We start from the raw sequence: 140,817 nt of genomic DNA, 5'->3' as shown, positions 1-140,817 counted from the left end.
CACTTTGCAATAGGAGTGTGTTGGAAATCACGAGAAAGTGGCCAAAATTTTGTGCCTACACACAAACTAAACTCTGGTGCTGCTGTCCCACCCTGCCCAAGCTCCCCTGGAGGGCTGGCACAGCCAAATATCCCAGCCCAGGATCTCCACGGATGCAGCCCTTCACTGCCCTGCTCCCAGCAGTGCTGGCTGCCAGCTCCAAAGCCTTGGGCAGACACCTTCCTGCTCAGGGCCACCTTCCCTGTTTGCACAGCAGAAAGAAAGCCCTTCCTTCCCTTTAGGAAAAGCTCTTTGCCCTGGGACATGAGTCCAGAGCCACATTTGCATCTTTAATAGAAGCCATTATTGAGCTCCAAGCTCCCAGTCCAGGCAAGAGCTTGGGGTGGTGGAACCTTCCCAAACCCTGCTGGGAGCAGAGTCAGGAGCAGGGCCTGGCTGTGGCAGCAGCCCTGAGCACCAGCTCCCAGCAAACAGCCTCACTGGTGGATGATGGATAATATTAATTAAGGAAGAACATTCCTGATGAGCAATGAAACACCAGAGTAACGTCAGAGGGATGAATGGACAGATGGGTGGAGAGCACCACAAACCCCTGATTCACCAGAGCTTCCCTTTCAGTAAAAATTATAAAAATGAGCTAAGCAGGAAACTTCCTGATTTTCTCTCTTTTTTAATTTTTAACAGCTCTTCTCACTCCTGACATCCCTGCACCATCAGGCCTTGGAAACTCTCCCGACACACTCCCAAAGGCATCATGTCCCTGACAGGCTTGGTGGGGTAACCCCAGCTCTTCTTGGCTGGGGATCTGCTTGTTTCAATCAAAATTGTTCTTTTATTTCCTATACTTTAACCCCAGGTAAAGGACCCCATCCTTACAGATAAACCAGGTCCAGATTTGTCTATTTCCCTTCTCCAGAAAGAAAAAAAAAAAGAAAGAGAGGATTATTCTTTGCAACGAATTCTTTTTTTGAATGATCAAGCAACAGCACAAACCTACAGGAGATATTTCAGCCTCCCAAACTGCTGACTTTGAAATGTATCCAGGAGACCATACTGTGAGTATTTTAAATACATCAAATAATCCTCGCTTTGCAAAGCCAGATTTTTCTGTCCCAGGCCCCAGGCAGGTGGAGTTCAAGTGCGTTTCGATGGAGCATTAATAGTGTGTTAATGAAGCCTCCCCACCGCTGGAAATCTTCAAAGGCACTCTTGTTTTTGAACTGTAATTGTCCACTGAGAAATGACAAAACAAACAGCAATTACACTGGAAAAGGGATTTTTAAAAAATTATGCCAGTAGGACTGGGGCTCATAAAGCAGCATTAGTGATATATACACACGAAACTGCTGCCAGTTGCTGGAGAACTGGAAGCACAGAAGTGCCTTGTTTTCCTGTTTTCCTCCTCTTGCCTTTTCTCATTATGAAATTTTTGCAGTGGGAGCGATGCCCAGGGACGGAGGCAGATGGTGCCTCTGCAGCCAGCCCCACGAGGAGCTCCCAAAACACCCCCAGCTTGCGATGGGGAGCCGGGCTGGTCCTCTGGCACGGCAGGAATTGCATCCCTGGAAGTGCCAAATAATTCCTCGCCCCCCGGAGTGCCCGACGGGGCCATGGCAGCATCAGCCACCACAGGATGTGCCCTGAAACAGCCTCTCCAAAAAGGAGAGATCTCCCCCGCCCTGGGGGCGTTTTTATTGGCACGATGCCCATAATCCGTCACCTTTGTTAGGATGGCCCTGGCCCTGTTTATGTGCAATCCGTGGAATTCTTTTCCTTGAGATAACAACCCCCGCCCCCCCTGCCCCGGGTCTGCTGGGCACAAAACTGCTGATAACAGCACAGGGCCATTTATTTTGTGTGGGATTGTTGCAGTGAGAAGCCCGAGCAGGCAGTAGTGGGCAATTACTGTCGGCTCTGACCTGCAAATGGGGAAAAATTCCCCTTCCTGGCAAGGAGAACGAGAAGTTATGGACTGGACTCGGTGCTGTGGCGAGGCAAATAATAATAATTCTCTGTGCCTGGAAAGATTGGGGGCTGGAGTGCTCCCTGCCTGCTCTGCCACAGCTTTTCACCTTCATTTTTGGAGTGTTCCCTGTTTCAGAGTGGTTTCTCTTTACCTGAAATACATTTTTTTTTTATTAAAAATTGAGGTTATTGTTGAGATGTACCCTCCTGTAATTCAAGCAGCTTGTATAAAACCACCAGGCAGCACACGGGTGCTGTCAGCTCTGTAAAGAAGCTCTAAAACCAAGGAAGTTTTAGTGGCTGAAGGGGTGGATCCAGCACCTCCCAGGATCCCTACCCTCCGAAACTGCAATCAAAATAAATTCCTTCTGCATTAACATTTCCCAGTAATTTAGTCATTGCAAACCCCAGGAATCTGGGATGAGGAAAAGTGGAAAAGCTCCTTTGCTTTTTCCTGCCTGCGAATAAATCCTAAGTATTATAATAATTTTAAACCCATAAAGAATATGAAAAGTAGAAACAAAGCACTCAGCTCCCTCCTGGTGGATAGTGCTCATCTCGCCTAGGAAATCAGCTTTAAATGCATGCTCAGATAAGCTAATTTTTTCATCTGTGGCTAGCACATTTTAAATAGTTTTATTTAACTAACAAAAACCTTTTTTGATACTGTTTTTTGGGCATCTTAAATTGTAAACCAATTTCCATCCAAATAGACCACAGCACACGGTGTGAGTCCAAAATTAATAATCATCTCATAAAGAAGAAATGCACCATTCCCTATATTATAACACAACAAAATGCAGACACAAAGAATTGCTGTAAATATACATTAAGCTACATAATTGCTCAAGTAACCTCCCACATTCAAAGTGTTTTCTTCTGTTTAGCAAAACAGAGGAGTTTTAGAAGAATCAAACCTGCAGGTTGTTGGTTACCAATAAAGAATCAAGTTATGGGAATAAATAAAACACACAAATGAGAAACAAGATTAAAAGCTGGTAATTTAAAGCAAGCTTTCTGCTTTGCTCATTCAAATCAGCATTAAAATAGGTGGCTGAAGTAAATCATCTCTGAATTTACAGCTTTAAACTCCTTCCACCCCAGGGAAAGCTTGGGAAGGGGGAGAAGCAGCCCTGGCACGCTGAGGGATGCAGCTGCAAGTGGTGGGACAGTGGCAGGGGACCTCAGGATGGTGCTGAACTCTCGTGGATTAAGAAACCTAAATAATAAGAGCCTAGAATGGATTAAAAAATCCAAATGACAAGAGCCCAAAGCTGCCTGGGGTCACTCAATCCTCCCCAGCCCCAGCTCCATCCAACACCACATGCTTGGAGAGGCCCTTGTCCCACAGTTGTTCCTGACTGCCAGGGTCAAGGAGAGAAAGCTGGGATTTGGGGAGAGCCAGGGGTGCAGAAAAGCAGCAGACTCATGGCTGGTGCTCCATTTTGCTGCACATCCCGTCATGTCCAGACACTGATGGGTGGCCCAGGGCCCTGGAGTGGGGAGACGGGAGCCTGGCCTCCTGCAGTCACCGAATCCATCCCTTCCCGAGTTTTCTATGGGTAGGACATGCAAGTTTTGTAGGAAAATGTTAACAGGGATCCTCCCGAGGACCACCACAGCATCCCACAAGCAGGATGAGGCAAGAAGGGGCAGCAGTTGCGTGCCAGCCGCACGGCAGTGTCCCAGCTGGAAATGCATCCCTCCTGGATGGGAGATGGATCCACCTTCCTGCTGCCATCGCTGGTAGGATGCTGTGGGGAGGCCAGGGATGCACTGGGATCACAAAGCCCCATGGAATCACCCATGCCAGGACCCCCCAACACCTGGATTTGCCACTTCCTGTGGGTCTCCCACAACTGTGGAGCGGTGAGGGCTCCGCATCCCTCCATGCCAGGCTCCCATGGTCCTCCCCACCGCTCTTGAGGAAGAGGAGTCCCTTTGGAGTGGATGGAGAGAAATCTGAAGAGAGGATTTGGGATTCCAGCAGGACCTGGGGCAGCACAGAGGTCGTGCAGGGTCGTGGTGGGGCACCTCCCCACTGGCTATGGCAGCAGCCTGGGAAGACACTCAGGAAAAAATCCAATTCCTTCCTGGCATCTCTGGCTTTGACTCACTTCCAGAGCACAGCCCCGCTCCCCAGCAAGCCAGAGCATCTTTCTTTCCTATGAAACAGAGAAGCTCAGCAAAATGTAGCAATAATGTGTTGTTTTCTATTCCACTGCTCAGCGAGGAGCCTCTGGGGATGGCAGGGAAGGAAAGGGACCTCAAAATAGTGGCAGACGCTCTGTGCAGTTGGAGAAGCTCTCTGGAGCACAGAAATCCCGAAATAGAGCAAACATTCCCCTTCCCTATTCCTGTTCCAAGAAAAGGGCTCGGGTGAGAGCAGTGTGAGGTGCCCTATGTTTTTGTTTGTTTGGGAACAGCTCCGAGCACCTGCTGGGAAGAGGCAGAGGGCTTGGGAGGGGCATCTCCCACCGTCAGCCAGCAGAGAGACCCCAGGGCCTCCCTGATCACTTGGGAAGTGGGGACTCTTCAGCTGCCCCTCCCACATGTGGCACAGCCTCCTGTCTTGGCATGGATTGCTGCATCCAAGCAGGGCTTTGGCAGATGCTGGGTGTGGGGGAGAAACAATCTCTGAGCAAGTCACCCGGGCTGGAGAGAGAAATCCTAAAAACACCACTGTGTCCTCTGGGAGAGACACGCACATTCCCATAGCCAGGCTGGCTCCAGGAGCTGAGCATCTGCTGGGTTAACGCTGGGACACAAGGATCTCAGAGGTCTTTTTCAACCTCAGTGATTCCATGGCTGGCACAGGACTGCTCCAGCCCCTCCCTGCTTGGGGACAGCCAAGGGACAGGCCCACCCATCCCCACAGGGGTCACGGTGTGCCCCAGGCTCTGTGCTGACCCCAGGGCACAGGGGAGGCAGGGCCGGTCTCCAGGCCCCATTTGAAGCCTGGTGCCTGCAGTGGGACCACACAGATCTGTGCCTGCCCTGTCCCCTCCATCTGTCCCCTGCCACGGTTCCAAAAGGAGACCTTGAGCTTCATCCCTTCTCCTCATCATCCTCCTGGCCAAGGAAAGAGAGGAGATGCCTCCAGCCAGCACAGGGAAAGGTGCCCTGTAGCTGGGGCTGTGAGTGGGACAACAGAAGGACAAGGAGACTCTAATTCCTTCTGCTGGAGCACCCAAGCAGAGATTTGGTGTCTGGGAGGGGTCAGAGGCCCCTTTGCACCTCCCCAGGAGGGAGCAGAGCCCACAGCCGGGTCCCTGCCCGAGGAGCCAGCAGCAGGGAGGAGCCACTGCAGCTTTTGGTGCCTGCCTGACTTGGGCTCTGGCCACATCCCAGCTCAGTCATTTCCAAGTTCTTCCCATCGCCTTCTTAAACCAAACTGGGCAGCAGCTGAACGCGGCAGCACCGGCACCAGCTGCCCCAGGTCCCAGATGAGCCTTGTTTGCTGTATGAGGCACCAGCTCAAGGCTTTCTTTGTCTTGCCAAGAACAAGTGCTGAGGCAAAGCACGGGCCTTGTGCTGCCAAGAGGTACAAATTGGCACCTTTCAGCCACCCTCAAAATAACCCAAACTTGTGTGGCGTAACAAGGTGATTAAATCAGCATGAGGAATTCTGCTGCTCGAGGCCAACAGAACACAGTGACGAGTTCCAAATCTCAGCTCAATTAGAGGAAGGACAGAAAGGGTTTTGGGGAGAGGGACATCTACATGTGCTTCCCAGAGCTCACTGTGCCATGCCAGCAGTGCCAGGCTGGGGCAAGCAGGGGGTCTGCATTTACCCACAGCTCCAAGGACTGGGAAAACACAAAGATTGCCTAATATGCCTGATTCCACCCAATTTCACCCCCCCAACTCTTTAGGGGGTGTGAGGACATTGCTGCCATGGGTCAGTGACCTGCCACCCCCTCCCACACTGACTGCCCACGTGTTCTCCTGCTGCCACACTCCTGCAGTAGAAACTGGGTGTGTTAAAGCTGCTGTTAACGCAGACAGGATGGGCTCTGTGAGCAAAGAACATTTTGGCTGAGAGTTTTTGCTTCTGCTTCACCAGGCAGGGGAAAAAAAGCCAGGAAGATGCTGCACAGCACATGGGTCTGGCATGAAAGGGAGGGAATTTGCCAGGATGGTGGGAAGCACCCACACAGCATCCCAGGCTGGAGCAGGAGAGCAGCTCCACACCACAGTGCAGGAGAAGACCAGCCAAGTGTGAACATGTGGGTGAGAGCACCAGAATCCAACCTGCTCCCAACACCAGCTGAGATCCCAGGGGATGTCCCAGACTCCCCAGCCCTGCACTGCTTGGGGAGACCTTCAGGGACCTGCAGGGCTCTCCCTCAGACCATCTGCCTCCATCCCCCTGTGCAGACACGTCCAGCAGGTTCTCGATGACCTTCACGGGGTTGTCTGTGCTTGGCCAGCTCTCGTTTCTGATGATTTGGTGCCTCTCTGGTTCCTGCCATGCAAATGGAGGGATGGTAAATCTTTGGCCAGCAGTAATTCACAGCCAGACAGCGCCGGGACTGAATATAACAAAGGGGTTTGAAATCCAATAGTCCCTAAACACTTTCAGGTGCTGCCTTTGCCTTTCTATCTTCAGGCTTCAGGGACGAATAATTCCTTACAATCTGTGTTCCCGGCTCCTCTCACCTGGAGTGCGGAGAAGGATTTCACTCAGGTCTAGCACAACGCACGGCCATTCGTCATAAAATTATTTTCATTCATTTATCGCCATTCTGCCTTTTCAAGTCCTTTCCTCGCGTGCTACTTCGGCCAAATTCCCAATTCCCTGAATTTATTATCACTATAAAATGGTTGCCTGCTCCACAGCATGACCTAGACACGCACCCCACTGCGATGCTTTAAAGGCCTTCGTCTGTTCCTATGGCAACTGGAAAGGGAGGCAAGCACTGCAGCCAGCACTGGGATGGATCCTGCATGGATGCTGCCATCCCTTCCCGGCTGCCAGGAGGCCACAACAACACGGGGGGATAGGCAGTGCTGGAGCAAACAGGGCAGGAGCACGTTCTCCTGGTGTTTTCTCTCCCCTGCTCACCTCGTAGCAGCTCTGCTGTGTCCACACACGGCCAGGAGGATGTGGCAGTGCTGGAGGGAGCTCAGCTTGTCCAGAAGGGCACAGGTTGAAGCTGGGATGGGATGGAGATCCAGGCACAGGGACCTGGCAGCCCATGGTGACATCCAGCTGTGGCCCTGTTGGGCTGGTCACTCTGATGTCCACTCTGTTTGTCCTCTAAGTGAAACACCTCCCACAAACCCACTCCCTCCAAACCAGGCAGCTCTGCCCCAGAAAGCTGCAAATCCTACTGCCTTCAACCTGTTGATAGGCACTGAGGCCTTTCCTTTCATTTACTGATGTTATTCTCTTTTAATTCTTTATTAATCAATTCCCACATCAGCCACTCCATCAGTTTGCCCGGCATCGAAATGGAGCTGACAGGCCTGTAATTATCCAGGTCGTCTCATTTATCCTTTTTAAACATTGGCAGAGATCTCACCTGGGAAATCAGCGGAGCAGATTCAGTTCTTGCTTTTGACATAGACACGATTTTGTTTTTCCTCCTGTGATGGGTCCCAACCCTCAAGCTGGGGATCCTGTGGGAGCTGCCAAACCAGCACTTTGCATACTGCCATAGGCACCATCTCTGTCTTCTGCAGCATCCCAGCTTTCATTTAAAACTGGGAAAACAGCAGGGAAAGGCTCCCCATCCTCTCTGCAGCACACGGACTGGTCCCTGCTACTCACAGAGCACGAGCTGAGCTCCAGGGAAGGCAGCTCCCAGCTGTCACCACATTACACAGAGTATTTCCTGAGCATCCCCTGCTCTGGGAAAGCTCAGGATGCTTTCCCCCATTTCCCACTTCGAAAAAAGCTATTAAAAGATAAATCAAACTTTTTAAAGTGGGGCAAATTGGGTTATTTCCTTCTGGAAATAAGCCAAGGGGGGCTACATTTTTCCTTACCCTGGGTGGTCCTGACCTGATGTCCCCACATGTGGCTCAGGGTGACAGCACACAGGAGCATCCCCACTGCTGGCCATGGCTGTGGGCTCAGCCCCAAGGGGAAGGTGATGGGCAGGACCCCCCTGTGCCCCCTTCCCTCTGAGGGCAGTGACATTGGGACCAGGAGCCATCCCACAAGGGTTCACAGCTGCTGAGATTTCCCTGGTCAATCCTGCCCAGGTCCATCAAAATCCTGTGAAGCTGCAACAGCCTCTGAGAAAATGAGTAAAAGAGCATTTGCAGGCAGCAAACATCCATGCTAGGCTCCTGCAGCAGGTAACTTACAGCACCTATAAATCCATGTGCTGCATCTTCTGAGGCCAGGCTGCTTTTAACACCCATCAAAAGACACTGGAAAAATCAGAAGGAGATGGAGAAAAGAGGTAATCCTCTGGAGACGAGCCCTGGCTGCGTGCAGGGGAGGCAGCATGTTCACACACCCCCGTTGCCTCTGATCCAGCTCCTCTTTGCTTCCAATTTTACACTTCGGAAGGATGCTGCTTATTCAGGCAGAGCCTTCAGCAACTGGCCCAGCCCCTGGGCTCCTGCTGCAGATGGTGCAAAGCACTGGAGAGAAGGTTGGGAAAAGCTTCCCCTGTGTTGGCAGCCGTGCGGTCGTGACACGCTGGCAGCAGAGAGGGGCAGAAAAGCCTCTGCTCGCTGCCATCTGGCAGCCAGAGCTTGGGGAGCCAGGCTGGAGGTGAAGGGGAAAAGAGTTTCTCTGTTTACTCACTTGTAGGGAGGAGGAGGAGGTTAAACTGGGAGCAAGAGCCCATTTGCCAGCCTGGCAGAGAGCACTGAGCCACACTGGTGACCTCTGCTCAGCCTTGCCAGAGCTGCTGCCTGAGGGCAGGGGAAAATGCAGGGTTCTTTGGTGCTGGGATGCACTGGGAGCGAGAGCAGGCGTCACCAGACTCCAGCCAATGTTTGTCAAACCCCCTCTGGGAAGCAGCTTTATACCGAAGGATTTGTGTGGGATTGCTGCTCAGCAGCGGAAGGGTTTGTTCTGAGCAGGGAGATACCAGGGGATGAGGAAACACGGCATTTTAAAGCCCAGGGCTGCCCGGGGCTCCCTGGCATTTCCCTCTTGCTGCTGCTTTGTAATCCTGGTTTGTGCTTCCCAGCCGCCCAGCAGGTCCCAAAAGCACGGAGCCAAAGGGCAGCCGGGTGTGTGGAGGAGGTGATCCCTCTGCGAGGATGCTCTGCAGGGACTGCTCAGCACTGCTGCAAGGAGGGAGGGAGGCAGCAGCAAACCCCACAGCATTGTTTTCCAGCCAGGAAAGCTTGGAAAAGGCAACAGGCTCCAAGGAAGCGTCTGTGTGCAAGGGCTGCTGCACGACCCTCGCACAGGAAGCTCAGCACTGCTCCAAGGAGGCTGGAATTTGGGTCAAGGAGGGGATTGAGCCAACTGCCTGCCTTCCCCCACCTGAAGGCAGGTTTGGAGGGTCCTTGGGCACGGGGTGGGATCCTTGTTCCAGGGGAGCTTGGGGGACATCACGGGGATGGTCCCACACGGGTGTGCAGAGCCCACAGCGAGCTGGCAGGTGAGTGGCACCACTGCACAGTGACAAGTCCCACCAAGATTTCTGAACGTGACATTCCTGCCCACGTTCAGGCTGCTTCATTTTTCACCTCTCCTGGCTCTGAGCTGCTTTCCAAATGATCTTGGGGTCTCCTCTCCCTGTTTACTGCCTTCCCTGTCCCTTCACCACGGCGATGGGGTGCTCTCTCTCCAGCAGCACGGGGGGATGGCTGGAGGCAGCACGGACACCAGAGGTGAAGGAAGCCCACCAGGATCCTCCTCAGCAGAGCCCTTGGCAGGGGAGGGAGTGCAGGAGCACAGCCCAGCCAGAGCAGCTCCACCAGTGCCACAATCCAAGCTCCCACTGCAGTTTGGAGGACACCCCGGACACAGCGAGGACAAACACCAAACGCTCTGAGCGTGGCAGCCAGCACCTCCACAGGCCCCTAACCCCAGCACAACAAACCCCATCACACCACACAGAGGGAGCCCACTGCTGCATGAAAGGCCCTTAAAAAGCTTTGTTCAATACCTGTGTGGTAGTTTAAAAGCCTGGCATCGATTCTCTTTGCACATCCCTCCCCGACCTCCCAAACCCCCCCGCGCCGGGATCCCTTTGTGTGGCAGCAGTTTATGTAACACACTCAGTGCATCCAAACTGTGCACAGGCGCTTCCAGAAAGCCCTTCTGAGCACACCTAAAGCTGCTTGCTCACCAGATGGGAGATACGGGGCACAAACCACTCACAGGGGTATTACAGCTGCGCGTGCTCTTTGCTCGCAGGCCTTGGCACTACCCAGAAAAGTTCCCAGGGATTCAGGAGTGCCGAGGATTTAATAGCTGCAGGGATGGAGCTGTGAAAAATAAATGGGCTTTGTTTGGTAGCTTCCTGCCACTTGTGGGAAACAAAAGTGGTTTCAAACACCACGGCTTTTAAAGCTGGGTGTTTTTAAAAGGAAGAAGTGAAGGAGATTTCCAGCTGACATTAGAGCGGCAAGATAAGCTTGGGAAGTGCTGGGAAAGGAGATGGAGGCTTTGGAAATGCCTTCTTCCCTCCCACAGCAGCAGTGGGACAGACTGAAAGAGCCTTCAGCCTCACAGGGTTTGCATCACACAGCTCTGTGCTGGCCTTGGGTGGGATGTGACCCCCATTAATGTCACCTCTCCGTGGTGCCAGGGTTTTGTGCAGGAACACAAAAGATTTTGGGAAGGAGCAGAGGGGTGTGTGTGGGGGGTGAGAATCACCCTGCTCACCTCACACTGAGGTTTGGGGTGGGATGAAGGGCCTCAACCCCCAGCAGGCAGCTGCTCACCTGTGGAAATACAGCCCAGCAGCTGGAGGAGGCATTTCCCCTATTTACAGCAACTTCCTGGGACCCCAGGTCAGAACTGAAAGTGGTTGCTTTTTGAGAAGCTATTTAGACCTCTACAGAGGAATACACAGCACCTCCATAAATTCCAGCAATGTCGAGGGCAGCAAGATCAGAGAATATGTCCTGACCACGAATCCATCAATCTCTTCAGGAAAGAATCAATTTTTATGTGCTCGTGGCTGTGGGGATTACTGTTGACCTTGTGCGATCATAAATAGAAGGCACTTTTGGCACAGTCCCTGCTTTCATCTGGCTCCTCTTTCTCTTCCTCTCTCTCTCCACCTCCCCATTTTTGGAAGGTAACTGCCTACTTTGCACCTGCCTACAGCAACCTCCTTTGGAAACGTCCATGCATCTTCATCTGCTAAAGGCAGGATCACATCAGAGAATCACAGAGTGGTTTGGGTTGGAAGGGAGCCTAAAGCTCATCTCATTCCACCCCCTGCCATGGGCAGGGACACCTCCCACTGTCCCAGGTTGCTCCAAGCCCTGTCCAACCTGGCCTTGGACACTTCCAGGATCCAGGGGCAGCCCCAGCTTCTCTGGGCATCCTGTGCCAGGGCCTCCCCACCCTCACAGGGAAGAATTCCTTCCCAATATCCCATCTAACCCTGCCCTGTGGCAGTGAAGCCATTCCCCTTGTCCTGTCACTCCATGTCATTGTCAAAAGTCCCCTTGATGCTCCTGGGCTCCATCTCCATCAGGGAACACAGTGCTTGGATTTACACGAGCAGGACACGGCCGAGGGGGGTGAGTGGGGCACAGAGCAGCCTGGACATGCCCCCAAACCATCACCGTGCTCATTTACACCTTCCCACAGATGCACAGCCCCGGGCCAAGCTGGGCTGTTCAGCTGGGAGCTGTCGGAATCGTTTCCACAGCTCTCCCCTCCTCCCTCCAGCCCCCACAGCTGCAGGAGCCCGGGATGATCAGCCACATCCATTCACAATCATCATTAACTCATGGAAATTGGGTGAGCCAAGGCAGTGGGCAGCACAGGTCCCTCAGCCCGTGGCTGGGGGCACAGAGCCAGCCAGCTCTGCTTGTTCTCTGGAGACTCAGCCCAGGGCTGCCTTTTCCTTCTTCTCCAGCACCCAACCAATTGACTGAATAAACGAGGAAGCAGCAATTAATCCGGCCTCTCCATCGGCCTGCTAACCAGCCTCTCCCAAATGGAAGCTCACAGCCCTCCCTGCTACTCCAGGCAGCTCCAGAGAACAAGACCACCAATAACTTTTCATCCTCTGCTCATCTCCACCCACACCCCACATCAGCCTGAGCTTCCCAAAAACCAAGGACAGGCTCTTCCACAGGCAGCTGGGGCAGGGCATTGGTGCCAGAGGCAGCTGTGACCTGGGGTTTTCCGTTCTTGCCACACATGAGGGCACTCTGCAGCTTGTCCCCAGAGCATTTCACCTCGTTCCTGGGAGCATCCCACCAGCTTTCAGCTCCGGGATGAGCCATGAGGCTGGATCCTGTTTCCCACAAAGCATCACACCCTTATGGATCCCGCAGGAATGAGGTGAGGCACAGGTTCTGTGAAACTACTGAGGGGAAAAAAATAAAAAAATATATATTTTACAGACCCATCTCCTGCACAGGCAGGCAGGTCTTTGAAAGCTGGAGTGCCTTGTAAAATCTGGGTCAGTTTTGTGAGATTATTTTGAAGGAGTGGAAAATCATTCTGACAACATCAAACTACCCCATTTTGGCTTTTTTTTTTCCCCTCTGAATAAAGTGCCTTGGAATGACTTTTAGTTCTTTATAATCTAGTGAAGTTAAATCAAAGTTAGACCCGAATAAAATGTCCCAAATGATTGGTGACAGAGCTGTGAACTCTCTCTGTGGAGCCGGCGGGGAGCAGCTGGGTCTCTCACCCAGGCCAGCACTGCCACAACTCATTAAGTGAGACAGTTAAATCACCCCTTCCCTCACCCCTGCTCCTCCTTTAAGCCCAATTCCCTTCTCTTTCCAGGCCAGCAGACACCACCCTGAGAAACAGAGACCAGGGAGTTCTGTTCCCATCTGGGAACCACTGATGCCCTGGTTATGGGATGGGAACGAGAAAATACTTGCATTATGGAAGAGCAGCACCCTCAGCACGGCGAGGACGCTGCTTACACCCTGTCCTTAGCAGGAAGCGCTACCCTGTGCCCCGAGGGATGGTCCTGCTGCCCCACCACAGGCAGAAGCCCCCCACATTCCCAGCACATGCCAAAGCCACCATCCCACGTGCTGAGACCCGCTTGGGGACATGAATCTGTGTGACAGCAGCATCGCAGCGTGAGCACCCTGGGCATCACCAAGGATTCTCTGCTTCAGTGGAGATCCCACCTGGACCAGCACCATCTCCTCCCCTTACTCACCACCCCTCCTCCAGGAGAGCCTGACCCCGTTCACTGCTGTGACCTCCCCTAAACGCAGCCTGAGCAGAGCAAGGTGAGGCTCTGAGCAGAGCGGTGGCAAGGGGGATAACAAGGCCACCCCATGGGCACGGGATCACCCCAGATCCCTCGGGGTGGGCACGGGATCACCCCAGATCCCTCGGGGTGGGCACGGGATCACCCCAGGCCCCTCGGCATGCGCAGGGGATCACCCCAGGCCCCTCGGGGTGGGCAGGGGATCACCCCAGGCCCCTCAGGGGCTGCAGCTGCCCCATCTCTGTGAGGCCCTGCTCCTGCAGAGAGGGCCCCCACCCCACGGTGCTGCCAGGGCCACCCCCTCCAGCCCCCTCCCTGCACAGCACATCAGGCTCTGCGCTGTGAGGACAGCAAACAGAGCAGGTGATAGTTTCATTTCCCTTGCAAATGAGCCCCCGTTCCTTCCCCATCCCCGACACCTCATCAGCAGAGCCATCATCCCCACCCCACTCCCTTCAACTCATCCCCAGCCCTGACAGAGCCATTTCCATCTCACGAGGAGCCCTCGCTGTCTTCTCCCCATCTCACTGCAGGCAGGTTTGCTTCCCAGAGAAGTTATTACTGTTAACCATTAATATTTACAACCTGCTTTTCCAGCAGACATGATTCCCTGAGTCATCATCCAACGCCAGCTCCTGAAGTCCATCACATGGCTTAGGATGGGACAATGCAAAAGGTGCCTTATATGGCAAAGGGGCTTTGTGGATGTGGAGAAAGGGCTGAGGTCTGAGATGTGGGTGCGAGGAACTGGAAAACCTCACCAGGTGCCATCCCAGCACAAGGGCCCCCCAAATCCCCACCACTCCTCACAGGGAGTATTTTATCCCTATTTCCCCATCCCTTGCCTTCCTGCTATCCCAGGCAGGGTGGGGGTCCAAAATCAGCCAGCCCAAACCCACAAGCTGCGCCAGGCTCCAGCTGTTTTGCTGCATTTCGGCAGCCCTGGGAGCTCTCCTGGTCTCCACAGACCATTCCCCAGCACAGCTGCTCTAAACTACACCGTGCTGGAGCAGAGTAATTAAAAGTAAGCCTGAAACCTTCCCAGGGGACTCAGAGCAAAACCCAGGCTGCAGAAAACAAGGACTGGGAGTTCCTGAGTCCCCTCCTGGTCAGGAGATGGGTGCAGGCACTGGATGGGGGTCACAAGGGGCAACCACAGAGCGATGCCACCTTCTGAGGTGTCACCTGCCCCGGGATGCCCACTGTAGTTAATGCACAGACCCAGTGGCATCAATTCAGATCCCAGCAGCCACTGACCTCCCAGAGAGCCGGGATCCTGCACTGCCTTGGCTGGAAATCCTGCAGGGAAGAGAGAAGGAGACATTTAGGGGAAAATTCCTTCTGCCCCCCAGAGCTCTCCTCACCCTGGCCCAGTCCAGCCAAGCCCACTGGTGCCCCCCCACACCTCTGCCCTGGATTTTTAAGGCACTGGGGAGCCCTGGCACAGCAGAGATGGGCTCCATCCTGCCCCCAGCCCTCCTCCCTGCAAAGCAGATGGGGAACAGGAAAAGCCAAGACAGCCAGCAGGATCCAGCCCCACTTTCTTTAATTTCTGTTGAATAATTAAACCCTGGGAAGTTAATACTTTCTGCTTAAAAAACACCAATTTCAGTGTTTGTAATTACTGTTTTATTGAAGCATTAAAAATTAAAGGGCATCCTGAGGTTACAGTGAACATGAGAGCTGTGTTCAGCCCCAGCAAGGGCAAGCTGAGCTCTTGGGTACCAGCCCAGCACTGGGGGGGCACAGCCCCTCAATGTTCCCCTCAAACTGGGGGTCTGAGCCACAAGCCCTGCCCAGCCCAGGCTGCCTCCCTGAGGAGGGGACCCCTGAGAGCCCCCAAACCATCACCCCTGTTGCTGTGAACACCCCTCGACCCTCCCCACAGAGCACAGGGGTGGGGATATCAACTCACAGAGGAGCCTCAGGCCCCCCAACACCCCTGCAGCCAGGGACACCCCAGAGCTCCCCACCTGCAGCAGCACAGCCCAAATCTCACCTCCAAAAACACTTTATAGGCTCCAGGTGCTCCCACCCTCCCTGCACCATGGAATGGGCTCCCTGGAGCCAGGCTGGCCCCAGAATACTGTGTCCAGACCCCTGGGAATAGGGAACAAGGACAGAAAGGTGCTTTCAGTACCCAGCTGTGAGGAAACCTCCTCTCCTCCCCTAAGTCTCATGAGCTCCCATCCCTTTGCCATCAATTCATCCCATCCCACGCGGAGATATTCTTGGGATTTGCAGCCAGAGCATCTGCTGGCCCTGCAGGGCATTTCTGGGGTGGGAGGATGCCCTGATGGGGGGCAGTTCCCCCACCCCAGAGCAGGGGGACACGGCCAGAGCTGTGTCTGATGAGGCAGGGGCACAGCAGAAAATAAAGGGCTGGAAATGCCAGTGAGTGTTTCCATGCCCATGGAACAGGAGAGTGGGCAGGCTGGAGAATCACCAGCCCTGGGGAGGTGCTCAACACCTGCACGTGGAGGGTGCCTCTGCCAGCTGCTGGCAGGGAGGTGCTGCTGGATGTGGGGAAAAGGGGGGAGGGGACACAGAGCTGCTTCTCCTGTGCTGGGGGTGTTGGGCAGGTGACCCTCAGACCCCACCACCCCACGTGTGCCAGCCAGGGCTGTGCCAGGAGCAGAGCTGGAAGGGCCAGAGGCATCCTGGAGTGTTGGAAAGTGCGTGGCACAGGGAGCATGGCCTGTGGGAAGGGTGACAAAAGCCACCTCGGTCCCTGCTGAGGACACCTCCCTCTTGAAAAGGAGAGGCTGAGGCCGGGGGTGACGTGGCCTCTCCTGTTTTCGCAAAGTCCTATTTCAGGAAACAAAACAACCACAGAGCCCAAACAGGAGATGCTTCACTGGTTCTGGGTGGGGAGGAAGAGCAGTTCAGTGCTGCTCCCATCACCTCAGTGCTGCCAAGCCAAGAGCATCCCCCATCCCTCCTGCCTCTCCTGCCGACCCTCATCCCAGTCCTGCTCTTCGTGTAACTCCTCTTGGGAGATGCCTCATGCTGCAATTCCACCCTCGGCTGCCTCAGTGCTCCTGCGCAGTTCACAGGTCCGGCTGAGAGCCCAGAAATATCCAGCAGCTCTTTCCCTACCACTTTACTCCAGTTTGGGCTGCTCTGTTCCCCAGTTTGGGGACTTGTTACTCCAGTTTGGCCCCTGTTAACCCGTGTGGGGAATGCAGTGGGGCTCAGCCCTGCTCTGGAGCACCCAACTGTCTCAGCCATCCCATGCCACATGGATCACCATCCCCACCACCCAGGGACTGGCAGGATGCCCCCATGAACTCCCAAACTGGTTTCCATGGCAGTCAGTTTCCAACTCTCTCATCAGTCTCCACGGCAATAACTCTTCTCGCTCCCCACCCAGGGTGGTGGGGCACTGCCAGGGGTTCCCCCAGCAGCTCCCCCAGTTTCCCCCAGCACCTCAGCCCTGCAAGCAAACCAGTACAACCAGTGCCGCTCACTCCACCTGCACGGAGCCTGTCGAGCAGTCGGATGAGGCACAACCTTCCTGCAAACTCCATGAGAATCCCATTTCCCTCCCTCTGCCCACCCCTCACCCCCATCCCTGCTGGTTTCCCACTGCTGTCTGCTGTGCTGGGGCTGCCTGGCAGGTACTTGGCGCTCTCCCAAGCTGAGGGCTGCAAACCATCCCCGTGGTAGCAGAAGGAGACAAGCTTTGTAAAAGTGACGCACGGCAGATGCAGATTAATTTTATTTTACAGTCCTGCTGAGGCTTTTGAGCGAGTCACCGATACGGGACTAAAAATACCACCAGGGGCCTCGAGTTTTTATTTTTCCTGTTCAACAACACTTACAACAAAAACACGCAGCCAAAATAGCAGCTACAAAACCGGCTGAGCCCCTGGTGGGCGATGAAGGAGCTGGGGGTGGGCAGGTGAGAAGGCTCTGCCTGTACCAGGGTGGCTGGAGGAGGAGGAGGAGGAAGAGGAGAAGGAGGAGAATCACCCTTCCTCTGCAGCAGAACAGCCTTCCTAGGAAGATAACCCCGGGATCTGTGGTGCACAGGTTCCCTGCAGCTTTGGATAAAGCTGAGCCGAATGTAAGGAGCATAATCGTGCATTTTTCTGTGCTGCTGAATATTGGCAGTGTGACTTTGTCAGTGAATTTGTCCTTTCTGGGATATTTAATGGAGCTTTGTCTGACTGCTTTGATGCATCCAGGACACCGGGCATCCAAGATTCCCATCTGGGAAGCCAGCCTTTGGGGAGAAGCCTCTGCAGGAGTTCACCTTTCAGCCTCCTGGCCAGTTTTCAATAGGGCACTGGCAGCATCTTTCCCAGTGCCCAGGGAGGATCCAGGCAGGTGTGGGAATTATATATGCCAGGGCCCTGGAAGGAAATTCCCCAAGGTAACAGCCAAGGTGCGCTGGGATGCTCCTGCAGGAGCTTCATGAGCAGGAGAGGGGTGCAGGGAATAGGTTTAGGGGTTTTGCTGGCTGGGCTTTAAGAGAGCAGGAGTGGAGCAAGGAGGGTTTGGAGCCAATCCTCAGCTGCCCCTGGGATCCAAGGGGTCCAGAGTTGTGATCCAGAGCGAAGCAGGAGGAAAGGGCTGCTCCATATCCCTGCTGAGGCCCACCTAGAACTGCTTGGTTAAGGTGCCCAGAAAAAGAAGGACAAGCAGATGTTTTCAGTCAGGCTCTTTGCAGCATAAAGCAGCAGTGGGGAAGTCCAGGAAATGTCCCTGCACTTTGGTTTGCTGGTAGGAACCTGCTCAAACAGGAGCACGAGCAGCTGAATTCGCAGAGTCCTTGGGAAAGTGGTGACAATGCAATTCAGTCAGGGGGGTCGCTGGGTCACCGTGGTGTCCCCTCACCTGTGCCCCAGCCTGGGGGGCAGCAGGTCGAGGGGCCCAGACCCAACCCCATCTCCCCAGGGGATGCCCGGGTGGCAGCTTGTCCTGGGTTGCAGTGTATTCCATTCCCATCCTCATGAGCTGTTGAAACCAGGTGGGGCAGTGTTTTCTTGCCTCCTCCCCCCAGACTATCTTGCTGTTAATTGCCCATCATTGTCCTGCCCCATGACTCACAGATAACTCCCTCTGGACTATCTTCTGTTAACGAGCCTAATCAACACCTGGCCTCATGACTCATTACCCCATTGTGAGATGCTCCACCCAGAGGGAGGAACCAAGCATCCCATCCTGGATATAATCTGAGATTCTGAACACCAGAGAGAACCCTTTCCGCTGGATTTCCAGAGGACAGGAGCTACACAGCCACCAATGGGCCCTCTGAGGAAGAGCAGACCCTTTTTCTACAGGATCACCACTTCAGAGGACTGCTACCACCACCCTGCCTACCAAGGACTCAGGTTGTATCTCGACTCTGTCAGTTTGAACCAGTGTTTTCTTTTAGTTTTTTCCCTTTTCTTTAATTTCCCCATTAAATTGTTGTTCTGACTTGGTGCCTCCCACTGGTTTGTTTTCAAACTCGTACACAGCTCTGGTGTCACAGGCATGTCACTGCACCTCCTCCCCTTTAAAATGCAGTTAAGACAGACAGCACAGTTGTGGCTTGGGGGGAAAGATGATTAACCATTGCGACCCCAATTACAGCTCCTAATTGGGATTAGTCTGGTGAGTTAATTAAGTGTGGAAATCTGTTGCTTCCCACTTTTCTTTTATGAACTTCTTGACTTCTTGGTCCTAAGGCCAGTGCCAGCCTGGCCACACCTGGGCACAGCTGGAAGGGCAGGGGACAGGCACTGCTGTGTGGTGACACAGAGACTGTGGTGCCACTGCTGGTGACAGCCAGACGGGCTCCACTTTAGCACCCAGCCACTGCCACCATCTGACCCAATGCAGAGATGGCAAAGGGTGGGGACAGGGAGCTCAAAGCCAAACGTGAGTGAGCCTTTGCAGAGGGACAGGAATGTCACAAGAGCCTGGGGACAGCAGCAGCCAAGGCACATCCTTCTTGCTGATGCACTGAGGGTCTGGTGGCTGAGGCACCTTGCAGGTAAACCTGGTGGAACATCCTCTTTTATTTCCAAGGCAAACCATGCAAGGAGATCCTGGCATGCCAGTCTTGGTGAGAGCGAAGGACATGGGGCAAACCACACCCAGGGGCTCAGTGGGCAGCAAAAGGGTAGGATTGGGAGTGCCAGGAAAGGGAGAAGCAGCAGTGCCAGTGCCCAGGCTCTGTGCAGCAGCCGGGGGTGCCTTTCCCTGAGGAAAGGGTTACTGGAAGGGTACAGACAGGATCTCCCCACCCACAGCTTCTGCAGGAGAAGGACATGGGTGGGTTCCAGGGGGTCCAGAGGAGGCCACGGAGATGCTCCAAGGGCTGGAGCCCCTCTGCTCTGGAACCAGGCTGGGAGAGCTGGAGGTGTTCACCTGGAGAGGAGAAGGCTCCAGGGAGAGCTCAGAGCCCCTTGCAGTGCCTGAAGGGAGCTGATAAGAAAGATGGGGACAGACTTTTTAGCAGGGGCTGTTGTGGTAAGACAAGGGGTGATGGTTTTAAACTAAACCAGGGTCATTTCAGACTGGATATAAGGAAGAAATTATTTATGGTGAGGGTGGTGAGGCCCTGGCACAGGGTGCCCAGAGAAGCTGGGGCTGCCCCATCCCTGAAAGTGCCCAAGGCCAGGCTGGATGGGGCTTGGAGCAACCTGGGACAGTGGAAGGTGTCCCTGCCCATGGCAGGGGGCTGGAATGAGATGAGCTTTAAAGGTCCTTTCCAACCCAAGCCATTCCATGATTCCCATCTCTCCCAGCACCGTCCAGGCCCACTGTGCTCCCCATCCTATGTAGGGATCATGCCCCGCTCCCACTGCTGCGCACAGCCAGGCAGCTGGAGAGCTGCTGGAGCTCCCTGTTATTTTCCTCATCACTCTCCTGAAAATAAATTAATTCAATTAATTCATTAAATAAACACTCCTCCACGCTCGGTGGCGCTGAGCCAGCTGTGCACGGTGTCAAACTGCAAGAACACCACCCATTCCCAGGCTGACTTTCCAGGTCCCAGTCCCTGTGACAGCAAACCGGGGGAATTTGGGAAGGAATCGGGGCTGGAGAGTGAGGGGTTGCAATGCACCATTTGGCAAAAAGCTGCACACAAAGCTCTGGAGTGGCTGCATTTCCATGCAGGTTGCGAAGTCTTCCCTTATTTCTTAGTGATGCTGTCAGATGCTTTGAATCCTCAGATGAAAGGCACTAAATTAGGACAGATCGTTATTTCCTGTTTTCTGGTTTATATTTAGAGAGAAGCTGATACCTCTGGCAGCTCGCTCTAACACTAAAAGAAACTTCTCTCCTGTTTCTAACTGGTCTCTACTGGGACCTGTGTTCCAGAGGGTGAAAGGTGGTGGGAGCCCTCTGAGAGACAGAGAGGAGATGGGCTGAGCACCCACCAGCCCCCTTCCTTTGGCATTCCAAAGCCAGCAGCAGTTGGGAATGGGCACTTCATTCATCTGGTTTTGTCCTCCTGATGCCCTTTGCAGGCAGCCGTGGCACCTGTGCCAAGGGGCCCTGGCTGGAGGCCAAACCCCACAGAGCCACCAAATCCCTCCAAAACATTCCCCTCTCTCCCCATCCTCCCCAATTTTACTTTTCCCCCCTTTCCAGAGGGATGCTGAGGGTGGGTCCTGGCTCAGCTCCCACACCCCCTGGGCTGGGGGATGTCCCATCCTGTGCCCTCCTCAGGTGATGGCAGGAGAAGCTGCTCCCTCAGCACTTCTGCTCTGGTCTGGGGATGGCTCTTGGTATTTCTCTGCTTGCCTCGGGGAATGATATTGAATGGGCCTTATCTCCCCCGAGAAAATATCGATCCCGAGTTTTAATGGCTTTCCACTAACGAGCCGCAATGAGTGTCACTGGGCACCACTGCTGGAGCTGATAAAGACAGCAGTGCTCAGCCCCACAGCTCTGAAAAGGGGTTTCGCCCCCAATCCAAATCCCTTCTGCGAAATAAAATAAAATAAAGAATGAAAAAAGAAAGAAAAAAAGGCAGAAGATTTTGCTGCTCTTTTCACGCAGTAAGTCTGAGGACAGATTTTCAGTTTGTTCACTTTCTTTGCAGCTCTGGATTTGCCACAGGGAGGGAGAGATGAGGGAAGGGGACGGGAGATTAAATGCACTCGTTTATTTTGGGACAGTCATCCTAAAGGGGGAAAAATAATATTAAAAAAGAAGGAAAAAAGTAGGAAAAAAACCTGGCATCAGGGAGACAGGACTCAATTAAAGCAAGACCTTGAAATACATGAGGCAGCAGTGCCGAGCACGGGTCCATCAGCCATCCCTGTCAGGCAGCCCCGGCTCCCGGCGGCTGTGTGGCAGCAAGATCCATCACCTGGGGAAATAACCGCGGTGCTTACATCTTCAGCAGCTCCTTGATCTACTGATAAACCCGTTAGGGGAAATAAATGGGTTTCTCCTGCCCGGACTGTCCACATCAGGGATGCGATTTGCCATTTTATCCAGCGGCTGATAAGCGGAGGATCAGGAGGGAAAAGCTACTTTCACGGTTTGCTAATAAAGCCCCAGATAAGAGCAGAGCAAGCACCACGAGCTCCCCGGGCTGGGCTTTACAGCCCTGATCGCTGCTCTGGGCTGGCTCCGCAGGACAGGGAGCTGCTGCAGGGAGAGGCGATGGGATGCTGTGAGGGGACACCGGGGCAGGGACCGCCCACCCTCTCTCCACAGCCCCCCACTGCACCGGCAGGGGAAGGGTTTGATGCCATCAACATTAAAAATGGGGAGAAAAAAAAGCCCCAACCAACTCCAGGAAGAAAGTTCCGAGTGGAATTACTTAGAAGAAAAGTGAGGCGCAGAAACATAAATCGCCCCTGGCTTCATTTCTAGGTAAGGAAAATGGATTTCCAGAACAATATCATTCTTTTAACACGCCTGTCCTGGTTTCACAGCTGCCAGAAAACAGGTTAGGAAAAACATCCAAGGCATTCCAGGAGGCTCTGCTGGCTGCACACCACCAGAGATGCCATCAAAAGGAGCGACCCCCACCCCGAGGGGACCCCAGGGGCTCCCCAGCACCCACTGTGGCTGTTAAACAAACTGTCCCAGCAGCAGCACCGGGGGATGCAGCTGACAGCTCCTCATTTCATTTTTGTTTGGGTTTGTCCCGAGTTTTGATGCCATTTCCCCCTCTTTTCCCCCTCCCAGATGGGGATTTATTCTTTGCAATTAGCTGTGGGAATTAGAGCCTCTTTCCTATGGCAGTGGCTCTGCTTCCCTTCAAATCTCTTCCACGCTCCTGCTCAATAAACTGTGAATTTGATGTTCATATCCTCAGATCTCCCTTCCAAATGGAAATGTGTCCTGGCCAGGGAGACCAGGCTGGAGACCTGCTCGGGAAAGAGCTTGGGAAGGCAGTGGGATGCTCCAGTGATCACCAGGCACAGCCAGGGCAGAGAGAAGCATTTCCAGGTGATAAAGTCCCTTCTCTTCTACACCAGCTCCTCCAGGAGCTGCTGCCGACCCAGCAGCTCCCTTCCTTGGTGCCGCCTCCACATCAGGATGCTACTCTGCCCCTGGCACACACACCCCCCACATAACAAACATTTTGGTGCCAACTCTGCACCCAAATCTGATGTCAACACCCAGCACTGGCATTCCCAAAACACCCCAGCCCCCCAGCTCACCCCAACATGGGGTTTTGCAGACCAAGGCACCCCAGCACCCACACTCTGGTCCCTGTTACATCCAGCATCCAGGGGTGATGCTCCACCACCAACAGGCCGAAGGAGAAGCTCTTCCCCAGGCAGCCCCTGAGCAGGACTCAGTGCCCGCTGATGGGGCAGAGACATGACAGACAATAGCTGAGCCTCACTCAGCCCCATCACCCAAATTTACAGGCTGACTCGAGATCCAGCAAGGTTCCAGACAGATCATTATTTCCCATGACAGCGGCGAAGGTGAGCCAGCCACCTTTTATTTCAGCCTGGAGGAAAATGCTGCTGCCCCGGGCTAATTGGGGCTCTCTGCAGTGGGAGGCAGCGCTGGGCTGCTGAAAGGTGAAGGCTATTTTAAAAGCAGCTGAGCAGAAACGGTGGAAAAAGCTGCCCAGGGAGCTGATGTGTAGCAAGTGCTGCCTCACGAGGCATCCTGAGCCTCTTGGTCTTTAAAACTTGCTTAGACCTCCTATAAAATCCAGTTTTATTTGGTCTTTACAACCCTGGGAAGCGAATTGCTGGTGGTTCCTGCTGGCAGACCCCCTGTGCCTGCCCCAGGCCGACTCCTGCCCACCCAGCACCGGCAGGAGTCTGTGCCAGGGGATGCTTTGAGGCTGAGATGAAAGGTGTTGTGGAGAGGTGTTGCTGCTCAGCTCTGCAAAAGAGAGGCTTGTGCTGCTTTTATTTAGACACACGCTGGCTGCAAGACACAAAAATTACTTAATCAATCCTTCCCCTCGGCTGGCGTCACAGGCAGGATGGAGGCTGCCCACGCAATTTGGAGCTGAAGATGATAAATTGCTCTGGGATAATGGCAGCATCTCTGGCTCATCCAGGGCAGGATGTGGCCAGGCTCACACGGGGGGTGCCCAGAGGACACAGCACCCTGTGGTGTCCCAGGGACACAGCAGGGATGTGGTGAGGGCAGCTGGGATCTGCCTGATGCTGCAGCACATCTGAAGGAATGGGATTTTCTCCCAAAACCTGGCACAGGGAGGACAGGCTGGAGGTGCCAGGGGGTGTGGCAGAGCTCCAGTGACCTCATGCACTCATCCTGCCACTGCTCTCCATCAGTCACCGTGAGTCAGAGCGACAATTCCGCCAGGGATCCCACAGTGGCAGCGCCAGGCCAGGCTGCCACCCCACCAGCCTCCCTCGCCATCCAGGCCAGGAGCAATTCCATGCAGGGAAGGGCTGAGAAGGAGTTTCCAGCCCCTGACTTTCCAGCCACACGTTTTATGGCATGCAGGAATCTCCCTATTCCTCTTTCCAAACAGCAGGAGGGCTGAGCACCAACCTTACAGCAACACCTTGTCCTGGTGAGCAACCCTACAAAAACGAACCAGGTCACTCCAGCCAGCACCTACCCAGCCAGGGGATGTGCCAGGAGGGGAAACACCAGCAGTGGGGGGGAAAACACCCCCAAAGCAAGAGGAACAGCACTAAGGAAAGTTGAAGAAGCGAAGTTCTATGGAAGATGATTTCTTGGAGCTCTCCTCTTGCTGGGCTGGCAACATCTGGGGCACACCGAGTCAGGATGTGGCTCTTCAGCTGCTCTGCCCTCGGTCAGTGCCCGCCAGGAATTCCTTTTGGGTGCTGCAGCACATCCTCCCCTCTGCCCACTCACCTGCATCCCGAGCAGCCCCTGTGCCCTCACCACCACCTCCAACCATCCCTGGGGAGATGTTCAGCTCCGTGCATGGCCCAGCAGGGTGAAGAGCGGCCTGGAGGCTGGGGGGATCACTTTGGGCACCTCTGCCCTGCCCAGGGACCAGCAGCCTTCCCAGGAGCCCGCCCCAGCCCCTTCTCAGGCTGTTCAGCCCACGCTGGCTCTTCCTGGGGGTACCAGGGGTGCAGTCCCCAGTGTGTCCATCTAACCCAGCCACTCTCCTCGTGCTTTGTTCTCCCCCGGCTCACCCAGGACAGGCACCAGCATCACCCCTGTCCCCTCCAGTGCATTTCCACCCAAGAACTCCCACAGAAGGGCTGGGTGTGGGTTCCCCTTTAATTTACCACTTGTCAGGGGGAGGGTTAAAAAAAAACTCAATAAATAAAACAACTTAGGATGCTTGAAGAAGATGAAAACCCTGAAACTGCAGTCTGCTGGTGGCTTGTCCCATTGCCAGAGGAGGGGAAGGGTGTCCCCAGCCCCCCTCTCCCCACCACCCCATCCCAGTGCCACCAGGTCCAGGTGGGTTCGGATGTGGTCGGACGATGCTCCTCGGGAAGAAAATGACTCCAAAGTTCAGGACACGGTCGTTCGCGGCTGGCTGGTGGATGAAACAACCCCCAGAGTCTGACAGCCCCGGCTCACCCACCGGGAGGGACCTGTCCCAGCTCCTCGGCTGCCGCAGAGTTCTGAGGAGAAGCCGCTCGGTGCCCGTGTCACAAACGCGGTGGGGACTCCCCTGTCACAAGCAGTCCCTGCACAGAGCCACCTGTCCGTGGCGGAAGTCGCGGCAGGGGCAGAGGCGCCGGTACTTGGTGTTGTAGCCGGCGCAGCTGAAGAGCAGCGGCTCCTTCTGGAGGTAGCACTCGTGGACGTTCTCGGCCACCGCGGGGTACAGATGGTTCATCTCATACTCGGTGCTGTCGCAGGCGATGCTGAGCCTGGGGGCCAAGGAAAAGCTGCGTCAGGTCAGGTGAGAGGGATGCCAGGGGGGTCACTGAAGGGTTTTTGTCCTTTTTGGGCAGGTTCCTTTGCTAAAAGTGGGGACAGATCTTTGGTGATTTACGTTTGCCACCCCTTGGCTACACGTGAGTGCTCAGCCCAACACACCATGCAGGAAGTGGCGACCCTGGCAACTCAACCCCACAGCCCAGAGATTGCCCCAACCCACAGATGGCTCAGCATCACCCACAAAACCCCACCCAAATTTTAGGAGTTGGACTCATTGATCCTTGGGGGTCCCTTCCAACTCAGGATGTTCAATGGCTCTTTTACAGCCCCGTGCTGACCAGAAGCTCTGACCACTCTCCATGGGCACCTCCCACTGCAGACAACATTCCCTGGAAGGGACAGGGGATCAGTGAATGCCCACATGCTCCCTGTTAGCTGGGATTAGCCGGAAAACTGGGGTGGGCATCAGCAAAAGCCCCGAGGAGCAGCAGAAATGCCCAGTGTGGGTTTTAACATCCCTCCCCTCCCAGCCGGAATAGCAGCCCTGGCATCGCCCTCCCACCAACCCTTCTCAAGTGACGAGTCCCTGAGCCAGCTCGCTTTAAGGTCTGGAGGAGGACAGGCAGGGGGAAAGAGTGAAATCCAAGCCCCAGCTCTAATTTATCATATAAAAATGTCAGCGGGACGCGCGGCGCCTGCCTGACCAGTGCGACAGCACCGGCAACGCTCGCATTTTAATTGCCCACAGAGCAGCACGGAGCCCGGTGGCAGATTTATACTCTATTAAAACTTCACCAGTGTGTGCTCAAAATGCAGTTTTATAGAGAGAGACATTAAAAAGGACAGACAGGGAGAGAGTGTGCGGGAGGTGGAGAGGAATGGGATGGGAGAGAGGCAGAACCGTGCCTGGAAACGCTGCTGTTGCCTGCTGAAGTGCCCACTGCCATGGGCATGCAGGGTCATCAGTGGGATTTTGGCAGGGGGGACAGGAGGAAAATGGGTGCTGGGGATGAGGGGAGCAAAGGGAACATCATCTGGCTGGTGGCCCGCCATAACCTCACTGAGAAGGCCCCAACTCACTGGAGAAACACCTCCTCCTTGTTGAGGAACCTGAAGAAGGTGGGCTCGCAGACCAGCCCGTGCCGCCGGCACGTCTCCGTGCACGTGTGCTGGGGCTCCGACACCCACACCTGCAGCGACGCCACCGGGGGCCACGCCTGGGGCACCCGCCCGGCGCTGGGAGACCACACCAGGTGGGTGGCATTGGGGGACAGGGCCAGCAGGCTTGGAGGGCTTTGCATAGCAGGACTCTTGGTCTTGGGAGATGGAAGAAGAGATGACGTGGTGCAGAAATCCTGGTGGGAGAGGAGATAACGGGTCAGTGCCCTGAGATGTTAACAGTGGGGAAGGGAGGTTGCTGGTGAGACAGGAGGACACTTGGGATGATGAGTTTGCTCATCAGGTTGAGGTCACCTGCATGCATAGATGGCATCTCCTGCTGTGGGGGATGAACCTCTTCTTCCCTCACCTCTTCTTCTCCCAGTGCTGCCTTATTCTCCGCAGCAGAAAGGCCTTGACCCAGCCCCAGCACCCCCAGGTGTCCTCCACCAACCCCCAGCACCTTTGGTCCATGACAAACCTCCCCCAGCTCCATCTCCTGGTGCTCCCTGCGATCAGGGCACTGGCTGCACAATGGGAGAGCAGGGAGGTTCCCCAGGGAGAGGAAGGAAAGTTGGCCACGAGGACAGAGATGGTTCCCCAGGGAGGACAGGGATTCTCCCCAACCTGGTGCTGAATGTAGGCGTGGATCCGCTCCAGCATCCCCTCGCAGGTGTACTCGTAAGGCAGGTAAGGGTCCACCTGTGGAGGGCAAGAGCAGAGCACAGGCAGCAGGTGGGAACAGCTTTGCCCTGCCCCTGAGGCAGCAGCACCTTGGGCGTGGCTCTCCCACCCACCAAAGCCCATGGCCCACTAAAGCAAGCAGGGAAGAAAAAAAAACCTTGCAGGCCATGAAGTGATAGAAGAAGAGAGAGGAGTACTTTGGGTTTGACCTACTGGTGAAAATGAAGCCACGCTGTCCCACTTTAGTCCCCCTTTCCTCCACTTTCAGTAAGTTATAAAATCAAATCAGTTTTCATCCAATAGGTCACTTCAAATTAAGGCATGAACTGTTCCAGCCTGAGAAACTCTCCGCAGCTGTGGGCAAGGGACGAGCAACCTTAAAGTACAGGGGAGGAGGTAGAACTGGAAAAGATGCCAAGCTAAACCAGAGCAAGAGCATCTTAGTGCTGCCCCAGGCCTGGTCTGGCATCCTCTGATGCCCAGACCTCAGCACAGCTCTGCCCACTCGGAGAGGAAGGTCCAGGCTCCGACCCACAGAACTGGCCAGTGGAAAGGGCAGGGCTGGGGCTGGCTGTGCACAATAGAGGGGAAAACATCTCCCTTTTCCCACTGCCATGCCGAGGGTTTGCTGCCCAGCACAGGTGGCTTGGATGGGGTGGAAGCCATCGTCTCTGCCAGCCCCAGGGGCTGGGGCAGGGAGGCAGGAGCTGGGTGGGCACTGGGACGGAGCGAACACTGGTGATGGATGTCAGCGCTGTCACTGCACCTCCATGTCCAGAACTGCTCTCTACAGAGTCGGCAGTGCTCAAACCATGGGATATTTTCAGTGTGGGTTACAAAATGCTCCTGGTCTCCAGGAGGCTCTGCTTGCCCTCACTTCCCGACACCTCCCAGTTCTGGGAGTCACCTCAGGTCCTGGCATGGCAAACCTCCTCCTCTGCACTGTGGCTCAGCAGTGTCCCCACATGAGCTGGCACATGTGGTGGCACAGGTTCCAGGGCAGGCAGGAGAAGGCAGCCAGGCTCTCTGCCCTCAGCAGGACCAGTGCCTGACCATTGCCCCCAGGTCTGCAGTGATTTTCCCCGTGGGAAGAGCACTGCCACAAGGGCTGTGCCTGATGTCCCCCTTCCCTCTGGAACAAATTAATTTTTAAGGAACTTTCTGCCCTGGGAAGACATACTTTTCCACAGCCCCTTATTTTTCCAGAGAGATGTTCCATGAGGTGCAGGAGGTGGGTGCATGGAAGGGGCCAGTCCTGGGACCCCCTTTTACCCTGTGTATCTCTGCAGAGCTTTATTCAGAAAGATTTTAAGCAAAACCACCCAAAGATAATTAATCCAGAAAACACTGCTGCTTCTATTTTCTGAGCTCTGCACTTCCAAAATAGCCATTTCCTTTTGAAGTACCTGTCAAAACCAAGCTCAAAGGCTCAGTCTGCTGAGAACCCTCTAAGCGTCTCCCTGCCATAAATATCCCACCTGAGATCTCAGGCAGGCTGGAAATCACAGCTGCTCCATCTAATTACAGATGTGCACGCTAATCAGGGCTGACACAGTGACAGGCACCGATCCTGCCTCTGAATTCCTGATGGGCTCTCAGCTAACTGGGGCAGAGTCCTCACAAAGCAAATTTGCCCATCTCAGTTGTGCAGAGCCAGGTTGGGTGCTGGGGCTACCTGGCACCAGTTTGGGGGAGACAAACCACCCCTTGCTCAGCATCACCAGTGCTCAGTCTCATCTCACCACTGCTTTCATGGGGGGCTTTTCCCAGCACCCCCTTTCGCCAGGCATAGTGCAGTCATAATTCCAGAAACAACCTCATCCCCCAAAACGCTGCAGCACATCACACAAAACCTCCTTGTGCCTGCACCTGTGTCCAGAGGTGATGCTCCAGGTGCAATCCCACCTCTCCACAGGCTCCCAGGGGCCTTGTGGGACCCATGGGCATCAGGAGTGGGCTGGAGCCCACTGCAGCCCCTGCTCCTCCAGTTCCTCTCTCTCAGGGGGTCCCCCAAAGACTCTCACTATCCGCTGCTCCCCTCTCCAGAGAATCGTTAGGATTCAGCTCGTGCACTCAGGACTGAGAAAATGCCAATTTCGAGAAGATAATTGTTTAATTAAAATCTGACAGGCTCGGCCTCTTCTCCACAGCTTCGTCCTTAATGGCACTCCTCACGTCGGGAGCTCAGGATGTCCCCAGAGCTCTGGGAGGGAGGAGGAAAAGGAGGAGGGGGGTTCTGAGGTGGGGATCACTGCATCCCACTGCAGAATGATGCATGGGATGGCATGGGAGGGAATGGAGGGGTTGGTAAGATGGACTTTGCCATCCTTTCCCCAGGTGGGGAACACAGAGCCAGAGCCTGGCAGCCCCAGTGCTCTCTCCATCAGCCCAACAGGGAGTTACTGGTGTCCCATGGGGCTGTCACCACGAGAGCTCTGGGTTTAGAGTCTCCAGCTGGAAGGGAGTCCTAAGTCTCCTTCATTCAAAAGGAAAAGAAATCGGGGAGAAAAAAACCTGAACGTCATCAGACAAATAAGTAGAAAAATAATGCAATTCTGTGCTGGCACATAACAGCAGGCTGGAACATTTTAACCAGCTATTTTCACTGTGATGTTTAATGTGCCGCTCTTTCAGGCATAGTCTGAAATGTATAATTTTCCATTATAGTCCCGTATGTTTGACTTTAATATAATGAAGCCTTCTCCCTTCACTACGCCAGAATATTGGGTCTATTAAATTGCTTCTGTGAGGACTGGTTTTGACAATGGGAAAAGCTGAAGGCCCAGAAAATGATGGTGCTTGCAAGCCTCTCTCCTTCTCTGGCCTCTAATCCCTGGATAACAGATGGAATCCATCACTGGGACAAAGCCTCCAGCATCACCTTTCCCAGGGGGACACCACTTGTCTCTCTGCCCCCTGTCCCCGTGCCCAGATTTGATCTCTGGGGTAGAGGGGTTTGGTGCTTCCCTGTTTTTAATTTTCCTTATAAATAGGTCAGGGATGCAAACCACCAGGGAAACCCAGAACCGCTCTGAGTGAGATGAATGGCAGGGACACAGCCTGCCAAAAGCCTTCCCCAGCAGCTGGAGGGTGACCTGGAACAGGTGCCACCTCTGAAAGGACAAGAGAAGGGAGCACAAGGGCTGCTCTTGGGGGAAAAAACACAGATTGCAAACCCAAGCCACGTCCCAGGCATGATTCAGCTCTGCCTCCAGAAGGAAGAAGTTTCTTTCAGGCAGAACTAGGTTGGGAGGGATGCCGGCTGCATCCCAACTGCTCTCTCTGCACAAAGCCAGCAGCCAGCCCTGAACTTGGGGAGCTCTGCCAGCCCAGCAGAAGCTGTGGGATGGCACAGCCTGCCCCCAGCTGCAGCCCTGGGTGTCAGCAGGAGAAACTGGGGTGCTGCAGTGACACCGAAATATTGCTGACAATCAGCAAATCCCCCCCAGACCAAAGCAGGGCAAGCTTGTTGTCAGCTCGACCAGAATTACTGCCAGGTTTATGGACCAGCTCCCAAATCCCCAGACATGCTCCCAGCATCGTGGTTCCCAGTCCCTGGTCCCCAGCACAGCTTCCACCTGATGGCAGACCCAGTTTTCCCACAGCATCCCATATCCCCCAAAATGTCTCACTGAGTTCTGGCCTAGAAGATGCAAAACATCTGCGGGATATGTGATTTTTCTGTCATACAACAACAAAAAAAAAATCCCTAAATAAAATCGATTTCAGGTCAGTTTTCAATTTTCAATGTTTTCACCCATCAAGGAGGGGGAAAGTGCTGTGTTTCACGTTCAGTCTGTCTGAGTTGGTGAAGCAAAGGGAAATGCATCATTTCAGATCCAGCATTCCTTTCAATAAATTGGCAGGGTATTTCCAAACAAAGGCAGGCAGATGGGAAACAAAACCATGGTATTTCATTCCAGTAATTTTGAAATGAAATGTTTTGACAGAAAAAAAATAAATTGATGGTGGTTACTCTGAAACACAGACAAATTTATTAGATATTCCAATAACAGAACACCCCATTTTGCCTTCAGGGGAAAAATATAAAAGGAATCAGTAAAATAATTTCTCCAAACTCCAGTAACTGGCTGGGAAGAGGAACACTAAATTGCCCAGCTACCATCTTTCTGCTGCTCCTCCTGCTAATGTCCTTGTTTTCAGTTCCTGCTGTAACAAACAGTATTTTAAAGACAAGATACCCAGGGACTCCTGGAGCCAAAGCCCATAATAAGGCTTTTAAACCTGTAAGGTAGGTCAATTTTTAGGTTTAATTGCCTTGACAGCATCTCTAATAAAGCAGACCTTTCTATTTAAAAGATAAAAAGCTGGGGGAGGCGGGGGAAGAGGCTGCTGTAAGTTATTCACACTCACTCCCTGCTCTGCTCTGGGAGGATTTATACAATGTCTGTAAACCCCCAGAGAGGTGAGTTGTGGATTAACTCCTCGGTGGGAAGGAATCCCTCCTCTCCAGAGCGACCCCGTGTCGCAATGCAAATGGGGCCTCAGTGACTGGAGCTGTTCATCTAAGGCAAACTTAGGGCTTCCAGCAGCTGAGGGTAATTCCAGAGGCTGGGATGTTTTGTCGGAGGGGACCACGGGGTGGGGATCCTGATCCCAGAGTGGGAATGTGGAGAAGAGCTGAGACAGGAGCTTGGTTTGGGGCAAAACGGGGGTGGGCACAGCAGCAGCACACTCCAGTGAGTGCCCAGTTCTGGATACCAGCTCCTCCTGCCCAGTGCCCATCACACCACCAAACCCTTCCCTAAAGTCCTTTTCAGTTCTTTAATTTTTAACCAGACCATTAAGCACAAAAATGACCTGGTGCACATCCAGTCAACACTGCAGCAGCACAACACAGCTGCCCAGGAACCAGCACAGCCCTTTCCCCATCCTCTATCTCACCATTCTTTAATTATTTTAGCAGCACAGCAGCACCAGGCTCCACTATTTTCCTTCTTCTCTTGTGGAAAAACTGAAAATCTCCTTCCCTCTCCCAAAACAGCTCCCAGCCTCACGCCCACAGCAATTCCTTCACTTCAGGGCTGTCTCCAGCCCAGATGGTGGAGGGTCAAGCTCTGACAGCTGGCCTGGCAGCACAGCAGCAGGGATGTCATTATTTTTAATTTCATTCTAATCGAGATACGGGAATGAATGTGCAAAACAACAACTGTTTTCCTAAGTCGGGTTTGATCAGTCTTTACAAGTTCACAGAGAAAATGAGAGTGAGGTGAAGAGCTGCAGTGATCACCCTCGAGGAGGTGAGACCCAGGGTTATGGCATGGCCACAGCACCTGAATCAGGTCCCCAGACTGTCACAGGCACCCACCTCTGCAACTCCCAATGCAGGGAAAAGCAAGGACGACCCTTCTCTGACCAGCACCACACCTTTCCCCCAAATCCCACCCAGCACTGTGAACCCTGAGCCCCCACAGCCCCAGGCAGAGCCCAGGTTCCACAGCACACCCCTGTCCTCTAGAGAGGATGGCTCATCCCAGGCGAAGCAAATTGCCAGCAAAATGGCTATCAGCACTTTCCTTCCCTCCAGGAAAACTGACTTTAATAATCTGGACAACTTGAAAGGCTCCTGCCACTGGGCAGGAGGTAAATATTCATGAGGAGCACTTCCAGAGCGAGCACAGCAGGAGTGCTGCCTTCCCCGGGGTTCTCCCCTTCCTTACATCCCTCGCAGAGGCAGCTCCTGAAGTTATTCCTATCGATTGGCTCCATCCAAAGGTAACGATCAGTGAAATGGGGGAAAGGCAGGCGCAGAGGGCTGTGGCTCTCTGGGTTTATCTCTGTATCACACCAGCTCCCAGAACTGCTCTGCATCTCCAGCAACCTCAGCCTCCTCCTCCCAAACCTTATCTGCCTTATCCCAGCCTCCCCTCGCTCCAGGGATTCCCAGGGGATCCCTCTAAGGCACAGCTCTGCCCTGGGGAAACACCTACAATGCTCTGTGCCAAAGCACGCGTGTCCCTGGGGGAAAAAATCCAAAGCAGAATGGAGGAAGGAAAAGAAATTAATGTCTGAAAAGGAGAGCCAGGCTCCAACACCTGCTGCTGCTGCTTGTCCAAACCCAGCAGCGGGGAGGTCACCCCAAAACTGCTCCAAGCTGTACCTGTGTCCTCATGATGGTTTTGATGGCAGCTTCGAACTCCTCGGAGTTGTTGTAGTCAACAGTCCACACGTGGGGCTTCCCAATGAAGTCTTCAGCATATGGGTGTTGGGAGGACACCTGAAACACAGCGGGGCCAGCTGGATTTTGCAATCCCTGCTGGAATGCTCACAGCTGGATGGCAGAGAGGAGCAGCAGCCTCACAGACACAGTGGGGTTTGACCCACTGCAATAGGCAGTGCTGGAAAAAGGTTTCCTCTGGACCCAGCTGCTCCCCAGCCTCAGGATGATGTGCTAGAATTCCCAACAACACTGAATTCCTTTTGCAGCCCGGAGCGTCTCCATCTCTGTGACACGGGTACAATTTAACCTTGACCTGAGCCATTCTGTGGGTCTGGAGGGCAAAAATGCACCAAAGCAGGAAAGGTGCGTGAAGGCATCACATTTCCCAGGTTTGCCATCTCTAGGAACAAGGCAGGGACAAAATTCAATGCCACTGAAGGCTGGGAAAGCCTGGCACTGGGAGAAAGCAGTGCTGGAAGCTGCACCTCCTGATGCCACAGGCAGCCCCCACACTGGTGCTCCACAAGTACTGACATCCTGGCTTTTCCCTGGGCTACCCACACAGGTGATTTTTGGGGATCTACCTCTTTTGTTTTCAGCCCTGAGCTGCCTTTTCAGCCCTGATCTCCTCCGGGAAGGGAAGACAGAGGGTGCTGAGCAGAGGAGGTGTTTTGGGGGCACCACAAAAACATCACAGAGGGGCCTGAACGCCTGCCAGCTGGAGGAGAAGAGCTGTGTGTTTTATCCTCCTCGTTGCTGTCCTTCCTCATTTCTCTCCTGGCAGATTGATCACCTCTTTCCCCTCCGGCACATAAACACCCTGAGGCATTTCACAACCCTCGCCCCCGGCTGCCACCCGGCTCCAGGCTGAAGTACAGCCACAGCCCCACCAGAATGGGTGCTAACACCTAATTCGGGGGGTGCATGGGGCAGACAGGGGGGGCACGACAGCCCAGTCCAGCTGCACAGTCCCCCAGCTCGCTCCCTGCTCAGCAAGGGAGCCTTGCACCGCATTATCCACTTTATTAATAATAAAAGAGGCAATTTTCTCGAGCCTTTAACTTTTAAAGAGTTCCTGCTCTACTTAGATTGAATTCCCAGCGATGGGCAAGCCTGGGAGGGGTTTCATAGCCCTGCCACACTGTGCAGGGTCCCAGTGTCCCTCTGGGTGGACAAAGGGGTGAGCAGGGCAGCATTGCCCCGGGTTGGGAGCAGGGTGTGCAGGGGATGTGGATTTGGGCTGGTGGGGAAGGAGCTTGGGGTGCAGCAGAAGGCTCCTGCACCACCTTCTCCTTGGAAACCCCAAACCTACAGCAGAGCCCCTTGCATCCAAGCAAATCTCCCAGCTGCAGATATCCACAGAGGAAACCTTGCATGAAAATAAAAGTAACCTCAGCACAGCAGCTGCTCTTCCCCAGGCCGGCCCAAGCCCTGGTGCACAGCGGGGTGGCCCCATGCGGCCCCCACACCACACTTGCCTCTCTGGACGTGGGCTTCCCGCGGAAGAACTCGTGGTTGAGGGAGCTGTGGGGAGGGTTGAACCGCGCCTGCAGGAAAACGCAGCCGTTGGCGATGGCCTCCAGCGGGGCCGGGCCCTCGTAGGGGAACCCAAAGCCAATGAAGAGCTGCAAGGCAGAAACCCAGTGCTGGTGAGTGGTTTTTTCCCCCGCAGGGAAACCTCCCAGACAACCCACCAGCATCCCCTCTGTGCTGCTCTGCTCCTGCACGCCGAGCCTTTGCTGCGGTTCGACAAACAGTGCTCAAAATTCCCCCTGTTCCACAGCTCACAGCCCACTTTGCAGGGCCATGGGGTGTCCAGGAGCTGCAAGTTCCCTCCTGGTGCTTACAGCCATCACACTGGCCCTGTGTGGAGCAACATTGCTTTGCCAAAGCTGTTTAGGCTGGTAAATCAGGAATATTTCCCCCAGGCAGCAGGGATGTGCCCACACGCTCCAAGAATCCCGTTTATTTTTATCACAGCTGTAAGGTGAAAAAAAAAAAAACCAACCCCACCCCACTTAGCAATAAATGAATTAATGAGGAAACTTTGTGCTCTGCTTGCGGACAGCGTGCAAGGAGAAACTCATCAGGCACATCTTGGTGTGAAATGTGCTCTGCTCGGTTCCTGCCTAATTATCCCAGCTGAGAGGCTCGTGGTTCATTATCCCAGCTGGGAGTAGCACAGGTAACGGGGGATGGGGTCCTGGGGTGCCCTCACCCACCTTTGCCTTCCTCAGCAGCTGCTGGAACTCGTGCTGGGGCAGCAGCCCGTGGTTCTTCACGAACGCCGGCACCTCGGGTGGCCTCTGTGTCTCATAATAAACCGTGCCGTGGATCTCCATGTACTTGTTGAGGATGGCCAGGAACTTCTCCTTGCCCTGGGGAGGAAGGCAGAGGTGTGAACTGCACTAAAAGATGGGCCTGACTTCCCCGCCATGGTTATGGAGGGGGGATTTAATTCTCAAACTGCTGTCCCAGAGCACCTGCAGACCCACAGCAGTGCAAAATCCCCACCCTCCCCTCCTCATTCCCTGGAAACATATCCTGGACTGCCCCAGGCTCCTGGAGAGCCTGGATGGCTGCAGGATCCATCACTCTGATCATCAAGTTCCTGCCTTCCCTGTCCCCTCCAAGGGCAACTTCGCCTCTGGAGCTGCTGAATTAAAGGGTTCAGAGGAAAGTCTGCAAAGACCAGAGCTTGCTAATAGCCTCTTATTCCAAGTAACAAGTTCCAAGGATTTTCTCATTCAGATTTAATCCTGTTTCACTACCTGGAAAATGAAAAGAGTCATCAATTTTCGTCTCTTGGAGGCTTCCCTCCTTTTGCTCCAAAGCAGCCTTTCATTTTAACAATTTCTCTGCTGCAGATTTTTTTTGGCTTGAAAAAACCACAGAGGGCCCATCCTTTGGATGCTGGATTTTCCAGTGCTGCAACAGCCCCAAAAGAGCAAAGACCAGGGGGAATAAGGAGTTATAAATGGGGAATTTGAGAAAACTCTGTTTGTTGCTTAAAGCCTCCTCAAATGCTGTATTTCTGCCCTCAGCCATGGAGCCCGAGACTTCTTGAAGGCTTTCCCAGCTTATTAAAACTTCAGCTCCTATTGTGAGCCAGAGGCAAGAAGTTCTGAGGGGTAGGAAATGAGAAATAAAGGGAAGGGAGGTTTAATGAAATGTTTCTAAATGTCAAAAACACCCTGCTCTGGAGAGGGTGTTTGGTCCAAGGCTGGTAAATAAGCACCTGGCTCCAGAAGATGGAGGTGTTCTTTGCATTTCTAGACCTCAAAATCACTCAAAATAAGGAAAAACCTCTCTATTCCCATTTTTATTCCATGGGGTGCCACAAGATGGGAAGCAAAGGCCGGGAAGTCTGGCCTCAAGGAACCAGCAGGGCCCAGCCCCAGCCTCTCCACCCAGGAATAAATGACCCCAAATACGCAGTTTGGGGAAAACTGATGTTGTTTGTGAGTTCTGACTCAGAACAGCAAATGCCTGTAGCACTCAGGGTGGAGGGAAATGTCCGTTCTGAGGTTTTAATTCTCTTTAGTGCCTTCCCAAACTACCCTAACTAAGCTTCAAGGAAACTTCTGGATAAGAAAGGGCAAGGGAATGGCAGAAAAATAAGACAAGATGTTACAGTTCTCCTAAAATGAGATCTAGTGGGTTTCAGTAGAGCTTTTAGGGAGCCCCCCAGCCAGGGGGGATTTGCTCCCAGACCTGGGGAGTGATGGAAAACCCACAAACACCAGCAAAGAGGGAATGCCGTGGCTGGGTCCTGGCTCACCACAAGCACCCCTGCTGATTAGCAGCTGCTAATCACAAAAGCTGGGAAGGGGGGGAGGTACAGCCCCCATTGCATCAACCCACATCAACCCCTGCAGCTTCAGAGGACCAAGCCCACATCAAGGCAAAGTCAACTCTGACAAAAACCTTTTCTCTCCTGAGAAGAGGCGCAGAGGCAAAGCCCAGCAGCAGCTGGTGTGGTACAGTACCTGCAACTGGAGCAGCCCCAGGCGGTGCACAGAGGGAAAAATAGAAATAAATCAACAGACAATGAGAATTAGCTCCTTTTTACAGCCCTGGAGGGAAAAGCAGCTTGCTAGCTCTGGATAAGACAGGGGGAGCACACACAGCCCCTCTGGAGATGCAGGGGGATGTTTTGGGTGTTTGGGGGGGCTGTCCCCATGCAGTGACCCACCCCTCTCCCCCAGGTGTTCCAGGCTCAGGGGGCACTTTTCACAGAGTGCTTGAAAGCAGAGATAAACTATCCCCATCATAATGCAGCAATCACTGCAATTAATTAACGGCAATCATTGTAATTAATTACATAAAATCATCGATACGAAATCCTCAGCCTCAGAGCCTGCTGGGAGGGAGCATCACCCAGAGCAAGGAGCAGGCAGTGGTGTCCCACCGGCCTCTCCCTGTTTGCTCACAGGCTCTGGATGTGTCACATCACTCCCCCAGGAACGTGCCAAGGATGGTCCTCCACAAACACACCCAGATCTGCACCTCAGCAGCTCAGGGTAGGAGCCAGAGGCTGGGGCTGCCTGCCAGCTGCGCCTCTGCCCGCCCCAGCAGCCCGAGGACACCCACCTTCCAGATGCTGGCCTCCTTGCCGTACACCACGGCCATGCTGCTCACTTTGCTGGCCTTGATGAGCTGCCTCTCGGTCTGGTTGAGCTCTTCCGACACGAAGCCCATGAAGGAGTTGTCAGGGGTGTGAGCTGTGGGCACCAAGGGGAGGAGAGACGTGGCTGGACAGAAGTTTTTTGGGATGTCCCCAGGGTTGGGCATAGAGCCGGAGATGAGCCCGGCTCCAGAGCCTCGCTGGAGCGTGGAGGAAAATGGAGCTTGAGTCCCTATCCAGGCAGTTCACACAATCCAGGCTTCAGAACCCACTTGAGCAGCTCTTCACAGAGTGAGGTGTATTTAAGGCTGCCAGAGGGGGTTTATCCAGCCAGGAAAAAGGAACACTTGAGTCACCCAGCAGCCAGCGGGACACTGGGCTCCTTTCAGACACGCACATCTCCCGTCCATGCCGCAGGCAAATCCCAATCCCTGAGCTGCTCTCACCTTCAGAATCCCAGCTGAAATCAAACCAGCCTCTGCAACCAAAACCACCCAGCTGGAAGCTGCTGGCTGTGCCCTGACTGTGCTGGACCAGGGGAAGGAGCCTGGTGTCTCTCCCTGGATCATTCTGTGGCCCAGCAGGAGCTCCCTGTGGGCAGGGGAAGCAGGAGCAGAGCTGGGGAGGATGACACTGCCCGAGCATCACCTCGTGGAGGATCTCAGAGCCCCAGCACCACCCTGGCAGGTCTCAGAACCACCCTGGCAGGTCCCCACTTACGGAACATGGTCATGAACTGGGCGGGCTGCAGGTTCCAGTAGCCCCAGTTGGTGCGGTAGCCGCGCAGCGTGGCGTACTCCTCGTGGTTGTAGGCCGGCTCTGTCCCAAACGTGTCGATGACCCGGACACGGCACCTGCGGAGCAGACACCACCTCCTGAGGACATCTGCTGTCTCCAGGAGCCTTGTGCCCCGTCTGCACCCCAAGCAGAGGGTGCAGGGGCATCCCAAGGAGCCCTTCCCAACACTGCTCCCTCCTTGCAGGACAACTTCCCCTTGCAGGACCCTCAGCTTCCTGACAGCTGTGAGAATGATGAACCTCCCCGAGGCTTATTAATGCTTTTCCCAATATCCCGGGAATGCTGAGGCAGGCACTACCAGCACAAGGCTGAGGAGAGAAGAGGAACAACAAGCAAGGGAAGAGCAAAACAAGCTGAATGCAAGAGCAAATGCATTTATAATAAAAGCAATAACGCAGCTTGTCATTTTTCTCTCTAATAAAATTGTGTAGGATAGTGGAAGAGATGGGAAAAAACATAATAAATAGCAGGTCTATCAGCACTAAATTAAACCGCAGGTTTTCCTGGCTGGTGATGTACCAGGGGACAATGACATTTGTCTTGATGCTCAAGGAGCCAGGGACAGGGCTCCTTACAAACTCCCAAGGCTCACACTCCCCTCCGTGGTGTGCCCACCCCTGGCTGCAGGAGTGGAATGGAAGCACACACACAGCGCAGGCACACGCAGGGTTTGGGCTTTCCCCAAGTCACTCTCTTCTAATGAGGTTTTACCCTAAATACATGAGCCTCAGAATGCCTCGTGCCAGCAGGGGACACGGCAAGGCACCAGCCAGGCAAAAATCAAAGGTAAAATCAAAGGGTCTGGCTTTTTGGATTGGTCATTAGCATTAGTCTTCGCTTGCTAATTAATGAAACGGAAAACAAGAGTGGGCAGTGGCTTTGCTTACCTGTATTTCTTAAAGGAGAGCCCCATGTGCTGCTTCATCTGCTGGAGGCCGTGGTAGTCGGTGTAAATCAGGTCGAAAGGCAGGGGACTGGTCAAGGGGCAGTTCCCCCGTCCTGGAGGCACCCCTAAGTGACTGGGGAGAAGCGGGAGGGATCAGCCCCCAGCACCACCAAAGCCCCGCAGCACAAACACTCCTTTCCCTGCTGGGCATCGAGCAGGAGCCATCAAACAGCTCCTCTTTGGTGGAGGGGGAGGCAGATGGTTCTGCTTCACCCCAGTTTTTATTTCCCAAAATCTTTCCAAAGATCTGGAGAGTCCTGGTGCCTCCCCATCTTTGCACCTGCTCCAGCTGGGTTCCTGCTCCTCCCACATGGACTGTGAGGCACAGCATTACCCCAGCCAGAGCTCACCAGCATCCCAGTCACCACACGGCCTCCCCTGGACCTCTCTTGTTGAAGACACCAGATTTCGTTTACTTTCACTGCAGTCACACCAGTGACAGACTTGTAAAGCTACACCTTTCCTCTCCTCTCTGCCTGCAAGGCTCCCAGCTGAGCCTAAAGCTTGCTGTTCCCAGCTCCATATCCCTCCCAGCACACCCTGGAATGTTTCTCTTATTCCAGTCCTGACCCACCATATCCCAGAGCACTCTCAGCTTCTCCTTGACTCTGCTGGCACTGTCTGTCCCTGCATGTTGGGCACATTTCATTCATATTTTTCACTTTCGGTTCCGCTTATGAAATAATCCCATAAAACGGGGGCAGCAGGGTCCTGGGTCTCACTCAGGGGGTTTCCAGTCAGTTCCTTACAAACAGCCACACTCAGCCCCTCTTCCCTCCTCCAGTGGATAAAATGTGTTATGAAAATCCAGATAAACTCGACTGACTGCAATCTCTTTATCAAGACCATCAGTTACCTCGCTGCCAGGGTGAGATGTGGTTAATCCAGCAAGATACCAGGCTGGCAAACCTGTGGTGTGTCTCCTTCCATTTCCAGTTACCTCTGTGAACTGATGAATCCCTCTCTCCAAAGCTGTTCCACCAAGTGTACCACTGATGTCAGTCTGACAGCCCATCTGCTCGTCTGGACCATGTTTCCTCCTCAGAAAAAAAACCCTGTGACACCTTCCAGCTTCAGCAGGTTTCTCAAAAATCCATGTTGCTTGTACTTGTGATTTCCCAGAGCCAATTCGCTCAGAGGCTGATTCACTCCTCAGTTTTAATGCTCTTGCATTTTGTTTTTCCTCCTAAAGATGACAATTCCTCATCCTCATAACTCCACTCACACCCAAAAACCAACAGCATCCTCATGGAAAACCAAACTGCTGAGCTGATTTGGTCCACCCAGGCTGTCTCACTCCCACCATGCAGTTGTCCCATTTTGTTCTCAGTCCTTCCAACAGGGCTGAGGAATTCCTGTTTTATTTCACAAGTCTGAGCTCAGACTCTGTGAAATCTCACCCTTAGTTCCTGCCTGCCAGGACGTCTGTCTTTGTTTTCTTCTGGGCTCTTCACTTACTCCGAGCCCCTGTTTGGAGATGGGAATTTATCCCAGCTGTGCCTGTAGGTATTTTCTTTTCTTTAAGGAATAGAAGTTCTGGTCAGGTTTTGCACTCCCAGGCTTTGAATGTTTCCCTCTCTGTGACCTCTCTTACTGGTTCTCTTAATTTCACTGCATTTTCCCTTCTTGAGAGTCCCCTTTCCAGCCCTACCTGGGGTTTATCTGTTGCTCAGCTGAAGCTTGAATGGACCCACAGCCCCGGGGCCCATCCCCTGAGGAGCACTTCTGTGAGGTCCTCACCCCTTGCCGAGCCCTTCAACATTTCCTCTATTAATCCCATGGCTGTTTCCAGAGGAAATCAATGCCTTTCCCATCCAGGGACACAATTATCAGAAGTATTTGCTCTCCAGTCTCTCACAGACATCAGAAGGGGCCACACAAAGCCAGAAATTTGTTGGATGTAAGAAATACGATAAAGGGCTCTTGGTCTGCTCCTGGCCACAGCTCCCTCTTCTTCTGAACCTGACCAGCTGGAAGATGCCCCTGCTCATTGCAGGGGTTTGGACCAGAAGACCTTTAAAAGGTCCCTCTGAACTCAGACTTTTCTATGATTCTGACGTGGTCCCAAGTCCTTGAATGCTGAGCACCAAGATCCTTCTTCCAGCCCCATCCCAACCTGACACCAGGGAAGGGTCACCCCAAACTCCTGACCATGACAGGGACTCTACAAAATGTGTAAATGTGGAACAACCTCGCTGGCCAAAGCCAGGAAAAGCAGAGAATTTCAATTTTAGACGAAGGGCTGCTTTTGCAGCTGCTGCATTGCTCTTGTCACAAGGAATCTCAGCATCAGCTCAGGGCAGCCTGGCCGGGGATGCTGCAGGGGGAACAAGTTGCAGTTTTGTCACTTTTATGCACAATTTTACACGACAGGACTGATTGGGAAGATGGCAGGAATAGAAAGGCTCTCACCTCTCACAGCCACCTCGGTACAATAAACAGGGCACCAAGGAGACTCAACCTCCTGGAAGGCTGAAGGGGAATTTTTAAACCAGGATTTTGTAGAGGTGGAATCTCTAAACATCACATTCACTCACACAGTGCTGCTTTTTCCTCAGACACCAGCCAAACAGTGATTTACACCAACCTGCACTGTGGTGGAACCAACCCATAAACCTTGTATTTAACTAAAAATCCCCAAACCATTACACTGTGCTTGCAGCACACGCCGTCCTCTAGCTGGTATGTGTCACACAAGCCACTGCACTACAAAGTAATCTGTAATTTAAGGAAGCCCTAACCAAGCTTGACGAGGGGCTGCAGGAGGCAGCAATTAGTGTAACTCACACTGAAGCCTCCAAAAACCTTCTCACCAAGTGGAGAGAGCAGGTCTGAGTCTCCCAGCTCCCGTCAGCACCGCAATCTGCCACACATCCCCTCTCCAGGTGCTCAGGACTTGCCACATCCATTTATACTCCCTGTGCCATGGCTGCATGGCTGGAATAGCTCTGAGAGCAGGAGCAGTGGCTTTGAGCAGAACGTCTCTTCATTTACCCCCCTTATCCTCCCTAAACACTTTATAACCACTGATTTTATTATTCCACTCATGCAAATCCAGCCTGCACCTCTTGGATGGGGGGTGGGGGGGGGGGGGGAATTTTTTTTTTATTCCTCCTTATTTAAACATTCTTTATTCAGGCTTTCATCATTTGCCAGTTAAGTCAACTAATTTTCTACTAAACCCAATTTCACTCATGGTTGGAGTGCAATTTCCCTGATTTTTCCTCATGCCATGTACTATTAATGGCGCTTGAAATTACGCAAATAAAATTGATGAGCGCAAACGCCGCCTTCGCCGCCAGCACAGCCCAAGGATCTGCTGTGGAATCACCCCCTCCCAGCTCCTGGAGGAACCTCCCAGACCAGAGCAGCCACGGGTGGTGACCAGCTCAGCACCTCTGGCTGGTGATCCAGGGGCTCACTCCATCCCACATCCCGGATCAGAGCATCGCCTGAGCCCTCGCTCTTCTCTGGGAGGGAGCAGCCGAAGCGGCTCCAATCCAAGTGGATGCCGAGCTCGCCTCTCCGCCAGCTGCCTCCACCAGCTGTGCCTACTCCAGAATAAATCTCCAGCAGCTTCTTGTCCTGCTATTTTCCTCTTAGAGGTACTTTAATCAGCCAGGGGACCGTCCCCTCCCCGGGCGCGGTGCAGGCGCTCTGGAGTCAGATGACTGCGGGGTTATCTTTACATCCCATTGACCTATTTACAAATTAACCCAGTGTTTCTCTCCACGTTATCACTCCTGGTGCTGAGAAGCCCGGCACTAAATGGATCCCGTGGGCATCTCCTGGAAGCCTGGGCCAATATTCTGTATTATATTTAATTGCATCTTCTCTGCCCGCATCTGCTGCCATCAGCAAGGCTGAGAACAGAGCAGAGCTCCTGTCCTCGCTACTCCCTCACCCTCTCCAAGTCTGCAAGAGCCCAGCAGGCACAGGGATGTTGTTATCCAGGGATGAAAGGTGCCAGAGCCAGCTCCCAGGGGTCTGTGACAACCCCATCACAATCAACAAGTGCAAATCTAAGCCCAGGACATGAACATCCTACTGCCTGCCCTCTGCTCCCAGCTCTTCCCCCTGCTGGAACGAACACTCACTAGAAATGAGGATTTCCAAGCAATTTCAGCATGATTTTTAAGCCACCTGCAATGGTTTCACTTTCACAAGGTGCGCCTGGCCCATCATTGATCTTGTATGACACAGCCCTACTCATCCAGGGGGGAAGTTCAGCAATCCATTTATTTATTTCCAAGACCCAGAGGTGCACAGGAGGGTGCCAGAACAAACAATTCTTTCTGGTCACAGATTCAGCAAATAGTGAAGAAACTTCCCAGGAAAGGAGAAATAAATACTTGGATTCCTTCAGGGAGCAGCAGAAACTGAGCACTCACATGGGACAGAAGGGCTGTTCTCCTGCTGCCCCAGCTGCTCCAGCAGCTCCAAAAAAGGGAAGAAATTCTTCCCTGTGAGGGTGGTGAGACCCTGGCAGAGGCTGCCCAGAGAAGCTGTGGCTGCCCCATCCCTGGGAGTGTCCAAGGCCAGGTTGGACTCGAGTACCGGGAGCACCCGATGTTCATTAAAGGCTGAAGGTTCCTCCTCACCAGTGCAGAGCTGATCAGTCCCACAGCCTTTCCATGCAGCTCCATCAGGATCACACAGAACCGGCCACTTCTGGCTGTTTCCACAAGCAGTTCCTGTCTCTCCCACACAACAGCAGGACTGGTTTTGCCAGCTGGCGAGGGGAGTGAAGCCAGAGCCTGGGCATGGCACAGGTTTTCATGTGAACAGATGCAAGACGGAAAGATGGCTTTTATCTGCCAGGAGATAATTAGAAATGTGCTTTCTGGACATTGTGTTTCCATCTGAACAGCCCTTTTTGCAGCCTGAGCACACCTCGGTGAGTGTGGAAAGGGCAGGGAAATTGCAGCTCTCGCTGCACTCCCAGGCACTGAGAGGAGAGTGGGGGCAGTGGGAGCAGAGCCTCGTCCCACCACAGCTCCGAGGTTCCACCCCAGCACAGGGAGGGTGGCTCAGCACCCAAACCCCACGCTGGCCACAGCAGGGAAAGGGCTGCCAGCATGGGATCCAGGCACGTGCTTCAAATCCAGCGCTTTGCCAGCACTGGAATTAAGAGTCCAGAACTTGACACAGGAGCAATTAAGCTCCGGGAACGCTTTGAAAGCCCTGACCCCATGAGGCATCAAATCCCATTTTCTTCGACTTTCTGTCCTGCTTTATGAGCAGTTAATTTCGAGGGGACAATTGCAAAAATCACCTTTCAGTGTCCCCAAGATTGATGGTGCCCAGCAACTCACAGCTCTGCGGCCCCTTCTCCCCCAGTCTCTCCCTCAGCCCCAGAAAAGCAGCTGGACCTGCCAACATGACCACTCCCATGGCTTAAGGATGAGGGTAGGAGCTGGGTCTTCCAGGAGTGCCCATTGTGCTGCTTCTCCTGGGGAAAAAGGCTGAGAGGATCCTTCCTGCCTCACCCCAGGGCACAGATGCTCCAGAGGAAAAGCCTGGGTTTATTAAAGCTTTTTTTGCCGGCACAGCCATTGCTCCAAAGTGCTGCTTGTAATTTTCCAGCATCTACTCATGAGCTGCCTCATTAACAACCCAGCTCAGAGCTTTCAGGCACTTCCCACTCCTCCCCTAGCAAGCAAGCAACAACACCAACACTGGCCTGGATTCTCACCTCCCTGAAAGCACTTTTGGCCTACCAACACAGCACAAGGGGTCTTCAGCAAGAATCAAGTGTTGGCGTTCAGATTTGGGATGTTTCTTCCCTCCCCGCTTCAAGACAAGGCTCAAAAAGCTGCTGGCTGCCCACCCAGCACAAATCTCGGAGAGAAAACAGTTCCTGGCTCCCTGCTCCAGCTCGGCAGTTTGTTTTCTTTCTGGGAAGATGCACATAGAAACACGGAATGGTTTGGGTTGGAAGGGAGCTGATAACCCTGGGTTTCACCCCTTGCCTCTCCAGAGGCACCAGAAGCAGCTCACAAATTCACTGGGAGTTCAAAGGAGAACAAACACCTGCACTTAGTTCAACTACAGGAGAAAAAATAGCCCCTGGTAAGACTCGGCAGTGGAACTCACAGATCTTTGAAGTCTATAGTGGGTAAAAGATAACCCAAATAAACTGGCCCTGGAAAACCAGGGCTGAGCTCCACGGCTGTGATCTCAGACCTCACAGGGACATTTGGGCAGGGCTGAGCTGAGCCAGGGGTGAAGCCTGCAGATTCCCAGAGCTCCTAATCTTTGTTCCAGATTAGCACTGGTCCCTAAACCAGAGGAAGAACCATTTGACACCCCTGCCCCTCACTGCTGGGCAGGGAGGGCTGCCCAGCACACACGGTCACACTCCCAACCTGTTGTCACCGCCAGCTCTCCATCACCAGCTTTTTTGACCAGGGTGTCACTTCTCCTCCTTCATTTTCCTGATCCTCAACACTCCAGACCCAATCCAGACCACCTCCAAGCACTGCTGCATTGCAATCAATACAGATGCTAATCATGAACAGCTCTCAGATAACCACTGGCTGAAGTGTATGCAGACAAATCTTCCAGCGATCCCTTGCCAGTGATCAATATGCACAGAAAAATCAGCTCAGAAATGTGAAGAGCCAAAAAAAACAAACCAGGACAGAGGTTAATCTGTGCTGAATAATTTATGCGCTCCAGCGAAGGCCTTGCTGGACAGGAGCAGCTACAACTCCCAGCCATGAAAGGAGCAGGGGTTGCCAAAGAAAAACACACAAGGATGGATTCAACGTTTCACACTGCTGGAGCAAAATATCCCCAAACCCACCCCCCACTGGTGCCTGTCCTGCTGCAAGGCCAGCAAGAAACACCCAGGATGGGAGAGGACAAATTCAGGCCCAGTCTAGAGAGAGGCAAAGCTTTGCTACTTCAGGAGGGTGCAGGGGGCAGGAGGGATAAGGAATCAGAGTGCCTGGGCTGCCCCTTCCCCAGTGACACAGATTCAGCTTTGCTGCATCCCTGCAGACCAGCTCCAGCCCTTTGTGCATCCCTGGCTCTCTGAACTCCTGCCCAAAGGTGGCTACACATAAAACCCCCTCCAGGCTTTAAGGAAGAGCCCGAGATCAAATATTAGCACAACTCAGGACTAATTACACATGTTCTGCTAAGCCTCCCACTTGCTCGTGGTGAGGCAAAAGCTTTTCCCAGCACTCCTTAGAGCCTCCAGCCCAGCAGCAGGGATGCTGCTGAGAGATCTGCAGGACTGCTGGCACCACTCGGTCCTCCCCTGGGGCAGAACCTCTGCCCCCCTTGGGACACCCACATGAACCCATCTCTTGATGGGCTGCAGGAGGGTGCCAGTGGTGACCCTCCCAGCACTGGGCTTGGTCTCCAAAGGGACAGAGGGGACACGGCTCCAGCCCCAGGTCCTGCCTCTGCTCGCCCCAGCCCATCAATATGAAAGTGAGCTCTCAATGTGGTGTCCAGCATTTAAAAGGACTCCAAAGCCAGGCAGAGGACACATGCTCGGGGAGGTGGGGATGGTTTCTGGGACACAGAGAAGGGCAAGATGTGCAGCCCCAGCCCGGCTCGCTCGCTTCCCATCTCAGCTACGAGGGGGAAGAGAAGAGCTGCTGTTCCCAGGCATCCCAAGGGCCACATCCAAATCCGCGTCAGAAGAGGTGTTCTCATCACTGCAAGTGGGGTGGAAGCTCCCAGGCTTCTGGGAAAGGGGGAATCCTACAGGGAGCAGGGCAGCTGTCACCTGAGTCACTCGCAGAGAGAAACGGGTGCAGCAAAACCACCCCTTGAGACTCCGACAGCTCCTTCCCCTCCCTAAACCACCACCACGAGGTTCGTCATTGAAAAACACAAACAAGAGCCACACAACAACAACAACAACACGACCCTGCCAGCCATTAACTCCTTTCATCCTTCAGTACACGGGTATTATTTAGCGCGTCATTCCCGCCTCTTTGAGAGGATGCTGCCTCTTGCATTAGGACCAGGATGATTTTTTTGAGCTAATTAGTTAGGAGCTAATTCTGTTCATTAATTCTGAATGCTGCAGGGGCTGGGCTGGAGGTTTTTTGTTGTTTTTCTCCAGGATTGTTGGTTTTTTTCACTCCCTTTTCAGCATGGCTCATTATGTGGCCGATGCTGGTTTAGCGTCTCCCAAAGCCTGCCCAGTCCCCGAGGCAGCTTCAGGCCTTCTTGATTTATAACCCATCTAATTTGCAATTTCCCTGGTACTTGCCCTCCACTCGGGATGTCTCAAAGGAGGTGAGCAAAGCTTATGAGGTGACAGAAGGCAGCAGTGTCAGCCCAGTAATAACAGAACTGCATCAGCAGAGAGGAGCAGGGCACACTGTTAGCTTCTCCCTCTTACTCTTCCCATCTAATATTGGTCCCTCTTGGACACTCTCACCCTGTGTTGCCCCATATCCCATGGCAGAGAAAGCCCATCCCTCTGTGGGAAGTGCCTCCAGCAGCAGCAAATCCCCCCACAGGTCCGCAAGTCGCTCCCAGCACCTCTTGAGGAGGGACAACTTGGGGGCCACCACCCCCTGCAAGAGATGCAGGTTCCACTTTGGCAGCCCCCCAGCTGCTTGCCTTGTGGTGGAGGAGGGAGGAAGAGGAAGAGGAAGAGGAAGAGGAAGAGGAAGAGGAAGAGGAAGGAGGCAGGCACAGTTTCTGCTCAAACAACACCAGCAAAGCCCCAGGGGTAGGGTGCAGCCATGCAGGGTGGGAAGAGCCAGCGACCTGCAGGACACCTGCATCCTGCAGCCATGTGGCCACCAGCCCAGCAGAGAGCATCCCTGGGCAATGGGGTGGGAAAGGGAGCTTTCCTGTGGCCAGCTCCAGGCAGGTGACAGGGGACAGGTGATGCATCGGCTCGGATCCAGCGCCGGGGCCACAGGGCGCATGTCCACATCAGCCCCATGCAAAGCATCACTTTTCCCCAGTCCTTCCCACTGTCCTGGGACGTAGAAGGGATGAGATCTCTCCTAGGCATGATGCTGGTGGTACAGTACAGCACCAGCACTGTCTGAGATGCAGGTGGGCAAAGAGCCACCCCCAGCCTTTTCAGACCTCGTGCTTTCACCCAAGACCTCGATGCAACCCAGCACCCACCTCTGCAGCTCCTTCAGGGAGACCGTGACCCTCAGGCTGTGTCCCAGCACGAAGAGGGCAGCCAGGATGTCAGCCCACTGCACCATCTCACCCAGGGGGCCTCCCTTCAGCACCCGTGGGCTGAAAACGTCCCCTGACTCCTCTGTCAGGAAGCCAATATGGATCAAGATCTGCAGGGACAAGCAGAGGGGTCAGCACTAGGGAAAGGGACAATTTGGGTTTTCCAGCCCAGAATGACTTATGGTCCGTGATTCCCTCCAGCTCCTTTGCAGGCTGTAATTATTCATGGAGCTCAGTCGGGTGTGCAGATAAAAGATCTATGTCCAGTTAGCACAGAGCCAGTGGTCAGAGCTTGGCAGCTCCCTTTGACTGCCACTCTGTGTCCCAGGCTCGTGTTCTCCATGTCCATCCCAGTCTGAACCACAGACTAGAGCTGGATTTCCTGGCACACAGGGGCCAAAGGAGAAGGTACACAGAAATACCAACAGGAGGGCCAGGAACCTCAGCTTATCCTCAGAGGAGACCTGTCAGACTCCAATGGCAGCTGGACACCATCACCACCCACCAGCACCCGTCTCCAAAATCCACCCCCATTGTTCAGCAACACCAGTCCTGCCACATCCCAAATGCCTGTGGACTCATATCCATGGACAACAGACCGCCCCTGCAGACCCATGTGCTTCCATAAATGAATTTTCCTCCTGGCTCGCTCCCATCCCAGCTGTCCCCACTCCCCGTGTCCCCAAGGGCTCATCTCCCCCGTGTGTTCCCTGAGAACCCCCCGTACGTGTTTCTGGTCCCTGTGCCGCCCCGCCAGCTTCTGCTCGAGGCGCCGCGCCGCCCGCAGCCACTGCTGGGCCAGGTGCCGGATCCTCTTCTTCATGAAGCTCAGGGACTCCTTGCCCGTGCCAATGAGCTCCAGCAGGCGAGCCAGGTCCCTCCGGAAAGCTGCCTAGGGAAGGAGCACGCTCTGCACAGTGAGTGTAGGGAAAGCGGGCGCCAGAGGCACCCCTGGGCTGCCCCGCAGCCTGGGCGAGGTTTGTCCATCTCAGCAGAGGTGCTCTGAGCCCTTCGCGCTCCCCCGGAGCCGTCACAGCTCCTCCACTTCGTGCCCCAAATCCCAGAGGCCCCACTGCACCCAGAGCATCTCATGAGAACCCGGATTCCTCAGCAGAGGAAAGGCACGGACATGCTGGAGTGGGTCCAGAGGAGGCCACAAAAATGATCAGAGGGTGAAGCATCTCTGCTGTGGAGACAGGCTGAGGGAGCTGGGGGTGTTCAGCCTGGACAAGAGAAGGCTCCAGAGAGATCTTCTTGCAGGCTTTCGATACTTACAGGGGCTTATAAAAAGATAGGCACAGACTTTTTAGCAGGGCCTGTTGCAACAGGACAAGGAGTGACGCCTTAAACTAAAAGAGAGTTGATCCAGACAGGATATAAAGAAGAAACTTTTCATGGTGAGGGTGATAAAACACTGGCACAAGTTGCAAAGAGACGTGGTGGATGCTCCATCCCTTGAAACATTCAAGGCCAGGTTGGGCAGGGCTTGGAACACCCTGTTCTACTGGAAGGCGTCCCTGCCCATAAAGATCCCGTCCAACCCCAACCATCCTGTGGTTCCATGAAAACCAGAGAGGCATCACGGCCCTGCTGACACTGGATGTTTATTTCTGGCAGCCTTGATGCCGATGCCTCTCCCCAAGCCCCTGGCCCAGCAGAAGCCAGGCTGGGCCCACCTTACCTGTGCCCGGGGCGGCACCGGCGGCGAGGGCACTGCCACCGTCCGGTTTCGCCAGGGCAGGGGCGGGCAGAACCACTCGACCTCGCTGAGGTAGATGAGGAAGGAGCACTCGGTGCCGTCCACTCCAAAAAACGCATAGCAGGGGTCAGAGGTCCAGCGGGCCCTCATCCACTGCAAGGGGCAAAGAAACACGTGGGGCTCATGGGGGAGACGTGACCGCCCTCCCAGCTGCCCCTGCTATGGAAAACCTCTGTTCTCCACCCCCTTTCTCTGTCTGGGAGATAAAAATGAAGTGCAGAGGGTGAAGAAAAGGGCTGCAAACCCAGCCCCAGTGCCACGGGGCTGATGTTCACCCACTCTGCCTCCCACTCAGTGCCTCCAGGGGATGTGGGGCAGAGGAAGAGCCAGGAGGGTTTGCTGGGGGCTCCCTGAGTTTCTAGCACTGGTTCCAGCCTTCCCTGGGGGCACAGCCATAAATCCCCAGGAAATGATGCACCACAGGGATTTCTTCTGGCTGGCTTTGCTGGGGAGCTGCTGATCTCATCGCCCCTGGAGCAGCAGGGCAGGGAGACAGATCTGCCAGCAGTCCCCAGGGATGATTTCACATGGAGGAGAATAACCAGGGACCAGAGCAATGATTTATCATCCCCCACTAGGGCTCTTGCCAGCCTCTTCCTAATTCAACTACAAAAACAAATCTGCTCAGGGACAGGTTGCTGTGCCCAATCTGTAAAGCACAGCCATCACCAGGAGGGGAGATGGGATTACAGCCTTCCACAATTGCATTACATCCTGAATTTACTCAAATCGTGGAAGGAAAGGGTAGCTAACACCCATGGAAGAGAAAAATCCAGCCCCTCCATATCATTTTCTTACACCCTTCAACATCTGTTCAGGGAGACTCGGCCCTGCAGAAGCCTGAGCTTGAAGCAGGTTGGGAAGAGGAGGGAAAAGGGTGATGCTTTTAATTAGCTGATGTAAATAAGCTCTCTGACAAAGCCATCATGCTCTGGGCCAAGTGCCAGGCAGCATTCCGGTGTAAAGAGCAGGCTGGGTCAGGCAGGACATCCGATTTGAGATGGAGGTCCTGGCCACCTGAACGAGGTGCTGCTCTGGGCAGTGCTGGGCTTATTCCCCGGGCACCAGGGAATGTTCAGCATGACAGAGCTTCCTCCTCACTGTGCTTCTGGCATTAAACACACAAACTGCAGGCAGGGTGGTCTCACAGCTGATTCTGTGGCTTCAGTGCTTTGTACCACTCCAGCTAAAGGTACATTGGGGGTGGGTATTACTGGGGAAAGAGTCCTGTTTCTGTAGCACAGGCTGCCAGAGAAGGTTGGACACCTCCCTCGTGTTTTCTCCTCACAGCACAGCCCTGCTTTGCTTTCCACACCTTTGGCTCTGCTCCTCCTCCTTCAAGGGGCTGCACCTTTCCAATATTAACAAACATTTTATTCTGGAAAACATCCCCTGACCCCATTGCCCTTCCCAGTTTAATCCTCAGGGTCACTGCTCAGGGCCGTTCCCTTCCCTTCCCTTCCCTTCCCTTCCCTTCCCTTCCCTTCCCTTCCCAGCAGCTTCCATCCCAGGTGGAGACCCTCTCCCAGACAGGGAACCCCAACTCACCTCCACCTTCCCTGCACAGTCGGGGTACTTGGGGTCCCTGGGCACCTCACACTGATCCCTCCTGCCTTCCATCACTGCAGAGAGACAATTTGGGGATGGAGAGAGCTGGGACATGACAGTGGAGCATCTAGAAATGCTGGGATGGGATGGGATGGGATGGGATGGGATGGGATGGGATGGAATGGGATGGGATGGGGCTGGCAGCCCCCAAGCATGTTCACTGGTGCCACAGCTGGGCTGGCAGACAGCCCCATCCCACTGGATAGAGCAGGACATCAAGACATAAAGCATCTTCAGCATCCTTCCCAAATCAGGGAGGAAACAGAGGAAGCCACCCTGCTTCAATGCCAGGAATGTTCCCCTTCCCTGAATCTCAGCAGGTCGATTTCCAGCACTTCCCTGTGCCCTCTGCCTGGTCCAGACCCCAAGTCCCGCCTATCCCCACTCCTGTCAGCAGGCTGCAGGATCTAGGGAAATACTTGACAGCCTTTATGCTGTAAACTTGCAAGAAAAACTGTCCTGCTGAGCTGCTGGAAGAAGACTCAACCCCCAAAGTGAGTTCCAGAATAAGCCACAAAGTGGCTAAAAAGGCAACAGGATCTTTTCTCCCTCTGTGATTGGGTCAATAAAAGCCACCACCCCTCCTCTAAGCCCTCCTCTGCCCATGACTGAAAAGCATGAGGTGCAAGAGGCAATGGAAGGATCTTCTGCCTAAACCCCAAGGACCACGCAGCCATGTGGAGAAACATCTGGAGAGCCCAGCGGCACTCCCAGCAGTACCACAGTGGGATGGGAATGCCTCTCCTGGTGCTGAATCCCAGCCCCTGTGCATTTGGATCCAAACCACCAAATTTTTCTACCCAGGTGCTTCTGCTGGCACTGCTCCTCACCTTTAATTTTGCATTTAATTCCCTGGCATCCATTCCTGACAGCCATTCAGATTTGTTACCACTCGTCCCCCTGGCAGGCACAAGTTTTCCAAGGAAGCCAGCCTCAGACCAGCAATCCATTCCCAGCATTTTTACCAAATTTTTCATGGTTGGATGTGTGTTTGGAGCGTGGGGACCCCCAAGGACACTCACCTTTCCCATTCAGGAGGCTGTTCCGGAGAATCTGATCCACTTTTATTGCAATGTCCGACACGTTCTGAGCTATGGCCTGGATCCTCTCCATCAACCCAGCTGCTGGCTGGAACCTGGGAAAGAAACCAAATTAACCCTGAGAACTTGGTGTCTCCCAGTGGTGACACTCAGAGGTGCTCTGAGCGAAATCCATGCCCTTGGAAGCTGCCAGCAGGTTGAACTTAGCTCCAGGATGAAACATGGGAGCACCTGGTGCAGCATTTAACAGGCAAAGAAGCCGCTGCCTTCCAGGAGGTTTGATTGAAAACCTACTTAAATCAGTATTTATACCTCTTCTGCCATTTTCTGCAGTGTGCTGATAAACACGGATCCACCTGTGCATTTTATGCAGGGAAATATTAAATAGTCTGGCAAAAAAAAAAAGTTTTTTCTTATTTCAGATGTGCTGTGTTCGAAAATCCTCTGCTGTGATTATTGGCCTTGAGGTGCACATAGGAAGCTGTGCTGGGGAGAAAAAACAAAGGAGAAAAAGAATAAAAATACAGGAAAAAGAAGGTAAACCCAAGGAGGGAGGGGGGAGCTTGTGGGCTTGGAGCAGAGTGATGAAAAGCACACAGGACACGTGGATGTCCTGAGCCAGCCCATCCACCGAAGATGGGGATCAGCTTCTCCTCCCGAGTAACAAGTGATAGGACAAGACAAAACAGCTTCAAGTTGCACCTGAGGAGGTTTAGATTGGATATCAGGAAAAATTTCTTCACTGAAAGCGAGGCCAGGCATTGGAACAGCATGCCCAGGGAAGCGGCGGAATCACCATCTCTGGAAGCATCCCAAAAACATGCAGATGTGGTTCTTAGGGACATGGTTTAGTGATGGGCTTGGCAGTGCTGGGTTAATGGTTGGACTCCATGATATCAGAGGTGTTTTCCAACCTCAGTGATTCTGAGATTCAGCTGAGTGGATTTCCAGGACCCCAACAAGGAGCAGCAGTGAGGGCTGTGCAGGGACAGGGAGCTGGGGCGGCATCGAGAGCACGGCAGGAGCCGGGGCTGAGCTGGGGATTGCAGCCCCAGCAAAGCCCACAGGCACCTTCCCACCAAGGCTTGAGGTCAGATCCCACCAGCTTGGGTAGCTGCATGTGGTTGCATGGAATCAAACCTGGAATCAACACTGTCCTGTGTGAACAGCCCCATTAACCTCAGCCAAGGAACACGTTGTGTGCACAGGGAAACAGAGCCCTGTAAAGAGGCCGGGTGTCCATTAAAACCTGGTGTCACCTGGAAAAGGGCAAAGACAACTCCATCCATCAGCAGTGGTGCCCTGCCAGGCTTGACAAGGAGCAAGCCCTCCCCCTCCAACACCTCTGCTGCCACTTCCACCACAAACAGCCACCACATCTGGATGAGTTATCCCAGTAAATAACTTCCCCTTCTGCAGCGTTCGGGTCGTAAGTTTTCCCTCCCGCTGCCGCCGAGGTCGTTAGGATACAAGGGAATGTCACACGCAGTGAGCAAAACCAAAAGGGCTACCTTGAATGCTCGTGGCACAAAAAATACGTGCTGATGTCAGGTCCTTCGTGGTGAAGTTTTATGTTTGTTCTCCAGCAGATCAGTGAACCCGAAGGCTGGGATTTAAAGTACCTCTGTCCTCAAGGCTAAAAAAATCCTGGTTTTATGAACCGACACTGCTTCAGTTGTTGATTTAAAGTCCATTTGCCAGCAGCGAGCAGCCCACATTTTTCCTTCTGGCATGGTTTACAACCATCAATATTCAGGCTGCAAATCTCCACAGGGAGCCACTGATCTTGGGCTTTTAAGAAATAATAATTAAATGCAGAGGACACCGTTGCCCCCGAGTCACTTCCAACCTTTGCAGAGAATAAACCCCAGGTATCCTGCTGTAACTGCTGCAGCAGGGAGGCTGCTCGTGAGGCCCTGGGAAAACATGGGCACAAAAATAACCTGAGATAAGCTCAGCTTGTCAGCATGGTTCTGAGGAGATAAAATTGTCCTGGTCTGAAAGCTTGAAAACCCCCATTTCTGCAACCCTTTTTCCACCAGCAAGCAGCCATCAGACCCTACAGGTGATGAAGAGGCACTCAGTAAATACGTGGGTGGGCAATTTAGGAGGAAACATCACATGGATGCAGTGAATTTAGACCCAGTGAGCCCAAACTCCTGTTTTCAACAGCAAAAGGATGTGGGCTTGATGAAGATGCTCCCCAGGTTTCTCCATCACTCATGGCAAGGAGAGAGGATGACCACAGCCATTGCTCTCACTCTTCAGAGCACTTAGATTACCCCACAGTCTGGCTTCTTCCTCTTCCCAGAATCTATCCCAATCCTCACTCGCTCCCAAACACCCAAGGAACTGGGTGAGCCTCAAAAATCAGCAGAAACCTCAGGCCCCACCTTCTCACTGATGACGTCCAGACCTCAGCTCAGCCAGAGCTGAGCACTGGGCAGCCACGAAAACACTCTAACAAAAACCAGGATCGTTATCCTAAATAAATGGCTTTCTTCCAGCTCAGCCTGAGTCCTGCCAGGCGGCCACAGTGCTGGTGGCAGAGCTGGCCCAGGCTCTGTGCCAGCTTGCCCAGCTCTTGTGAAGCTACAACTGCTCCCCAAACAAAGAGATTTCACCTCAAAGCCCTTAGATAGAAAATGTATTTCTGAGCATCACACTCCAGTCCTCCAAACAAGCCATGAGCATCACAAGGCTTTCCCCAAAACCCAGAGGATTACTGGACAGTGACACTAAAAATGCCCACTGTGACTCTTGGAACATATGAAAGGAGAGGGAGAAAGGTGGAAAAGCCCCTTCAAAACACAGAACCAGGCTCAGACCTCCCATGCTCCTCACCCTTGCACACCCTTGTGACTCTGAGCAAGGGATTTGATGCCACGCTCCCAAGCTGAGAGCACTGACAGGTCCCAGTGTTTGTATCTGCTGGGTAACAAGGCCATCACTGGAGCAGCAAACTTCATGTAAGGCATTAAGGGGGTGACAAGCAGGTTAAACATAAGTTACATCAGCTATCAGCACAGCGATTTGTCACCCAGGAAGGAGACAGGAAAATAAGGCATTTAAAGGAAAATCTCCAATGGGTAAAGGTTCTGTGTGCCTCGTAGGAGTTCGATGCCTTGTTCCCACTAACTGGAGACACCAGCCAGGTCAAGGTAAGAGGTTTATTCTGCTCAAAGATAGCTCAGCAGAGCAGGAATATCCCACCAGATGCTTGTATCCAAGCCAGGATGCCAGCACAGCCCCTGCCAGCCCAGCGGGAAAAAAATCTCCTTTCTTCCAGCACCACCACTAGCCAGGGAGCAGCTTTTTGCCTTTTCCCTTCTTGCTTTTTAAATTTTTCCATAGCGACACTCTAAATGCCACCAAAATGTGCTGGCACTGCGCCAGCTATTGAAACTGCACTAAATTGCCACGGCTTTTCTAGAACAATTTTTTCCCTGGGACCTTAAAACCGTTTACTACAGCAAATACAGTACTTTTACTCCTGACCATCAATATTGATTTCGTCTTTATTATTTTCAGATTTATATTTCCCCGTGTTGATTAACATTCAGATCACACCGTGCCTTATAATGCTCTGTATACAGTATTCATCTCCTTTCAAAAACTGCTATTAAGATGTATCTTTCCCCACTGACAGATCATTTGCCATAGAATATAGCCGGAGGGTGGGTTTTCTGTCACTTTTTTATGCATTAATTTGGTTCCCTTCACTTTGCTCTTGTCCCCAACTCGGCAGCACCAGCTCGGATTCAGCCTGTTTATCCCTTTACAAGCCACTGTATTTTTATTGCCTTTTATACAAGTGGCATTATGAAAAGATGAATCTCTTTCTCTTTGTGTGTTGTCTTCATAATACAAGCCCTAAACATATTTGCTTGCTCATCTGATATTTCTTGCTATTAACTGGTGAAAGCCATAGCTTTGGGAAGACCAATACAGATGGAGAAAAGCAGATGTTCTGAAGATAATACCTCAACAAATTCAGCATTTGCACAGAGCAGTTTACCAAAGGATTTCCACTCGCTCACTCCAGCCTGTGCTGCCATTTGCCTCTTTAAATATTTTTTAAGTTTTTTGCTTAAAAACCCAAAGCAGAGCAGAAAGCAGCAGGGAGGATGCCCAAGGCTGGTGCTCCTTCCCTGCTCTGGGGACACAAATCACATCCAGCCCCACAACAGCCTCAGTCTCCAGGACAAGGAGCTGAAATCCCACAGGCAGCACTGACAGCCAAGGGAAAAGGATCTTTCCTGTCCTCCTGGTTCCTGCTACAGCTTGAGAGGTGTTGCCCATTAAAACAGCTGGGATATCTCCAGGAGAAATCAGCCCCAAGGGCTTCTCCAGCAGGTCACCCTGAGGGCTCAGGCTGCTCTTCCCATCCATCCATCTGTCCCTTCATCCCCAGCCCCTCCAATGGAAAGCGCTCAGAGCCACCCAACTCTGTGAAGTCACGAACTCGGTGGCTGGAAAGCTGTGGGGTCCCAGGGATGTGAGGAAAATCCCTCCTCCAAGTGCTGGATAACTAAATAAAGTCATTTAAATATCCAAGAAGATGGAGAAATTAAAAGCTTTGCTCCACTAATGTAAGAGAATACAAATAAAACTCATCAATGCTGGAGATAAAACATTTTTGGGAGATCCATGCGCTTGTGTGAATCTCCACATCCTCTCTGAGCTGGCTTGTATCTGAAAATCCAGGAGCCAGGGCTGCCCACGTGGGAGAGGGCAGGACACAGACACAGGGGGGTTACTGGGTGGCTGGTACTCACCCTAAAATTTATGTCACAGTCCCCTGACATCGATGACCCCAAAACAGGAGGTGTAGCATGAGAGGCAGCAGTGGCCGGGGCAGGTGCCGTGCTCAGGAGGCTCAGCAGTGCAGTTTATATTTATTGGCCTTGTAATCCTGGATTTAATCCTCATTGCTCCAGTGCTGTTCCCTGAGCTTGGATGAGCTGCCTTGCCTTGGATTGAGCTGCTGGCCCAAGATGTGGGGGGGCAGCACACCCGGTGCTGTGATGGGCTCCATGTCCTGCTCCACTTGGGAAAGGCTCCGACCCCCAGGGAGCAGAGCAAAAGCCCAAAGTTCTGGTTATGATCAGCTTGGTAGAAATTTAGAGCAGCATTAGAGGGGAAAAAAGTGCAAGGACTGAGGCACAGGGCTTGCTGCTTTGCTCCCCCATGGCGAGGGCTCTGCCAGGTGACTCAGATGCTCGGTGCCTTTCCTGACATCAAACAAGGAAAGGCATGTGGCACCTGGCTTTGCACATGTGAGAAGGCCCATACCACTGAGAAACGGGTTTATTCTTCACAGGCAGCTCCTGCCAGTCAACTGGATGAAAAATTACAATTACATACAAATATTTTTTACCATTTCAGAGGACAGCGTTTGCTCCCAGTGCAATTTCTGGGGTCTCTGTACATCCCAATGCTTTCCACCTCAGGGTGAGACAAACAGCTCTGTCTCCCCTCCACGAACACCTGAGTAAAGACCTGAGTTCACTCTGGCCATGTTTGTGCTCACCAGGAATTCCCCCTGGGAAAACATCCCGGAGAACACGATGGGAGCGTTCCTTGGAAACTCTTTTGAAGCAAATACCAGATGATGCATGGGCAGAGCCCTGATTGAACTGCTCCAACACCAAGTTACATAATAAATCACATAATAAATACAGGAGCATTTAACTCCCTAAAGTACTTCCATTTGTTTTCATTTCAGTTGATTGTGGGTGATATTTCTCACACACAAATTCTTTTCTAAGAGACCCTGAGCTAACCCAAAGCCCACAGCTGCACACCCCAGGAGAGGACACTGACATTTCAGTGAGCTGCCAATAAACTTCACGAAAAAAAGGATGAAAATCAGCTTTCCAACCAAACCCTGTAGCTCACCAGCACAGCCAGCAAAGTGTAACCAACACCATTAATTAAAATATTTTATCAATGCTATAAAGTGCTTTGAGATCCTCCCCAAGCAAAACACAAAGCTGAAGCCACAAGCCCAAAAACCTTCATTTTCCTTCTGAACTGGGCTGAGCCACACGCCCAGGCAGCTGTGGGTTTATTTATGGTAACATGAAGGATCATGAAAAGGAGGGTTATGGGATCACCACTTTGTTGGGGCATAAATCAGATATATTTATCTACAGGCTTGAGTGGTCTGATGCAGGCTGGGAGAAACCACCTTCAGTGAGCTGGGAAAGCATTGCCAGCCTCACAGTCTTGACTGAGAGGGACCTGCCTAAAAGTGAGACCAAACCCACCAGTTTTGATCATAATCCTCGGGGCAAAATAGAGTCCTCACCTCCCATTTCCTTTGCCAGCTGTGGGTTTGCTCGCAGCTGCTCCAAAATCATGGAATTTGAGGGAGGGTTAACAGGATCTGATTTTCCTTGTAGGGTAAAGCAGACCCACAGGCTGGGTAAAAGCAGCCCCACATCACCAGCGCCCCAGCACTGCCCCTGTACAGCCCCCCAAGGCAAAACCAACCACGGCACAAAAACATCAGTGACTGCACTTAGCCTCCAGGTGCTCCTTCACCAACAAGCCTCATTTGCCAGCCCTGTGATAAAGCAGTTCCCAGTGTGTCGATGCTTTGGCGTGGAAATAAAATAAAAAATAAAATCAAATCAATAAAATCAATAAAAAATAAATCAAACTAAACAAAATCAACAGAAAGCAAAGCCTATCGCAGAACTAGGTTCAGCAAATTGAGCGGGAGGTGCTGGGGGAGGTACAAGCCTGGGAGCAGGAGGGGAGGGTGTGACTGACCTGGGCATACCTTGGCACCTGTCCTATCACCACGCTGGTAGTGCCCAGCACCATTTGGCTGTGAGGCTCTTCCACGAGGCCACATCCCCTCTGGAAATGTGGGATACATGGATGGACCCCTGCTCACCTTCTAACAGCACACAGCCACCTCCCTGCTCTGCCTTAGAGAGAAAAGCAATTTATCTCAGCTGCCCAGACGTGAATTCCCCTGGCATTTATGTCCTCTCCTGACTTCAGTGGGAACCCCAGACCCACAGGGACTCCTTGTGCTGTCCTCATCCCCTCCAAGTAACACTGAAATCATCCAGGGCCAGGCTGGAGACACCCTCAGGAGCTGGCAAGAAACAACTCAGCACCTCTGCCAGGATGGAACGGGCTGTGGGACCTGTGAGGAAGGCGAGTGCTGGGGAGGAAGGCTCCTGTCTCCTGATGCACCCCTGCTCCTGCAGCCAAGCTCAGCTCAGCAGAACCAACACCCAGCAAAGCCAGGCTGGATCACAGGCTGGGTCTTACCTTCCCTGGGCTGCCCTGAACAGCTTTCACACCCTGCAGCTCCCCCTCCCCTTTCTGCAGCCCCCACTGAGCCCCTCAGTTTGCCGAGGAGATGGGGAGGCAACACACAGAGGGGTCCAAGACTGCTCCAGGCTCACCTGGGTAGCAGGAGACCACAGCATCTGGCAGGGATTTCGCTACAGCCAGCTCACCAGTGGCAACAATTCAGGAGTTAATAGAGCCAGGCTGGCAGGATGCAGGAACATCATCCATTTAGTGTCATATTGCGAGACTTTTAATTACTGGGGGAATATGGAGTCATGTAATGATTACAAGAACAAATACTTAAAGTGTGTGGAAATTAACTGAGCCTTGGCAGTAATTAAGCTTGAAGATTAATCAGTCGTTAGCAAATAGCACCCTTTGCAGGCTAACCACCGTGTGGAGGAGAGGGATGACCAGGGATGCCAGAGCTGCAGACCCCAGCCTTCCCCTTTGCCGTGTCCCTGTGGGATGAGGTGGGCAGGGGCAGCCCAGCTCCTGGAAAAGGGATTCTCCAATCCCCAGCACTGCTGGGTTATGGCGCTGGCTTGGGTCAGCCACTTCAGACCCCCTCCTCCCCTCTCTCCCTAGCACTTCCCAGCCAGAGATCAACCCTTCCCCTGCAAACTAATATTTCCCTTGCCCAGTAAACAGCTCTCCAGGAGGCTTCCATAAGTACTCCTAATTTCCTTCCCCTCTGATGATTTACGAGGGTTGCATTCAATTAACAGCCGTATTGATTTTGCTGCAGCTGACTGGCAGGCTGCTCACCCTCGTTAGGGAATCCATCCTTCCCTTCCCAGCACGGGCAGGGTGCAGGCAGGATGCAGGCAGCAGGGAGCCCAGGCAGGGCTGGAGAAGGGATCCAGCAACACCTGGGGCTCACCGGTGCAGCCTGTGTCCTTATCCCAGCGTGATATCCCACAAAACCTTCGGGCAGCTCTTCTAAGGGGAAGAAAATTGGACATTTGGGACATTTGGGTTTTCCAAGAGTTTTATCTAAAGCATTGCAAGAGGCTGCTGGGCTACAAATGGAGGCACCTGTGGAGTATTCAATCAGACAGCCCCTGTGGAGCAAGAAAGATTTTGGAGCGAGGTTCATCTTCGAAAGCTTGGGAGGCTTTCCAAGGCAGGCCAGTAATTCCCCCCTGTATATTCAGACTTCTCCTTGCACTTTCCAAGGGGTAAAGCTACCCCAACCCTCTGCTCGAGCGGTACAGTGCTCACAGGTTATCTCATAAAGCCCAGCAAAGCCTTCACCTCCTTCCTCTCAGCTGGGGCTCTGCAAAACCCAGCCTTGCTGATTGCATTGAGATCCAGCCTTCAGCAGGAGAGCACTTTGTGAAAACAAGAATTAATCCACTTTTGGGCAACTGGAACTGCAAAGTCCATGCTGGCGGCTGTGCTGAGCGGGAAGGAGACGAAGGCAGCAGCCGTGCCAAGCAGGGACGCTTTGAAGACTAAAATCCCTTTGAAATTAGCACCCTTTAATTGTATTATCTTTCCCTGACAGCCTCAAGTCGGTCACTGGTGATCAAAGAGGCAGAGACAGGGAGGGAAGGAGAAAAACCCTTGGTGGAATCCCAGGATCCTAACGAGGAACAGCACCCGAGTGTCTCTGTGGGGCTGATCCGGGTCCAGGAGATATTGCTGGGTCCTGGAGCAGTTGGGGGTGTCCAATCCCACCTCAGCACAGGGGTCCCCAGGACTGCAGCTGGTTACCCTCAAAGTGACAGGGACCTCAGCACCCGCACTCCGCAGGGTCTCAGCCCAGCTGCGTTGGGATTCCCCCGGGATGCTCTGCTCAGCTCCAGACAGCACCCAAAGCTGCGGGGTCAGCACAGAGCCAGGCTCTGCTCAGAGCAGGGTGGCTCTGTACCCTTCCAGCTGCCTCATGCACCCCTCAGAGGGCTGGGACAAGCCAAGAAAGGGCACCCTGGATGAGGGAGCACACGTGGCAGCAGACACAGGGCCACTCAAACCTGCTGAGACCCAGAACAGCTGTAACGCTTCCAACACATCCCCTCTGGCCACAGACCTCAGCCAGACCCAGGGCTGGAAGGAAGGGAGCACTCGGGGAATGCTCCCCAAGTGTTGGCAAGGGCTGCCAGTGCTTCGTTAGGGACTGTCACAGCAAAATGCCACCCTCAAGAAACTCCCCTGTGGTGGCTGCTTCACCTGGAGATGCTCTGCCCCACGACCAGAAACGGATCTTCAGTGGCCAGGTGAGAGCAAGGAGAGGAGACAGATGGGTTTGGAGGCAGAATCAAGTGAAGAGAATTGATTTTCCTTTAGGGGTGATTTATAAGGAGCAAAAGGTGATAAACTAGTTGCCCCTGACTTTCTGCTTCTGAACATTAAGACGTCTGTAATCTCAACCACCCAGGCCCATCTGAGCGCACACACAAAACCCAAGGCTGTTTTGATGTGGGTGCATCAGCTCCCATCCTCTCTGGTCTCTCCAAGAGATGGCCCCAAAGTCATCACTCACACAGCAGATCTGAAACACCAAATCCCCATCTGCAGCCATTGCTGCCAGCCCACAGAAACACTTTAAAGTTTATCTCTTGGCTGCTAGTGTAGAGAAACTACCATCACCGGCAATTACTGGTTCTTTTAACACAAGACTGGCCAAGAAAGTCATTAAATGTGAGCAAGCACCTTCCAGTGGCCAGCTGTAATAGTCCTGTCCACTCCTCTCTGGGATTATTGGTAATCTCATTCGCTTGCGTACCAGCCAGCTTCGGAACGACAAAATCCCCAGCACCTGCCATTGCTGAGGCAAATTATATTTTCTCAGTACTGGAAATGATGCTACATAAAAGGCAGGACCACGCATTCCACGGCTGCCTGTGCAGCTCTAACTCAGGTGTGCAGGTACCGTGGCAGAGCTCAGCCTTTAATTACAGGCTCGCTTACTCTGTTTTCCATTATAGGCGCAAAAGAGGCTCGATGGAAAGCGAGGGAGAGGGATGGAAATGCTGGTGGGAACAGGGAAAAGCACAGCGATGGCAGGAGGCGGAGGTGGGAACGCTGTGTGGGAGCCAGCAGGATGCACCACAGCTCCTGTGCTGTCAGCACGGAACAGGGCAGGGGTGACCCCTGCACGTCACATCCCTGCCATCCACCTCTCATGTGTCACCCGAGGCTCCACCTGAGCAAAATCCACATTGGCATCTTTTCCCCATTGCCAGGTTGGTCCCTAGTGCTGCCCCTTTGCTTTTCCATCTCTGCCCCCCCAGCACCGGTTACCGTTTGTGCAGGTCTTGGCCTGACACTCAAATTAGTGCCAATGAATGTTTAAAGGCTCCCAGAGCACAGGGAAGTGTCTCTTTAGTGAATCAGGTGGGAAGGTCTGATGGCATCTCTCATGCTGCCAGCTGAGATGTACATCACGGGGAGCCAGGGCATCATTTTAAGCCCTTCTGCACATTTAAGCCTTGCTCTACTCCAAGGCTAAGCACATCAGCCCTGGATTCCAAACAACCACCAGTTCCACTGCTACCCAAGGAGTACAGGCACAAAGCCTGTCCTGAGCTCAGGGAGCACATCCCACACACCAGGTGCTGCTCCAGGCCTCGGCAAGTCCCACCTCCGGCTGCACCACAGCACAGCACCGCAGGCACTCCCACACCTCCACACTCGCAGCTGGGACTGCTGCTGCAGGAAATCATGAAATACCCCAAGCTGGAAGGGACCCATAAGAATCACTGAGTCCAAATCCTGGCCCTGCACAGAGCAGCCCCAAAAATCACACAGTGTGCCTGAGAGCGCAGTGCAAACGCTTCTTGAACTCTGACAAGTTTGGGGCTGTGACCACTGCTGCTAAAAATCACAGTCAGTTCAGAAATCCCAAAAGAAAAGGTTCCAGAAATGGCAAATGAGACTAAACAAGATCTCCCCAAGCCCCATGTCCCATTGGGCCCCACCACCCCCACAGAGCAGCTCAGCACCTTGGGCTGTTCTGCTCCTGCAAAGCCCCCACGCCCAGCGCTGCTCCACGGGGTCTGACTGACCTGTCCAGAGGGAATCGTGCTTCATCCCCTCTGTGGAAGTCAGTGCTGTTCTCCAGCCTGGCCAGGATGTCCATCCTCTTCATCAGCATCTCCAGCATGTCGCTCATCCTGCGCAGCACCCCTCGGGACTCCAGCGCGCCCATCACTGCGGCACAGAGAGCAGGTGAGACCCAGCCACGGCTGGCACTGACAGACCCCACCCATGGAACCCCCTGCCCACGGCCCCAGCCCCACATCTGCCCAGTGGTCCTGTGCTCCCCAGCCCCACGGGTGGGCTCGGTGGGGTATGGGCCATCTCGGTGCCCTGCTGTCCCCAATGTCCCCGCCCCGGCTCTGCCATCGTCCTGCCTGAGCAGGGTAAATCCCTGCCTGTGCCCAAATCCAGCTGGGCTCCTCCAGCTCGGGATAGCCAGTGGTTATCTCAGCCCTGGATCCAGCCCCCTCCCCTGGCTCTCCAGCCATGAACTCCTGACTTATCCACCTGATCCAGCCTGCCCTGTGGGCTTATGGAAAACTGATTTTATTCCCAAGCACCAACCAAACAGCCTTTCATTCGGCACTTTCTATTTTTCACTCTCCAGCGCCCACCTAGGCCAGCATCCTGCCTTTGACAGCAGCCTGCAGGGGACGCTTAAGGAAGAACAGGGGAAACTGAGCAAAGAGGTGGTCCTCCCCCAACACATCCTCCCAGCAGCACCGGATTTTCCTGTTACAGAGAAGAATTCATTTTCTGCCCATATCTGCAATGAGGTGGGTGGCCCAGCACTGGAAATAGCTCTGTCTCAAGCACTGCATCTCAGAGAACCCCTGCAGCAAGGAAGGCCCCCAGTTCCCAGCCCTATTTAACACTGTTTCCTATGGGTTTGCATGGCACTGACCTGCTGCCACATGGAAAGCACAGGGGGATCCAGGAGCTCCTGGCTCCCGGCTTGATTTGCCATCGAGCGACAGGCAGCCTGAGCCCAGAGCCAGGGAATGGAAAATAAAGCTCCTGTTTCATCTCAGCTCGGCTCATTTCACGTTGGTAATAACTTAATCAGTGCATAATCCCCTGAACCTCTCCCGTTTAGCTTATTTCCACCGTTCCACTCACATGTGCTTTCCAAGAGGCAGCACATCTTTAATGTAGGGAGCAGCAGGGGCCAGGGAGGCGGCGCTGGGAAGGCAAGCGGCTGCCAGACCCCTGGGTGGCTATCAGGTGGCTATCAGGCGGCTATCAGGACTTAGGGACACCTCATGCACCTCCAAACAGATGCAAAACCAGTCTCACACAGCCAGAGGGAGGTTGGGATCCCCTACCCTGGCACAGCCCCCTGCAGCCAGCCCAGCCAGGGCAGTGGGATGGATCAGGGTATTCCAATGGCATTGTGTGCCAAGGACAGCCCTGGCATGGGCTTCTCCTCACCACAGGGGCACGTGAAACAGCACAGAGGCCTCAGTGTGGATGGTTTGGGTGTTCAGGTGAGAGCAGGGTATGGCCGGGGTGGGATCAGGGGCACCGTGACAGCTCCTGCTGCTGCAGAGCTGCAGCCCCGGCCCCATCCGCGCTCCCCCAGGAATTCCCCCACTATTCAGCCACAGCTCCCAGGGGCTGGGAAGGCTGCTTCCCAGGGAGGGCTGCTTCCCAGGGAGGGCTGCACTGGCACTGCAGCTGAACTGGAGGCTCCAGTCCCTCACACTCCTCTGCCAGGTTCTCAACCCGGCGGGCGCTGGGATAACATCGGATCACTGCGGCTCTGTCGGAGGCACGGCACACGAACACAGGGTTATGAGCCCTCCAAGAAGCTGACACTGGGCCAGCCAGACCTTGCCAAGGGCTGCCTTCCACGCTTGGCTGAGATTATCAGCAGCACATTATTTTTCCTGACGCTATCTAACAAAACAGAAGAAACATTGAGAGCAAAAGCAATCGCTCAAAAAAAAAGGACAAACCACCATTCATGGAGATTGAAACCGGGCTCTTCCCCAAACACTCCCTCAGTTCCACGGCAAGAAGTCAGTGACTTCTGCTTGAATCAGTGGGTGCCCGAGGTCCTGTGCAGCCTCTGGTCTCCTTGGGTGGGTTTGGGAATGCAAGAGCCACCTGTGCCCATCCCACCAGGAAGGTCACCTTGTCCCCTGGGTGATATAAAAGTCACAGCCTATCCCACTGGAGAGCAGCAGCACTAATGAGCCTGCAATTAAAAGATCCTATGGGGGTAAAGAAGTGGAATCTTGAACCCTGGAGCTCCATTTTGACAGGGGCTGCCCCAAACACAGCTGAGCAAATCAAGAGAAGGCACAGCCAAGGGAAATAGAACAGCTCTGAGACGGGCTTAAATCAGAAAATCCACTTTAGTTATTTACCCACAGCCTGAGCCCATCCCAGTGGCGCCGCTCTGACAGCTGGGCTGTGTTCATGTGTTGCAGCCCCCAGCACCCTCTGTCCACCCCAGGACTGACCACCCCCCAAATGGGGATTTCTACTCAGAATTTGCTCCTGTTCTGACATCCCAGCATGGGCAGCAGGGCAGAGCTGAGACCCTGAATGAAGTTTTTGAGTGAGACAGTGATTACCGATCCCTCTTGGATGCTCCTGTGCCACAGTGGGTCAGGCTGGAGGTCAGGAAAGGGACCTGAGCCAACCCCTACAGCTGGCCACAAAGGCTCAAACCACAACCACCAGATTCCCACGGGTGGAGTCCATCCTGGCCTGGGGATTTGGATCCCATCTTGCTTGGGGGGTCAGGTTGTGTCAGTTTGCTGGGAAGACACAAGGATGGTGCCTGGGAAGGCAGTGGAGATGGAGATTTCCTGGCAGCCCAGGCCAGGATGCCTGCTCCGAGTCCTCACCACAGAAGCACAGTGGACAAGACAGCTCAGCTCCCAAGCCACTAATGAGGGGTGAGGATATTCCCACCAGGCCACAAATCCATTTCCCTCTGCATCCCAGAGAAGCCAGCAGCAAGTGGAGCCACAAGCTCCAGCTCTGCACCCCACCACTTGGCCCCCCAACATTCCCACTGTCTTCCCTGAATTTCCCTGAGATGTCCCCTCCTGTCACTGCCACCACCCAATTCCCAGCTGGTTTTAAGCCATTCCAGGATGCTTTCCAACAGCAAAGCTCTGAGCCAACAATGAGCCAAGATATTCCTTCTCAAACAAAGAAATAATTAAAAAAAAAAAAAAATCCCAAATACTACATAAAAATAGTAATAAAAAAACCACAATCCCAGCTTTCCCTGCGTTATCTTTTGGGGCACCCCTCCAGAAAGCAGAGCTGTGGCAGGACACATCTCCCCCCAGCCCTCCCCTGGCACTCGGAGATGAAGTCAAAGCTCTTCCACGTCAACACCTCTCTCTTTCTGTTCCTGGTCTTTGTCGTTGTTGTTGTTGTTGTTTTTCCAGCAGCTTAAGGAAGCTAACAACGACCTGACATTTTTGGCAATGATTATTACATCTCTTGGAAAGTGTGTCTCATTAAAACCAAAAGAAAGGAGGAAAAGTGCTGAAGTGACTCTTTTAAAATGCAAGAGCCAGGATTAATTTGTTAACCTGAAATGGAGACTCAGACACCCACCCAGGGCTGCTCAGCTGCCTGACCCAGGCACGGGGATCCAGAGGATGGAGAAGATCCTGGCCAGGACCTCAGGCTTGTCCCTGAAGCCAGTGATGAAGATCCCCAAGGAGACTTTACCCACAGCACTGCAGGCAGCCAGGATAAACCCAACCCCACCTCAACAGCACAAAAGCCCAGTAAAACAGTCCTGAAAAATAAAACAGCGCTGAAAACCATTTTCTTTAAAAAAAAACAAAGCCACCAAGCTGCTAATTACAAAGGAAAAATATTCTAATTTCCCCTGATAACCAGCAATGATGGGACAGCAAACACAAGTAAACCCGATCGACAGATTAATTGGAGTTTGTTAAAGTATGACAGGGTTTTGACAGCTTTCCTGAGTGGCAGCCATGCTTTCCAGGCAATCACTGAACTGACAGAGGTTTTCATAGCAGCACTAGGAAATAATGATTGCAATCAATCATATCTTACCGGATTTCATGAGACATGCTGGTAAACACAGCAGAGGGAGGAGAATTATTTATGGGCCTTCTGAAGAGCACACAGCTAAGTAATTGGATAAAATCAGGGGAGAAAAGGAAAGCATCCCCTCAGGGTGATGTCTTGTGGAAGAAGGAATAGCTTCTCTGTGAAACCAGCGGAATAGTCACCAGCCAATATGCTCAAATCTGGATGGGTTGAAACCCAAGGGAATTCACTAATGATGCACTCGTCTTCAAAACACCTCCTCGGAGTGAAAGCAGCCGTGAGCAGGCGTCACCTCCTGCCAGGACCTGCCACTGGAACCTCCAGGAATGGGAGCCAGGATGAGCACTCAGGGGAGTGTTGCTGCGTGTGCCAAGCTGAATTCAAGGGTGAAGTTCAGTGGAACTCAATGATCCTCGTGGATCCCTCCCAGTTCAGGATATTCTGTGTTTCTACAATTCTCTGACCATGCAGGAGTGGAGAGCAGCTGAGAAAGGAGCAGCTCTAGTGCAGGGGACACCTAGCTGGGCAGCTCAGCACAGGGTTGGGACCAGTGGGGATGATGTGAAGTGGTGCTGGCAAAGCCCAGGTTGTGCCACAGGGGAAGGAGCAGACAGGAAGGAGTTTCCTTGTGTTTTCCATGTTTTGGGATCCTGAGCATCCTCCACCACTGCTCACACTGGGAGGCCTCTCCATCCAGCACTACCCAAGCACGGATGGAGTGTGGAGGATGTCACCCTGTCACACAGGCTCTGGGGTGCCTGGGCTGAGGTTTTCAAAAGGCGTTAAACCCCTCAGGAAAATAAAAATAACACTTTGGGGCATGTCCCCTTGTGCTGGTTTCAGCTGGGGTAGAGTTAATTTTCTTCCCAGTGGCTGCGTTTTGGAATTGTGCTGAGCACAGGGTTGATTTTACAGAGATGTTTTTGTTATTGCTGAGCAGGGCTCACACAGAGCCTCTGCTGCTTTTCACTCTGCCAGGCTGGTGAGGAAGCTGGGGGTGCTTGGGAGGTGGCACAGCCCAGGGAACCCAGACTGACCAAAGGGATATTCCAGACCCCATGACATCATGGCGAGGGTATAAAGTGGGGGAAGAAGGAGGAAGGTGGGTTTTGGCATCGGTCAGTGGGTGGTGAGCAATTGCACTGTGCATCACCTGTTTGTTTCCTTTTTGTTATCATTATAATTTACCATTATTATTGTATTTTACTTTCTTTTCAATGAATAAACTTTTCTTATCTCAACATACAAGCTTTACTCCCATCCTCCTCCCCATTCCACAGGGATGGGGGAGGAGGAGGGTTGACAGAGTGGCTTTGTGGTGCTTAATTTCCCTTTGGGTTTAAACCACAACATCCCTTTAGCCACTTGGAGTGACTCAAACCTCCCTGCTGGCAGCTCCCTGTCCCTGGGTTACCCAGCCCCATCCTGCTCAGGGAGTCTCACACTGCTCAGCAACAGCTTCGTGCTGAGAAGATGGGGGAAAAAACCCCACATTTCCACCCAAACCCAAGTGATTTCAAGGGCAGAAAAAGCCTCCCTTGCCCATCACTGTGGGGACACCAAGGCACAGCCTCAGCCCACATCTCCACAGACCCGTGTGAACAGCACCAAAGCATCTCCCTGGCATTTAAAATGCAGTCCCACACTGTATTCCCAATATCCATAACCTGGCTGGTTGGCTGTTGGTTCCCTCCCTTGTCAGACACGTCGTAGCCCTGCCTGGCCATCCCACAACAGCTCCAGCGCACGCAGGGGGTTTGCTCAGAGATAGTGAGATATTGCTTATGTCCATTGAAAATACCAGCTGAATTAATTTCAATCTGGAGCATCATTTGCTTTGGTTTTCTCCTTTAAAGGACAACTCCAGGCTACTTAAACCCCTTCAAAAGGGCAGCACAATCTTGGAAGATTTATTGCAGAGGAAACTGGAGGATCTCCAGTGGGGTTCAGGTAGACCCAGACCCCACTGCCCATCTCCTCGGGGGTAGTACTGATGCCTTGAGAGGCCACCTAGAAACAGAGACTAGACAGGAGTAAGGGAATAAAGGTAGGTGTTTATTTGAAGGGCCTTCAAAGGTACCCCTGGGGAGCCAGAGGCCACTGCCCAGATGGACCCCAAGATGGACAACAGGTCACGAGTTCTTCACACTTTTATAGGCTTGGTTCATTTGCATATCAGGGTTAATTCTCCAATTAAAGCTTCAGGTTAATGATGTAATTTCCCCTCAGCTTGCCCCCCTCTCAGAGGCTTTTGGTTTATACTTTTTGGGCCTAGGACAGTCTGAGTGTCCTTGAAGAGCAGGTCTGGAGAGGCTTTGTTATGTCTGCCTGGCACGAGAGAGCAGAAATTAACAGGCTACAAGAAACTCCGAGTTACACACTGGGCAGTGCAGGATTTGAAAAATACAAAAGTTAAAACCTAAGGCATCAGTACCCAGAGCTGTCCTGGGCATCCCATCCTCCCACGAGGAATTTCCCAGGGAGCAAAGCCCCAGCCCTTCGATTGTCTGCCCCTCTGATGTTCCTCTATTTACTTGCACTATCGATTTTGATTCAAGCAGATTAAAAGACCAAAGAGCCAACTAGCCAAGGACTAACTCTGACACATAATCCATCGCAATCACAGTCCAGAGACCCAGCGCTAGCTGCAAACAAGAAAGCCCAAGGCCAGGCTCAGGCTGGCAGCAATGGCCACCTCCTGTCTCCATCCCTTTGGGGAAGCTGCTCCAGGGATGGACAAGGTCCCACGGGGTGGCTGCACCCCTTAAGGGCACCCATTCCCCAGCATGGGCTCCCAGCCAGTTACTGCTGCCAGCAAACCCACCCACATCTGCCACTAAACCGCCCCAGATGTATTAATTTAAGTCACACAGAGAAAATACGGACCTGCTTAGCCAGTGCCCCAGGGGCAGAGAGCACCGGGGGCCACACAGGGAGCTGCCACACAGCTGGAGGTGCCCATGGAGCAGCTCAGGGGCTGCTGGTGAAGTGGATGCTCCATCGATCTGCTGCTGGAGCGCTGGGAGCGCCGGCAGCAAAGCGGCTCCCTGGTAATCAGCCAAATTAAGCAGCCTTAAGTCACTGGCTGGTAAAGTCGATTATGTCCCACCTGCCTGCTATCACCTACTCCTGGATTTAGCCACCCCCTCGTGTGCTGCTGTGTAAATGTGCAGCCTCAAGGGTGTTTTCCCTCGCTCCCTCTGCGTCGGACTGGCAGGACCGTCTGTGTCCTGCAGGGCTGGTTCAAACTCCGCCAGGCAGGACCTGGCCCAGGTGCAGCCGTGTGATTGCAGCAATTGCAGCCTTTCCTGGGCTCAGGGACCCCCTCCTGCTGTCCTGCAGCCCCCCCAGAGCAGCAGCGCCTGGGGTCGATGGCAGCGGGGGGAAGCGATGTGCTGCGGGAGATCCCTGCTGAGAGCCGGACCCGGCTGCGCCGCGCTGCCCAAAGCAGCACCAGCAGGTGCGAAATAACCCCGTTCAGCCCCAGAAATCTCTCCTGGAGGCCTCACGCCACCCCTCCGGCCAGGCACTGCTCTGCCCATCTCGCTCCCAGACTGTCACGGCAAAGCCACATCCTTGGGACCCATCGCCAGCGGCTTCGGGAGCAACGAGCCGCATCTCTGCTTCCCTCCTGCAGCCGCTGTCCCGGCACGCTGCAGGTTCTCCCGCGGGCATGAGGCCCCAGGAGGGTTCCAGGAGGAGGCTGGTTAGAGGAAACCACCCCGAGGTGTCCCTGTCCCAGCCCCGCTGGCTCTGGGGTCTCGTTCCTCCCTCCTTCAGCTGCAGGAGCCCGAGCTGAGCCCGCAGAAGAGGGTCCTGATGATGCTTTTCTACCCAACCAGCTCCCCCTGTCCCTCCGACCCCGAAGGAAACCCTATAGGAGCAGCCTGCAGCTCCACCCCAACACATCCGCTCCCTATTTCCATACAAATAAGAAAAGGCAGGAAAATGAACAATACAAACACTCACACTCCCAGGCAGGAGTGTTTCATTGCTGCAAGGGAGAGCACAGGGCTCTTCCCCCCAACTTTTATTACTTCTTACCCTGCCACACACACACACACCAGAGCCCTGATGGCCCCTCTGGGATATGGGGACAGTCCCACAGGTCCTGCCACGAGCCATCACTGCAGGTAAAAGGAGCTGGATCATCTCCTCTCCCCCACAGCCCCTGGAGATGGGCTGGGGGATTTGGGAAGCTGGGGAAGAAGAGATGAATACACAAAACCTCAACACAAGCTGGAGTTCAGCTTTTATTTATTTTAATATATTTTTTAACCCATCTTTCTTCCTCCTTCTCATCCCCCTTTCACTTTTTCTTTTAAAAAAGCAGCAGCAGGGAGTTTTTCCGTTGCTTCTCTATTGCCAGCCAACACTATTTCAAATTGCATTTTAAGCTGTTCTGCAGCGCTTCAAACACCTCACACTGCAGGAGAGGCTTCCAAATTACAAGATTAACATCGATTTGAAAGTGCTTCCTAAAACACAGGGGCTCCAGCACAGGGATGGATCAAGGGCAGCAATGCCTAGAGGACACCAGAGCTCCTGGGGCATGGCTGGATCCCACACTGGGGTGGATGCTGTCAGTACTGGGGGCAGCTGAGACACCCAGTTCCAGGTGAAAAGCAGCACACACAGGTCCCACAGGACAGGGACAGCCCCAGAGTGACTCCACAGACCCACGAGCCAGGGACCAACCTTCATTTGGGTTCTCGGTGTTTACAAGAGGCATCTCTCCAAGGGCACCAGCATTTAACTCGGCTGGTTCTTCTCCTGATGGCCCCTGCTGCTCATACAGGGAAAATTGTGCTATCAGGAGCCAGTGCCCCAGGGATTGCAGGAGAGGAAGGATTGCACCCTGCACTTGCACAGCCCAAAACCAGCCCATGGAAGGCTCCAGGAGGCTCAGCACCCCCATCACTCCCCTCCAGCTCTGCACATCCAGCACTCGAGCACACAGCCACGCTTACAGCTGCCCCAGAAGGTTCAGCTTCAGAAACAGCAGAACTCACTCATTTAACATTTCTAAAACGATCACCCTTTCTCCTTCAGCCAAATAGATTGGCCAAACAGTGCTGGGCATCCTGCCACTCTGCTTCCAGGGGCACATAAATCATCCCCTTCCTCCAAACTCATCAATCTCCAGCAAGCCCACGGGCCGGATCCTGCTGGCAGCAGTGGAGCCCAAAGCAGGACCCAGAGCTGGGGGGCATTGGCAGAGCTGCAGGATGAGCCTCAGCTAATCTCTGCTCGAGCTGAACCGAGCCCTGCTCTCTCGTTTAAGCCAGAGAAACAAATAAATCAATGGGAAAACCCAGCTCTTACAGAGGCTGCTATGGGTCCCACTGTGCTAGTTTTATTTTCTGAAGTACCTGCTGCCTCCCGGGCTCAGGATGAATTTTGATTTAGGAGTGAAAAGGGGTAATAAAAGCATAAAGAGCCATTAACATTCCTCCTGGCCATGGTGGGGTGTTGGCTCATCACGAGTTGATGGAAATGCCATTTGACTTCCTTATGAGCTATAGAAAATCAATTAATTGATTTAATCATTCCCTGGGTGTCCCTGCTTATGGAGATAACAGAGTGCCAGGGCAGCAGGATGCTGCTCCTGCCTCCTCTGACACAGGGGCAGCAGGGAAGGGGCCAGCACACATCCCTGCTCCGAGGTCCTCACCACTGCTGCCCCAGTTGAAGATGTGTGAATTGACACTTCCAATTTTCCAATTTAGTGGCATAATTTTTTCTTCTCTTTAAGCCTGCAGGCATTCAATTCTGGGCAGCAATTACATCAAGCAGACATTTCTTCAGGAAGAGACATTTTCCCAGGGTGGATTAAGCCTTAACCACTACAGCAGCAGCCCTGAGACTGTTTTTTACCCCTCTGTGCCCTGCAAAACACCAATCTGCATTTGGGTCCCCCAGCACACGCACACAGAAGTGGGCAGGACCCCCCCCAGTGTCACGTGGAACCCCAGGGATGCCTTTATTTTCCTTATTTCAACAGCTCTCATTTCCCTGCCTGCAACACCAGTTTAATGAGGGCAGTAAAGTTTTACACTTCCACTTTAAACTCCCTTTCCACAAGCAGGTTGAGGATGGGAGCACAGTGCACGTAACGATGGCTGCAGAGCTCGGGGCTGAAGTGGGGACACCAGCAGAAACAGGAGAGGCCACACTTCCTCCACCCAGGCAGAACAACGGTCTGCTCCCAAAAAACTGCAGATTAAGGACACCCCTGTGTTGGCCATGGAGGTGCAACCCCAGCACAGTGGAGCTGATGGCACTTATGGGTGTTGTGTCACCTGCTTCAAAGAGCCCTTGGGGCAGCTGAGGATCCAGCAGGAGCTGGCAAAAGGCAATGTTTGGGGCAGAAACCCTGTGTCTGGGCTCTACCTGGGTTTGGTGGCTCCACTACCTCCTCTCACCCCACCAATGCTTGCACAAGGAAGGAGGAGAACGGTAGGAGCTGCTGGATCTCAGCATTTCCAGGTGAGTCCAAGAGCCAACCCCGCTGCTCCAGGAAAAATCAAAAGCCCATCAGGTCCCAGCAAAGCTCCTCACCAAGGAGATGCTCCCAGCACCAGCCAGCTCCACTTGGCACCAACCAGACAACTTCTTACAGCATCAGCTGGCTGCTCCAGCCTCCGAGGATTCATGGAGTGGCTTTGGATGGGATGGATAAGAGAGGCTGGAAGTGAGCCCCAAGCACTGAAGAGCTGCCCAGCATGCTCCTCCACATGGCTTCCCCTTGGCTGGCACCCACAGGCTCCGGGAGAGTCTAATCCAGCTCTGGATGCAGCAGCAGGAAGATAAAGCACTGGGGACGTGCAGGATCTGCAGGTCCCAGCCGGTGCTGAGGAGGTGACAGCACACACTGACCCACACCTGGCACCGGGGAAAACCGCCTGGATAACAACCCCACAGGCAGTGCAGGAAGAGGGGACGGGAGAGGGGAACCTCCTGTCTTCTGAGGGAGTTTTACATAAGTGAACTGTGGATTCAGACCCTGAGAAGAGTCTCATTCCTCCTCCTGGAGCAGCATCCCGGGCCCTGCCGGCGAGACACGCTCCAGCATCCGCTGATCCCGACAAGCTGCTTACAAGCGCTGCAGTTACCCAGGGCTGCTCAGCAGACAACATCAAAACATGACACCAGCAGCCCGGGAGAGGGTCATAACTCACTCAGGAAGAAACTGGGAATAATTAGCACTGACTTTGCCGAGCAGAGCCCGCCCGGCTGGCTCCCTCCCTCCCTCCCCTGCCCGTGCCCCCCGTCACTGTCACTTGCTCACACAACTGGTTCTCCTGTCGCCTCTGCTGAGCATTAAAGGCAGCAAGATAAATTTATAACTCACATGACTTCTTGAAAGCAAAGGGAACACGACATCCCTGGAACCACGAGTCTGTGTGCTGTGTCTCAAGGAGGCTGCAGTCCAGGCCCTCGCTCACGGGTGCTCTCTGCAGCCAGAGCAGGTAAGAAAAGGGATTCCCAAAGCCACAAAGAAACTTTTGGGTATTCTCCCCAACCCAAGCTCCTGTCAGAAGGACTGTGTGCTCTGCCCAGAGGCGGATTGGGATCTGTCACAAGTGGCAGCGACCCAAGTTTGCAAATGGGTCCTGAAATTACTGTTCCCGAGAGAGAGGGAGGGTGAACACATCTGTGTTTTACTTTAAAGCTCCCTTGGGCTGAGCAGCATCTCAGTGCAGCCAGGACAGAGCTGAACCACGCTGTGCCCTCCTCTGCTGTCATCCCTCACAAGAAGAGAGAGCACACAGCGGGTCAGGATCATGGTCCAGACCTGCTCCTCCTCCTCCTCCTCCCCTCCCAGCACAGCTGACTGCGAGGGGGGATGACAGAGTTACCCAAGCTCACTCTGATCGTTAGCAAATCCGAGCTTGACCTTTCTGCATCCTCTGTGAGAGCAAATGGTGATGTTACCTGGCCATGCTAACCCAGCTGGGATGCTGCTGGAACAGAAGGAAAAGCAGCAGAGCCAGGAGCAGGAGCAAAGGACCCCTCTGAGGAGATCGTGTAGGTTCTCACATTTCTATTTGGCCTCTCTGCTCCACTCCTCAGGGAGCAATCCAAGGCATTGAAATAACACAAGATCCCTTTGCTTCACAGTGCTGTGGCTCTGAAATGGTGAAGATGCCCTACAAAACCCCGAGCAACCTTCAGCATTATCATCTGCAGCACAGTTCCCGCCCCTCCACAACATCCCTGCTCTGGAGAGAAACAGAAGCCACAAATACTAAAGCTTACAGCTGCGCTGCACAGCCCTAAACATCTCCCTCTCTCCTCTTCTGTGTTCACTGATGGAAGAAATCACTTTAAGCAGGTGAGACTCCAGGAGCTGGAGCAAGTGACAGCAGCAGGAGAGGCAGAACACTCCAGGAGCTGGAATACTGAGGGGGTTTGAGGAGAACAGGGCAGGATTCCTGCTGGGTGATGTTAAACACCATCTCCAGCACAACATGCCTTGGCTGTTGGCTCTGGATCTCTCCTGAGAGTCCCGTAGCCCAGCGTGGCAAACCAGAGCCATTCTGACACCACAAGGAAGCCCCGGTGTTCTTTCCCCACGGTCTGCATGTGGCACAAAACACCCCAAGCCAGCAAGGGGAGGCTTCCTTAAAAGACTTTCTCCATAACTTTTCCACATTTATTTTTATTCCCTCCAAAATGAATGTAAATGACCAAATCCCAGAGGTTTTTGCAGCAGAAGCTGTTCTCTGGTGACCTGCAATCCTGCTGTGCCTGCAGGCACTGGTGCACTGCCCACCTCCAGACAGATTCCAGGTCCAGTTACCATTGCCCAGCTCCAATATCCCAGTGGTGTAGGACTGGGAAAACCTCTGTTCTAGCCCACAAGCTCCTTATCAGCCCATCAGGGTCCATATCATGGAGCCCTGAGGAGACCAGACCCCAAAACACATCTCAGCAACCTAGGACAAGGTGCAACAGCCTTCCAGAGGCTGAGCTTCACCCCTGCTTGCTTCTATTTTCCAGCTTGTGCTCTAAAATCAGCTCTCTCCCACCCTTGTCCTTCCTTCATCCCACTTCCCACCGATCCTGCTCCCAAAGCGGCAGAGGAAACACAACACAGGAGCCCAATTGTGGTCAGCCACAGGAAACCAGCTGGAGATGCTGCTGGGAGCTCGTTTTGGGGTGGGAAAAGGCAGGTGCTGAGCTCTCCAGCTGAGCAGCAGGAAACACTCGAAAATGGGTTGGGAAGACAGTCATGGGAACAGCAAACACACAGCTCCAGCCGCTCAGCAAACCCCCACTTCCCAAGGGCAGCAGGACTCAAGGACCTCAGCACCAGAACTGCTGCTGCAGCAGTGACCCCCAGGCACAGAGGTACCTGTGAATCACTCCAAACCCTTCTACCAAAGTCCCAGCAAGGTCAGCTGAAATCAAATCAGAGCCCTCTTGCAAGAACCAGCAGCCCAGCAGGAGGGCAGAGCTCAGCTCCAGCCGTTTCGGGGTATCAGGACCTGTCCTACACATCCCCTGCATTTGCAGCAAATTCCTCCAGCACCTCATACCCAGCCCTGCAGGAATCAACAGCAAGAGGAATCCAAAGGCTTTTGATTCTTTGAACCAGCTACAGCAGTTGCAGGCAACATTCCAGCCACATCTAATCGCGTTTTAACACTTAATAACCTATTTTCCCCCGCTAATCCCCTGCAGCAGCAAGTTCCACCAGCGGGGTGTACATCCCACCAAATCCAGCCTGGGGCACAGCCACGGGCTGAGGGACCACTGCCAAATCCCTCCCAGCAGCATGATGACAGAATTTGGTGCTTTTTCAGCATCAGCCTCCTGCCCCCTGACTCTGGCAGTAAAACAACAGCAAGAAAGATGCTTGGAGGGGGGAAAAAAAAAATCACCAAACATATTAAATTCTAAATAAGCGGAGAGAAGAGGGCACAGAAAACTCAATCTCTTGAGCCTAGAGCCCTTCCAAAAGCATCTCCCACATTCAAAATTTATAGACTTCTCTGTTCCTTTTTTTAATCTACATCTTTGTTTGCAGAACAAATTCTCTCAGTGGCCATTTCAAAACAAAGGAACCTTTGTCTGTGTTTACTTGACAGAAGAGGATTAGGATAAAATAACTTGCATTTCAGAAGGGGGTTTTTTATTTATTGTTAAGATGCAAAGCCTCTGCTGCAGCGAATCACCAAGCAGAGAATCCATCTGAGGAATGATTTCTGGCACACACCGAGAAACTTGGCTTTTGGAGAGAACCTCCGAGAAAGGTATTCACATACAAAAATCGAATTTAAAATGGGATTAACTTCTGGACTGTGACATTATCCATCTCTCCTTTTCATGCTCCTGCCTCACATCTGTGTTTATTTTGGTTATGACCGGCTGCTCGCACAGTTCAGGAGCCGAGAAAGCTCTGGGCAGGGCTGGGACATTTTCATGTCTCCCTTTGAACTGCAATAGCTGAGGCTCAAGGCTGGGCTGGGCAGGTCACTCAGGGAGAAACAGGAACAGCCCCAGCCTAAACTGGACCAGGGTCTGTGAACTTCAGCATCCATCCACAACCCAAAGGATTTTTTGGATGCAGATGATTTTGAAGCAAATGATTTTTTGACATCCCCCAGCTCTCTGCAGCCACCCCAGCCCCGCAGGCCCTGAAGGGCATGGGCAGCTCCCCCTGCACAGCGGAGCCTGGCAGGACATGTGGGAACAAGGAGCAGCACAAAGAGCCACAAAAGCTGGGATCAGCCCCAGGAAGGACTGCAGGAGCTGACACTCACTCACCACAAGCCCACCCCAATAAATACTCCAGCTCCACTGTAGAGCAGCCCACGCCAGAAGCACACGGAGGAGGATGTTGGCAGCTTCCCTGCAACATCCATCAATTAATGAATAATGCTCCAAAGGGCACTTCCAGGCGTCCAGGTGGAGCCGGCAACAGCAGCAGGGACCAGGCTCCTTCCCCACCAAGGAGCCCATTCCTGGGAAACTCTCAGGCCTGGGCATGGCAAACCTGAGGCCACACACCCAGGAGCTCCTCCCAAGCCACTGGCCATGAACCTGCCCAGGTTTGTGCAGATTCCCACCCCTCCTCACACCAAGAGCTCACCAGCTCAGCACAATTAAGCTGCTCCTCCGAGCTCGCCTCCAGCCCAGCGCTGTGTGCTCGACAGCAACTGTAACCGCCAGGAACATTTCCTGGCTTTCCCTGGGATCCAGAACACGTGTTAATTAAATGCCAGTTTGTTATTCAAACAGACCTTTGGAGACTTCACAGCGCTAAAAAGCAGCACATCCATTCCTGCTCCCACCCTCCCCATTTCCACCTTCATTCCACGCTCCTCCACGCGAGCTCCGCATCCCCTCAGCCAGGAGAGACCTCCTGCGTCCCCTCCTCAGCCTCCTGCTCCAAAAAACAAACGGGGTCAGAGCTGCCCACAGCCTCACATCAGCCAGGTGTGCTCCCAAAGTCTGCAGGGATGGAGTTTCCCCACCTCTGCAGAGGCTGTGACTCCCCATGTCCCAGAGCACATGGGAGGCATCATCCTTCCTGCTTTTCTCCATGGGGTGGGATAATTCATTTTTCCAGCCATCAGAGCTTCCCCTGACAGCCCCAGCCTTCCACAGGTGACAGAGGGAGGTCTGCAGTGACACTGGCCAGCTCCTGGCTTGGATATTCCCTGAGGCCTCGGTCCCGCTCTGCTTTGGGGGTTCCTCACACCTGGGAACAGCTACATCACCCTGGGGCACAGCCAGTCCCTACAAAGCAGCGTGACAGGAAAGGCTAAACCCCAAAAGCCTGAACCAGGTGTTAAAGAGTGAGAAAAAGCCTCTCAGGCTGTGCCTGCCAAGCTTTGGGGACAAAGAACGGAACCTCCCCCCAGTTCATTATCTTCCTCCAGAGACAGGAGAGAGGATGCTTTGTGTTTAAAACCAGTGCATGAGGCCATGAATGAAGCTCATCTTCCCCAACAAGAAGCACAGCAACAGCCAAATGTGCAGCAATTCATCTGGAAGCAATAGTTTGTTTGGCAAAGCCACTGAATATAGGAAAAAAAATTTGGATTTGCATTGAATTTTTGAGCTTTCTAACAAAGCAGGACTTGCCTTACCCAGTTAGACAGCTAAGAGACTAAAACCTTGAAAAAATAGATGATCTAGGTCATAATTTACTTCTTTTCTTCTTTAAATGAGACCAGCCAGGCATTACCAGAAGCAGCATTCAATCTGCACCACCTCAGAGCAAAGCAGCATCTCTCCCAGCCAGCAAGGCCAGTGCTCACAGCCCTCAGCAGATCCAAAGAGGATCAGGCAGGAGGGTGAACCCTTTTACACACCTTGATTTAATCACCTGAACCCCTAAGCATGGAGGATTTGAGGTGTGAGGGCCTGAAAAAGGAGATTTGTTTTGATCCAGCTCCAGGGCTGTGCTGACACTGCTCCAAATAAACGAGACAGTCAAGGATGGAGTCAGTGAATTCAGAGATCTGGGTTGAACTGATGACGAGGATAAGGATGGGAAAAGCCACTCCAAGGCATCCAGAAAGGGGCCAAAGAGCTGAGGAATGGTCTTTTTGCCATTATTTCACCCCAATTTTAGAGCCCTCTGGGTTGACACCAGGTGCTTCTGCAGGTTTCTGGAAACCTTTGCTGCTCTTTGCAGCACAACCCGTGCCATGTCTCAGCTGGTCCCACAGTTCATAGGTCTCTCTTTGCCTTTCTTTCAGTTCTCTACAGATTTTCAGGGGCACTGGGGCTCCTCTGGGACAGAGGGCAGCTGTGACAGTGACACCTTTAATTTCAAACTCAGCAATCTTTTCAGAACCTGTCTCCTCAAAAGCCAGGTCTGGAGAAGGTTTGGGGAAGGCAGTGGTTTGGGGGCTTATGCCCACTCTCCTCGCGCTGCTTCTTATCCCAAGAAGGAAGAAATCCCCTAAAACCAGACTTCACTCAGCAGCCATGCTGGGATGTGTGCTTGGCTTGAGGACAGGAGCACAAAACACACCCTCCCCAGGGGACACGTACCCTGAGCAAGTGCAGAAACACTGAAAGCACTGACCCTGCCTCCAGGCTGAGGTCACCAGGAAAACACCAGCCCTTGGAAAAGGGGTTAATGGAGCTGGTGATGGGAGCAAGTGTGGGAGCAGAGGGGGAGGAACATCAGCCACCGTGTGCACCATCCATAGGGAGAGCACAAATCCAGCTGCCACGGGCTGCAAATCCAACTCTTGGAAAGTCAACTAAGCAACTAAACACCATGCAGCTTCTGGAAACCACCACTTTATCCCTCTCCTTCTGTAGGGAAGCAGCTGGCACTGCTTTCAGCACCACAAGGAAAGGATTTAATGCCCCAAAATCACATCCTGGGTGAGGCTGTGGAGCTCAGATCCTCCCATGGTTTTGGCACAGAGAAGAAGAGGACCATGGTGGCCTGACCAAGCCCATCTCACCCTGCTCAGGGGAGCTCAAGTTGACTGGAATCTCAGAGGAAAAGTCAGGGGAAGCTCAATCCATGGCAGCAGAGTCCTCCCAGAGCATGGGCAGGACATGACTGTCCCACCACTGAAGTGTCTCCTGAGCTGACTTCATGTCTCACCAAAAGAGGTGTTAAATGCAACAGAACACACGCTTGCTAAAAATTAGAATCTTTCTCTTCTACATTTCAGCACCTGCATAAAACCACAAAGGCCTTTTATTTTCCCTTCCCTGAGGAACAATTTCCACTCTTTGCAGACCAAAACTGCTCAAACCCACCGAGACCTCCAAGCACCTGAGCCGAATCCTCCACACGTCAGACCAGTGGCAGCCCACACAACCCACACCAGTGCCAGCTGAGGCTCTGATCCTGCTGCCTCCCCATCCCTCTGCTGCAAGCCAGGGCCAGAACCGCCCCCCCCAGCATTCATCCCCACCGTGTCACACCTCTGTGTGTGAGCACAGCCACGTTTGAGCCACATGGCAAAGTGACCCATGCCACGGCAAGAGAGGCCAACAGGACCCTGAGCCATCCTGATAACCCCAAAAAGGGCCAGGAGGGAGCTGTGGGAATGGAAGATCCAAGCACCATCCTCCTGCATGCCTGGCACTCATCAGCTCAGCTGGACCGTGCAGGTGGGGGTCACGGAGCAGCAGGTGGGACCGGCCGGACACGGAGCCGCGCTCACCTTCGGTGCGGATGGTGAAGGGGGAGTCCCCCAGGCGCTTGGCTGAGAACTGCCCTCCCAGCGATGTCATCAGGAAGCACAGCGTGAAAAATCCAATGCCCAGCACGAAAATCCTGCGGGAGAGAAAACAGAGCTGGAGCAAGGTGTGGTGAGGAGCCAGCTCCTCCCTCCTGGGGCAGCCCCACCACCCCTGGGGTGGGTAATCCCTTTGCACAGCAGCAAGTGGCACTTCGGGTTTGGGTGTCTGGGACAATCCCAGCTTTCCAACTGCTCCATCCCCACCCAGCCCTGGCAGGGAGCATCTGTGCAGCCCCAGCCCCACCAGCACCTCACCCCAGCCATGGCCAGACCCACGTGCGCTTCACAGAGAGCCCCAGGACGCTTCTGCCCAAACCCTGGCACTGAGCAGGGGGGTTTTGCCCAAGAACCCCCTCTGAAATCCCTGCTCCAATGGGCAGGACTTGAGGAATCCTGCCCTGCCCTCCAGGGGGAGTGGAGGATTTGCATCTTCAGTGGGGAAGCTGAGCCAGACCACAGCTGCCCATAAGATGCTCCACCACGACAATAAACAATACCTGTACTCCTCTGGGAGAGAGGAGCAAAGAGAGACCTTTACCTTCCCTTCCTCCCAAAGGATCTAAAAAAAGCCCTTTTATTTTTTTTAAGAAAGCCTTTTGTTCTGCTGTAACCAGGCCACCAGCATTGTCATGGTGTCACCAGCCCCGTGTGTGGCCTGGGGCCATCCCATCCCTGCTTTGCCCACCCGGGCTGGCAGGGAAGCAGTTCCCACGGGGACAAGCTGGGCAGGATGTCATCTGCACGTCACCTCCAGCGAGGGACAGGAGCTCCCAGCACTGCTCCTGCTCAGGCCAAATTCAGGCCAGCCACTCTTTAGGGGGTGGAAAGGCCGAAGGGAAGAGCTCTGTGCCAGCCTGGTTGTTGTGCACCAGGGAGTGCAAAGCAGAGAGCTCTATGCCAAGGGATGGATGCCTGGCCTCCTTCCACTGCTCAGAGACGCTGCCATCGTCCCCGAGACTCCGTGCAGGGGCAGCATCCTCCAGCAGGCACACGGGAAAAGCCCTGGCACAGCCACTGCCAGGTGTGGGTGTGACAGCTCCCAGAGCAGCAGCCTGATCTCAGCCACCAAACGCAGGGGAAATCTCGAGGAGGAGAAAGAGAAAAGACAGCCCCCAGCCAGCTTTGTGAAACAACAGGCTTGTCTCACCACAGATGAATCCTGTGTGGGACAGGGAGCTGAGGAAGCCCTCAGGGGTGCCCGCTGGCATCGCTGCCTCTCATCAGCCCTGAGCCAAAGGGAAGCAAACCACAGAGGACAGGAGCCTCCAACTCCCTCACAGCATCCTCCACAGGGCTCAGGAGCTGCACACAGACACAGCACAGCCACCCAGGCTGTTCCAGGTGCACAGGAGCCCACAGCTCTCCACCTAAGCATTCCTACACAGCTAAAAGGCAGAGGAGTAGGAACCAGCCCTTAACTCTGGGCTGCAACACACCAGCACTGCAATTATGTGCTGCTGCAAAGGGCCAACAAATAAAGTGACCTGCTTCAAAGCCCTCGTTAGCAACTGGAGATGTTGTGGAGAGCTCAAGTACCGGGTCAAGCAGCTCAAGAAGGGCTGGGCTTCCCCAGGGAGATCGAGAGGAGGAGCTCCCAGGGCAGCTCCCTACTGTCCCAGCACGGCATAGCCAGGCTTTCCTTGCCTGGACAGGCTCCTGGACAAAACATGGCACTTGCAGGGGATCCCATGAGCTCCCTGCCTCCATCCAGCCAGCTCTGATGCTGCTGTCACACAGTCAGCACACACCTGAGCCCCAGAGCCAGGGCAGCCTCTCTCTCAGCAGCACCCAGCTCAAGAACAAAGGGTTTCCTCTGCCTGCTCTGAGGAGAATCAGCCTGGCTCACAGCAGACAGGCCCCTAACTCCTGTTCATCCCCATGGAGCAGCCCTGCCCCAACCCTCAGGGGCACCTGGCCATGGGCTCTGGACAAGCAGCACAGCACAGCCTCCCATCCCCTTCTCACCTCCCACCTAATCAGGGGGAAAAGCAACACCCTGGGCTTGTCAGCACTAACGAGCTCTGCCAGCTCAGCACAGCACAAACACTGCCTGACAGCCAGGCCAGGAGAGCAGATCCACCTGAGAGAGCTGATTTACCCGGGAGAGCTGATCCACCTGGGAAAGGGGATGCTCAAGTGCATCACTAAAACTGCCTGACATCCCTGTGCAGGTGTGGACCAGCTGAGGTTCCTTTAATTTCCCAATGAGCCACCCCTGGAGGGGTGGAAAGCAGTTCCAAGATACATAAAGCACTGTGTGCTCACTGATCCAGACTCCCATCCCTAAAGGCCTGGCTACAGGCAGGGCTGGTGAGCTCCACAAGCAGCAACCAGTGGAGCAGAGCCACCCCCTCCCCAGTAGATGCTGCTGAACCATGGAGCTGTGGCATCTGCACACAGAGATGATACAAACCTCAGCCCCCATCCCAAAGCAGACCTGGGAGAAGGGTTTTCAGAGAGCTGTGGTCCAGCTCCAGCAGAGAGGTGACTGTGGAGGCAGCAGAGCATCCCTGATGCTGCAAAGAAACGTGGTGTCCCATAAATAGCTTGGAGAGGGGGTGATTTGGGGACATTAGTGCACTGCCATTATCACAGCCTGTACCCAGCGTGGTGCTGGGGCTGGGAAGAGCTCTCAGGAACACACTGGAGGGGGTTGCTGCACCCAGCTTGGCTTTGGAGGGCTGAATTTGTCCTTAGGGGACTCTGTGCTTCCCTGGCAGGAGAGGACAACAGCAGGGTGGAGAGGAAAGAAGCTGAAGGGGGTCAAAGCCCAGCCAAGTCCTGCACCCCAGGGTCCCTCCTGGGAGCACATCCTGGTACAAACCCCACCCACAGCCCTGTCCTGGTACCCCCCTCCCCCAAGGGGCACTTTAACAAAGCTTTACCTGGATAAATACTCAGATCTGGTCCTGCTCTCACACCTCCTATTGACCGTATCTTTATCATCATGCAAGACATTGTTGATGCTTTCTACTCTTCGTAATTATAGTCTGTCAAGGAGGGATCGTTAAACACCGAGCAGAAAGAAAAAGGGGAAGGGAAGAAAAAGATACAAAGGTGATCTGTGCTCTACCATCTCCCTAGGAAACTAAACCTTTTTCATTTTGACTGGATTACAGAGAGAGTAGGGGAGATGCAAGATGCTTTTTTCCTACATAAAAAAAAAAAAAAAAAAAAAAAAAAGGAATCGGAGCCTAGCTGGAATTGCTGTCCTTGGGAGATGAGTGCATCCAGCCCAGAGCAGTGCTCCAGGGAGCAGGGAGGGTGCAGGGCCCTCTCTCAGCCTGAGGACCCCATCTCTTTCACTTTTGCTGATGTTCTCCAGGTGAATAAAAATGCCTGGCCCAGCCTCAGCTGAGTGGAAACTCCTTGTACAGAAAACAAATACCACAAAGTAGGTAAAATGCACCAGATTCCAGATGGTCCAAATGCACTGGGTCCTCACCCCCAAAATCCAGTCTAACTCCCTGAAGACTATGGAGTTCCAATGACCAAATAACATCTATCCTTCATGCTGGCTTTGCCTGTCACGCAGTGTCAGGTTTAATTCATTGCTCAGGCACAGTTCTGGTGCCAAGTCCCTCTCCACATCCTCCCCAAACTGAAATGGTCACAGTTCAGGGTTCTGGCTCAGTGCCCACAAGAGAAGAAAGCAAAATTCCTCAAGTCTTAAATGAAAATTGGAGGTGATGTCCCAGTCATGGAGGATTTCGGCCCACGGAACTGAAAGCTGGATGTGACCAGGAGGGTCTGAGTGCTGAGCTGGGATGTGGCGGGGGGAGGAAGGCCAGCAGCACCCAGCAGGAGGGGACTGTGACACTGGGTCTGTGGCAGCAGTTCTGTGCTCACAGTGCCACATCACCCCGCTGGGACCCACGGGGAGAATATTATGAGGGTGCCTGGGGAAACCAAGGGTTACAGAGTCAGGTAACATCTTGTATCAGAGAAGTTTTCAACTCCCAAATGCTGAACCACCATTCCCACCAGCAGAAGTCAGGTTAATAAACGACCCCTCTCCCTCAAACCTTTTTTGCTTGGAGCCTGACAGGGTCATGGTGCTGTCAAAGTGATGCTCAGCCATGGGCATTGCCCTCCATGCAGGGGACCAGGGTGAACTCTCTTACTGACCACTGCAACATCCCATGGAAAGCCTGGCTTTGGCTTCCAGCTGGCAAATGGAGCTACAGAGCCAAGAGCTGGGCGAGCTGGACCAGGGCTGCTCGGTGAATTCCATCAAATGAGACACCCTTTGCTGCTGAGATGAAGTCAGAGCCACCCTTGGACATTCCTGTGTTTTCCACACTGATCTGCTCCCTCTCCCCTTCCCTTCCTGCAGGCGCTCTCCCAGCTCAGGGCTCTGCATTGCTTTGCTAAGTGTGTCTGGAAGGTGGTTAATGAAATGTTTTGGTGCACAGGATCAGGTTTCCTGTGTGCTGTTTGCCGATGGCACCGCTGCCCCGAGCCTACATCACGCAGGGGATTGCACCACAGGATTCCCTGGAGCAGCCAAGCTTTGCTCAGCCAGCAGCAAGGAACCCATTTACAGGACCCATCCCGACTGCCAAGATCTTCTCCCACTCCTGGAGGTTATCCCTGACCCACATCAGCTGTGGGGTGCTGATTTTAGGGGAGCAGAGCAGATTTGCACCAGGTTATGGCTGGAGCTGGGCAGTGCCAACACTCGCCCATGCTGGGCTGGGAGCAAGGTGACACAGGACTGTGACATGGAGGGTCACACTCAGCGTGACAGCAGCATAGAGGAGGTGCAGGGGTTCTGGACATTGTGGCAGAGCTAGGAGAGGGTCTTGGGAATTTCTCCTCTTGCACAGGGAAAGCCTGACTGCTAGCAACAAGGTAACCCCAGTGGTTCTGGTCTGTACTGGTCTGAGAGCAGAAGCCAGCCCAGGACACACGGACAGGGCAGTGCAGGTGCCCTACACTGCTATGGACACCAGGGACCCTCCAGGCATCACAAACCTCTCATCCACACACATCCTCAACCTTGCTGGGACTTTGTGATCACCCTGAAATGCACTCCCCGTGCTTCCCCACCCTGATCCCAGGTCACTGCTGAAAATCGGGTTCCCCTGCTCCAGGAGTGATGCCCAGGGCACAGGGATGCTCAAGCCAGTCGCTTCCTCTCTATGGAATTCAAACGCAGTTAAGAAAGCAAACAGCCAGGCAAAGAGCATTCCCCGGGGCGAGTGTGCCCTTTGCGTGTCTCTCATAGTCACTCCCTGCTCCACCTGGAGCAAGCCTGAGCTGTGGGAACGCTCACGCCTCTGCCACCACTTTGTGACATCCCCTTGGCCAAGTTCCCCGGTCCCAGGGCGGTGCCGCGGGGTCCAGCGGCAGGAATCCCTCCAGGCAAGCAGAGCCAAGCAGCTCCCGAGGAGAGGCAGAAACCTTTCCACACCTGGGCGCAAGCGAGCGGCGCAAGCACAGCCTGTCCTCCCTCGCAGCGCCGGGCGGCAGCCTGGGCAAGGCAAAAAGGCAGCGAGCAGATAGATCCCTCTGGTGATCCCAAACCTCCAAACACAGCGGGGAGCGCTGGAAACCGCTGGGCTGGGCTCACCCCGCCTTGAGCTTCACCCCCGGCACGTTCCCCTCTATCTCTAAGGGGTTTTGGTGCCTCTCCCCATTGAAAAACCAAGCAACTACCGACACCTCCCCTGTGTCTCAAGCCCGGGAGCAATCCAAGAACATCTCCAGTGAAGCAAAGAAGCCGGAGAGCAAGGGCTGGAGAGGGGAAGCAAAGGTATGGAAGCAAAAATGGGGAATTCCAACAAGGGGAATAAAGCAATGGGTGGGTACGGGTGTGCTGGAGCCGTAGGGGTTCAGGTTTGGACATCCACCCCGGCCCCACCGCTGGTTCAGGGTGGGTTTCAAAGTCCCCAGCTGCACCAGCAGGTTTAAACCAGAGGAACCGAATCCCCGCCGAGTACCAGCATCTCCGAGGACGGTACTAAAAAAGCCAGCGTTGAACAGCCCCGCGATAACCCCAGAGATACCGGCGGTGGGGCGAACCGGGAGCCGGCAGCCAGCGAGAGCCGCACGACCCGCACGCTGCCCCGCGGGCAGACCCGCCCGGATCCCTGACACCCTCAGCTGGGCTCAATCCGCACACGCACAGCCCCGCAGGCTCACACAGAGCCCGGCCAGCCGCAGCCCCCCGCACCCAACGCGCTCCGCCGGCCGCTCCCCACCCGCAGGAGCCGGGAAAGGCGGCAGCGGCCAGGAGGAAACACCAACTTTACCTAAAGGGTCTCAAGGTGACGAGGCATCTTCTGACCATTATCTTGCCATCCGCGTTGACTGTGATCATCGTTCAAAGTTGCGGGCAGGGGGCGGCCCCGCACCCCCCCCCAGAGGCAGCGAGGGCGGCAGCGAGCGGGGCTCAGCGGGCGGGGCGCGGGGCTGCGCGGGGGCGCATGGCGGGGGCAGTGGGGGGACACGTCCCCCCAGCCCTACCCCTGCCCCTGCCCGTGCCCGCTGCCGGCCGAGCCCATGGCCGGGCCCCCCTCGGCTCCGCTCCGCTCCGCGCACCCCGCGCTGCGGCTCCGCTCCGCCCCGCACCGCCCGCACCGCCCCGCGGAGCCTCCGCCGCGCTCCGCCGCGCTCCGCGTGCCATCTAGCGGCAACCCGGCCCCGCGGAGGAGGCGGCGGGACAGGGGGGTAAGGGAGATGGGCGTGCGGCAGCCCCCCGAGGAGAGGGGATGGCGTTTTGGGGGGAGGATGGCCGGGTTTGGGAGGAGAGGGCGGCAGCATCCCCGCGCAGGTGACAGCCCCCGGCGTGGGGACCTCGGGAGGCAGGGATGGCCCTTCGGCGAGGGCTGTCAAACCAGCAATGCCACCGAGCACCGTGCCCAGGAGCTGTTTGATTTGGGAGGTTTTAGGAGCAGGGCGAACCTCCCTTGCGGGGAAAGGCGGGTCTGGATTCCCTGACAGCACCAGGCTGCAGCTTTGCGGCCCCATCACCCTGTTTTCTCCCTGGGAGGCACAGTCACGGCCCACGATGTGGCTTCCCAAAGTTCCCGGGTATCCGTGGGTGCTGCCAAGAGGATCAGGGCGGTGTCCTTGGGAAGACAAAGAAGGAGCCGTGAGAGCTGAGGCAGGAGCAGCAGTGCTGAGCTCAGCAGAGGGGTTTCCGGCTCGCCTGTGAAAGGTGACAAGAACAAAAAGCCTCCCAAAACTTGGGACTTAAAGGAACCAAGTGTGCACAGAGCCCAGAGATGCCCCATTTCCAGCCCCAGCCAGGATGGGTGCGCCCCACCGGAGGATGCAGCCCCCCGGGGTGGGCACAGAATGGCTGGAAGGACAACGTTGTCCCCCCTGTGCACTCTTGGCCGGGCTACAGGACAGGGCCAGGCTGTGGTCTGGGGGGGCTGTGGTGCCAGCAAGGCCCCCTCGTGCCACGCTGGCCCCATGGCTGGCTGTCCCCCTTTGCACTGGATACCACCACAGGTGCCATAAAGCGTAGGGTGACACTGGGGGACAGCCATCCCTTGCCTTCCCCACGGTGGGATGCTCTCCTCCCATGGCTTTCCCCAGCCTTTCTCCATCCCATTTTCTTCCAGAGAGAGAAATCTCCCTCCAGCCCCACCCCCCTGGCCTGGCTCAGTGATCTGCTCCAGAAGTGCTGAGCAATTCCAACGCCCTCCCAGCACCAGCCACCCACTCCTCTACAAACTAACCTTGATTGTGCACAATCCCAGTGTTCTCCTGTGGGGCTGATGAAGAGGAAATGCTGCTGTGATACTGCATTTCCATAGGGATCCCAGATGCTCACACTGCTTCCTTCTCCCCAATGGAAACCAGGGGTGGCCCTGATTAGCAGAGCTCCAGGGGGCATCAGCTGCAACAGCACCAGCCACAAGCGAGCACGGGGACAGACAGCTGGAAATTTACCCCAAAACAGAATTTCTCCCCATGAAACAGCACTTTTTATCCAAGCAGGAGTGAGAAGCAAAACCATATTCTCTAGGGCTTCCGAAATACAGAGGGATTTTTGTGTTCGTCCACACTTTGCAAGGGAAGGTGACAGGAAAGGAGTCATTGCCACTCCAGGTCTGAGTAGGATCACAGCAGGATGTGGCAGATGGATGCACAGACTGAGGATTTGCAGGAAGTGTGGCTCAGGAGCAGCAGTCAGCACTCTCAAGCCAAACCCAAACTCTCAGGTCAGCTTGGCAAGGACTCCCTTCTCTGAAGTCCATCCTCTGGGGACCTTATGGGCACCACCACCAGCCCCAGTGCATGGACAGACCCCTAACTCCAGCCGGGCTGCTCAGTCCCGGCCATTTTAGGTGCAGTTGGGAGCATCTGGCCTCCTCTGGAAAAACCACGTGGCGTTCTTCACCTGGCCAGTGGGCAAGGAGGGGAGCAGCAGACTAATGAAGGTGCTGTGGGGATCCTGCCACCCCTGATTTCCTGCCTGCTTACTCCATTCCCAGCTCCTGCTGCTCTGACAGGAATTCTTAGTCCTCATTTGAGCTGTAAAACCACCTCAAAACCTGGTGTTTTCCTGCTTGCTGCCCTCCAGAGCTGGTAGCAAGAGGTAGAGCCCTTCATTCCAAGAACTTCTTTCCAAGATCAGCTCAGCTCCGTGGGGCTGGAAACCTTCCTAATGCACATAAACACTGCATGGAGTGGGTGGTGGAGCAACCAAGCCACTGCCTGGCGTGTGCCAGGAGCCAGCTGTGCCTTCCCAAGAGGCTGGGAGAAGGGAACATCTCACCCAGGAGTGCAGAGCAGGGGGGACCAGAGTTCCAGCATGGAATGGATCTGTGGGGTGGGACCCTCTGACCTCCATAAGGACGTGCCAACGTCCTTCTGTCCATCCCACAAGCTCTGGATCGTGCCAACGGCAGCAGCTTCCCAGCAGGAAAAGTCTGGGGTGTGGCGAGGCACCACACATTAACTTTGTAAGACTGAGGGGTGAGTGACATTGAGGGGAGAAGGGACCAGGGAGGAGATGGTGTCCTGCCATTCCTCCTGCCAGAGCTGATCCTGGGCTGGAAAAGGGTTTGGCTGTTTCTTGGGCAGGCAGAAGGCAGCTCAGCCACCTTGGCTTCCTTCAGGTGCCTCCTGCAGCACTGACCAGGAAAGATAAAATAAAATAAAACCAGAAATCTGCTCTTGTCAATCTCCATGCACATTCTGGCAGGGTGCTGGAGTCAGCAGGAAGCAACTGGGACTGGGTAGCCAGGTAGGGTTGCTTCTGCCACTCCCAATTCCCACCAGAATCATCCGTGCAGGATCCATCACCCCAGGGTTGGGAATGTGGCATTCCCCATCTCCCCAGGGCCCTCATCCCTGAGGAGAAGCGCTGCAGCAGCCAGTCCTTTCCCTGTGCTGCTGCTCGAAACAAAAGCTTAATTAACTACCAGCTCTCTGTTTAGAGGGATAAATCTAAATTCCAAGGATGGTAATAAAGCAGTGAATTATCTTCTTCGGCAGCTGAGAAGCAATGGCCCCAAAAATCAATATGCTGAAGTTATACAGCACACAAACACACGTATGTTTGTTATTCCGAGTCCAGCAGCAGCAGGGAATGCAGAGAACCAACTCAGCAGCCAGCTGGCCCAATATAAACCAGTTTTGCACCAGTTAGAGCCCCTGCCCAGCCAGAGGTAGACACGGAGTATCTCTGGTGCAGGCTCCAGGCAGCTCCTCCACAGCTCTGCCTGTAACTGGGGCAGGGCCAAAGTTCCAGCTCCGACACCAGAGCATCCTCTGGGAGATGGGACTCACCCTGCACCACTGGCCCAGCAAAAGATCTTGGGAATTTCCAGCTGATCCTTGGTAACTGTGCAACCCCGAGTCCCCAGGCTGCCTAACCAGCCATGGCTGCACAGAACGTGATGGTTTGGGTCACCACAGCTACAGGAACGGGGTTATAAATGCAGGGGGGCTGTAACCCACCAGAAATAAAACTTAAAATACATTCCTGCAAAGGTCACAGATGGACACTCATCACTGCTCAGCTGAGGGCACCTCCAGACAAGCCACAGTGACAGGGTTTATGTTGGCTTCTGGTGAGCAGTGCCCATATGCTGGGGGTCCAAATGCACCCCAGGACCCTCCAGAGACTCCCCAGTCCAGTCCTGGCCTCTCCTTCAGTGCTTTCCAAAGCCTGGGCTTTGGATCTGCCCATGTTTCTTCTTGAAGCTTCCTCTTAAGCCTCAAGCTACTGGGTCTTCATGGAAAAATAATGATCCCAGAGGGGGAGCATCGCAGCAAACCACGGAGCTGTGATGAGCTGTGACAAGCCACTTCCTTAAGTTCTCCCTGCACACAGTCCTGCCCTTGAGATAAGAGAGGTAACTCGACTGCAGGAGCTGCAATGCCCAAACGCTTTGGGCATTAGGATCACTTAGCCACTCCTCTGTCCCCCCCAGGCGACATTGCTGGGGACAGGGAGCTCTTTTATTGACATGAAACAACTTGGCTCCACCGACGGCATTCACGCCTCTGCCCATCTCTGTAGCAACAAGGCAGAAAGGCTCCGAGCCTGGGCCTGTCCTGTGCCACCGAGCATCCCCAGCCAGGGGCAGCCAAAAAAACCCTACATTTGCTCCTCTGATGGTGTTTGGAGACAACACTGGGCAAAGAGCAGGGAGGGGATGGCAGTGTCCTAAAGCCACCTTCACATCCCCACGCACGGGATGCTCAGGAGCTCCCCGAGACTGCTGACAGGGACCTGGAGGAACCAGCAAAGACCCCGGAACTTCTCCAGCAGCACTCGTGGCCCTGCTGCTGCCAGAGCACTGAACATGGGGGTGCTGAAGATTCACCCACCAGCTTAAAGCCCCTGTAACTGCAGCCTCCAGAAGATGCAACATTTCTTTTCAACTCTTGGAATCTGGAAACACTGCTCGGCTAACAGGCAGCAGTGAGAGGGCACCTGACACTGCCGGGGGGGGATTTACCCATCATGAGGGTCCCAGAATCTGTTCTCTGGTCCGTGGGGCTGCTTTCTGTTCACCAGGGCTGTTCTTTGGTCTCTGGGGCAGTTCTTCGGTTCACAGGGCTGTTCTCTGACCCCTGGAGCTTTTCTCTGGTCCTTGGGGCAGTTCTCTGGTCCCTGGAGCTGTTCTTTGGAGCTGTTCTCTGGTCCCTGGAGCTGTCTGCTTGGCTGAGGTCTCAGTGGGGTGCAAGGTACCCCCAGGCAGACACTGATCTTTGTCCCCTCCTGCCCTGGGACAGCAGCTGCGAGCCCAGTGGTGCTGTTCAGCACTTCTGCACCGCCTAAGGGCAGAGCCAGCAGCATGGCCCGGGGCAGATGCGGCAGGGTTAGAGGCTGGCTGCAGCCCTCAGCAGTCAGGATGGGCTCTCTGAGCTCACAGGAGGAGCATTCCAGCGCTTGGATCCCCAGGGATGCTGCAGCCCGCAGCGCTGGCAGCACAGGCCTGGACACAGCCTGTGCTCGGGTACCTGCTGGAGGTGCACAGCCAGGTCAGGTGTAAAACACGGGATTCGCCAGCCCCCGTCAGCACAGAGCTGTCAGCGCTGCCTTGCGCGGGGAATTTGGGAAGCTCCTGCTCTTCCAGCCCGTCAGCACTGTGAGTCCTTCACTTCCATTAGCTGCTAATTCACTAATTCAGCAGAGGAAAATAATCGAGGGACGGATCACTCCTCAGCTCCCAATGAGCGCTGAATTTCCCTTTCTCTTCCTGCTTAAAGAAACTCATGTATTTTTCTTACTATGTTAATTGAACCCAGCAGCGACCCCGCCTTCGCCGAGAAGCAAACACAAAAGGTGAAAGGAAAACCTGAACCAGCTTTATCGGTCAGGAAAGGCTCCTGGCTCCCCGGCTGCAAAGGGAGATGCTCAGAGGAAACAAGAGCGGCAATTAAAAATTAAAGAGAGAACAAGATGTGTGCAGCAGAGAGGGGAGGTGCGTTTGGATGGCTGCAGTTCATTAAGGGGGAGCTCCTGACCCCCTCGGGGAGCACAATTCCCTCAGTGGGCAGCTCTGCCCGCTCCATCCGGGCAGGGAAGAGGCAACAAAGAAGGGACAGAGCCCAGGGTAAAGGAGAGCAGCGGGGCAGGGTGGGCGATGCTGACCCACTGCTCCTGAAGGGAAGAGAGCATCCTTCCTCCCTTTGGGTGAGGTTATTTGAGGCTAAACACCGCAGAGAGCCCCCACCGGGAGGGGGAACCAGGAAAAAAGTCAGGGAAAGAGTCAGCCCCGAGGGCTGGATCTGTCCCTTTGCCGGGCAGACTTCTCGGAGCAGCCAGTTCAGGTTCGCCTCCCCCCGTGCCTCTCTGTCACACTCAGCTGAGCACATTTCCCAGCCCGGTGGGGTCCCAGGAGGACACTCCGTTGCTCAGCCACCGGATTAGCATCGAAAGGACAAGAAAAATCCTCTGGCGGAGCCTCCCAGGCTTGTTAGCGCGTTATCCTGAGCTCCTGCAGCAAGGGAGAGCCCAGGAGCTGCCCCAGCCATCCCACAGGAGGCATTTTATCCCCTGTGGAACAAGCTCGCTGACCTGGTGGCACCACCACCTTCACCGTGTTTGAGCTCAAGGTGAAAAGTTGCTGCACCACGGGGCTGGGAGGAAGGGAGAGCTTAACCCCCCCCCTGACAGGCTCCCGAATTCACAAGGACTTACCCAGGGTCCCAGGGCTCACGTCAACACCCCAAAGGGAGCCCAGCAGGACACTCACACCCCCTGCAAGCGGGCTGGGGAGTGCCAGGGCTGGGAGTCACCACGGAGAGCAGCGGGGTGCTGGAGCAGGAGGAAGGTTTAGCCAAATCGAGAGGGACAAGATAAACCAAGCTTCGGCTGTAATTAAAGAAAATCAAGTCAGGGGTGAGAAGAGCAAGAGTTCTCCAGTCTCTTAATACTGTGGGGGAGTCGAGGCCGCTGCACAGCGCTCACAGCCCCTCTGACAGGGTTTGTGAGGAGTTCGTGCCTCTGCCACACGGGCAGGGTGTTCCTGAGCCCGGCAGCCACAGCCCGAGCTCCCAAAGAGGAGCTGAGGGTCGCCCACCCCCTCCCTTGGGACCCGTCAGAGGGGACAGAAGCGCCGCTGTCCCAGTTCCCCCCCAAACGCTGGTGCTCGCCAGGCAAAGCTCTGCTCCTCCCGGCACTGGGAATCTCTGCGCCTCTCCATCTCACATTCCACAAACCCACGCTGCTCCTCGCGTATTCCACAGCCAACAAAGCTCCAGCTCTCCACCAGCGCTGCCCGGGCAGGCTGAGGGGGTGCAAGGCTGGGACATCCCAGGGCAGCTCCCATTCCTCTCGCCCTGGCTGTCCCCAGGAGGCAGCTGGGAGGGTTTAGAGCCAGTGCCATCATAACTGGGGAGGGGAGGTGGCCCCCCAGGCTCCTGCACTGCTCATTAACACAGGTTGATTATCCGCAAGCAGAGCATTCACAAGTGGCATCTCCACAACACCAGCCCAGCACCTCACTGCCCTTATCTCTCTGAGATAACAGGGAAAGGGCTCCGCCAGTGCTGCTGCTGCTCCCCAGGGATGGCAAGAGGAGGGGACAGGCTGACCCTGGCAGTGCTTCGCTCCAGTGACAAGCTGAGCCTCATCTCCCTGGGACACCTTCTGGGGACACCTCTGTGCCGGGGACTGGGCAGGGCAGGATCAGACCCCAGCCAAGGCCTTCCGCTGTCCTGTTCTGGACACAGCCAGGAGACGAGCAGGGGAGCCCAGCAAAGCCCAGGGCTTTGCCCCTGCTGCTGTGAGGACATCAGGAGCCTCCAGCTGAGTCAGAGCCCTTCCTCCTGCTGGGCTTCCTCCAGCCCCCCGGCACAAAGCCCCTGCCCTGCTCTGGATGATGCCCAGCCCAGCTGGTGGAGCAGATGCAGGACCTGGGCACAGGTGGCTTTTGTTGTCAAGATCCTGGGAGCCTCCAGCACCTTCCTCAGCCTCTCAGCCCCACTGTGAAGGTGATGGCAGCTCCAGGCACAGCCCCAGGAGCTGGTGGTGCTGGGATTAGTTGAGGATGGAGCTACTGGGGGCTGAGGAGGAGACACCAGCCCACAGAGCTCTCCAGCTCAAGGCAATTCCCTTGGGTGCCCCCCAGCCCCAGCTGTGTTAAAGGCTGCCGTACCAGGAGGCTGAAAGTGGGAGAAGTCTCATTTCGTAGCCCCATCTCTGCCAAAAGACTTCAAAATTCATCGAGGAAATCCTACATTGTCCCGAATTATTCAAATTCTTGATGAAACAAATGGGAAGCCCCCAGCTATGGGCTGGGATCATGCAATTAGATTTTTAGAAAATAAACCTCTGAAACCCTCAGACATTCAAACCTACATGAAGAAAGATGTTCACTTTTCACATACAATGAGTGGAAATAATTTTAGATTTTATTATTATTATTATTTTAGAAAGAAAATAAGCATATTTTAATCCAGTCAAGAGTGAAATTGAGTTTAACAACAAAGCAATTTCTATTAGTGGAGACAGAGGGGAAAAAATATGGATGAATAGGAAACTCACAAAGAAATGTGTCAGACAACGGTGGAATTAGGAATTAAAAGAGACTTTGCTTTACTGCTGATAATATAAGCACATAATGATCTACCTCATCCCTAATGTGCTCCCTTCCTGTAAAAACACTGTCAAATCACTACAGTGGAAAAGATTGGGGTTTAATTCTGCCCTCCATCTAGCAGGGGAGGGAAAGGGGTGCTGTGCTTTACAACCCCCATTAGGGCTGGTCCCCTTCTCCTAGAGAGCACCTGCTCTTCCCATCCCACTCCTGTTCTCCTTGTCCACTCACTGCTGGTGTTTTTGGGGACAGGCAGCATCCAGCTCCCGAGGGTCCCCATCCCAGAGCACACAGCAGCACCACGGGTTCTCTCCCAAGGTGCCGCTGCCCCTCATCGCGAGTCATCCCCATTGCCAAGGATCTCCTTGGGTTAAAAATTTAAAGTTTGAATAATCTTAAGTATCAAACCTTAAAGCAATTACACTGCCCTAAATCTTTATTGGCTTTAGAGATTAACTTCTCATCTCCAACAAGGCAGCTCCACTTGTTTCTGCTCAGCAGGATCACGATTTGAATATGGAGACAAAGGAATATTGATCACGCCCTGTATTGCTAAATGGAATTTTTTGTACCTCTTTCCTTCATTTTTCTTTCTTTTCTATAGTTCTTCTCCTACAGACAAGCCAGTGAAGGCGAACTGCTGCAGGAGCTGGGGCTGGAGCCGCCAGGTGCTCTGTCACAGAGGCAGGGAGGAACGCAAAACTCAATTTCCAGCAAGTCCTGTTCCCTTTGAAATCAATTAGGCAGCTCCCGAGGCCCCGGGTTGAAAAGAGACGGACGGAGGCAATCAAGGGGAGAAGCACTTGAGTAAAAGAGCAGTAAAAGCACGGAGAAATTCCCTAAAATGCTGCTGATCCATCAGCTAAGAAATCATCCCATCATCCTGTGAAGGAAGCAAGGATTTGAAGAGCTGGGTTGGTACCAGCCCTTCCCAGAGCACGGCTGGGACACGCTGCCAAAGCCACCCCAGCGCCGTGGGACAGCTGTGACACAGCACAGGGTGGGTTTTCCCTGGGCTTGGATCCAGCCCTGGGTTAGGGATCCAGATGCATCCATTAGGGACAAGACCTCATTCCCAAAGGGCATTTTGCCCCATCCTGGGGGGGTTCAATTCCTTCAGGCTCAGCGTCCCCCTGGCACAACAGGCATCCAGAAAGTGGCATCACAAGGAGCACACAGTGGCATTTGTGTGACCCTGAGGGGCCCTGGCAGGGGGGAAAGTCAACAGAGGACAGGCAGCGCCTCAGGGAAGGATGGTTTGGGGTTTTCCCTCTCCATTTCCTTGCTCAGGAGGGAAGAGCACACTGCTGGCAGAGCTTGTTCCCACATTTACCCATGTCAAACCTGTCTCAGAGCCTCTGTCTTCCAAATTTCCAAAAGGAAGGGGAGAAAATCAGAATCAGCAAACTGAGGAGCAGTTGGAGCTGCACTTGGCCTTAAAGAGGATTGATAAGTCTCCTCCACACCAGTAAATAACCAGACTTTGCTCCTTGCCCAGAGATGGGAGCATCCCCCCTCCAAACACCTGCAATAAGACACTTGCAATTACTGCTTTGTCTCCTGGAAACTGGTAAATAATTCAAACAACCCTGCTTTTCTTTTTTTTTTTTTTTTTTTTTTTCCCCTTTTGTTTTTCATTTTAATTAATCCACATAGAATTTTGTCCTCCAAACACAATCACAGCAGCCCAGGAACAGCCAGCAGAGGATCTCATTACGCAGCTTCCCAGCCAGATCCTGCAGCCATTATTAATAGAGACTTCACCGAGCGAGGAATTAATAAACCCCGACGGCAAGGGGGAAGGGAAGCACTCCTTCTGGAGCACATCACCCTCTCCACCTTGTCCCTGGCATGGCTGGTTAGAGGTGCCAGGGGGCTGCCATGCTTTAGGAACAGCCAAATCCTGCCTCCTGCAGCAGCCGGGTGCTCGGTCCTGCAGCCCGGTGCCACCATCCTCTGTCAGTGCCGGTGGCCCAGGAGGAGATGCCGGGTTCAAACCAAGCGAGGAAGTCAGGAAAGCTGGCTCAGCACACACAGGTCACTGCACAGCCTCACGGCAGAGTCCAAGGGTGTGTTTTCACAGAGCTGTGCTAATCCCTCTTCTCCCTGCTCACACCAGGAGCAGCCACGTGTCTGGAGCGCTGCCTCAGCACCAGGAATTGCTCTCCCCTGGGGGTGGCTTTATGGAATGCAGACACACAGGCCCCTCCGAGTCCCTGCCCTGGGAGGAGAGAGCAGGACTGTGCCCCCCAGCACCCCAGTGTGGGGGTAAAACCCTGTGTTCAGCTGATTTCGGGGGTTTGGATCCTGCCCCAATGCTCAAACCCACGTGGTGCCCGTGCTCATGGGTGTCCTGTGGTGAGCACCCATCCATGCATCCATCCGTGCTGGATCTGCTCCGGTTGACCCCTCAGGCAGAAGGAAACACCTCTTCCTTGGAGCACTCCCTGTTCCAATGGGGTTTTCCTGACAAGGCAGTCCGGATGGGACAGCACTGACTATAGGCAGGGACACAAGGGACACCCTTCTCCTGAGGGATGCTCCTGCAGGAAAATGCCAGCATTACCTGGAGTAACTTGCACAGGGACCAGGCACAGCCACAAAAGGCTGGCACCACACCCTTGCTCTGCCCTGCTTTTCCCTATCTGGATTCTTCTCTCCTTGTCCCCCAGCCCCGGACAGCGCCGTGCCGGCTGTGCAGGCTGCAGGAGGGTGTGATTCACTTTGGCTCCACGGCTTCTCTGCCTTGATCAGCTGCACTTAGATAAACAGCAGTACGTCAATAAGCAGCTCTAATTAAAGGTGTTAATAGCACTGGGAGCTGGGGGAAAGCGCATCGAGGCAGGAGGGAGAGCAGTTGGCAATCTGAGGAGAGCGAGGGGAGGAGCTGGGAGACCTGGGATGCTCAGGACTTTCCCCTTCTGCCTTGGGGAGCTTGGCACGCACCCCGCGGGTGGGACAATCAAGCTCCAGGAGCCCCCATGAAATTACCAGGGAAACATCCCCGTCCTGATTATCCTGAATAATTTATGCAGATGCTGTCATGCATTCATATTTTATGGAAGTCTTGCAAAGCCGTGGATATTCACAACCGTTCGCTCCCTTCTAGAAATCTCCATCTGTGAGGGGTGCTGGGAGCCGGAGTGGGAATTACACCTGGGGGACCTCAGCTCCCTGTGGCACTGGGGACAGGGCACGGAGCTGATCAGGGCAGCCACATTCCCAAGGCTGGGTTGTGCCCCTCCATGCCAGCATCCATCCCCCGGTAGCTCCTGGGGACAGCCACACCAGGGCAGAGGGGACAGGGGACACTGGCACAGCAGCACCGCTCCCACCATGACCCCACTCCTGCACCCACCACCTCACAGCCTTCCCCAGCCCTGATTCCCCAAAGCAGAGAGGCTCTGTGGCCCCATGGAAGGACTTGGGAAAGGGTCAGCTCCCACAGCACCATTCCCTGTGCCCAGGAAGCTGCCACACAGCGATGCTGAGCAGGACAAATGGGCAGGAGCTGCTCCCAGGGGTCCCTTTAGCCCCTGATGGGTGGGATGCAGACTGGGGCAGAGGGGACCCCTGCGCTGCCACTGCCTGATGGTGGGCTGGGCATTCCTGCCAGCTCCAGCACTTCCAGAGCTTTCCCAGCGGCTGTCTCCCTGGAAACTGGAAGAAGGACAGGGCATTGCTTCCCTTCAGGAAAGGTGGGTGGACAAGCTGTGCAGCAGCTCCTTCCAAAAAGGGGGATGGATGGAAGGCTGTGGCTCCTCTGCTGCCCAGCTCCAGCTGTGTCAGGCAGGATCCTTCCTTCCCAGGGATCCTCCACGGATCACTGCACAACCCAGACCTTGCCAGTGCTCCACATCTCCATCTGCCTTGGGGTCAGGACGACTCAGCACCTGAACCCAAGGCCACACGGGGGAGGTGACAGTCACTGCAGGAGAAGCAAAGGACTTTGTGGAGAGCCAACAGAGCAGGAGGAAGAAGGAGCAGGTGGTGGATAGGGAGGAGGAGAACAGATGGGAGTAAGGGGAAAATTTGAGGAAACCAAGAAGAGGTGCTCAGAGCATGCTGGAGAAGGATGTGGCCTCAGGGGAGCCTGCCAGGACCCAGCAGAGCAGAAAGTCAACGATATTAAAACAAAGACACTGGATATTTTCATTCCCTGCAGCTCCTGCTCCTCAGAGGAGAGTGAGGATGTCTGAAACACAGGCAGAAATTAAACCAGAGGCACTTCAGTCTGCTTGTTCGGCCTGTAAAACATCTGGGGAGAGAGCAGGGACATGGCTTAGAGGGGGCAGAAAGGACTGGCACAGGTCCCCAACCAGCCCCTGTGTCACACCCCCCCACACTCTGGTTCTGCTGTTTGCTTCCCCTTCGGGGACACCCCAGGAACCCTTTGCTCAAGCCCAGCTGCCTCTGCCTGCAGCAACTCCCATCCATTTCAATTAGTGAACCTGCCCCAAAAACGGAGCAGAGGCCTCAGCTCCTTGCGAGCAGAGAGGGGGGACACAGCTCAGGGCAGCCACTCTGAGCCTCATCCATCACACACTGACCACGGGCATGTCCAGCCTCCCCACGCCGGGCAGGGCACGAGCAGCACCCCAGCACCAGCAGCTCAATCAGAGTTGGCCTCTGCCAGCAGCATCTCCCAGCCCAGGGAAGGAGCAGGCTGAGGATCCAAAGGCAGGCAGGAGCCTGGGGACTCACCCGGAGCCAAATTTCCTCCAGGAGCTCGCATCAAGCTCAGTTAGAGCACTGGTGATTTATTAGGAGAGCTACTCCTGGGAGCAGCTGTGAGGCTGCAGAACAGGCGTCTGCTGCACCAGGGAGCAGCACAGGGAGATTTTGGGGGCAGAAGCTGCTGGTTTAGCTCTGGGTGTTCAGCACAGGGTCACCCTCAGGGCTGGCTGGGGTAGCAGAGATGCAAAGGAGGCTCCAAGCCCTGCTGGCAGCAAGTTGAGAAACAGGAGGTGGGGAGAGCACAGCTCAGCTCCAAACCCACAAATGAGTGTTTCTTTTTAATCTTTTCCAGGGAAATGGCTTCTCCAGTTTTTGTCTGGAACAGCCAATCAAACCCAAGGAGTTGCATCCAACTGTGAGTGAGGGGAAAAAAGAAATCCAGGTCTGTTAAAAATTATGAAAGACACCTTGACAGTGTCCCTTTAATGTAATTAAAAACCTATTTAAAGGCATGCCAAATGTTTACTAATTAAACAAGCACTTCATTCTGTAGCCATAATGAAAAAAGTAATTGGGATACTTCAAGCAAATCCCAGGTTTTTAAAGAAATAATTACTTTATAGAAAATTAGTTACTAAATTAAACCATTCTTTACCTGCTGTTACTTTGGCTCTTTTTTCTCATTTTTGTGCAGTTGAATCCTGACATTACCTGGGACAGATTTTTATCCTGGATAATGAATATTTCAAAGGACTCAGGAAAAAAAAGGACAAGTAGGAAATGCTAGCAGGTGCCCAAATATTACTATGGGGCTGGTGGACAAAGCATGGCATGGTTGGAACAGACTGAAATGCGCCCTCGTGGCTGCACACCCGGTGCTCTGCTGGCTGATCTGCATCCCAGCACCCCACTGCTGCTCCAGTGCTGCCACTGAGGCAAACCAGGGCCACTAGCTCGGGTACAAACATGGGCCAGCCCCCTGAGCCCCATTGCCATGCTGCTCATGGAGTGAACTCATCCCCTGAGGGGAGAGAGGTGGTGTTTGCCATCCTTGGAGATGCCTAAAATCCAGCTGGAATAGTCCTGGCACACCTGCTGGTGGAGGCCTTGCTTGAGCAGGAGGTGGGACCAGACAACCTTTCCAACCTCAGCCCCTCTGGGATGCTGTGATGACCAGAGGAGAAGAAAGGATGGTGTTGTAGGGCCACACCACAGCCCTGCCTGCAAATCTGAGCTCCACACTCAGGTGCCATCGAGCAGCCAGGTCATATCTTTGTGCCCTCCTTGCAAAGAAGGGTCCCTGGCTTAGCTCACAGATTCCTCCGAGGCAGAGCTGTCCCCCTGGTGACCACCCACAGACCTGACACACGTCCTAAGGCTTCCCAGATGCTGCCAGTGCTCCAGTGTGAACAGGTCTGAGGCCAGTGTCCAAGGACAGGTTGGATGGGACTCTGCACAACATGGTCTGGTGGAAGTGTCCCTGCCCTTGCAGGGGCTGGATGAGATGATCCTTAAGGTCCCTTCCAACCCAAACTGTTCTGTGATTGAGAGGCAGGGGGAGGGAAACCAAGCACTCCCAACCTGTGTCAGTAACAAACACCCATCACAAGAGGTTCTTTCTGTCTCCTCCTCCTCCTGCAGACTCTCTCCCACGCAATCCTGGCCAAGCCAAGGCTCTCATTTCCATACCAGAGCACGCAGCACTAAATTTAAACGTGGCTCCGTGAACCACCCAGCTCTTGTTTCCCAGCCAAGGTGTGCTTGCCTCAGCTTGTCAGCTTTACCTGGCTCTTCCCGAGGGCAGGCACGGGCTCTGAGCATGAGCCCACTAATCTGAGGTGACACCAGGCTGAATGCAGAGAGAGGCAGCGAAGGCACACGGTGACCAAACATCTGTGCAGGAGGCAGCAGGGGCTGGCTCCCAGTTGTGGGGCTTGCAGGGGCCTGGGATAGCAGATGGAGAGTCTGATTGCATTTGCTGATAATGGATTAGGAGGCTTTTCTTGGATCTCCACTTTCTCCTGGTTAGCCAGTTCCTTGAGGGGCTCTGCAGGGAGGTGTTACAAGAGATTTATTAACAAGATGAACTGCAATGCCAGGAAAAGCTACTCCTGAAAAATGCACTTTCCATCTCACGTGTGCACAGGCTGAAACCCACCCCATGTGAAAGCACTCAGCATCCTTCCTCCTCTGGCAGATCTGCTCCTTCCCTCCAAGCTGCTGTTTCACCAGAGCAATGGGAAAATGCTGCTGTGCCTCCTCGGCCACCCAACAGCCTCCAAAACATCCTTATGGGCCAACAACAGCAAATGTAAGTGCCTTAAAAGCAAGGCAAAAGAGCCAGCTTGTCCTCAGCATCCCCAGCATTGTCACTGCCTTTCCCCAGGGCCAAACTCCTCTTGGCTGCTCTGGCAACAAGGCACAGGCTCTTCCCAGGGCTGGGGGAGAGACAGCAGCTCCAAAGGTGTCCGTGTAAGGGCAAAGATTGGGTTTAACACCCACAGGCAGGTGTTGGGGAGCTGGGTCTGACTGGCAGGGCAGCCTTTGGCACAACTTCTGGAGAGGAGCTGGATGCTCCCCGTTTACCTGACAGCCTCCAAAAACAACTGAGCACTTCCAGCAGCATCACCTGCTCCCAGCTGTCCTTCAGGACACAGACACACAGTCCCCCCCTGGAGACAAGGCAGATTATTTGGGCTGCCTGAAGCCAGGGGTCACATCTGGAAACCCTACCTGGCCCCCAGTGTGTCCATCTGCAGCCTAAAGCAGGGCTGTTCCTGCAGGGATCGCTCCCAGCCCAGGGAAGAGCACACTGAAGGTACACGCTGCTGGCCAGCAAGTCTGAGTAATCCATTTTTCCCTGTTTTCCCTTGAATCTGATCCACCTCACGCTGCCCCAGACATGGGCTGCTTTAGCAACAATCCCACCCTGCAGGTGAGGAAGCCAAAACCCATCCTAAAGCCAGCAAAGGAGCCAGGATTAGAAATCCAAAGCTCAGCTCACCAGACTGACTCACCTGTCCCACACACAGACACTGCTGAACCTTTGAGACAGAGGTGGCCACAGCTCCCTGCCAAGCAGGAGCTACAGGGGAAGGAAGGGTGAGGGAAAAAGAGATGAAGTGAAGGGGGAGGCAGACAAGAAGCAGGGAAAGTGAAGAAGAGAGAGAGAGGAAAGCAGGTGAGCACAGAGGTACAGGAACAGGAGTCTCCTGGTGCATGGTTAAGATTATGCTTCATTACAAGTGAGATAAATTGGCTTTTTCTGAAAGGAAGGATACAGAGCACACCATCACCATGTGTGGGAGCCTGACAGCACCTCAGAACCAATGTTCAGGGAGAGCTGAGAGAGTCACCAAGTGCCAGGTCAAATCAGAGTGGTTGTGCTGCCTTTCAGCAGCTCCCTGAGAATTAACCCCTTATCTTGTAACCTTATCCCCCTGAGGAGTGGTGTTGGACTGTCTGGTCCCTGAATGCCATTGCAAAACCCCAGCACGGGTAATCCCCAGGGACAGAGCCCAACAAGCCCTGGATCTCCATCAGCTCATGGGATATCTGCAACAAATGAGGCTGCAGGTGGAGGAGTTACACCCGGGCTGCACAGGAACTATTCCTGCGCCTGCCATCAGACCCAAGGATGAAAAATGAATTCAGCAACTAAACCACAATTCATCTCAGCTGGCTGAGGGCTGCCTTTGCAGCCAGGATCCAGGCACAGGCACCACTTAGCCTGGCCAATTTCCCGTGTTGATGCTTCACCCAAGACCCTGGCAGGACAGAGCCATTAATTACAGAGGCTGGAATTGTCTCTCCTGTAGATAAGGGGGAACCAAACGCAGGTCAGGAGCTGTATGTGCCCAACAGGGGAAGGAACTCTGCCAGCAAGTGCTGCTAAATCCAGTCTTTGCTGGGATCACACGAGTGCTGCGTGCTCAGCCAACCCAGCCACGGGTCCGGCTTGGTGGGTGGAACACAATTCCTCGGGGAGCAGAGCTGCTGCCATGCTCAGGATTTAATTGCCAGGTGTAGCCAGTGAGAAGCGGGTTCCCTGCTCTCCCCAGGCTCCTCGGAGCTGCTGATCCCCACCCACTCAGCTGCAGGTGCTCTGCAAAGGAGGTCAGGAGCTGCCAGAGGCTCTGTGCCCACGGTCAGGCAGCAGCCACGGGGCCAGGACTGTTCCACTGTGCAGCTGGGACATCCCCAAGCAGGGCAGGCAGCTGGGACCTCACCTCCTACATCCAAGGCCCAGCAGGGCCCCTGTAACTCCCTTGCTCCTGAGCTGGCTGTGCCATCACACTGGGAGGGTTGAGGGGACACAGAGGTCACACACAATAACCCCAGCCAGGCTTCTGATGATTCACTTAAATACAAAAATAGCACAAAGTGCTTCGTGTTCCACCCAGTATCCTCAGAGGAGAATGCTTAGGAGATTCACCTTCCTGAACCAGCAGGATGAAGCTGCCACACCACAAAGAGAGGAATTTTCCAGGATGAGCCTCATCCTCAAATGCCCCACCAGACCAGTATCCTGCCTACCCATCCCCTTCCAGCTGGCCATGAACTTCCCACCACTGCCACAACATCTCTCCATCCTTTCCTGTGTTGCTCTTACACTTCCCCCCTCCAAACCTCTCTCCTCCACAGCTGGGAGGAGTTGCACTGAAATCCAGTCCTTGCCAGCAGAGAGGAGATCAGCCCCACACCTGTCCCAGCTCCTCCCTTGATTTCCCACTCGAGCTGACCCCGAATCCAGGACCTGGAGTCTCCACAGCCATTCAAAGAGGGACAGCAGCTCCTGCTGGCTCTTGGCTGGAGCAAGGAGTTACCTTTACACCGCTGGGTGCTGATGCAGCTGCATTTGTTGGTTTACTCACCAAAGAGGGTCCAGCTCCTCTCCCAGCCCAGCAGCAATTCCTGGTTTGTGTCCTGGGACAGCAGAACAGGGCTGTTCACACTTAGTGCCTCAAAGCAAATAACATCACTTCGTTCCCCTCCTTTTGCTCCATACAAAACACACTACAGAGGACTCAATTATAGACTAAACCCATCTTCCATCTGTGCTGTGCCACACCAAACAACTTATTAACGAAGAACAATTATAATTATTGACGCAGAGGTGACTCCAGAAACGCCACCAGAGCAGCTTGTATTTGGGAGCTGCTGTATCCCACAAAACATCCCATTCTGGGCACTTCAGGAGGATGCAAGGCTCCCTTTGCACACACACAGGACAACCTGCCCTCACTCAAGCCTCTTCCTGGTTTCCAGTACCGAGGAATTGGCTCAAATCCCGCAGCACAAGGTCTAAGAGCCCTTCTGCTATTTCTGTGGTCATTAATTATGACAACTGGGTCTCCATCAGGGTGTTACAAGCTGGAAGGTACAACAGCTAATTAACATTGTGCTCTCGGTCCCCACAACCTCCCAGCTGAGCCACAGCTCGGCCAAAAGACTTGCTGGAGAGAAGGCAAGGGGAGGGAGGGAGGGAAAAAAATATAAAGAAAGACAGAAAATCATCTTGGCTCCCAGCCCAAACCTTTCTCTTTTTAAGATGCATTTCAAGAATCTGGTGGCTGGTAACCTCGCCGAGTTACAAGGGAGGCTGCTTGTCAAGAGCTGACCCGAGCTGGATTTAATTGGGAGCCAGTTGGAGCGAGATCCAAAGGGCACCTTGGGGAGTAGCAGAGGATGGGAACAGCCACCACACGAGCAGAGAGCACCCTCTGCAGCTGCAGCCAGAGCCTGGACCTGCAGTGGGCTCTGGGCTTGGGCTGGAGAGCCCCAGGCTGTTCACAGCTCCAAGCAGCTCCCAGGACAGTGGTGCTGACTGGGGATTTGCAAACTGGATTAGCTGGGAGCAACCAGCTGCTAATCCCAGCTCCTCCTCTGAGGCTGCCTGTTGCCTTAGGCACAACCACTGCCTTTCTGCTTCAAAATTCTCCGGTTCTGCAATATTTATCTCCTGCACAAAGTTGGGGGTTGTTTTGTTGGTTTTTTTTTTTTTTGAGGAAGGAATATATTAATAGAGGAAAACCAAATCAAATATTCTCCAGCAGTACTTCCCAGTAGAAAATATTGACCGGTTTCCACATCTAAGTATTATCAACATCCTAAGACTTTAATTCCACGAGAAACAAAACAAGTCCATTTGAGACTTTCAGTCAATGACTTGGGAACATCATCATTCTTACTAAATATATCCCCTCAGGAAAATATTGACCATCAAACTGCACTTTCAGCTGGTTAAAACTACCCAGGGCATTCCCACTCCTTCATTCCACAGCCTGAGCATCTGCCACCTTAACAACTTCATCACCAGCTGAAAAGAAGTTTAATTTTTAATGGAGCAACATGACCTTTCTCTCTCCTCCAAATGAAGTGACACATGCTCACGCAGAGGAAAACCAAACCACACCACGACACGCTGTGAGTTCAAAAGGCAGTGAAGGCACAGAGAGCTCTTTCTGTGCTCTGCACAAGGCTGGCTCACAGGTTCATCTTCACAGACAAGCAGAACCCGAGCTCTGCTGATCCCTCGGTGTTGCTACCTATCAACACATCATCATTCCAGAACTCCTGGCTGCCTGAATATGAAAAATAATCCTCTTGTTTTCCTCCTACATATTTTAGCACTCCCCTCTGCTTCCCACCTGGCTTCTTACCAACCTCTCCTGACCACATGTTGTTACAGCCTTTGGCTCCCTCACAAACTGAAATCTTTGGCTTTGATCCTGCAGAGAATCCAGACCCACAGTGGGGGTGAGCTATTGTTGGAAAGCCAAGAAAGACCATGTCTATATATATTTTTTTTTCCCCCACAGTTCAGACTGGGGTGTGTGAAACTGCCCAGTTTATGGCCTGGGAACCCTTTCACCAGCCCAGTCACCAATGCCAAGCAAAACCTCCCCTGCCTGGTGAAAGAAAAAGCTCACAGTGGATAAAAAAAGGATCTGGTTGTCTGTGGCCTTGTGTCAGCCCCAGGAATGCATCCATCAGCCTGGAGTTCTGCAGCAGACCCACTGGGTTCCCCAAGCACACCTGGTGACCAAGGCAGGTTGAGCTGCCCAACGCTGGGAGCAGCACAAGTGACAGCTCTGCCAGGCGAGGCAGTGCCAGCCCCAGCGAGGGCACAGGCCCACAGTACCCAAACAAGCACTTTCACTATCAGCATGGCAAACACACCAGGATGTCCCTCGGCATAAAGGTGTTTTATCCAAGAAGGAAGAAGAACATGAACTTTTCAGTCTGGAAGCATCTTCAAGCCATCCTCCCCTCACGATCCCTGCCACCGGTGGTTTATTTGTTTGCTGCACAACATCATAAACATTTTTATCAGCTAGCAAACTTAAAATGCAATTGCTTCCAAGTGAAGCCCAGTGTGCATAATGCCCTCTCCTTCCCTTGGAGTCATTTTTCCTCCTGTGTCTATGGAATCAAGACCGTGGGCAGGCGCAGTCCCACGCGGGTCCTGCTGAACGCCCGCGGGTGCTGAGCCCTGTCCCTGCCTCTCCCTGCGAAGGGCAGCGCTTCGTGTCTCACTGCCACGTCTGAGAACCAGCAGAATTAAGCTCTTGTGAAGTATAATGATGATAATTATTCATAAATGTCGTCGAGATGTGCCTGTGATCGCTGCTCTCTTTCACTTTGCAGTGGGGTAAGGGTGGCAGATGAATGCAAGCGCTGGAATATTCATTTTTCAGGCTCACTCGTGCCCTATTTTCTCCAGAATTTCCAATTACAGCACAAGTGCCTGTTGAATGCCAGCCCTGCAGGGGAGGAAAAGCAGCCACTTCCATGGCTGGGTCACCTCCACACAGAGAAAACACCGAAATGGAAGCACCAGCTGGACGTGTTGGGTTTGCCCTGTGTGGAGCCGAGCACAGGAACACACCACAGCAGCCATTTCTATCCTATACAGATATTTTACAGGAATAGGTATCATGGGAAGAAAGGCAGTTTAAGAAGTTTGGCCTGCAAGTTTTAGATGTGTACTTGGAGGAATTCCAGCGAGGGGAAAGGCTGAGCACTCACTGCCATCCTCCACATGCACTTTGCTCCATCACAGTGGGAACAGGGCAGGGACACTTCAGCAGCTTCTGATTCTCTCCACTGCCTCTGTTTTCAGCCCCCAACACCCAATCCCATGGCTGGAGCATCCAACAGAGGAAATACCTCCTTAGCACCATCACTCAGCTCTGGAGCTGTGAAACAAATGCTTTGTCAGTCACAATTTGGTGAGCACAAAGCAAATAATGATGTATGGTGGCGATGCTCCTTTCAACAGCTGATTACACAGATAATAACCTATTCGGTTTTAGGTGGTTTAGGGTTTTTTAAACAGATTAATAATCATAAACTCAGAAGGTCAGGCATTAGCACAAGATGAGTGGCTCTGACAACAAGCACTGCGTTTACAAAGGATGCTTAATTGAAGCTAATTTCACTAGGTGACCTTAAACAGCAATTTCCTTTTCATATGACAGAATGACAGATTTTTTTTTTTAAATTTTATTTAAGGCACAAACCTTCTATTTTTCCCTCCCTTCATGATTAACTTTGAAGTGCAAACTCCTGAATGTCCTTTTATCCAAGACTCAAAAGGCTGTGCACAGCAAAAGTTAACCTGCAAGGTTCTTTTCTATTTGTTCACATAAAGGATTGTGCAGTCAGGTATTGAATACAAATTCTTTCCCTCGGAAATCAGAATGCCAAGGCCATCCAAAGATCCCACTGGTGAAACCACAGTGGATTTTGACAAATCTTCAAATTACTGAATCTCAAGGAAAAACTTGCAGCAGGCAGAATTCATCTGTACTGGCCTCCTCCTTGTTACCTTCCCTGAGCACCTTCACCTCTGCAATTGTATTATTTCATGTATTATCCAGCCAAATGAGAGGCAGCAGAGCTGTTCCCTGCTGCTCCCTCCATTCCCGGCAGTTGCAGGATGGAGCCTGCACTGAATCCTGACTTTTACCCTGGACAAAGCCCTGCACAGCCACATTTAATTTCAGATAAACAGGACCCAAGTACTCCGCGACTCCGATCGATTTTGTGGAGTCTTCCAGACAAGAGCACTTGTGTTAGGAGGAAAGTAACTGAAATCGTGGGAAAGGATACTGGAAAAAGGAAACTAACAACAAAAACAAGCCCCAAACCAACATTCAGACATGTTCTACTCTTAACAACAGCATCTGTTTCCTTAAGATGGGCTCTCCATCAGGGCAAGGGAACAGGCTAAGGCTGAAGCAGCCACTGATTTCCCCAAGACGCTTCACTGGTGCGTGTCTACACCAGAATGAAGCATTTCCCAAGGACTCCTCAGCACTAAACCGAACACTTCTGTGTCCCTAAGCAGGCTCTAACAAAGCACTTCCAAGAGCCATCAGTTCCGACTGTGCCTCCCTCTCCCAAAGCCTCGGGCACGACTGTTTACAACAGTGACAAGAACAATTCCGACAACTTAACGAGCCTATTAACAAAAACAATGTCTGTAATTCGCCTTTATTTGCGTGGTTGTGACCATGAGAAGAAGAGGCAGTACACTCACTTGAAATCAGCGTTTCCATTAAGGATAATCATTGTGGGAGCCTGCTCTCAATTACCACCAATTCCAACGCAAGGACACCTTTTATTAAGGTAAAAAAAGGTTTCAATCATTTAGACTCCTGCACGGCGTCAAAATGTAAACAAAACAGAAAGGAGAGCTTGGAGGAAGACTTCTAACAGCAGAGATAACCAACTTAACAGAGGCAGTATGAACTAAACAGAAATCTCGATTTCCAATGCACAAACTCAGCTGAACAAAGCACCCCCTTCATGTGCCCACTGAGACTAATTCTCTCTTCCAGATTTGCTCTTTATTGCATTTTAAGGACCTTTTCCCCACTCTTATTGGTGCTTCTCTGTGGTACTAACACAACCTCTGAAACTAAATTTATCAAGGCACCATTCTGAATTTATCCATGAAAATCACAACAGTCTCAATCTTGCTTTTGGACCAGCACGGTCATATCAGAAGGGCAAGGTCCTTGTAAAGGAGCAAACTTCCCAGTTCAGCTCCATCTCTAAATTATCCCATCTTTTATTATTTTTGTCTGCATGTTAGACAGAGATAATGGAAAACATGGTATTAACTGCTGCTGCCATTCAATTAACATTAGTGGGGCTACAAAGAAAACAGAGGTGTGGATAAAGCCTTCAAACACACATTTCACCAGGAAAATTAATGGTTGTGGTTGTAAGGTCATGCCTTCACTGACACACATGCACACTTTGGGTCCAGGGTGGGTATTGTGGCTCCTGGCATGATGCTGAACATTGCATTTCCTATTTATACTGACAGCCAACAGTGTTTGCCCTAACATACAGCATTTAGGGTTCTGTTCACACATCCCTCTGCGCATTAATTACTGGCACTTAGGCTGGAGTCCAGGGAACCACATTCCTCATCTGAAGTAAGCTTGTGGAATTCCAAGGAAGTCCAGAGGTCAGTCTGCTTAACTGGCACATGGTCCTGAATTTATGGCCTTCTACATTTAAATTATTTTCCATAAAGTCACAGCAAACCCCACCAGGAAGTTCTCTGTCCAGTATATTTTAAAATGGTCACAAACATTCAAAGAAGTTACCAGCACCAGACTTCTTGTTTTTCATAGCTGTACCACAGGAGGGTTTCTGCTAAGATAGGGACCTTGGTTAAGGATTTTTGGGGGTTCTGGTTGTTTGGGATTTTTTTTTTTTAATATCCCTTAAGAGTTTAGCAGTACCTGCAGAAAATTATAGATTTGAATTATTTTGAAAAAACCTATAAATGGTTCTTTTCCTTATCTCAGCTCGCTAACATAGATTGTACCTAATGAAATTAACACAACAGAAGTAAAACCACATCATTAATTATGAACAAAGTCTACAGCTGTAGAAATTCTCCATGCATCCATGTATCAAAACGAAAACCAACTGGCAAGACAAAATATAGATATGTTTATATGAGATTCATTAAAGACATTTTTAGCAGCTTATTTGGCACTCAATTGTCAAGAAAATCAGTTTTCATTTCCTGTTTAGCATTTGTTTGAAAAACTTGAGGATGTGATATGTCAAGATATTAAACCTTAGTAACACCTTAAAAGAATGAGGGGGAAAAAATGAAAGAGGACTTTTTAATAAACCAAAGCAAGCTAATGTATAATTTTGCATATAAAGATGAAATCTCTAATACAAAACAAAGCCACAGATAAAGCAAAAGCTTTTTTTTTTCCAATGCCACTTAATTTAACAGTGAGCTCCCAATTCAGATTAACATGAAACTGTTCAAAGGCCACTGAGGTGAAATGAAGGAGGTGCAGCCTCGTGGTTGGTAAATGATGATTAACAGATTAAGAGATGGAATCATAAATGGATGTCAGTGTTACTGCTCTTTATCTTGCTACACCAAAAATTTCAACCAAATTAACAACTGTGTATATTGGAGAGGATTTTTCACCTCTTGGCAAATCAAAAAAATATTTCACTAAGTGAAAAGCAATCATCTGTCAGCAGCAGCCAGAGTAACTGAGGCCTCTCTCTTCAGATCAAATGTCAAAAGCAATACTTACACAGTTAATAGTAATAAAGAATAGCTATCCATGATGCAGCTTGGAGATTGTCATGATTTCTTGTAGAACTTGTCACAGAGCAATAATACTTCCCTTTAATGACCCTATAAATAGTTCTGAGCAGCCTTCTAAGATTATCTGATACTGAGGCAGACCAGAAGAGAGAAAGAGAAAAAAAAAGTAAAGCATCAGATTCACAGAGGTACTGAAAACCCACAAGTCCTTATTCATTAGTATCCCTCTAAGTTTGTTTCAAAGTGCCTTTTGAAACTACATAAACGTAGCACTTTTCATTTCTAATAGAATAGTTCATATAATTCTTATGTGGCAAACGAACATCACAGAAGTTCATCATTAAAAGGGATCAATTAAAAAAGCAACCTCATGAGAGCCTAACCTACTTACAATTAAATGGCATTGTTTAAAATGCACTCATAAGTTACTCATCATCACAAGACCCAAGAATCATTTTTTCACCCAAATATACTGAAAGACAAAACTGCTCCTTGTGAATTTTCATGTCTTTCTGCTCTCATTAATGTGATGGGGAAAATAGGGCCCAGAAAGGGTTTAGAGGTAAAAAAAAAAAAATCAGTAATTCCCTATCTGAAAAAAAAAAAAAAGCTTTATCCCTCTTGGTCCTCTGGAGAAAATACAAATGTGTAGCAACAAGAGAATTTTAATCACTGGCAGCATCCTTTAATCCACACCTTTGTAATGCTCAGTATATAAAAACCGTATGCTTCAAATTGCAGGGTAACAGGAGTGGGTGAGAGAGAGACTTTGCAGTGCTGCTGGTGCCATTAATCACATATTGATTGAACACTGAATGCTTTTTCAGGCTGCCTGACAAATTGGAATGGCACTGGTGACCCCTCACTCAAATACACGTTCTGCCTCATTCTCTTTTACATCATTCATTGAATCTCCTGGGAATACCCATAGCCTCTCTCTCCTGCTTGTCCTCACAGATTTCTCTGCTTGCTGGGTGTTCAGCTGCCCTCTCACCCCTCCATCAACACCTTGCTGATCACACAGCAAGAACCTGCCGTGAATTTAAAAATCCCTTTCTCTATCCCTGTAAGAAGATCCCTCTGGGCTCTTTGGCTGTGCACAACGAGGGCTGTGCTCCACGGGAGCTGTGACACTGCTCCTGGAGAGCAAAAGTGACAGCAAATGTCACAGGAGATGCCACCCTCCCTCCCCAGGATTAACCTTGGGAGCTCCTACACAGTTACAACACGTGGGAGCTACTGACACGTAACCAGCCGAGTCTTTCTAAACTTGTCTTTAAAGATAAAACATTCATATTCTGACTGTGCATAAAAAAGGGTTGGTGAACGGTGCTTTTCTAAAAATAGCTCCATGGAGTGTCTAAAAACACCTTCTCAGTGTTCCATGCCTGTTCTCTGCCCACCAGACAAACATAACTGCAAGTACTTCAGAGTTTTGTGTAGGCAGATAAAGTCAAGGTGAGTCAGTCAGTCACTGCCTGTTACATCATCTATAACAGTTCTGGATTAAAATGTAGTTACTATGCCAGTAACCTTGCTTTCCTATTTGGTGGAGGAAGATTACAGTACATTTTCCCCAAAACAGACTGAATAAAACAATTTAGGACCAGTGTTTCAGGTCATGCAGTAGAATAAACACTGCAGTATTATTCTGACAGTTCACATTCTTGGGCCATTTGTACTTTCTAAAGTTATCTCTGTGCTCCCATCACAGATTTTCATCATTTTATGATGAAAATGCCATTGAACTCAAAAGAACTATTTGGGATTCTGGGAGGGAAGCCATGGATTATGGTCCTCCATGGGTTATGGTCCTTCATGTAGCACTACCCTGAGGAAGGTTCAGCACCTTTCCCAACACAATTCCCAACAGTTCAATTCTGAGATGCTGAGCCAGAAGCTGTTTTCCATCATCAATATTTCACAGGCCTTGGGATCCCATCCTTCAGATGGCCAAGGGTCATTTCTTCAAATTCTGGTAAAATCTATCATGTAACACTATAACCTGATCGACTTCCTTACAAGAAAATTAAAAACACCAAACCCAAAAAAGCCCAAAACAGAAAAAAAACCCAACCAAACAAAAAACCCCATGGATCTGACAACTTAGGCACATGAAATAGATTAATAAACAAAAGGTTGGGAAACAAGGAGCTGAGAGATACAGAGTAAGGCAACATTTCCCACAGAAATACTTCCTCACATCTAATTGTTGAAAAATTCAATGCCAAATTGATTTCTCAGCTGTGCAGACACGATCTGCAATTCAATCTACCTTATAAAAATATCACTCATTCTATACAGGAATTCCAATGTCTGCAGAACCAGAATATAGGAAATAGTTAAGGGACAAACCCCCAAACTAATTCTGTAGTGCACTGTAGAGTGAAATTAGGCAATTACATTCTGAAAGGGACATCTCAGAAGAGAATTGTTCAATACATGGATTCCTGCATTTCCTTCCATTTCCAATACCAGACTTTTAACAACACATATACCACGCTCAGTTGATCCAAGCAAGGAAAAAAAGCCTTTCAAATTTGGCTTTTTTTTTCCCTCCTGTCTCACATTCAGCTGGACTGAAGTAGCAGCTTCCTCCATCTCAACCTGTGCAGCAACTCGACCTCTTTCACCTTTTCACACTTCCCAAAAATCGTGCCTGTGCTGTTCCTCCTGGCAGAGCAGGCCTGGCACAGGGATCAGATGCTGCTGTAGTCTGAGCCACGGGCAACCAGGGCTGCTGCTGCTCCCCACTCCACTGTGAAGAAGGTGATTGTTCCAAAGAAGCCCACGATCACCATGATCAGGAGCTGCCACTGCAGCAGGAAGTAGTTGCTGTAGAAATAGGCAACTGCAGCACAGATGGACTGAAAGGAAAAACAAAGTGAGAAGATTATCAGTGGAGATTTCCAGGCTGGTGCTGCTACAGAAGGATTATCAAACTGACACAGACAGTTTAATATGAAGCTCTCAGAATGCTTTTGTAGTAGACAGACAATCCTAAGGCTTCATTATACCTCAACATATGTCTCAGCATGTCCCACAACAGATTTAGTTTTTATTTGTTATTTAAACAGTGCACAACTGTAGAAAATGAACACCAAACTCCAAAGTGTTTCTAGCGTTGCAAGCTGGTATTTCAAACTGGTAAAAACACTACCAAAATCTCTGGTATTTCAAACCACTTTGTCTAGAAACAACACAGACAAAGCTTGAAGATCACAGCCCAGGAAACTGTTTCCAGCATCACAAAACTATTTTACACCAAAATTCAGGATGAAATAATTTGCAGAAACATTTTTTTTAGCTCATTAAAAGCCTAACCCAGTATTTCAGTAATATCCCAACAATCCTAGGTCCAAAAAGCTAAGTTAGGAAATACCTGAACAAACTTAAAGATGGCAAAGGCAGGAGCACTGTCCTCTGAATACAGGAATCCCAAAATACTGAGGAGCTGGGTGTTGAAGCAGCTGTCCCCCAGCCCCAGCAGGAAGCTGCAGAGCATGGCCACCTCTTTGCTGAAGGAGAAAGCAATTCCAATTTAAAAGCCATTCATTCAAACAGCTCACACATCTATAAACTATTTTTGGCAGACTTATTTGGAAACTGAGAATGGAAGAAAGTTATCACACTTTTAATTTCCCTAGAAAAGAACTGGGAACGCCTGGCTTGGCAAAAGGAGTGGCTGTTTCATCAGCTTTAGTTTCTTGAATGCCAAGACTTCTAATACTGTTACCTGCAGTCAATTCTACACTGAATTAGAATCTCTAAAAAGAACTCATTCTGGTGCTTGGAGCCACAGAGCCCACACAGCAGTGATTAAAAGCTGAGCCACATGGCGAGTTCACAAAATCTGCAGGAATGTTAGAGAAATACCAACTCATTTGGCAGAAAAATACTCCAGCTAAGACCAGTCACCTGCACAAGCACAAATGCTTAGAATTGCAAGTTAGCAGCTGGGTCTGCAGAACTGAAAATACAGGATTTTCACACAAAATGGCAAAAATACACCCCAAAAGAAAGCTGTAATGATGAGGTAAGAAAGCTTTCTATATTCTTCCCCCAAACACTGAGTGCTCTAAGGGACAGGATGCAGTTAGACCAAGTGGAATTTGACAATAAGCACTGGAAGACTTTGGAAACCAGTGCAAAAGTGCAAGGCTGGTGCTCCCTGATGTAAAACTGAGCCCAAGACTGTTTTGAAATAAACCGAATTCTTAACACCTACTACAATAGATGCTGGTCTTGCTATTGTGCTACATGTCAGAAACATCAGTTGTCAAGTGACACAGGTGCTATTATTCATCCCCAGGCTTTTTATTCTTATGCCATTCAAGTTTTTTAATTGGGTGCACACTGGTGGAATATCTACCTTTAATAAAAACAGAATTCCTGAAAGCTTTTTCTAGGGAGTTAGTCATTACACAGAAAAAAACTTCAAGGAATTCTCTGTAGAGAAAATTCTGCTGTTCACGTACATCCTGAGTTACAGCAGCCAAAGGGAAAAAAATCTCACATACCTTGGAATCATATAAGCAACTTGATCTGTTCCTTCCATAGGAGCGATGGGGGCATCATTTGGCATGTTGAAAAAAATTAAATAAAAGGCTATGAAGTGGACAAGGATGCCCAGCATCACCACTGGGTTCCTGCCAGAGCGACTCTTCTTGCTCAGCAAGCCAAAGATTCCTCCCCCTGCAGGAGCACAAACGAGGAGAAAACTGAATCAGAAGTGAAGATTGAAATCCCAACAATTTAAATTATAAACGTCCCCACACTGGGTAACAAAGATTGACTGACATGCAAACAGCCCCAAGGAGTTTGCCAGGGAAATGGGGGCAGGAGATTGATCAGATGGTTGCTGATGAAGATATTTCACCTTTTAGCAAGTATTTAACCAGCAGCCAGCTTCCTTCAGTATTGCAACAGCACTAAGTGAAAATGGACAGCCTTGTGCTCAGCTCTTAATTGCAAACCCATGCAACTCAATGGATCTGAGCTGCTAATGAACAGTGGTTTTTTGTTAAACACCACAGTACTTGAGTCTACAGGAAAAAAAGAAATATTTACTTAATGAATATTACCTGCATCCAAATTTATTCAAATATCACATCTCATTTAACACAAGCAAACTTTTTAAAGAAAGAAATCCTTAGTGTAACCATTTATTCAAAAATTTGAAAATTTTATCACCCAAGAAGTAATAAAAATGCAAACATAATACTATTTCAAAATAGCATTTAAAATGGCAAAACGGTGTCAATTCCCTAATAACACTGCAGCCCAGTGTTTCTCACATTTTAAGTCTGTGTATTCCTCCACAGTAACCCAAAGAGAATGCAGAATATCAGAATTCATAGGCATCAGATGTTGGTCTACATCCACTTTACACAGTGTAAGGTACAACTCACAGGGCAGTAAGGAACCACAGTGCCAATTCTACTGCTACTATTTCATTTTGTGTTCACATCATTATTGCTGGAAGCTCAAAACACACTGTTGAGTTAAACACAAAAAAAACCCCACCCCACTTTGAATAGCTACATCACCCTAACCCTTTTTGCTCTCAAAAGGCAGCAAATTCAGACTCACCCAAGATTTCTCCAACACCAATAAAAATACCAGAGAGACCAATCAGGCTCTTCTCTTCACTGCCAAACCTGTTCACAGCACCAATGCATGTTCCATACACTCCAGAAAAGAACGTTAACACCAAACCTTGGAAGGAAACCAAACAGAACTGATAGTTGAACTTTCATGGAAGTCATGAGAAAATCTTTATGCTAAAGGCTGATTTCCCCTCAGGTATCTTTAAATCATATATTTAAACAAGGTGTGGGTAATAGAAGCAAAGAGGGGATTTTAAACTCTGTAATTATTATGTTCTTCTATACCAGTTCACAAAAGGCACATTACAGAAGTGTCACTAATTGGTGTCACAGGCACTCAGGTTCAGTGCTGCTACTCTTGACATAACCCCTACACACAGTTTCTATTTCTACTTCTCAAGAACTCTGGAATTTTATCAAATGACAAATACCATGTGAAATAACACAAAGTAACTGATGAAATAAAGCACAATTTCAGTATAGGATTTCCCCCCCTTCAAGTTATGGCATTCCTAAAAGTCCCTGCATCCCCAAATACCAAGAAGGAGCAAAGAATCCTAAAATGAACTTTTCTGTACATAGATAATGAATTTAAGCTGAGGAAGAACTTCTACTTGCTTAAAATCCTCTTTCTTTCTTTCTTTCTATTGCCATTCGTGTGAGGAAAGGTGACACCACTGAGTCCAGCTAACATGACCATCAGGATAAAAATACCAACTCAAGAAAAAAGTGTATGTAAAACAATGCAAACTGTTATTCCTAAACAGCTCAAAGTAAAACTTCCTCATTTATATCCTTTGCCTTTTGCTACAGCCAAACTCTGGTACAGCACACCCTGCCCTGCCTGGATAAACTGCTTCAAAAATAGGGGTGCACTTGGAGCCTCTAAACCTGACCAGTAATTTTGGAATAAAAGTCCTTGATGGCCTTATGGAATTTTCTGTTTTCCTACACAAAGTGGCAACACCGACCCAGATCCAGAAGATGGCAGCAGATATTTTTTCCCCAGTCTGGACTGATGTATTTCTATGCCACCTGTAACCCCAAATTTCAGGGTATTCAGGCAAAACCTTGACTGACTCCCTTCCCTTGTTATCTTGCTCCACATTCCCATCCCCAGAGGAATTCAGGTGAGTTAATCTGGGTTAGCACAACACTTGGAGATGCTGTGAAGTAATTTATAACTCAGATTAGTGGCTGGAGCAACCCAACGCCAGAGCTGCTCCTGCTGTTTCTCAACCAGGAGCTGACTGTAAAGTGCAGTGTTTATATTTTGTTCACATCAAAGTTTTTCTTTTCACCTAACAGTAATTTTTCATAACAGTGACTCAGAGCTTAGGTTCTGAAAGTGCACCTATTTAATAAAAAACCCTAATTTGATCACAAACAAAACTACATCTGAAGGCAAATAAGGAGCAAGAACCGCCCCCCCCCCCCCAAAAAAAAACAATTCAAGGATTTTACAGTATTTTTTTGGTGGAAGAATCACTTATATGGCAAAAATATTTTTTTATTTTACAACTCATACATTGGTCCAAGGATGGCAGACCAAGTTTAACTAAAAATTGCTAAAAAGAGTAAGAACTCTTGCCACAGCAAATACTATTGAAAAAACCAGCTGAAAATGGCTAAGCTGCTTCCCAATAGAACCAAGACTAAACTGAAGAGCATGAGGACTCTCCCATGCCTTAATGAAGGTGTGATGTACAAACATTCCCTTAATTCAAATGCAATACAACTGCATTAAACAGTCTACAAACTATTGATAGTGCAGTATCAAATCCCATAAAAGCCAGCTCTGTAAATTTTGTCTAACCCTCACTTTGGGACCCAGAACTTCACTGAACCAGCACCTTCAGATTTGGATGCACCCCTCCTCCTGTACAGAAACACTCGCCAGGACCCAGAAACGTCACGAGTAACCCAAAATTAATTAAAATATCTAAGTAATGTTTGCAGAGATATGGGTTAAAATTCCAGTCTGGGGTTAAAATCCCAAGCAATGCCTTGCCACTGCTCCATGGTGAAACTCTGCTGGCTTCATACCTGTGTAGGCTGTTGTAACACTGAGAAGCAGCATCTCTTTGGTGAAGCTCAGTGTAATAGATTTCTCTGCAAAGAAATAATAAAGAAAATTAATAAAACTTCTGATCATACTACTAAGATAATCTACACTTACTTTTGCTCTTTGCTTAAAGCAAAAATTGGTTATTATACAAACTGTGCATTAAAGTTTTATTTACTGTTTATTACAGCAGAGTGCTAAATAAAACAACCCTGACCTGACATCTAGAAGAAACGTGGCATACAAAACTCATTTCTTGTAAGAAATGTAGTAGGAGAAATATTAAAGAGGAGATACACAGTTTTCAATTATCAGACAATTTTCTGCTCACTGTATTTTTGTACTCTCAGTTCATGGCAACTGTCTCCTGAAAGGATGAATAGGTTTTCAGTGAAGATCCCCATGTTCTCACAACAAACTTAAAAGTCTCAGGCAGAACACATCAAGCTTCAAAGGAAACTGCAGCTGCTTCAGTTCTAAATTGTTAACTGGTATCAACTGGTGACAAAATCAAACACCATATGACTTCTTTTTATCTTGATATGTTTGTTGATTTTTATTTTTCAATCTCACACTGCCTTTCCCAAGTTGTAACCCGCTCCTTTTGTGCTCATCTGTACAAGGAAGCTGTTGTAAAGCAACAGCTTTGGATCTGAAAACACATCAAAGGAGGAGCACTCCAAGTCTGTCCTGGACTACACAGGTACGTGACTGAAGTGGTTTGTACACGATCACATCATCAGCACAAACACAGAGAGCTGGGAAGGAGATGCCAGGTTTTGCTAAAGCAACTCTAATGTGAAATTGTACTTACTGAAGGCAGCCCCTGCTCTCATCATTTTGTTTCGTGCAGACCTGGGTAAACAAATTACTTGGTCAAAATGGAAGAGAATAACCACACTTTATTGCTGTGCTGGAAGGCACCTTCATTTTTCAAACCTTCTGTGCATTTTCTAGCCCTGTACTATACACTGGAATATGACAATGTATTTTTAAAAGTTTCTGAGATCTGAAGTAACCACAAAATCTATTTGCTGCCCACACTAGTGAATGCTTGCTTAACAGAATCTTTCTTTTGAACATTTTCAGCTTTCAACATTTTTTCCACAGGCATGCTCACTGATGTTCTTATAACATTTTCATTGCTCTTTAAATAAAGCAAAAATATTTAAGCTGATGCCTCAGGCAAAACTGCACTGAATCTGTGTAACTGTGCATTTCTAATGTATTTATCAGGGTGGCATATATATTTAGAGAAGATAGGAAAAACATGTTCCAGTTTGTAAAACAACCTATAAAAAAAGGAGTACTTTCTGCTTATTCCAGCCTTTCAACTGGGCTGATGAGGGCAAGACAAAACATAGAAGTGTTTCATAATAATCAGTGGAGAAGAGGTGAAGGGTATCTTTCACAAGGCACTTAACTTATCAAAGGAAAAACTTCATGTGCAGTACTGAACTTCACCCTTGAGAATGTGCCATATCAAGAACATTATTTTTCATACATTGCTAAAATACAGACACTTTTCTATTAAATCTGTGAATCCTCCAGGTTGTTGGTAACAATCATGTTTCCAGCACAGATGTTCCTCTGCAGAGTAGGAGCACAAACGAGGAGATGAGACACCATGTTATTGCCATCAACACTTACGAGCTCTCCCCCAGGATTTCATTAGTGGAATCATCATCCCCTGGAGCTTTTGCATCCTCTTGTTTCCTAATCAGAAAGAACAGAACTGTGCCCACAAGACTGATAACAGTCAGAGCAATGAAGACAGTTCTGCGATCGCTCTCTGTGGAAAAACAAACAAGAGCCATAACCAGATGTGCAGAAGTGACTCAAACCAATCCAGCTACCTCCAAACAACTAACACACACATGCTACAGAGTTTAACACACACTAATTTTCTAGCTTACCTTCCACATGGAGCTGCTGGCAAACTCCTGTCTCAGTTTTATGGTGCTAATAAAATATCGGCAAATTAAAGAGGTCTCTCGCATTTTCTGCCATGCAAAGGCTATGACCAAGGAGCAGCCAATTAAAGGAAGTGCATAAATTATTAGCAGAAGAAATTACATATTGGAAGACTTATATAGTTCAGAGTGGACACAGACTGCCCCAAACCCCTTCAGATTTCTAAAAGAAGCTCTTGACCAGCATCAGAACTATGAGCACCATGGCATCACAAACTCATAGACTGGGAAACTACAGAGGCATTGAAACCACCAAAACCTCAGTAACTGTCACAGCAGCTGGAGAGGACAACTCTGCTAAACAAGCTGCTTACTGCAGCAGAGCACAGACACATCTAACACAAAAGCCACTCCCATTTACCAGTATTAAGCAGGGAAAAAAGCCAGTAACAGCAAATAGTTGTGATTGAATTAATGCATGACCCTGAAGATACTACCTAAGAATGGATTTCCCTCCCCTTTAGCTCAACAGCAAATGCAAGCTTGTCCTGAAAATAATTTGTGTATGATCACAGTTCCAAAAAGAGAAGGTGTGCTTCACACCTTGAAATGCCTGTAATATTTTCATACAGGTAGTAAAAAGATTTGATTTTTAAATGCTGTTAGGGTTCAATATCAAATTTTCTAATAAAGAGGAATCTCAAGACATTTAAGATGGAGGGAAATGTAACAGCAGAACTGCCTCATAGTTAATTGCTCTATTCTGTGGTTAGCAGAGCAGTGAAGTTTGGAATGCACAGAATTTGAGAACCCCCAGGTTCAAAGTGTGTCCAGTAACACTTAAGCCTTTGTGTTACAGGTGAGGGAATGCAGAGGATGACCTTTAAAAAGTAGCTGGTGTTTCATTACCAAACCTGTGTCTGCGGAGAACCTGAAAAGATGGAGCTAACAGAAACAAGAAGTGGACTGTTCTCTCTGTTCTGTTATTTCTGAAGCCTGATAATTATCATTTAAAAGTCAACATCTTACTCCTTACACCCTCATCTGTTAAAGGTTAAAAGAATTGACTATTCTAGTAGATATTCTACATTAGGACTAAATAAGGAAAACCATCAGTAATTATAGAACAGGAAAATCAAACTTATCTGTTTACAGAGCACTGATTTCCCAGCAATGCTCATTTTTGTTATTAAAATCTATTTTCACTATTGCAGTTTTTTAGTGAAACCCCCTCCATACTTTGCCTGGCTTCAACAGTTGCCAGAAATCTTTGCTTTAAAAACACTCTCAACACTGTCCAGCTCAAGAACATGAATAAAGTCCACTGTTCTTCAATTCCTGCTCTTTGCCAGTGTCAAATGGAAAAAACTACAGTATTAATTACAATCCCATCAGGAAGTTTGTCTTCATAAACTAAGGAAGAGCAAGTTCTTTCTCTGCTCTCCCAGCAGTGCTGCCCCATCTCAGCCTCTGCCTCCTACACTGCTTAGTGCCAGCACAATGATTAGTGCAGCCATGAAGGGAACTGGGATGGGTTTTCATTATTTTCCTTTATTTCATAGCTTAATCAATCTCCAATACGATTTAGGAGGACACTCTACACCAGGAGCTTACTTTGGAACAGGATAATGTGTATAATATTACACATACAGCCAGAACACCTCCCCCCTAAACAGGTGTATTTTGGCACAAGTGTGTCTGCACAGTGAAAATCCCAGAGTAGCTACCATGGAAAATCTCCAAGAAGAGACTATCTACAATAAATAAATAAAGTCTGCTTTAGTACAAGCTTCCTGCCACTTTGGAGTGCACCATTTCATCTGTTTATTCATGCTACTGTATTTAAAGGTTGGCCATATAAACAAGCAGTACCCACCTGATATGTGAGTTTTTCCTTGCCAAGCAAAGTAGATATACAGATTTCCAAAAATCAAGCTGTAAATAAAAAGAACAAAGGTCAGAAACACATTCTATGAAAAAGTTAGGGTTGTAGCACCACAGGAGTACTATTCTATGCAAAAATAAACAAGGCTGTGCAATTGTGAAAGAAATAAAGACACGAGTCACTCTCCATGTCAGCTCTTTCTATATAAAACTTCAAACAAATCTGAGGATTCTGTCCCATAGTGCTGGCTATTCCATTTTCATCAATCAAGACACAAGGTGGTGGCAAAAATGAGGAAACCTCCATCTAAGTTGCTTCTAATTTTGGAAAGGTATAGGTTAGAAAGCTGACATGTTTCTAGAGGTGATTTTGTAATACTTCCTCTGCAGGGTCATGTGTCTTGTCTGAAGTATTGCATCAGCTCAAGGAAATTGTGTCCCTCACTACCTCTTCCCAAATTACAGTTATTCTGAATGAATGATTTAAAAGAGTTTTAGAGCCAATTTTCCTTATATTAAGCCACGCATTTTACTCACTGTAAAACACACAATCAGCTGCGTTTGTGGAAATTGCTACCCTGATAACATACTGAGGGGTTAATTCTGGAACTGAAAACTTTAGAAACACAAGTATGCCCCTGGTTCAGGCTGATGTTCTCTCAAACCAGGATCCCATCCCCACAGCAGCATTAGCAATGCAGGCTCAGCACCCCAAGCATTTCTGCAATTCATTCCCTGGTTATCTCCCAGTACTCAGAACCGTTGCATTAAAGGTGGTAAAAAGGATCTCTCTTCAGGAACCATTTGTGCACCTGTCTCCCATGAATTTTTTTAATTCATTTTTGACCTTACTGACACAATCCAACTCCACACACAGTCCTGTGGCTGCAAACTCCAGAAGTTTAATCACCCACAAAGCACTTTACCTGTTTCAAACCAGGCCTCTTTACTCTCACCAAGTGACCCCAGCTCCAGCACAGCAACATTTGGTGAGCAACAGTTCCACACCCAGCTCCCCTCCTGCCCTCATGTTTGGGTAACACATTGGTATAACCCTCCTCAGCTGCTGTTCCTCCACAGGAAAGAGTCCCAGCCTTTTCAGTCTCTCTTCAAGCCATCAGCTCTATCTTGTTGCATAATTTCATTATTTTCTCAATATCCTAATGGCATTACACTCCCATGAGAGGCATTAACTATGCTGCACAAAACACTTAATGGCCACAACACAGCATTCACTGCCTTGTTCTCACTGCCCTGCTTGATGCTGAGCCTTTTGTTGATGTTTTTAGTCAAGCAGAACTCAATATCAGAGAGCCATCAAAAACAAGTACAAAATTTCTTTTCTGGCTTCTGACTGACAGGTCTAACTTCAATATCTTCACCTTGGCAGCAAGAACCAGCTTCTGCCTCAATAAAGGACACAAATTGGCACAGCCCTCCACAATCAACAGGATTGCTGTTATATCCCTCGAATGCTCCCCTAACAGAAATGTATCTTTTTAGCACCTCAGAAGCAGAGATTGCAATATCCAGCTTTCATTCCCTGTTCTGTAACACACAACACCAATAAAAATGTTGCTTCCATCTCTCCTTCCCACTGACTGCAAGGTCCCAGGGGAGTACTTTTGGATGCAGTGTCCCACGTATAAAAAGATGTAAAAAGCAGAATGGGTACGCAACCAAAAAAAGAGAAAAATTAACAACTAAAGCTTACCTGAATTGTAGGAGTGCCCAAAAAATTCCACTGTTCCTTCCAATGGTGTTTTCATCAGAATTTTCAGTCAAGCAATTTCCCTGGGCTGTCCAGAGGACTGAAACAGACGGAATATATTGCTCAGGAAATAAAAACACTTTGAAGGTACATTCCAATATCATAAAAAATAGTCAGCAGAGTAAGAGCAATGCTTACCAGCAGCTGCAATGCCAATAAGCACAGAGGCAGTGTAGAAAGCCCATGTAGCTGGTTGGATAAAGACTGCAATGTATAGGCTAGAACAGAACAGATCGGTTTATTGGATACTGACTTGAAGTGGACAATGCTCTTTAACAATCAGATATCTCACTTAGGTGCCTCTAAATCAGCTAAAACTCTCCTAAGGGACGTTGAAAAACAAGTTGTATGTGAAAAATCTTTTTACCCTTCTAAGCACATAGAATTTTTTTTATCTAGTTATTAATTTGAGACCATAACCTCAGTTCCACAATCAGCAAAGTCTGGGAATGCTGTGGAAAAAAATGTGCTGTTTCCAATGGGCTGAAGTACTCTGCAGTTACACATCTGCAGTATCTCTGTGAGATGCTTTTCTTAGCTAGTACAATTTCATGTATGGCACAGGAGCCTTAGATGTGAAAAAAACTAAAGAAATATTTCCAAGGAGGCAGGCAAAACCTCAAAATTAATACTTACCTGTAAAACACGCCACTAATAACCATGGAGAATTGAGGTCCTACTATTGCAACCAGTGAAGGTGATATAAGATTTGATGCAGACAATACTCCATAAATAATGGACATGCTACAAAAATAGAAAATAAAGATGATTAAATACTTAGAATAAAATACAGGCTATCACTACAACTGATTTAAGAGTGATCAGTGGATTTCAAAATATTCAGTTAAGTACATACAGAACTTAACAGCAAAACTTTGATGGTCAAACATTTCCTTACTTTCTTCTGTTCCCTTCACCCACTGCACTGCACGTGGGAATACAGGAGTGTACAGTGTTCCCTGGAGTGCTGAGTAGAGTCCCAGACTACTGCAGGCAATGACATCCTGTAATTTACAGCATGCACTTGTCAAACTGCCTGAACAGCAGTTATTGTATTTTGTACCCTGTACATCTAGAGGAGAATGTTCTAGAGCCTCATTTACCTGTCAGCGAGGTTTTCATCTTCTGCCAAATACACCACAGAAATTTTACAGACATATGTTGTCCCAGTGGGATTTTTAGTTTAAATTAAGACAGCAAACCCTTCAAAGGAGCAATCAGGTTTTCCTACATGACAGATTAATTTGGCATGCAAAAGGTCCCTGATCACGCCTGACAAGTTTGAGTCTGCCAGTGCAACAAAGAGAATGGCTTATTGTGGCTTTGCTTGTCTTTCTGACTGCTCCTTTCACATTTATGTTGTACTCCCTGAGAGCTGATCCACACCACCTGTCCTACACAAACACAGAGTGTGCAAGGGCAAACAACCAAGGCCTGAGTTAGCAGTTGGGTTTATTTTTAAACGTCCACCTTCTTCGCCTCCTAAGGCAAAATGTGGAGAATGTGATGAGAGTGGCTTTTTTCTCCCTACAAAGAAAGCATGCACACCAGATATGTAGTTCAACTGGAAGTAATTCAGAGCAGAACTGTGAGAAGCCTGTTTTAAACTGCTTTAAGTCTGCCAATAAATTGTGAAGTCGGCAGAACACTGCAATCTCGAGAGGGTCTCTCTACTGGATGAAACTGTAACTAAGTTCACCCTGCAAGGAGCAAAGTAAGAAGAAAATCTGTGTAATTACCTCATGTAGCCACTGCCATGAAAGTCTGTGTTGTTTAAATTTGTGATAACAGTTTGCTGTGAGGAAGAGATCATACATTGTAATATGTTAGAATCTGTCTTGTATTTTGAGAACACCTTCATCAGTTTGAAATCAGTATCAAACATTAGAATTATTCATTAATAGACACTACAAAGTACTTTAAAAAATTTTAAATGTTAATTACAACTCACACCACCTCCACAACAAAGATGCAGGAGATACTTGGCAGGGAGACATCTGTTTGAACAAGGAATTAGTACTTTATGATTAAATCATAATTTTGTAAGAGACCTAAAATACTTCACAAAACTTTTGTTTCACTTAAGACCTCTCTTACATAGATAGGTATGACTATCTTAGTTTTAGAAATGGGGGAAAAAAAGGAGAAGTTTCAGAATAATCTTAACTTGACCTAACTGTGAATCTCTGATAAGAGTTTCCACTCTTTTCAGCTTCCCGTTATTTCCTCATTCCTTTTTTTTTCCCCTTGAATCAGCTTTAGTGCTCATGAGACCATGTAGTTAGTTGGACTGGCAGATCTGATCACATGTCACTTGCTAAGACTTTTATGACAATGAATTGCATGATTGCATGATCACAAAGTCCAATTCAGTGAGGTGCTGAATTCACCACAGAATTCCTGAGATCGCTGGGCTGCACTTAAGAATTCACATCAAGTATCAGACTGCACTAGGACTTACAAAAACCACCCCAAATAGTTATTTCTATAGTGCAGTGAAGGACATTTATCTGTCTGAACCCAGCAAGGACTCTTCTTGCATGAAAGAAAAGAGCTGTAAGACCTGTGGGCTCAAAAGGGATATTGAAATCTAACTGCCCTGCAGGCACAGAACTAATAATCCTGAAAGCAGCTCTGGAAGTTAAAGGGCTAAGCCTGGCAGTAGCAGGAGTCTAAAAATTTAAATAGTAACAGTAAATTTGCATTATGCTGTGCTCAATTTTTTGTCTGCAAAGAGATACTAAATAGCAGCAAATAACTTCTTCAGCTGGAAGGTGACTTGGCAGTTTAGCAATTGTAGAAGTCTATTTGTCAGGTGTTATCCTCATACTCCCCCTCAATATCTAGTTTGTTAGATTATGAAAATCTAGTTAATAATAGCATGGTTAATAATAACTTAGGCAAATATTTTGAAAGGGACTATACAGAACATGGAATATAGAATATGCAAGGTTCGGTGTAATTCAATTGTTCAACACTGCAAGTGTCAAAGCAGGTACTATTTTAAAGTTCAAACATTTTATAAGATTAATTTTCTACTTTCGAAGCAATCAAGCACAGTTATATATGTAGCTATGCTATCTTAAAGAAACAACCTGCTGAATTATTTGGTTAAACACATTAATCTAGTTAAAACACAACCAAAAGAAGATAAAATGTCAAAGTATCTTGAACATTAGAAAATCCCAAATAAAGCAACATTAGAGCACACAAAAGACAAGCCAAGATAACTTGGCTTATATATCATAAATGAGATAGAAATGTGGCATGTTTTAAAAGTCACACCTACCGCGATATTTCCACAGGATTGGAAAGCAGTAAATATAAACATAAATGAGACTCCCAGAATAATGATGTTGAAAAGCTTTTTTCCTTCAGAAGACATTTTGTGTTTTCTTCCCAAGTCCTCAGCCTCAGTCTGGAAAAACTCTTTTTTCTTTTAAAAGTTTCCTCTTAACCTCTGTTTTAAAAAAAAAAGCAAAAAGAAAAAAAGAAAGCAAGCTTCGAAAATGATGATTAGTTAGGGCTACTTATTAGCTGCTAGAAAATATCAATTAATCAAGAATTCTGGTAACTCTTTTAAAAAACGTGCAACAAAATCGGTAACTTTAAAAAAAACAAAAGGTCTGGTACAAAAGGTAATTCCCTCTACCTGTTCCCATGAAGTTAACAGGGCTGACTGCAGTGTGTTACTTCATGACATCCCTTTCTCCCAAAGGAGCAGTTTTCCCAACATCGAGCAGGTTAATCGGCTCCGCTTCTCGTCATTGTCAAAATCAGGATTGTGGTCCCCGGCCTCTCAATCACCTGACGAAGGAAAGATGAGCCACTCGCACCCACGAACCATTTCCAAGCAGTGCACAGGAAATAAGGAACATTTCGGTGTCTCGATCAGCTGACCCAGCCCTGAAAGCCCTTGTGCACTATGGGAAATGCAGTTTCAGCAAAGCAACCTTCTCCTACTTGAAGCGGTGAAAATCTCCCAGTCGTTAAAATAAAATTATTTGTACTAGTTTTTGAGGATTGTAATTTCTATCCACTAAATAACACCTGGTAAGATTAAAAGAAACAAACAAGCAAACTAAAAAAAAACCACACACACACAAAGAAACCCCCACGAACCAAACCAAAAAATAAAAACCCCACACAACTACAGAATCATGGAATCACAGAATGGTTTTGATCAAAAGGAACCTTAAAGCCCATCTTGTCCCACCCCCTGCCATGGGCAGGGAACTTCCACTAGACCAGGTTGCTCCAAGCCCCCTCCAACCCGGCCTTGAACACTTCCAGGGATGGAAGTGATACCATTAATCTTTTGCTTCACAATATTTCTAAATACTAGATTTAAGATCAATTGATCTTCGAGTCATGAAGATCTCTGTTAAAACATCAGCAAAGCTGAGAGAGGATCAGACATTGACTAAACGGCCACCTTTTCCTGTTACCATCCTTTGTTCTGTTGGGCCTCTGGAATTGGAGAATTCAACTAAATCAGTTCTACTTTAATGCTGGCAAAAAAAGACAGAGAAGGAAATGCAGAATTGATTGAAGTAAATGACAAATCATCACATTTTACCTCTGCTGTCTACAGTAAAGGGTTTAAAGAAACAGAGGTCTCAAAGGGAGAAGAGGATTTTAGCCCAGGAGTTAGAAGGGCTTGTTGGGAGAATTTAAACTAGATTTGAAGTGGGATAAGGTCTGCTTGACCAACCTGATCACCTTCTATGATGAAACAACTGCATGGATGGGTGAGGGGAGAGCTGTGAATATTGTCCATCTTGACTCCAGCAAGGTTTTCGACATTGTGTTTCACAACTCTCTCCTGAGGAAACGCAGGACGTGTGGGTGAGACGAGTGGGCACTGAGGTGATTGAGAACAGGCTGAATGGAAAATCCCAGTCATAATCAGTGGTACAGGGTCTATTTGGAGGCCTCTCACTAGTGGTGTCCCCCAGGGTTGTTTAATTTCCTCATCAATGACTTGGATGAGGGGTCGATGCCTCCTCAGCAAGTTCGCTGATGGCACAAAGCTGGGAGGGACGGCCAATAGCCCAGAGTGCTGTGAGCCCTTCAGAGGGACCCGGACAGGCTGGAAAGAAGGGCAGAGAGGAACTGTCTGAAGTTCAACAAAGGCAAGTGCAGGGTCCTGCACCTGCGCAGGAACAACCCCAGGCACCAGCACAGGCCGGGACTCATGGGCTGGAAAAGCAGCTCTGTGGGGAAGGAGCTGGGGGTCCTGGTGGCCAGCGAGCTGTCCATGACCAGCACTGTGCCCCAGGGGACAAGATGGTCACTGGTGTCCCGGGGTGCGTCAGGAAGAGCATTTGCAGCAGTTCAGGGAGCGATGCTGCCCCTCTGCTCAGCCCTGGCGAGGCCTCCCCTGGAGCAGCATCCAGTTCTGGGCTCCTCGGGATGAGAGAGACACGGAGCTCTTGGAGAGGGTCCCATGGAGGGCCACAAAGATGATTTGGGGACTGGAGCATCTCTGTCCTGGGGAAAGGCTGAGGGAGCTGGGGTCAGAGGGGCCCTCGGCCCTGTCTGTCCCTGTCTGCAGGGAGGGGGCAGAGCAGGGACCAGGCTCTGCTCCGTGAGGCCCAGCCATGGCACAAGAGGCCACGGACACAAAGCGATGCCCAGGAAATCCCATCTGGACACGAGGCAGAATTTCTTCCCTGTGCAGTGACCAAGCCCTGAATAGATTCTCCAGAGAGGGTGTGGAGTCTCCCTCACTGGAGATATTCCAGAGCCATCTGGACACAATCCTGTGCCCTGTGCTCTGGGATGACCCTGCTGGAGCAGCGAGGTGGGACCAGATAATCCCACTGTGGTCCCTTCCAACCTGACCACCCTGTAGTTCTGTGAAATAAAATCCACACCCCAGCTGTGGTTATGTATATTTAATACATGTATTACATGCTGTTTTAATTCCCAAACTGTATTTTTTTAAATGCCAGTGTTTTTCAAAACAGCACTAATTTTCACTTGTGGAGGAAAGTCAGTGTGATTATTCAGAGGCTGCCATACAAAGGTGCAATTAAAATATCAAGGTGAAGGGTCTTAGCACAAGAAAAGCTCTTTTCTTCATTTTTGATATTATTAATTTATAGTAGCAGAATTTTAAGATGCTCTAAAAATAGTGTCCCACTCACATCTTTTCCCCCTTGTGCCAGTACGAGCTTCCATCCTGCAGCACAGCAAACTGGGCTGGTGTGCTGGAACAATTCCTTTGGAAACAGCAGCAGTGTGTGTTGAACCGACTGAAACTGGGAGGAACGGGTATAGGAAACCTCCTCTATCATTTTAGGGAAATCACTGTAAAGATAAACTTCAAATTTCTCCTTTCATCAGATGAAACACAACATTTTTTAATCAAAATTCTCTGGAAAAGAAAGAAAAAACAAGCACGAGACAATACGAAACGTGAAACCAGTACCAGTTTATTTGTTTTCTGAAGTCATTTGTAGCAGGAAACAAACGGTTGCTTCTGTATTTGTACCCACATCACTGCTTATTTTTATACTTCTTCAGTGCAAAAAAAAAAAAAAAAAATAAAACAATTTTAGTAAGACTAAGAATTTAAATTCTAATACTGAAATAATTTTTCATATCAATGCTTTCATTGGATTAAACAGATCAGTAGAAAATAATCTCATTTCTATTCCTTTTTTAACCTAGTATGGATACACCTGGATAGAAACTTTTAACGTTGTGAGATGACAACCAGGTATTACAGCTCAGAAAAGGAGTTTGGACATTTTATTAGTGCCTGAGGCGCCAGAGCAACAACTTTTGGGGTGGGGGAGCAGCTTTCACGGTATTCCCTGGACTCTGGGAAGTCCCTTGTCACCTTTACACAAGAGCTGTGCCAATCTTCCTTGTTCCTCCACAGCACGAACTTGCAAAGCGGACCGGTGTGAGGATTATTTTAATATTTCCCTGCTCGGCTCTCACAGGCACCGAGGAGCCGGCGGGGACCGCCTGGGCTGCAGCGCGGATCCACCGTGGCACATCCAGAGCCGGCGGGGCCGAGGAGGCTTCCCCGGGGGGAAATAAAGGAGAGCCCGCCGAGAGCCAGCTCCGGGCTGTCCGGCCCCTCACAGCCGCCACAAACACACAGCGGAACCCGGGCACGAAAGGCACGGAGCACCCACAGCAGCTGCTCCGGGAGAACCGCTGCCCTCACAGAACTCGAGCCGGCCGCCGGTTCCCTCACGGAGCCCCGGCCCCATTGCCCTCACGGCTCTCCCCTCCACGTCCGCCATTTTAAACCGTCCCCGCCCGCCCGCGCCACAAGAGATTCCCTTCACCATCCTTCTTTTTTCCCGCGGTTTCTCGCCCCTCTCCTCCTCCTCCCACACACACACACTGCTCTGCCTTTATATTTTTTTTAATTGTTTTTACTATTGTCTGCGGTTTTTTACAGCTTTTAACGCACATTGTTCAAAAATTTCCCCGCCTCCACCGAGCCCTTCCGGGTCACAGCGGCGGCGTTTTAACAGCCACTTTCCAACCACACGGCGAATTATTAATTTAGAGGCGGATTCCCCGTGCTCCCTCCGGGACCACCTCGGGGAAAAGAAGGAAAAAGGGATCGGGGGTCGCTCCCGCGGCGCCGCGGGCGGGGCGGTGCCCCGTTCCCTTCCGGGGCGCCGCCGGCCATTTTGTGGCGTTAAGCCGCGCGCGCGGGCGGTTCCCCCTCATTTCCTCGTCGCGGCGGGACGGGGTGGCCGCTCCTGGCGCTTCGCTCCGGCCTCGGGCCGCCCCTCGGACCCTGAGGTGGGTGCTGCTCCCTGCGGACCCTGCGGCTTTCCCTTATGCGCTGTAGCTCTCCTCCTTTTTGGACTCGCCCTGCGGTGTGAGGCGCGTCGCCCTCAGGGCCGCGCCGGCTGCTGACCCCCCTCAACCCCTCAGGTTTATTCTCTTCGGCCGCCGCCGCCCCTCAGGGGCTCCTGCCCACCATGAGCTACGGCCGCCCGCCGCCCGACGTGGAGGGCATGACGTCCCTCAAGGTGGACAACCTGACCTACCGCACCTCCCCGGACACCCTCCGGAGAGTCTTTGAGAAGTACGGCCGCGTGGGCGACGTCTACATCCCCCGGGACCGCTACACCAAAGAGAGCCGCGGCTTCGCCTTCGTGCGCTTCCACGACAAGCGGGACGCGGAGGACGCGATGGACGCGATGGACGGGGCGGTGCTGGACGGCCGGGAGCTCCGCGTGCAGATGGCCCGCTACGGCCGCCCGCCCGACTCGCACCACAGCCGCCGCGGGCCGCCGCCCCGCCGGTACAGCAGCAGCGGCTACGGCCGCCGCAGCCGCAGGTGAGAGCCGCGGAACGGGCAGCGGAGTTTGGGCAGTAAACGAGATGAACCTTAGCTATGCGCCTGTGCAGTGGGAGCCGTTTGTTTTCATGTTGGTTGCCTAGAGAGGTGGTGAGGTCTCCGTCACTGAAGCGTATGGGCACAAACTTGAGCCGTGTACTCTAGGACGACCCTGCTTAAGCAGGGAGGTTGGAGCGGGTGACCCACTGTTGTCCCTTCCAACCGGACCGATTCTGGGGTTCTGTGTTCTTTTCCTGGCGAGTTTCGCGGCGGGGCTGGGAAGAGGAAGTGGGGGTTTACTGGAGGTTTACTAGCAAAGGCACCTGGGGTTCCCTCGGAGTGGAAGGGTTTCGCCCTTAGTAGATTTAGCCCCCGGCCATTCGCTCTGAACAATGGCGCCCTCGCAACACTCATTTTCTTGCCCACGTGCGTCCTGTTCCGCCTTCCCTGTCCCGCAGCACTCGCTCCAGTCCGTGCATGACCCGTGAAAAACTTTTAACGCGCCTTTTTTTTTTTTTTTTTTTTTTTTTTTTTTTTTTTTTTTCTGGTATGTTTTAGCCCTAGAAGACGCCGTCGCAGCCGATCTAGAAGCAGGAGCCGCTCTAGGTCCCGCAGTCGGTCCCGCTACAGTCGATCGAAATCCCGGTCTCGCACACGCTCTCGGTCTCGCTCCACCTCCAAGTCCAGGTCTGCCAGGAGATCCAAGTCAAAGTCCTCATCTGTCTCCAGATCCCGGTCCAGGTCGAGATCCCGGTCCAGATCTAGAAGCCCTCCCCCTGCCTCAAAGAGAGAATCCAACTCTAGATCCAGGTCTAAGAGCCCTCCCAAGTCTCCGGAAGAAGAAGGAGCTGTATCCTCCTAGGAACATGGTAATGTACCTCGGGATCAGCACAGGATGCATGTTACTTTATTAGAGCACTTAGGTGGGGTGTTGGGTAGTTCTTGGAACATTAATAGCCTGAACCAAGTGAATCCTAGTGGGGCACATTGTTAGTTGTTGGTTTTGGTTTTTTTTTTCTTGAGCAGTGCTTTTTGGTTATTGATTTAGGGAAATAATTACTGAAGGGTTTTCTACGGAGAATTTTTTTTTTTAACAGAGAAAATGTTTTATTGCAAGATTAATGCCTTGGTTTTAATAAAATATTGTATGAGACGCAACCTATGATGAAAATGACTATTTCTTACTGTATTTATCCAACATCTGCATTTTCCCCTTTAAAGCTGCGGTCTCCTGTTTGCTAAAAGAATATTGGCCAGTATTGCAGATTTTAACTGATTTGGCTGATCCTCCAGGGACCAGTTTCTGTGGGCGTGTGTTGGAGCAGGTTTGTCTTACACTGTTAAAGATACACTATCCTTTTAGAACGGAAGATCGGTTCAGTGGCCGTTGTACTGACTGGAGGTAATAACTGTCCTAGAAAAGTGGCAAATTCCTTGCAAGAGAAAACCACGGAAACTAGTTTTTCCTCAAGTCTACATCTTGAAGAGGCATCTAAGGATACACCGGGTGGGGAAAGGATAGTGTGTCTTTAACCTTTCAAACTGTTTGGTCCTGTTTTTTAAAAGGAAAGGGCCTGAGCTAGCTCTGAAGTTAGGTAATTGTAGCAAAATTAGTCACATTTTCGGTTTTGAATGCTAATTAGAGTTTAGTTAAGTCTTTATGAAGAAGTTTTAGTTTTGTAACTTTTATAGAACTTGGAATAATTGAGTGTTGAACAGGCTGAATTGAAGTTAATGGTGGCTTGATCTACAGCCTGGTGTTTATTCTCCTTTGTAACTAAACTATTTTGACCGAACCCTACATTTGGCCTCTGAAGTAAAGCAACTTCAAAAAGAGGGGGGAGGTGGAAGACTGTGGAAATTCCTAAAACTTAATTAAATGAGGCAAAGCCAGTTGAAACACAACTAGAAGTATCCCTGAAGTCATCCACACCCAAAATAGACAAGGTAGAAACCTGGCTGAACTTTTCTCTCTTCAAACCTAGATGCTTCAGCTAAATGAGAACCCACATAAAGGACGCCTTTGGGGGGAAAAGATCGCTTGAGTCTTCAGCCCATTGGAGAGACCCTGGCCGAGCAACCAGCTGTTGAAAAGGTTATTTTGTAACATTTTGTCTAACTTTTTACTTGTTTAAGTTGCGCCTCAAGTGGCAGATTTTACATTTTATGTGCCATTTTGTTGCTGTTATTCAAATTTCTTGTAATTTAGTGAAGTGAACGACTACCGATTTCATTATTGGCTTGGATATTTGAGGTAAAACTTCATTTTTGTTTATATAGTGCTGACTTCTATTGGAAATAAGAACTAATGGTAACTTGCTGCCTCCAGTTTCATACTGAGGAATCATGCAGCCATTATATGCTGATAGCTAACTGTCAAAAAGTATTCTCAATTTTGTCTTGATTCCTTAAATAAAATTCTGCAAAACTTCAACTTGAAACTTACTGTAAATGCTTTTTTTTTAAAGAAAGAACAACTTTGACTTAAAATAGCATCTTCAAATTCAAATTGGTAGAAATCTTTTCAGGTGACAGTTGATATTTGCAAGGATTGTTTTACCAGACTCAATTCTAATCTCTTCTCTTATGTATTTTTGTGCACTAGGCGCAGTTGTGTAGCAGTTGAGTAATGCTGGTTAGCTGTTAAGGTGGCGTGTTGCAGTGCAGAGTGCTTGGCTGTTTCCTGTTGTCTCCTGATTGCTCCTGTGTAACGATGCCTTGTCGTGCAGAAACAAATGGCTGTCCAGTTAATTAAAATGCCTGACAACTGCACTTCCAGTCACCCGGGCCTTGCGTAAAAAAAATGGAGCATACAGTGAGCACATCTAGCTGATGATATACACACCTTATTTTTTCCAGAATGGTAAAACTTACCAACCTACATTTATGAACTTATATATGAGAATTGTAATGTTAAGCAAAGAAATGGTTCATTCCTTTGTAAGTACTGATTGGTGTATCTTTTGCTTAAGACATTCTGTACTATACCCACTGTCTCTGTAGTTAATATTAAACATTTTTTCTGTGTTAACTTTTCTCAACTTAATGTCTTGGGTCAGCTTATTTTAGCTTGAAAAGATTTCTGCAATTATACTGTCAATGTTTAACTTCGATATAGTAACCAAATGCATTCTACTGCTTATAAATTTTATCCACTGGGGTTGCTTTTAAATTACTGTGGGCAAATTTTAATTAGTATTGTGACTAACCCAATATTGTGTGGCAACTGGTAACACACCAGGCCATGAACGCAGAACCAGCCAGGTCCTGGGATGGTGTTGTGGGAGGTCCACACTGAGCAGTACTAATAATTGCATTGCTGTGTGCTTGCCCTGGCTCGCCAGGCTGCTGCTTGATGGGGGCTGATCTTTACAGTGATGATTTCTCTTGATTTGGTACCAAATGACTTGTAACTTCAAACATCCTGTGTCAAGGGTTATTGTAATGCCTTGTTTTATCTTATGCATGTATGTTAAATGGGAATGGAAACATCTGAACACTGGCAGTGTGGCTCTGTTGAGGATTAAAAGTACTTTTCTACAAACTGAGGAGTTTGTATGTTCCAGGTTAGCGCAGTAAACAGAGGGGCTGGCTTTTGTATGTGCATCTTTGGGAAGGATTCTCCTGGTAAAGGGATCTTAAAGGGATGGTTTTCATTTTGAAAAGAGTGCAGTTACCTTTTCATAGCTGAAGTTGTGGATTTAGGTTGGATCTTGTGGATTTCCAGGTTAAATTCTGTTGTGTAGTGTCTCACATGATGGAATTGAAGCTCTGAACTATTTCACGGGCTTGGGGGAGGAACAAAAATTTCTCAAAAGCCATAGCTGGGAAACCAAACAGCTTTATTTTTACAGTGCATGTTTTAAGAATTGCTGCTTCCCCAAAATACCCATGAGGTTTGCTGTAAACAGGACTGTTCTCTGCAGCTCTGTGCTACAGCGAACAGCTGAGTATCACCTTGTACTGAAATCTAAAGTGGAATAAACTGAAGTGCCATCTGACTGTGCTAGTGAGATGATCATCATTTCAATTGTGTGTCTTCCTGGCAGAGAGGAGCTGGCCAAGTGCTCTTTGTCTGCACCAAAGGAATGCAAGGGAACGTGGATGCTCTTCAGTTTCCATTTGTAGAGCAGAGCCTCGATAGACCAGTCAGCACTGAGGGGAGGAAACTGTGTGAAAACCTAACCCAGGGTTTGCTACAGTAACTCGAGCAGGCTGTCACCAAACTTCAGTACAACACAGCTGGGTTTGTAACAGTTGAGTAGAACTCAACAGCAAATTGGTGGTTCTTGGATTATTTTCAGATTTTGTTACCTCCAGGATTTACTGGGCAAAAGCAGCCTGACTCACAATAAGGAGCTTTTCTGAGGCAGAGTGGTGCTGCCACAGAGGAGTTAACACTCGTCCACAGATGAGACAGGAGTTAAGATTTGAGTTTTAAATACGTAAAAATTTACCTTCGGACTTGATAAGTTGTCCAGAATTGAGCATGTGGGTTCTTCTCCAACAAGAAGTAAATCGTAGTTAAAATATCTTCAAAGTCTGTGGAGTTTGGGGGAGATAAAGCAGTTTGGGTTAGTCTCTGGATTCCAGGTGGGGATTAATCTGCTTGGTTCTATGCCATGGTAATTACAAATCAGTGCAAGCACAGTGTATCTGTATGAGAGACCCAAGCACGGCATGAAGGGACTTAGTTAATGACTTCATCTTCTCTTCCCCCACCCTCAGCCACATTTATGACAGCTCTAAACTAGAATTACCCCAGAGTAACAAGGTCAGTAGCACAGTGTCACCTGATCTATTGACACTGCTCCCAGCACTGCTTGGACACGAAGTCGTTGCAGTCACAAACCAAAGATAACTGAGAGCATTAACGTACCTTTAGGGTCAAAAAAGACATCTGAGCCTAAAATAATGTCTATAGGAGCAAGAGAGAGCAGCTCTGGAGACATCCGGCCCCAGGTGAGGCCGATGACAGGCAGCTGGGGTAGGTGGTTCATGAGGCAGCTGCTGCGGCAGCTCTGCAGGCAGCGGGGCAGCTCCTCGCTATCGGACAGGATCACCTGGGCACCACACCTGGCGGCCACCACGCCGGGGAGACTCACACCGGCACCGATCTGAAACCAGAGCGCGTTCGTGGAGACCGCGGGCGGAGCCTGGCCCGCGGGTCAAGAGAGGGGGTACGGGGCGGGGAGCGTGCGGTACCTCCAGCACGCGCTTGCCGGGAAGGCTCCGCCTGTGCACCCACAGGTACTGGGCCAGGACCACGGCGCAGGGCCACACGTACATCCCG

General features: G+C 51.3%; 4 protein-coding genes across 12 annotated transcripts in view; 1 reads left to right on the top strand and 3 right to left on the bottom strand.

Moving 5' to 3' along the window:
- Window positions 1–24,956: 24,956 nt before the first annotated feature.
- Window positions 24,957–89,655, bottom strand: MGAT5B (alpha-1,6-mannosylglycoprotein 6-beta-N-acetylglucosaminyltransferase B). 2 transcript variants are annotated; one of them, XM_042032660.1, is made up of 18 exons: window positions 89,413–89,655; window positions 83,078–83,190; window positions 64,895–65,039; window positions 53,547–53,659; window positions 52,465–52,538; window positions 50,839–51,009; window positions 49,885–50,049; window positions 49,098–49,267; window positions 39,925–40,056; window positions 38,960–39,093; window positions 38,206–38,336; window positions 37,602–37,607; window positions 35,835–35,990; window positions 35,091–35,237; window positions 33,553–33,669; window positions 27,375–27,449; window positions 26,670–26,944; window positions 24,957–25,579 (listed from the first exon to the last, which is right to left on the bottom strand). In XM_042032660.1, exons 1-18 carry the CDS (start codon window positions 89,478–89,480, stop codon window positions 25,381–25,383), a joined length of 2,391 nt encoding a protein of 796 aa, XP_041888594.1. In that variant the 5' UTR covers window positions 89,481–89,655; the 3' UTR covers window positions 24,957–25,380. The 2 variants fall into 2 exon arrangements, with proteins under 2 accessions (XP_041888594.1, XP_041888595.1); XM_042032661.1 differs by lacking the exon at window positions 37,602–37,607.
- A 22,181-nt stretch (window positions 89,656–111,836) lies between these two features.
- On the bottom strand, window positions 111,837–131,084 carry MFSD11 (major facilitator superfamily domain containing 11). Its single transcript, XM_042032659.1, has 14 exons — window positions 130,854–131,084; window positions 130,491–130,661; window positions 128,941–128,996; window positions 127,838–127,945; window positions 127,340–127,419; window positions 127,145–127,241; window positions 125,423–125,481; window positions 123,284–123,425; window positions 122,448–122,488; window positions 121,615–121,680; window positions 119,552–119,677; window positions 118,480–118,654; window positions 117,342–117,477; window positions 111,837–116,826 (listed from the first exon to the last, which is right to left on the bottom strand). Exons 2-14 carry the CDS (start codon window positions 130,584–130,586, stop codon window positions 116,659–116,661), a joined length of 1,350 nt encoding a protein of 449 aa, XP_041888593.1. The 5' UTR covers window positions 130,587–130,661; window positions 130,854–131,084; the 3' UTR covers window positions 111,837–116,658.
- A 3,779-nt stretch (window positions 131,085–134,863) lies between these two features.
- On the top strand, window positions 134,864–138,565 carry SRSF2 (serine and arginine rich splicing factor 2). 8 transcript variants are annotated; one of them, XR_006016760.1, is made up of 6 exons: window positions 134,864–134,980; window positions 135,116–135,524; window positions 136,083–136,393; window positions 136,746–136,849; window positions 137,510–137,619; window positions 138,130–138,565. XR_006016760.1 is itself a non-coding variant. In XM_042032656.1 (4 exons), exons 2-3 carry the CDS (start codon window positions 135,163–135,165, stop codon window positions 136,384–136,386), a joined length of 666 nt encoding a protein of 221 aa, XP_041888590.1. In that variant the 5' UTR covers window positions 134,864–134,980; window positions 135,116–135,162; the 3' UTR covers window positions 136,387–136,393; window positions 137,510–138,565. The 8 variants fall into 8 exon arrangements, 3 of the variants coding, with proteins under 3 accessions (XP_041888590.1, XP_041888591.1, XP_041888589.1); XR_006016759.1 differs by lacking the exon at window positions 136,746–136,849; XR_006016758.1 differs by having other exon boundaries at window positions 137,510–138,565.
- A 784-nt stretch (window positions 138,566–139,349) lies between these two features.
- METTL23 (methyltransferase like 23) overlaps window positions 139,350–140,817 on the bottom strand; it is a 1,892-nt gene continuing 424 nt past the window's right edge. Inside the window, exons 2-5 of the mRNA XM_042032654.1 lie at window positions 140,730–140,817; window positions 140,404–140,641; window positions 139,982–140,066; window positions 139,350–139,679 (exon numbers count right to left, since the gene is read on the bottom strand). The exon at window positions 140,730–140,817 is cut by the window's right edge and continues 17 nt beyond it. Of these exons, the coding sequence (XP_041888588.1) occupies window positions 139,478–139,679; window positions 139,982–140,066; window positions 140,404–140,641; window positions 140,730–140,817 (613 nt within the window). The 3' untranslated portion in view covers window positions 139,350–139,477. The remainder of the gene's footprint in view (window positions 139,680–139,981; window positions 140,067–140,403; window positions 140,642–140,729) is intronic.

Source organism: Corvus kubaryi, unplaced genomic scaffold (assembly GCF_017639235.1).
Source record: "Corvus kubaryi isolate FWS band 111438036 unplaced genomic scaffold, C.kubaryi_AGA036_p1.0 37353, whole genome shotgun sequence".
Classification (NCBI taxonomy): domain Eukaryota; kingdom Metazoa; phylum Chordata; class Aves; order Passeriformes; family Corvidae; genus Corvus; species Corvus kubaryi.
Note: the sequence above shows the minus strand (reverse complement) of the source record. Positions and strands in the feature narration are given on the sequence as shown.

What these genes read in the sequence shown, in the direction of transcription:
- MGAT5B (XM_042032660.1), bottom strand. Translation starts at nt 89,480, where the DNA reads ATGATCACAGTCAACGCGGATGGCAAGATAATGGTCAGAAGATGCCTC. An exon ending in ACTGTGCAGGGAAGGTGGAG is followed by an intron (nt 51,010 to 52,464) that starts GTGAGTTGGGGT and finishes TGCCCCTTGCAG; the next exon opens with TGGATGAGGGCCCGCTGGAC. An exon ending in CTCTCCTTTAAGAAATACAG is followed by an intron (nt 39,094 to 39,924) that starts GTAAGCAAAGCC and finishes TCTGCTCCGCAG; the next exon opens with GTGCCGTGTCCGGGTCATCG.
- MFSD11 (XM_042032659.1), bottom strand. Translation starts at nt 130,586, where the DNA reads ATGTCTTCTGAAGGAAAAAAGCTTTTCAACATCATTATTCTGGGAGTC. An exon ending in ATTAGTGGCGTGTTTTACAG is followed by an intron (nt 127,420 to 127,837) that starts GTAAGTATTAAT and finishes GTTCTGTTCTAG; the next exon opens with CCTATACATTGCAGTCTTTA. An exon ending in GAGAGCAGGGGCTGCCTTCA is followed by an intron (nt 121,681 to 122,447) that starts GTAAGTACAATT and finishes ATTTCTTTGCAG; the next exon opens with AGAAATCTATTACACTGAGC.
- SRSF2 (XM_042032656.1), top strand. Translation starts at nt 135,163, where the DNA reads ATGAGCTACGGCCGCCCGCCGCCCGACGTGGAGGGCATGACGTCCCTC. An exon ending in TACGGCCGCCGCAGCCGCAG is followed by an intron (nt 135,525 to 136,082) that starts GTGAGAGCCGCG and finishes GGTATGTTTTAG; the next exon opens with CCCTAGAAGACGCCGTCGCA.